Source organism: Aethina tumida, chromosome 1 (genome assembly GCF_024364675.1).
Source record: "Aethina tumida isolate Nest 87 chromosome 1, icAetTumi1.1, whole genome shotgun sequence".
Taxonomy (NCBI): domain Eukaryota; kingdom Metazoa; phylum Arthropoda; class Insecta; order Coleoptera; family Nitidulidae; genus Aethina; species Aethina tumida.
Genome location: NC_065435.1, coordinates 59,437,484 through 59,581,662, shown reverse-complemented (window position 1 = coordinate 59,581,662; position 144,179 = coordinate 59,437,484). Strand labels below are relative to the sequence as shown.

General features: G+C 29.2%; 1 protein-coding gene across 3 annotated transcripts; it reads right to left on the bottom strand.

Moving 5' to 3' along the window:
- Positions 1–38,676: 38,676 nt before the first annotated feature.
- Positions 38,677–143,715, bottom strand: LOC109608519 (protein dead ringer). Of its 3 annotated transcripts, none has more exons than XM_020024958.2 (7): positions 143,202–143,715; positions 87,314–87,472; positions 86,115–86,366; positions 58,960–59,032; positions 43,754–43,937; positions 41,164–41,873; positions 38,677–40,166 (listed from the first exon to the last, which is right to left on the bottom strand). In XM_020024958.2, exons 1-7 carry the CDS (start codon positions 143,253–143,255, stop codon positions 40,048–40,050), a joined length of 1,551 nt encoding a protein of 516 aa, XP_019880517.1. In that variant the 5' UTR covers positions 143,256–143,715; the 3' UTR covers positions 38,677–40,047. The 3 variants fall into 3 exon arrangements, with proteins under 3 accessions (XP_019880517.1, XP_019880516.1, XP_019880515.1); XM_020024957.2 differs by having other exon boundaries at positions 86,106–86,366; positions 87,320–87,472; XM_020024956.2 differs by having other exon boundaries at positions 86,106–86,366; positions 143,202–143,714.
- Between the last annotated feature and the right edge of the window lie 464 nt (positions 143,716–144,179).

The following is a 144,179-nucleotide window of genomic DNA, read 5'->3' as shown; positions in this document are numbered from 1 at the left end:
TAATTTGATATTGTCAATCCGAGAAACCGACAGTGTTTCATTAAAGTCAACGTGCAGATTTCGTGGACCGAAATCAACGCCTGTATGTTTAGTAGCTGCTCACGTTAATTACGTTAGGAGCATGTATAATATACCTACCTACCGTACAAGTAACACGGGTCTCCGCCAACCGAATTAATATGTTTGAAAGCTTACGCGACATCAAAATCTGTTTTCCGCATGTGTTATCGTTGATCGTTGTATGTTTTTGCCTGTGTTTACCAAGTCCTGTTCTATTTTCTACGTTGATTTTATTACATTCACGTTATCCGCTAACGATCTTCTTGTAGTTATGAGTCGAAAGTGAACCTCCCGGGAATCGATCATAATATAAACGGGCGGTGTTTATAAAACTTGGGTGTTTTCGCTTTTTGCGACAATCTCCAATTCGAAGCGGAGCTTTATTAGCATAGAACGGAAGTCAAAGGATTAGACGATCGTTTCGAATTCACGCTGTGCAACCGCCTGGATAATAGATAAAGATGAACGTTCCAACTTAAAAATGGACTTTTTTATTAAAGCGGCTGATAAATATGCCGAAGAAAGAAAATTGTCTTTTTTTTAAGCTCTTTTACATATTGATGTACGATTTTCGATTTGAAATGGTTGTATTTGTTATTCACCAAATAAATGAAAGAGGCTTTTGCAGGGCATATGAAATCTGGATATTATACCCCAATATATAATAATATCCAGTATAATCATGGAGGCCGGTGTATTAAATGTTTTAATCAGCTTTTAGCAAAATCCGTAAACATACAATAATACTGTTTGTATGAAATGTTTTGGCGAGCTATGTTGATATACCACTTAAATGAAATGAAATGGAATTGGTTCGTTTGTGCGTATTTGTCAGCAAAATTCAAAAAAGAGAAAACAATTTGATGTAATAAATAGCAATATAATAAATTTATTTCTAAAGCAATAAAATAGGATAAAATCAATAAAGTATTTAAACTTAATAATCTTTATTAAAATATGGATAATATTTTATAAATATTATATGTTCTGTTTATATTATTTTTTTACTCGGCTTAACATTTAACAAAGGTTTTAAAAAATACTATGAATAAAATACGTTTTTATAAATTTTATTATTATATTTTAATTTTTTCTTTTTTTGAGATTATTATTTTAAATTTCAATATATTTTATCATATTTAACGACTCATGAATGAAATTTTACAAAAGCGTCCCATCATAAACATTGAAAAAATCGATTGTAAAGACATTTAATTTTAAAAATTTTAATTATTATATGCCAAAGATTAGTTACCATTTTTTTAGAAACAGAAATTTTGTTGAAGAAAAAAGTTTTTCAAATAATTTGTATATTTATAAGTTTTAATAAATGAATAAAATATTACGGAAAATTCAAACATATATTTTATTATAACTTTAATTAGGCGTACAACAACAATACATCAAAACTTGTTAAACAATGGCAGTATGTTGTTAAATCCTTTCATTTAAAATTTGTAGATTAACATACATTATTTAATTTTTTTGCATTTTATTTTGCAGTAATTCTAAATAACTTGCTGTAATGTTAAAATATTGACATTCACTTTAATTTAATGTTTTATATTCAAGGTATGTATTACTATACATGTCAGTTGCTATTCCAAATGGCAATGCTTTAATAAATGGGCAAAGTTCGGAGGTTTGCTTTAACTAGTTATTTGAATTATCATGGTCATAATTGTTGTTGTGAGGTAAATCATTATTAAGTTAAGGTAATTTCTCACTATTATGTCATTTGATACTTATTTCAAATATAGTCCATGCCAAAATGTACCCTTGGATTTGTCTAAAAAAAATTTGAATATTGAAGTGAATACGAAAAAATATGAATATTTCAAAAATACGTAATTTTTTCAAATAACTGAAAGTTGTGTTATAAATTAATCTAATAATAACAATAATTTTTTTAATTATTTCATTTCATAGTTTTTTGACCGCATACTCTTTTTTGACTGTATATATTTTTTATTTCTCCGAAGAAACCGATGAATTTTTCAAATTTAGTTTTTTATTATCTTTACAAATAAAACTCACATGTCTTTCTTTCAATGCAACAAATCTTATAATGAGCTTCTTTTTATTTAAATTTTTGCAATTAGAACATGTGTTTTATCATCATATTTTCACCAAATAATTTTTGTTTTTATAACTGTAGTTCACAAAAAAATATATACACTTTCTTTTACACATTTGGGGGTAATTTGGGTGCACTAAATATGAAAGACATACTATTATTTTAAATTTGGGACATTTACCATACTAGTATATTTCTATTTTTCATTCTACGATTGTAATTAAACTAACGTCCAAAGTAAAATCCAATGAGGAAGGTTCAAATATGGTCGATGGTGCATTCAATTTAAATCAACTTGACAATATGTTTATAAATGTTTTATGTAGTATTAATTTTTTAGAATGGAATCACAAACGTTTTCTTTATTTAAAATATAAAAACTAAATAGTCGACTGCAGCTTTAATTAATGATATTAATAAATACATTTTTATTGTATATACTTTAATCTATTATCCATTAAAATCGAGTTATAAATAAATTAAATTAAATATAAATTTTAGTTTTTAATCACATTACGATATATCAAACACAAAATTACATTTAATTATATTATTTACTATAAACTAATTTAAAACTTATGTTTATTACGTTAATTTTTGGTATTTTCAGTTGTTGCAAAATAAATTCTTAGATAACTAAAATATGTAGTTTCAAATTTATAATTTTTATTTTATTTTATGAAGATATATTTAGAAAATCGATAATGTTTAAAATAAAAGTAACTTCTAAACTACATCTTGAAAGGAGTCTCAATACACAATACACAATCCTTTGATTTTACACTTGATTACCGTTGGCCAATAGGACTGCAGAAAATACTGCTTCTTGCCATTCCTGGAAATGATACATACACGTTTGACCTATTTAGTTTATTTACATTTCATTCGAACTACATTAATAAAAATTATATTTTAAAGTACAAAATTATATTTAAGAAAATCACTTGAAATTACTTTTTAAATAGTTTATTGTTGAAATTAAATGTAATTTTTGACTTTTCTAAATGTCACCATAACAAAAATCATAGACAACAATGAAAAAACTGCTTAAAAATTTACAAACTATAATTTGTTTTTTTGAAATTATTTGGTGGTTTAAAACAACAATAACAAAATCGAGTCTCAAAACAAAATTAATGACTGACCTAATGAACAATCCCAATTAAACCTACCTGTAATTTTGTTAGACTATACGAGACATTTGCATAATACAATAGAAAAATCACTGAAATCCGTTGAAAATTGGCAAATGCTTCGAAATTCGTTAAAAATGCATTTGATTTTCGACAACCATCAAGAGCAGTTCATTGTTGTGATTCCTGGATACCATGCACGGTGGACCCATTTAATTTACAAATTCATGGCCGTCTATGCAATTTCAAACATGTATTTTTATTTTATTTATTTGAATTATCAACGTTGATATTCAGAAAATTGGTTTAAAGGACAAAAAAGGAATGATTATTGTTGTACTATATACATACATACATTTATAATTTTATCTTTTTTGGATAGATGTCGCCATAACAAATTCATAGCCAAGAATAAAAATATATGGTAAAAAATTTGTCATATTTATTTGATATATTGGAATTATATTTAAATAATCTATTTAAGGGATAAAAGTGTAGTTTAATACAATAGTAATATTATCTGTGTGTATCAAAACGAAATTAATTTCTAAATTAACTTAAAAATCTCAATAAAACATACCCAACATTTCTTCAAATGTTCATAAAATACTGCGTTAATACCGCACAAATTATCATATTTAATTTGAATTATATTACAAAAAACTATATTTGATAATATATAATTACATTTAAGAACATTAATTAACTCAAGACACTTTTTAAATAATTTGTTTATTATTATTTCATAAACAATTATCAAAAATTTACAACTTATTCTTTGACTTATTGGAATCATTTTTAAATTTAAAGGAACTAAATGTAAGTGTGGTTTAAAATAATAATAACAATAACGAAAAATGATATTAAAATTAAAATTAAATTATTTCCTAAGCTAATGAATAATACCATTTAAACATATAGTGGTGGAAGAAAGTATGGAATATTTTTAAAAATTGGATTTTTATCTCTTTGGATTTTTCATATCTATTGTAATGGTATTAAACAAATTTGCTATTTTGTGTTTACCGTCCAGTAGACTGGTATTGCCTCCCATCGTTTTCTGTTTAGGTGTTTTTGTTGGATATATTTTTCGACTTCAGAACAAATCACGGGGGAAATTTCGACTCAATTTAATCTAGATATTAGTGGCAGAACTGTGAGAAATCGTCTTATTGATGCGGGACTGCATGGCCAAGTTGCAGTTAAAAAACCAGTGTTATCAAAGAAAAACATAGCGTCCCATTTAGCATTTGCAAATTCCCACTTCTCATGGACTCAGGAATAATGAAACACTGTCCTTTGGAGTGACGACCAGTGAGGCAATGATATCATGTTAAGTACCAAATTCCTACGGTTAAACATGGTGGCAAAAGCATTTAAGTTTGGGGATGCTTTTGTCGATCTCGAAGGTGGACCCTTCATTCAAGTGGAGGGTAAAATGGATCATTTTCAATAGAGGGACGTATTGGAAAACACCATGTTTCCATTTGCCGCGGAAGAGATGTGACTTCGTTAGTTATTTCAATAAGACAAAGGTCTCAAACACACATCTAAAATTATTAAGTGTTGGTTTCTAATGAACTAATAACTGTGCTTAAATGGCCGACTCAGTCCCTTGATCTAAATCCTATTGAGCATCTTTGGGAAGTATTAGACAGTCGCATGTGAACAAAAAACATCAGAACCAAACAAGAACTTCTTTAATGTAGCAATTAATTTATGTTGACACATGATTAATGAACCGATCTTGGAGTAAATTAGATTTGTTTAGATATGCAGCTGATTTGAGAAAACATTAACTAATATTTGTAACAAGTAAATAAATATTCCATACTTTTTTCCACCTGTATATATAATCCGGTTCAATACACAAATCAGCCAAAGGAAATATAAAATACCATACGACACATTTACATAATTAAAATTGGTTTAAAGGTCAAAAAAGCAATAATTATTGTTATTACTCATTAATTTTAAATTTCCTTCTAATCATTTGATTATACAATGAGATATAATTTTGTCATTTTTAGATAGATGTCACCAAACCAAATTCATAGACGACTAAAAAAAGATGTGGTTAAAAATTTGTAAAATTTACTTGATACACGGGAATTGTATTTAAATAATCGATAAAAATAAAATTAAAAATATAGTTTAATACAATAGTAATATCATACGTGTGTGTCAAAACGAAATAAATTTCTTAACTAACCTAATAAAGAGTCTTAACAAAATATACCCAAAATTTCTTCAAATATTCATAAAATATTACGTTATAATCACACAAATCATGGCAAAGAAATTATGAACACCACATGGCACATTTATAAAATCAACATAACTATAAAAGGACGAATATTGTCGAAAAATCAAATAAAAACAGAACCTGCGTCTATTCTCATTAAAATCTTTTGAAATTGTACATACTTGGTAACCATCAACCAATAGAAATGCGGAAAATACCGGTTTTTGCAACTCCTGTAAACGATACATACACGTCTGACCTATTTAGTTAATTAGCATTTATTTTTAACTGTATTTTTTATATAAAATTACATTTAAGGACATTAATTACAAATTTTATACACAAACATCAAGATGTGATTAAAAATTTACGATTTATTATTTGATTTATTGGAAACGTTTTTGAATTATCGCTTTAAATTATTAAAATGTAGAAAGGAAATATGAAACACCATACGACACATTTACATAATAATCACAGAACAGAAGAAAAATTCATGGAAACCAGTGAAAATTGGCAAATGCATCGAAATTCGTTTAAAATGCATTTGATCATCGTCGACCAATCAACAGCAGCTCATTGTTATGATTCCTGAAAACGAAGCACAGTGCACCCGTTCAATTTACAAATCCATGGTCGACTATAAAAACATGCAATTTCAAACAAACAGTTTTTATTTTATTTATTTGAATTTAAACGTTGATATTCAGTAAATTGGTTAAAGGACAAAAAGGAATGACTGTCGTTGTTGTACTATAATACTAACATTGTAAAAATTAAGTATAATTTTATCTTTTTTAGATAGATGTCACCATAACAAATTCATAGCCAATAAAATATGTAGTAAAAAATTGTCATGATTATTTGATAAATTACCGCAATGCCTAGGGATAATTTAGTTGATGGTATAAAAATTGAGAGAATGTGGTCAAGGGTCATTTATTTGCTATGTAATAATAATACGCCTACATTATAATTATTTAAGGCGGTTTAGAACCGACTGTAAATTTTATACTTGTTTTGTTTCCATTAAAGTGAAACCAAACATTCCTAATTTTATTCGTGCAAATCAGTATAGTGCTAATTAGCTATGGAGCGTACATATTTAACCAGAGAACAAATGATAAGGGTAGTGGGTCTTTTGGAGGGTGGCACGAATCAAACTCAGATTGCGGCGGAAATGGGCACTACTCAAAGCGTAATTTCGCCACTTCGTACACGATATAGAGAAGAGTGAGATGTGAGGAAAAGGCACCGGGGTCGCGTTCGTATTATAACGCCTCTGCACGACCGTTTTCTGCAACTTAATGCACGAAGGCGGCCTACTATGACGGCACCAGAACTTCAAATCATGCTCCAGCAAGTACATAATGTTGCAGTTTCGGCTGAAACTGTACGTCGGCACTACGTAGTTGTCGACTTTTGAGTGTTTAATCGCTCTCATGGGAAAATCGAGGTGTTCGACTACTGAAGGCACAAGAACATTCTTTGTGGCAAAATGAAAATTGAGCAACTGCGCTTTTCAATGATGAATCCCGGTTTCGAATTTATCCTGATTCTAAACCGCCTTCGCAATGTTCAGGAAGTGCACACTTTTCTTTATGGTCTGGGGACGAATCAGTATCGGAGGAAGAACCCACCACATGTTGTTGGAGAACTTTTTGAGGGGTAGGTCGTAGGTGAAGCAGACACTGACACAAATCCAACTTTATTTACATGCATGATAATGCCAGACCACATACTTTAAGGATTGTAATGGAATTTTTGAAAAACAACAATATTGATATGTTACCATGGTCAGCACAGTTCCCAGACCTGAAACCCATCAACTACGGGGACATGCTTCAAAAAAGGGTTCTTCGTATGGAAAGGCCAAAAGACAACAGAGCTTTATGATGCTTGGAATGAGATTCCCCAACAGGACATCGATAATCTAACTCAAAGTATGCCTACCCAGACGACGTAGAGAAGTTGTCACGAATCGAGGAGGTCATACAAATTATTAAACCATAGTTTGGTTAAGTTTTACAATCTAGAAATTGTTCTTAGTTTACATACACTTTCACATGTTTTTAAAATATTCGTTTTTTTAAATAAATTTTTTATTAGTAGCTTTTTCATTTGTCTCTATAATCAACTATTCAATTTTATATATTCATATTCATATTAAATTACCGTATATATTTAAATTATCCCTAGTCATTGCTGTGGTGTGTATATTTAAATAATCTATTTAAAGTATATTAAGTGTGTATGTTAGTTTAATACAATAGTAATATCATCCGTGAGTGTCAAAATGAAATTAATTTCTAAACTAATTAATAGAGTCTCAACAAAACCACATGGTATATTTACTGAATCGATATAATTATAAAACTGTAAATATTGTCGAAAAAACGAATAAAAATAGAGAAAGCCTCCATTTTCATTAAAATCCTTTGAAAATGCACTTGATAACCGTCAACCATAAAAATGCAGAAAATACCGGTTCTTGCGTCTCCTGGAAACGATGCATACACGTATGACCTGTTTACTTAATTTGCATTTAATTTGAACCATATTTAAAAAATACATATTTTTTTAATATAAAATTACATTTAAGAACATTAATTAGCTCAATTTACTTTTTAAATAATTTGTTTATTATTAAATTAAATTGAATTTTTCTAGATGCCGCCATAAAAATTTTCGTAAACAAATATCAAAATATGTGCTTAAAAATATCTTTTGATTTATTGGAATCATTTTTAAATAATCGCTTTAAACAATAAAAAGTAAGTATCGTTTAGAACAATATTAAGAATACCGATGCGCCTCAAAACGAAATAACCTAACCTAATAAATAATCCCAATTATACATACCTTAAATAATAAACGCAACAGAAAAACCTATGAAAAGTGGCGAAGAATGGCGAACGCTTGTTAAAAATGCATTTGGTCATTGTCGACCAATCAGAATATAGCCAGCTCATTGCAGTGATTCCTGGCAACGATAGACGGCGCACCCGTTTAACGTACAAATTCATGGCCAACTATAGAACTGGACGATTTTAAATTTATACATTTAAATCGTAAATATTAATATACAGATAAATCTTTTAAAGGATAAAAATGAATTATTGTTGTTATAGCACAATTACAATAATCCCGCTGTTTAAATTAAGCCGGTGTCCTGTGTGTCGTTTCCAAGAATCAAAGCAATCAGCTGCACTCCGACTGGTCGTCGGTGATATGCGTTTTAACGAGTTTCCAAGCGTCTGTGATTCTTTGCCGGTTAAATTTATTTTGACTGTGTTTATTATTTAAACGTGTTGTGTGGTGTTTATACGTTTTAATCAGATTGACGAGTGTGATTTTAACGCGGGTTCACAAAGATTTATCGAAGTGTGAGGTATGTTTTATTGGGTTTGTTTTTAGGTTAGTTTAGGAATTAATTTTCTTTTGAGGCACATCGACATTATTATTTATTTTAAGCTTACTTATATTTATTCTTAAAACGTAAAACTTATCTAAATATAACTTCAATAAATAAACTAAAATTGCAAATTTGTTGCCATTTATTTTTATAGTTGGTTGGAATTTTGTTGACAGTAACTTAATAATTGAAAAATTAAATTAAATTTATTTTGAACTAGTTGAATGTTAAATTTTGTATTTGAAAATATATATCTGTGCATGTAAATGCAAATAAATTAAATAGGTCAGAGGTGTATTATTTGCAGGAATCACAACAATATTCTACTCCTTTCTGATTGGTCGAGGCGTCGGTTACGAACAGGAGTTTTAAGGGATTCTTATGAGAACGGACGCGTCTGCGATTCTTCTCCGGTTATTCATAATTTTTCACGGATTTTTTTCTATTGCTCATTGTGTAAATCCGTCGTGCAGTGGTATATATGTGTCTTATGACTGGTTTGCGTAATTTGAGGCAGGATTTTACTTATATTAAAGGTATGTTTCATTGATACATCTTTTTTAAGTTGTTTAAAATACCCAAATTTTATTAAAAACTAATAAAATTTTAAATTATATAAAAGCTATTTTTACAGAAGTTGAAAACACAGTAAAATAAATTTTTAAATATAAACGATTTATCTTTTATAATTTTCAAGTAATATATTAGTGAAACTTTAAGGTTCCATATACTAAAATCACTTTAAACGAGAGGATCTTTTCCTAGCAGTTACTACTTCTTCGTTGAACCGCACTATATATTAAAATAACCTAGATTAGTTTTACTCAATTTCTTATTGTCTTACATTGGACATAAGTAAACCACTTAATCAATATCTAATCAAAGAGTTCTTAGTAGTCTGTTGTAGAATCACACTTAATCCTCTACTTTCTTCCTCTGGAACATATGATTGTAAAAATCTTTTATTTTATATACTAGTCTTTTGATTTGAAGTCGCCCTTCTAAAATAAAAAATAAAATAAAACCACACATAATTGCAATTGGACTTGTCTCAGTATCTGGCTTAAATTAATTCTTTCCAATATAAATTAAATTAAAACTATACGATGAGTGTATTTGTCCAATAGGGTCCAAATTTATTCCAAAATTTTATTTCGAACAATGCAAAAATATGAGTATACAGTGGTGGAACAAAAGCATGAAGTATTTATTTACCTGTTACAAATATTACTTAATGTTTTCGCTAATCTGTTACAAATTTAAACAAATCTAATTTACTGCAAGACCGGTTCATTAATCACAATGATCATTATATTCGTAGGTTTTTACATTTATTTTAATAAAAATAAAATTGGTATGGAAATAATTCCAACAAACGTCGACCAATAAATTTGAACAACTATAAATATTTTATTTATATTCATAAAAAAATAATAATTCAAATATTTCAATATTTTTTTGGCATAACCTTTGGCTTCTATCACTGCTTAGCATCTTTTAGGCATAAAATCGACTAGTCTCTGCAACGTGTCCTGTTGAATTTGTTGTCATTGTTCCTGTAAATTTGATGAAATTCTTGGTTACTTTGTTATTTTGGTGCTTTTTTCAGAATGCCACATTATAATACTTCCCAAATATTTTCAATAGGATTTAGATCGGGGGACTGAAAATGATCCATATTACCCTGCACTTGAAGCAAGGGTCCAACTTTGGATCAAGCATTGCATCCTCAAACCATAATGCTTCCGCCACCATGTTTAATCGAACCATGTAGTCCTGAATCAAGAAGGCGATTTCTCACTGTTCCACTATTAACATCTAAATTAAATTTTCTCAGTCATTTGTCTTGATGTTTTGCAAGGATTTTTGAGGAAGAGCCTTTTTATAACTTTATAAAAACGATGAGCAGCAATACTAGTATACCGGGTGGTTAACACAAATTAACGATTTTGTTTAACACGATTACAACATGAAAAATACCAGGGGATAAAATCCAATTTTTAAAAATATTCCATTTTTTCCACCACTTTACATGTATAAATGTGTTCTTTAATTAACATATCTTAACTATCATCGCCTGTTCAATCGATAATAAGTCGGGAGAACAGGGTGGCCAAGGTAAAACTGTAATATGAGCTGGTTATAAAAATCCCATTGAAAGGCGGGCAATATGAGGTCGGGAGTTGCTAAAACTTAATGTCTGACATGCCTTGAACATAACGGATCTTAACACTTTTTATCCATACTGGTGTGTATCCTTAGTGTCCTGTACAAACACAACACTCCACCGCATTCATCATCTCAACTCATTCATTCGTTGCACCTTTGATGACGTTCGAGAGTCAGTGGAAACACCAAATGGTAACTGTAGAGACCAAAAGACCTGACATACCTATATATTGACAAAACATCAATCAATCGACCTACTGCATTATGCACTTGCCACAAGGTTTATCATCAGGCAGCCTCTAATAGTTGCAAGTATTGAACATGCCTTTCTGTACTGGGTCGTTTACGGCCTCTGGTATGAGCATGCATGCCAACACATGACGACAGTAGATACAAACCGATGAACTCTTCTGTCAATTTTTCCAATGGAAAGACCATCTGCTCTAAGCCCTACAATGTATCTCTTTCCAATGGGGTTAGCTGGTAGATTTTAATAAAAATAAGATATGTTTAGCAAATTTTTATTAAATACATTTAAAGAATAGGTTTATATCTCAAAGTTATGTAGTTACTTATTCTTGCGTTTTTATAAAAAACCTTGTATACGAAATAAGGTTCCTTATTCGCGAGAAATGAGTCATGTAATCTCAGCGCAGATTTTGCGTCATGTAGAGCAACTAATTATGATATATGATGAGCGCGCACATCAGTATCAAACCGAAACGAATTCAATTATTCGTGCAGGTAAATCAATTTTCCATGAATGCTGCGGTAACAAGCATTAATTGAGTTTACCATCCATACTGCAAACACACTATGGACGTAGGAAAATGTTTTCTTGCAGCAGGTACGAGCCTTATTTAAGCACGAGTCCAGATCCTCTTATTACCTGCACGGGGATTAATTAAATGTCCGATTGATCGATATGCAGGGTAAATACGGTCGGCTGATGTTTGCGATGTGGATGTGGATGTGGATGTTTTCAGTGAGACCTTGATTAAGAATTGAAAAAACTGTGGTTTCATCTAGAAACTACTATTATTATTTTTATAAACACAATTTTTTCATAAATAAAAAAATTTCCTTTTATATTTGTAAAAATGCATATAAATAATCTATAGAGAGTTTCACCCAACTGATTCAACAGAGGTTTATAGAGAACTAAGATACAACCTGATGGGACATTTTTTTGAGATAAAATACTGCTATTGCATGAATTCTAAAAAAAGAATTATTCTCCAATTGCTTTATTTTTTTTTTTTTTCAAAACATGTGACTATCTAAACTAAGTATCCTAACAAAAGCTGTTAATAATTTTCTAAAATATTAAACAGGGTTTTTCAGAGAACAGTTAACTTTATTTCAAATGATGTGACCATAAAATTAAAAATAAAGAATTTTAATCTGTATTAATTTGTTTTAATACTTTACTCCATTTTGAATTGTATTATTGTACCCATTTATTTTTTCAAAAAATTTTTATAGGTGGAGTAGAGACTAATTCAAATGTGTGCTTTACCAACAATTGTTATGTTGAAGCCCTAGCCCTTGAAACTGAGAACGGAGTTTAGCTTTACGTTTTAAAGAAAAATAATAAAAAAAAAACTTTTACTTTTGGGTCAAAATTAGCCCATAAAAAGCCCGAAATTTCAGTACTAAGACTTCGGAATCGACAGAATTAACTGTGTAATGTCAATGAGAAAAGTGTAAGTACACAGAAGTTTAAAAAAACAGAGCCCAAAATGTTTACTTTTAGGTCGAAATTAACCCAAAATAATTCCGAAATTCCCATGTGATTGTTATGCCATATTGGCGGAGTGGAGTTTTTTCACCTTGTTTTTTGACGTTCAAATAATCTAATTATCGATTTTCTTTCAAGTTTATCGAACTCAGACTAATGTTTTCGTAGCTACCACTTGCTCAATGTCTCTAAATTTTTTAATAAAACAGGAAACAATAGATTTATTTAACCATAAACTCTCACCAAACTCATCTTACTTCTTTCGATCTTGGTAACGCTGTATTATAGTTTTTCTTCGACCAATGATGAAATTGCATTAAGTAAATAATCGATTTAATAAATTCACAGAGGGCAATGAAAGACCATAAAGTGAAAAGTTGCTATAATTTTGTCCATTGCAAAATAAAAATGAACTCAAATTTTTAAAGAATAAAATTAGATCGACCAGTAGGCATAGCAATAAAGAAAAAACAAATTTACAAATATTTAAATAATATATTACTACATTACTAAACGACATTCATTAAGATATATAACTTCAGTATAATTAGATATTAAAGAAATACTCACCTGGCAGCCTCACGGTAAACATTAATTAATTAAAAATTTTAATTGATTAATTTAATTTATTTTATTATAGTTTTAAATACTCAGTATACATATTTTTTTAAATTTAATTAAATGTGAAAAGGTTTCAGTTTCCATTTAAGGACCACTTATTAAAATTAATTTACCTGTATTATTTGTTTTCAACATTAAATTGGTATTTAATTATTTAAAGATTTTTTATCATTCAATTTATGGTACTGCAAAAGTTAAGATATTTATAATTTGATTACAAAGTTAGATGAATGGTTGACCCTTTCATAAAAGTAAATCCATTAAATTTAATTGTATAAACTATAAAAAGTATAAATTGAATAATTAAATACAAATGCTGATCATTATTGTTTCATCAGTCTGGTAGTAAAATATATTTTTTTATGTAATACCTGCCATTATATGTTTCCACGATGATTTTAGGATTAATAAAAGCGATTTTTTATATCCGCCATAATTTTGTTCAAGCATATTAATAACATTCCCTATTACATAAAAATATTATTGTCGTTTCATTTTACAATGACATAAAAATGTAAATAAAAGTTTAGTTTTATTCTGTTGCGCTTTCGCAATGACCCCAAGCTATTCTCTATATTGCGTTACATTTAATAAGTTTATTTTATAACCCTCATACGGTGGCGGCGCATCTCGAATCTAGCAAAACGCCGAGAAATGAACAGTGAGCCCGAAGTGAGTCAGTCACACAGTTAATTTTTAATCATACACCGCCGAACATAAATAAATGAACGTTCGCGCGATTTCGAGATTTAAATTGACTTCTGCGAACGTGCACTGAAATCTAAAAATGGCATCCCTTTTTTACTTAAGTAATATGTAATTACGTTCGGTTATGGAAACCCGTCGCCAAATAAAGATAAACGATATAACGAGAACAAAACGGCTACCTAATTAACCTATATAATTTCAATCGAAGAGAGATCCGGTCCTCACAGCCTTCACTCATTTTAACGGCGTGTGTGTGCGTGTGCGTTTGTCTACCGATAATATTGGGCAATCGATGTTCTGTGTTGAACTAAAAATTTCTAACAATTTATTATACAAATGGAGAACAGACACGCTTTGTAATTCTTATTAAGGACACTCACATTTATGCATGCTGTACAAATAGTTCAGTGTTGACAATGAGGTAAATACTGATTGAAAAATTGGTAAATTATTATGTCAAACATATTTCATACATCTAAAAAGGGGTGCAGGTAAACACTACTCAGCTCATGCGTTCCCCTATTTTCATAGTATAAATACTATACTATACTATACTACAGCATATACAACATTATTAGGAGCATTAGTATAAGTATACAATAATTAATATAGTACTATAATATTTCAATATTCTTGAAAAATAAGATAATTTGTGCTTGATTTTTAATTTTTCCATGGAATTATGTAATTTTTTATGAAATTTGGTATATACCCATTTCAGAGGCTGCATAATCCAGTGGTGTAGTTAGATTTTCCATAAAAAAATGTTAGTATGATTTCTTCAATTTTCATGTCAAAAAAATTGACAAAATCTGACAAAAAATTCAAATGTTAAGGAGGTGTGCCGCTTTCAAATGGGCGACATATTAGATACTCAACTAATACTAAAATTATTAAATATTTTTACCATTTTCTTAGTATACTATTATTACTTTGATAATTGATGACAATTTTTCACTAAGTTATGAAATAATAAATGTATATAAAATTTTTTTGTAAATGGGTAAATACCACAATTTATATGTTACCATAACTTCGTCGATTGGTTTGAAAAAGTGTATTATTATTAATTAAAAAATTAAATTTTAAACAATTTTATATAAAATATATGAACGAGAAATTGATATAACCCTAAAAAAATTATGATTTTTCACAAAAGTGGAGACATTTTCTAATAGTCTTGACAAAATTTAAATAAAAATAAATTAAAGCATTTTATTCCAAATTTGAAATTACCATTCAATCCTTTATTTATAAATCGAGCGATTATTAAATATTGTTATTTATAATAAAATTAGATTACATTAAATATTAATGTTTTATAAATTAAAATATGTTCATGTTACTTTCTTAAATATTTATATGAATAATTATCATAATAATTAGACACAAAAATTATTGTAAAAGCTGCTTTTATTACAATTTACAACTATGTATTCTGTTCCTTTTATTATTAAGAAAGATAATTTGGTACATTTTACATATGGTGCATATAATTTAATTTTTTAATTGAAATAAAAATGATATTAAACTTTCTATCAACATCTAAAATTGCCATTCAGACTTGAACAATATAATAAACATTCCACTGAAATTATTGCATTATTTAAGTATTAATTAATTTTTTTTAGTCACAGATCTAGAATTGTCTCAGAATTCCAAAAATGTAGAAATATATAGGGTATTCCATTTAAAAAAGTGAAAAATATGTGAAAACTCTCCTCTCTCCGTACCATTTACCTATACCTGATCTCATTTTGATATACCGAGTGTCTTAGACGTTATGCCTTGTCTAATTGATTCCTTGACATTCGGTATACTATAGTCACTAAAAGGTTCCCAGAAAACAAAATGTAAACTTGAGCGAAATTTTATAATTTCAATTATTTTATTTCATGTAGATAAAAACAATTTAATATTAAGCATTAGTTTATTACATATATACTACGGGTACTTCACTAGTTCAATTATTTTAATAATAATTAACATAGATTATTCAGTATACAGCAGTATACAGAATTTAATATACAATATACAATAGATATCGAAAGCATTAAAGTAACAATGAAGAAACTTTCTACATAAAATACAATTTGTAACTTCATTGAACTTTTAATTATTTCTTAGATCGTATTGTTTTACTAAATCTTGATCCCTGACTAGGGATGCAATGTTTTCTGTAAGTCAGTAAAGTTTTCTGAATCTATAAATAACTAACCTTTACTCTGTATAAATAAAGCCTTTATGTTTTTTACTCGCTATATAGTACACAGGCCCGAACACGCCCGGCACATTTTAATGACTTGTTTTAAAATAAAATGATTAGAATTCGGCGTAAATGGCATTGGTCATAATTAAAATCACCACGACAATCAAACCAACAAATTAACAAGTTTATTTCAATTAATTTTAATCGGCCAATAAAAATCTATCGTTTAATTAACGATCCAACAACCGTCGAACGTCGTAAATTACTCTGTCGATGTTGATACAATTAATTTTCTATTTGTAAATTAATAAGCACCAGCAGACGTAATCAAAATAGGAATTACAATTAAACATGAAAATAACGAGCGCCTCGTATATTACGGCCGCGCATATGGCAATAAATTTGTCATTGCACACCAGCGGGTATAATTACTCGGTATAGAAGAAAACAAGAGTAATATCTCTGTTATACGCGGCGATTTGTCATAGAAATTGGTCCCGAGTCTTAGAATGCCACTTATTTATATGATCATTATTATAATTGGCGACCGCATGTGGAGAAAATAAGAGATTTGTTTATTATCGTATTTAATCAAAGCGGCTTCTGGCGATGACAGCTTTTTGCAACGGGACGAGTGTATCTTGTCTATCTCGTGGCTGCATTTTACCTTTAAACGTTTCCCTCATAAATCCTGCGAAATTTGTTTCGGTGCGTGCAAAAAGGATTTACTCAAATCAAGAGAAATACAGTTTTCTCTCGTCCGTGCCTACGAGCCGGGCGAGCCGCTTTTGCCGCCGCCGATATTAAGATAAACTGGAAAAGTCCGAGACTAAGCAAAAAGTCTGAAAGCGGTTTTTACGTTAATTATCTCTGGGCTCCATCATTCTCTGGCAGAGGCTAATCGCAAAAGTTCATTCTATCCCTCTAAGCTTTAAATATACAAGCGGAGCACACTAAAACGTCTTGAAAAGTCGTGTAGTTTGTCGCTGATTGTTGTCTTTGATTTATCTTTGAAACGGACGAAATGTTATTTTCAGTTATAACCATCAAAGGAGCTTTTTTCAGGGCGATTGTTTACGGATGGCGTAGCAAGGGAAATAAGGTGAGTTTCCGCACTGTAACGATTGATCATGTTCAAAATGTGAAACTGTTACTTTTTTTTTCACTGAATATAAATTAGAGTTTATTTAAAAACAATAGAAATAATTATATTTTTTTGTAAATGTGTGCATTAATTATTAACTAATTATTTTAATTGATGTGTGACTCAAAAAATATATCTATTAATAATTTTTTTATAATAATTACTTTTTACTCTATATTTTGTTGAAAGAATTTTTAGTGAAATCTTTGAATTATTATAATTATTTATTTTCAATATGCATGACGATAAAATCGAAAAATAACTAATTGGAACATTTTAATACTAATTGAGTATTAATTGTAACATTTTTTTTTATTTTTATTCAAATTAGCACAGTCATTCCAAAGAACATAAATTGGTACATGGTCATTGTGGAACATACAATTTATATACATGTATTGTATGTATAATTATAATTATTTATACATAGTATAATATGATAAAATTCAAAGGTCTTAAGTTAAATTCGTCTTTGAATATTAACTTAGCAGTTAGCACCCTCATAAAAATTTGTTCGATTTTGACAAACTTTTTTTCAGTTATAAAGCATAAGTGTCTTATTTTTTGGAGCAAAACTAAAACCTAGAGAATTTTTTTAGATATGTAAATTGAATGAATTGAATAAATTATACTAGTAATTTTTTTTTGGAAAATCTACACCACTAGATTATGTCATGATCATGGGTTAAACAATATTTTTTTTCTATAAGTACATATTTTCATGCTTTACAATTGAAAAAACTTTTTGAACGTTTTGAAATGGGCCACACCCTATATATTAACTGGAACATTAGTTCTAATTATATGGTAATTCTAATTGGAAAATTTTTAATTATAATATTTTATAATTAAACATTCATTCTAGTTAAGACACATCTTCTGGTTGAGACAGTTTAATTCGAGTTGGCACAGTCATTATAATTTGAACATAAATTGGAACATAATATTTTACCTTTAATACAAATAATCTAATTTTAGTACCAATTTTAATTTTATGTGTAATGTTTATGATCATTTTTAATTGATAATACTAGAACAAAAATTACCCTGTAAATGTTTTGTGCGTTGGCACTAACTGAAACATTAATTCTAATTGGGACATTTATTTAACATTATCGTTCCTAAATAAAATCTTTTTTACTATTAACATTGGAGACGTAAACTAAATAAATAAAATTACTTTACCTTTGAATTGTAATAAATGAGGCTTGGTATTAACTACACTGTTGGATAATAGCCCACCTAAAACAAAATTATTCTTAATTCCTCGCTTTAATTAAAAAGATTTACCATATATAACAGAACGGTTAATTTAAAAATTACTCATGTCAACATTTTCCCCCCCGAAACTCAATAAAACACAAATTCCCAATTCACCTTCCCTGTCCCCATTACTTTGAATAACACATCGCAATCTAGTATTCTACACGGTGTGTTTTCGAACAATATTGACCTAAGGCACGCTACTTTAACACCAATAATTTCCAGGTCCTCCTTGAAAGCGTTCTCGTTCCTTCAAAGGATTCAAGGAGACGGTACAAATATGTATTTCATGCACTATCAAAGGAAAGCACATTGAAATAGACATTTCACAATGTGATTCGGGAGTTTCGGAGATTGCTTGCTTGATAATGTTTAAATAGTCAAGGATGTATTTAAAAATATATATCAATCATAAAATTAAATTAATTTAAATTATTGGCAGTATTTAGAAGCATATACAATTATAGATGTTACACATTAATCAAACCTGTTAATTAAATGATTTTTATAAATTTAAATAATAAAAATTCATATAACAAATATGATTGAAAATATTTAATATTTTTTAACTTTGCACATTTACTTAGACTAAAAATAAATAAAGTAGTACATATTTTTACCTTAAAATTTCAATAATTTGAGCAGCTTCAAAATACATACTATTCTTATATTATCACAAAATTTAATGAGTTCAATGTGGTTTGAATTTAGAATTATTAAACATAAGCATATTACAATTTTATTAGTATACTATTAGTAATTTATAACATTGTGAACATTAGGTACATAAAGATAAATATACACATTGTTTATTGTATTTATTTAGTAAACTGGTAAAACTGATTTATTATTAATCTTTAAAAAATTAATGTCAATGTTTTATTTGATTCATATTATTACTATAAATTTTGAAAGTATTATATTAATTAAAAAATAAAAATATAATAAATCTTAATAATAATATTAAAATTTCATCTCTAATATGACACAAAAATAAAATATGTGTATATATATTTTATGTATTTTTGTATGGGAGGGAATTTTAATAGTTTAAAAACAAATATATTTCATTTTGTCTTCTTTTATATTCCCATAAATTTAAATTTAAAATAGGAGTGCAAAATATTAAAAATAATAATATTAAGTAGATGAAGAACAGTCAAAAGTTCTGTTATATTAGTTTTATTAATAATTACTTATAACTAATGTATAATATAAAATAAATATTTATGATTATTATTGAAATTAAATGTTATTTAAAATATACCTCAATTAAAATACTTGAACCATAATAAAAATAATTTAAAAATTCATGGGCGGTAAAATAATAAATTAAAAATTAGGTATAATTGTGTACAAAAATATTGCTTTCGATAGAAGAAAAGTCTTCTATTATCTTTGCGTCATCCTACTACATTATTATACGTATTTACTTTATAACGTATTGGAAACACTCTGTAGATGTATTATCAATAACTAGGTAATACAATCTTTTGTCCAGCATTGAAACATAATTGGACATCATTAGAGCATTTCGCTAATTATCCTTGTCACACCAGATACACGTTTAATTTTCTCGTGTCAGTCTTTAATTATAATTATTATCAAACGTGTTTCCACCGATGCAGGATTGATTGAATAATCTATTAGTCAATTATAATACGCATATAAAGGCATACATTTAAATTGAGACAAGAGACCAATGTTCTTAATTACCTCTCAAAAAAATACACTTTACTTTCTGTGCATTCCTGACCAATTTTCGTCTCAAAATCTTTTTAATTTTTAATCTATAGAAAGACACATCAAGGCGTTTATGAGTTGTTATTTAAATGTGACTGGTACTTGTTTTTTTGTCAAAAACGTTGTAGTGTGATCAGATGTGAATATGAACATTTGTTGTGAATGTATCAGTTAAATTGCATAATTACAGTATTATATGAATGTAATTAATATAATTTCAAGTTGTTAATTTGTTTTATTGTTTCAAATAGAATATAAATTCAGTAATTAATACTATGTTTAGATTGTAAATGATATATTGAGGACAGAATAAGATTAAGCAATGATTTAGCACAAATCTATATCGGTTTAGTAAACATTGGTCATTGTTTAATTCGTATAAATAAATTTATTGACTGGATTGTCATCGCAGATGAATTTATTCGCCTACGCTTAATATTGTGTATTGATACGGAGTTCGGGCTTTAATGCCCAATAATCCTCGTGCTGTTAAGACGGTCGGAAATATGTTAGTCTGGCCTGATTCGATCAAAGCCCTGTCATCAAGGGATTCGTCGGAGAAACTTTGAAATAGACCGTTGTTTTAGACGAATACGCCGATCCTTTGTGACGACGGAACGGTTTATAAATACAGAATATACGACCGGAGAAAGTGACGGGATTCCTTTCGGACGGAGGAATTCGAAACATCCTGCCGAAATGCTTTTGCGGCAATAAATATAAATAAAACGATGATTAATATTTGTTATCTCGGTGGCCGTCATTAGGACACATTTCCAAAAAGGAAAGTTATAATTGACCGGAGACTGGAAGTTCATTTAGGACATATTCGGAGGCAGATTTCCCACGAGGAAAACCACCACTCATCCACTGGTTTTGGAAACATTCGTTCAATTTGTCCGGAAATTTTTACTTTTCCCGTAAAGTTTATTAAGTTACGACTCAGAATGCATGTCAGTGAAATCACCGGGAAATCTATTACTTACTCCAACGGATATCCCAAATAAAAGTCAGAGTAGAATTCAATTTATTTGAAGTAAGTTTTATAACTTGGGAAAGTTCGTGTTTAAGGATACCACTAAGTCAATTATGTATTAATACCCGAAAAGCCCTTAAAGACACATTAAATTTATACAATTGATCTCTCAACACTCCATGTCAATTGCTACATAAAAATTTTAAGAAATATAGTATAAAATCAAATCAAATTTATTTTGTCCTTTATTTCCTCAGATTATGTCGACAAAACGTAAAATGAAATTCAATTTATTTGAAATAAGTTTTATAACTTGTTGGAGTTGTTCACAAGGATTCTGCTGAATCAATTACTAATAGTACTTGAATCTTACTGAAGTAGTTAAATAAACTTTCAAGTATTGGCTCTTCGTTGAAAACTATTGTTTGAATTGTAAAAAAATTGCACTGAAAATAATAACTTAATTAGGTTTAATAAACAACTAGAATATATACTATATATATACGTGTACCTCATTTAAATAGTATTCTGATTTAATATATAAATAAACCACCTGAAAACTTATGAAACAAAATAGTCTAAAATTATTTTCGGAAATTCCGCAAATTATTTAATTTTTCTTTTTGCAATTATGATCAACTAAATTATAGAATAAAAAGTAAAATGGATCTGAGAATATAAGATAAGCAAATGTATTATGTTTTCAAAATCAGTATGGTGCTTGTTAAATTATCTTTAAAAGTGTATAACTAAGTTGTGTGATTAGTGAACATAGAGGTAACAGACATTAAACTTGTGCGCCTTGTTAGCACTAATAATTAAACTAACGGGTTAAGTCTATATTCTGAGATAATTTAACTCTTTTTTATCTCCATAGTTTAGTTGATCGGAAGAATATAATTTTTGACGTTTTTATTTGATATTCTGACCTTTCTTATATTTTATTCCGTGATTTTCTTGATCAGAAAAAATAAATGTATTAGAAAAATGCGGTTATTAGTTGTGACACAGACTTATTAATATCCAATATTTTTTGTGATCTTTTGTTACACCCATTTTGAAGGATGCGAAATTCAATAATGGGCTTATTATATTCTCTTTGAGATATCATTCGTTAAAATCGAATAAAAAATTACTGGACTGATTCCATGTTAAGTGGGCCACACGTTGTTAACTTAAGAATTACATTTAATTTATTTTAATATATAGGAATGATTAATTTCATTCATTAGTTTTTAAGTGAATGTAAGTAGTTACTAAATTAGTAAAATAATTAAAAGAATATTCTTTTTTACTTGCAGTTTAATAAATGTACAATGGTGGTCGTTATTATAGTAACTTTTTAAAAACTATTATATTCTTCTTCAATAAAATATTACATACAGTATCAGTCAAAAGTAAAGCAACAAACATATTTTTAATTAAAACATGCAAATTGGATGTTATCAAGGAACCATATTTTTGTCAGATAGTGTACCTTACAAGTTGATTGATATCACTCTTGAATTTATATATAATTCGTTTTTACAGTTTTTATTTACTGAACAGTCAAAAGTAAAGCAACATAGCTGGTTAGTTTGTCGTTAGTAATTTATGCATTCGGTAGTTAGTTAATACTAAGTAAAATTGTTATTGTTTCCAGGTATAGATAAGGACTTAAATTAAATTTGTGTCAAGAACAATTTGAGCTTCTAACACTTTCTAAATCTGGAGAACCGGGAAGAACCAATACTGATGATCTAAGACTAAATATTCACATTTGGGGGTGTCTATTAGTGCCATAAGATATATGCTAAGGCAAAGTAATTTACATGGAAGGAGGCCCGCCAAAGAACCCTTCATTTCAAGGAAAAATAGAGCTGCCAAACTCCAGTTTGCACAGGAGCACAGGAGACTGGTATGAAAAAAAAAATGGAAAACCGTATTGTTTTCATCAGATTAATTTCGATGGATTAGATGTCCAGCCAACAAAATATTTGACCCTAAGTACAGCAAAGGAACAATTAAACATGGGGGTGAAAGAATAATGGTGTGAGGCTCATTTTCTGCGTTTACAATAGAACTATTAATAAAAATAAATGAAATAGTGGATTGATTTCAATATTTACACATCCTTGCCAATTGTATGCTGCCGTAAGCTGAGAAAAATATGTCTTTATCGTGGATTTTCCAGCACGATAATGATCCGAAGCATATAACCAAAGTTGTAAAAGACTTTTTTGCTTCCAATAATGTAAATCTTATGAAGTGGCCAGCCCACAGTCCCGATCTAAACCCTATAGAAAATCTATGGGACATGATAAATCTTAAAATGAGGAAAGCTCACTAAAGCAAATTTCAAAACTCAGATTAATTGTTTGAACTATTAATTTTATTTGCAATTCTGTTTCTAAGCAAGAGATTAAAAACCTTGTTTCTTCCATGAAAAGAAGATGTCAAAAGGAAATAAAAATTTGCTACTACTGCTGTTTATTTTATTGCTTTACTTGTGACTCATTGTTTTATATTATAATGATAGACTTTTCATCCTTTTTATTTTAAATCATTTATATATAACTAATAAAAGGTAATTATAAATATTGTTTTTAATTTCATGTACTAATTTAAATATATAAATGTATTAGAATTCTTTTCTTAAAAATAAATTTGTTACTTAGCTTATGACTGGTACCATATATTTTTCTGAATTGGGCTGGTCATAAAATTTTAAATGGGGTTTTAATTATTATATTATATAAAAATCATATTATTATATATAAATCATAATTGAACCGCACCATGTTTCACTAAGGATATAACAAACTTCAAAAATTGGACATGGTAAAAGCTAGAATTCTTCTCATAGGTCTGGACTCAAACGAACCCACATCCACTAACCATATTCTCTCAGTCCTTGAACTAATTTCAGCAAGTCATATTTCCTCCAGGTTGACTTTAATTTCAATTTACAATTAGACTGGATTGTTTTTTAACATTTCAAGTTATCCAATTATCGAGTTTCTTACAATTTTTAATAATACTAGAAACGATCCACTTATTTAAACGCAAACTTTTAATCATCTCTTCTTGTTTGTCTCAGTCTTAACTCTAAATTATAATTTTTCTTAGACTTCGATTAATGATTAAATAATTATAATTAACAAACAATTAAAAAGATACAATTTTATACATTTAAAAATAAGAAAATTCGCAATTTTTCTAAAAAGAGAATTAGATTAACTAGGTGCATAGTATAACAATAATAATACTTTAAGTTGCTATAATTATGACCACTACTGTACATTTTAGTTTAAATAATATTGAAAAAACATTTAAATTAATTGAACATACGCATTTGAAATTATAAGCTTTGCATGAAACATTCATTTAAATATTGACATTTGTATGTACATTTTACGTTCTCTCACAGATAAATTTGTCTAGTTGGACTTTTTAACGTTATCTACTTTGTTCTTACCTTTGGCACTGGATTGGAGATTTATGACGACGGGGGTTTTGTTGTTGAGAACCTTTTGCTGACTGGCGGTACTGTCCCGGTGGATGTGCTCCAACAAAGCGCTTGGGGAGCAGCCCATACCACCAAAACACCGACACCAATCACTAATCTAACCCTACCCACTTCCCTATCCGCACACCTTTCACCGCCTGAAAAATAAATAAAAATACTATATTGAGTTTACTATGTAATGATTTTGAAATTTGATTTTATTGTTGTTCCAGTTACATAATTCCCAGAAGTCAATTTATTTAACTGTTTATGAACAATTTATATGAATTAGTCGCATTAAACTGAACTACATTTATGCAAAATAGGCTAAATGACATATTGGGTCTATTTTTATCATTGACTTTATATTGTAGAAATCTGCTGTTAGTCCGCATAGAAATTAATTGAAGTATTTTCATTAATCCGCCTGCTTCGTAATTTATTCTCTTTAAAAAAATTTATTTTTAATTGATTATGTGAGTTTTAGAAGCTACGTTTTTTTGTGGCTTAAAACATATAATTTATGGTATATATGAATTCCAGTTCGTTTACAATTTTGTTACAACAACTTTGTTATAAACTTAAGATAAAGGACCTTTATTATCATTGTCATAGAACTTCATAACGTTCACTCACCACGAAGTATGCGTTAAAATTTTAATATCTACATTTTCTTGTGTTTTTTACAAAATAATAAAAGCTCCTTATTTAAGTCAGACTTTGTACGTCATTGTACAACGGTTCACGTCATAAACACGTAAATTGTGGAATATATTATTTCGCCATAATCCAAGTACAGAGTTAAATTTCATTTCATATAGAATATAAAAAATAAACTGCATCTTTCGAAAGACCAAACGAATTTTATCGAGAGCTCAAAGTTTAGTGTTACCCAACTCCGGCATAAATTTAAAGCGAATGTTATTTTCGTCTACTACAAGAAAAATGTCAGAAATTCAATTTCCCACCAGACAACAAATCCTCCCTTCTCGACGCAGATTCGTCCGATGCGAAATTGTTTCAGATGTTCTACAAAATATTATAAATTACATGGTGAATTTTTTCTGGAATATTTTAATATTTTTTGTATTCAATGATAAATCCTTTGTTTATACTTTCTCTAAAATACATGCAATGTAAAAAAAATATTAAACAATGATGAAGATGATATATAATTTACCAATTAAAAAAATTGAAATTTAGTGGTGATAAACAATTACTAATTATTTACATTAAAATCGATGTCTAATAAAAAATATTTAATATAGATAAAATAATTAATGTTAATATTAAATAATAATAAATTGCTATTATATTACAAATATATAGATACACTCATACATAAACTTGTTTTTAACATTTATTTTTCAAGTGTGCAGTCATGCAATAAATAAACTATGTTGATTGTTTAATAAATTTACCGTTTTATTATACATTTGAAATTTATGTAATATTAAATAAATTTATCAACATCTACTTCAATAAATATTTAAATTACTTAAAAAAAACAAAACTTAATTAAAATTGGGACTGACACAATTTGACAATAGATACAAAAACATTTCCCGTTTAAAGTGTTTTGGCCAGTGAAAAGCAAGTCAATCGCTTCCCTGACGTTTTCAATTAAAAAAGTTAATTTTAGCGGAAAGGGTGTAATTAATTCACTGGCCGAATTTACTTTAGCTGTAGTGAGAAAAAAACTGTTAAATGTTAAAAAGCGAACTCTGTGTGTTAATGGCTTTTTTGCACATCAAATGTGCGAAGTTGTGCTATCATAGTTCAAAAGAAATATCAAACGAATTTCATTTCGAGAATGTAAAAACAACAAAACTGCAAAATGTGTTACAATGCATGACCGACGTGCTATGAAAAATGGTGGATGCGCCAGTTTCATTTTGTTTGGTCAAATTTATTTGGTGCTAGGGATAAGGACTATTCTAATAGTTTTATTAAATACCTTTACGGTGTGAGGTTGACAATAATATGATGGATTCCATAAGTAATGGGTTGTTGTCAAACACTACATTTATGACGACAATAATGCGATTCATCCAAACTTACCCGAGGTGTATATATATATATATATATATATATATATATATATACGAGTCAAAATTATCTCAGTTTTCTGTTCATTGGGTATGTGTTTATTTATTGTTTGTTTGACTTTCTGGAGTTTACTACCACTGATTCCACTGGTGGAGATATAACTATGAAATATGGTCAACATATGGGACATTTTGTTAGTAGAAGGTGGAAAAGTTGTTGGTTAAGTTTGTTAAGTTAACTAACCTAATGTGCTCTTTCATTGCCCATAGTTCCTGTACGCCATAAATTACTCTCAGTGAGGTGGTTATAAATTCGATATTATAGTAGTTGTGATGAGTTTGACATCTTTTAAGATTAAAAGTCTTACTACACTTAGGTGATCCTAAAACTATTGAACCCGTCTTAATTATTTTCAAAATAAGTAGTAATGTCGATGTGATTCAGTATTGTTAAAAAAATAACAGTTACCTAGCAAGATTTCTGTAAAAAAACGAATGAATGGAAATATTCTCCAAAAAATATTAGACAAAAAAATCGTATAACAAATTGATTGATATATATATATATATATATATATATATATATATATATATATATATATATATATTGATATTTTACAACGTTTTTATCTATAAGATTGTTTTAAATAGTTAATTAATAAAATTTTAGATTTTTGAATGAGGCGAGAAATTTGGTTAAATGGAAATATTTTGCATCATAATATCAACTATGACCTATTCTTTATATGATACTCTGTATATGACATACAATCATAGTAAGACATTAATAAAATAATACTTTTAAGAAAGTAATATAATCATTATTTCTCCGTTAAATATATTGATCAATAAAAATTTTTATAAAAGCGTGATGTAGGTTGAGCAATAAAAAAGTTACAGCGGTTTTAAAGTATGCTAGGTGTCATACGAAGTGCCACCTAATCTAAAATCGCTTTAATCTCATCCTTATATAGGAAACGCGATCTCCAATAGAAACCAACGTATTCTCTAGTCTAGAAAACGGAATATCAATTCCAGTCTATAACCGAGTTAATCCTATCGTATCGGAATTGAACTTTACACTACCGACATTACATCAAATCGAAAACTTCGTATCTCCATCATGAATCATAAATATACTGACGTGAAATTTTGAACTTATGCAGCATAACAAATCAAGAACGGTTATCAAATTCATAGTGTTTAATATGTTCAGTAACACAGTAAATCACGGATATTAAAATTTAATTTACAAAGATAACTCAAAAACACTAGAAGGTGCAGCTTTATAATTCACAGTAAACGACACCACAGGGACAACAACCTACCAACAATTAGTTGCACACATTATGGAGAAATGTATGCAATAAATAAGGTCTAAACATACGAGATTTTAGAATACCAATATGTTTTATTGTCACCAATTGATTCCTTTATGTCCGTATAAAGTAACATACACCTGTGTTAATGTTTGTCTACCCAAATATTCCCCTTTATTTTGGTCCTGGCAATGTATTGAAGGTAAAATTGCAACTCAGGTAAATTAATTTCAAATTTTAAACGTCCACTCATTCGAATGGTTTAGATTATCATGTTTCATTGTTTTTCGCTATTAATCGCGAGTGTTTCGGTTTGCTGTTAATTGTGTTATACTACGTCATCTTTTATCCTTATCTCATCCATTGTAAAGCGACTTAGATTGAATTGAACCACCACAGAGCCTCGTCATCATATATAGTATTAAACGGTAGGTTTTTATGTTGTTTCAACAACTTCTATTCAAAAAATCCTGTGCTCTGTTACATGAACGTAACAAAAATTTATACAAAATTAGATGGAAACTTGTGTTCCTATGGGTACCATACCTTGTTGAAAAAATTCAAAAAATCTATATCAAGGTTGCGAGACAAATACATCCAACAAATCAAATAACAATGTACACGTATCTAAATAATGAATTAAATGCTTGTGGTAACAAGTATGGGAGACCACCAACTCCTAGTGATAAAACCAAAGGCACAGTCTTCGGGAGAAGGTCCTACCCTTCGTAATGACTAAATGCTGTTGACTCGACTACGTACAGGACAAAATTCCTCAGCGGTATTCGTATTTAATAAAACAAAAGGTCCACCATGTTGTAAAGTGAAGAAGTACCACAATAGCAACATACAAAAAGAGTACAACCGAGTTTGTATGAGAAATCTCCCTCGTGGATTTTTTCGGTTTGAACTAGGGGGATCATTTTGATATCAAATAAAATTAATTCAGCCAAAATTTCAAAACCTCTATTATTCTAAATCTTCTTTAAAGCTCTTTTGCCGCTAGAGAAATATATAGAAAATAATTTTTCAAATGAAAATACACTTATATGGTACAAAACAATATTTAGCTTTTATTATTTTTTTTTCACAATATTCCACCATTAAAAAAAAAAAAAAGAAAAAATTCCTTAGTTTAGAGCGGTCTAAAAATCATTTTCTGGCAAAATTTGATGGTGGATACTTTTTAAAAACATTTATGCTTATCTTTTTCTAAGAATTGAGGAAAAAAAGGACATTCATTAATTTTGACTTCTACTGTTGAAAAAATGAGGGTTTTTTCGAAAAAGTCGTGAACCGTTTAAGACTTGAAAATTTTGTTGTATTATTTTTTCATTCTACGGAACTCTTAAATAAAAAATAATGATCAAAACGTCTTTTCAACAAATTTTATTGTTGATTTAAACTTTAATTTCAGTTGTATCTTGGTAACTATAAAGTTTTGAAAAAGATTTAATAAGAATATTATTTGAGGCGTTAATACTGTATTTAACAAACACTCATTAGTTATGCTTGTTAGTTTTATAATATTTATTCGTTCGCATGAAGTATTTAAAGTGTTTAATTTTTCATGAATTTAAATAAATTAATTAATTATTTCGTTTATGTTCATATTATGAACCATGAATAACTAATGACGCTAGTTACCGAAGCGGGAATCCTAATTAGTGACTGCACTGATTGAATTGCGTTCGACTATTGGAAGAGATTTGTTTCATTCAATTTTCATTTCACTGCATTTGTCAACACAACAATAATCAAAAATAATTCGAATAGTTGCCAACTATCGAATAATTGGATGGTCATTATTCGATGGTTTCCACCACCGTATCCCATACATTAATTAATGTTCTCAGAATCCATTAAAATTTCCGAATAACTTATTCACTGGAAACACACAATAGAAAGCAAACAAGTGGGCAATTTCAGATAATATTTTATCTGCCGAAGTCACGACGAACCGCATTAATTACGCAATATCACGCCCCCGAGAAGCAATTAATAATATTAACACGATTAAACATTTTTCGAAAGCAGTCGATTTTGCGTGCTTTCCGTGTTCCATTGTAGAACCCGCACCGCACATAAACATCTAAGAATTTGCATACGCATACACACACACACACATACACACGAGATGTTAATTCGAGTTATTTTGTGGTCGGTTGGTAATTCGATTATATACGAAATAACGTGTATTCCGAGTTTAAATTTGATGTGTCAGAGCAGTAAATAAGGCCTGGCAAATGTTTTTGAAATTCACATTAAATATTTAATGTGGTTCCCTTTGCGATTTATATCGCACTCGTGGATGCTTTTTTGGGGCCACTCGCAGGGAACGTTATTAAATTGTTGTAAAAAGGCTCTCTCTCGTCTTTCTTTGTGTTACAAGGTATGCGATGTTTCATATTTACTATGCTAATACGTTTTACGAAAGTCACAATTAAATGTACACAATTAGATTACTCCGGGTATTTGATTTGCCGTTTCGATTTTCGCTTATCAAATCTGGATACCTCCAATTATACGGACTCTCCCGTTCCATTGTAATTTTCTAGTAAATAGTTTTAGAGATGTGCCAAAACGTATTGGCACAAGGCACAATGTTAATCGCGTCTAATTCAATATAAATCTACGGCAAACACTTGACGCAAATTAAAACATTGACACATACAATTAAGTTAGATACCCGCCGTTGAAAAAAATACATAAATAGTGCATAAATATTATTTTATTTTTAAATTAAAATTAAAAATGTTAATTGATTGTTCATACATGCACACATTCCTCTGATATATCCTTTTTTCGATTGCAATATTTGCGAATGTAATTAAATAATTTGATAAGCAATTTATGCATTTAATTAAATACATTGCAAACAGTAACTTAACTTTTTATTACATTAAAATTATTTGAACGAAATATTTAATTTTAATTTATGAGGTTGTTTCTTTCAGAATTAATTTAATTTCATATAAAATGGAAACACTGCTGTGTTTATTACATGTTATTTACAACTCGAGTAATTAAATAAAATCACAAAAGATAAAATAAAAAAACCATATGCGTGTCATCAAAATTGTCTACTATATCTGTCATATTTTTTGTAGAAAATTAGAAAAAACGATTAGAGTTATGAAAGTATAAGTATTTCATTAATATCAAAGCTATAAACTAGACTTCAAAGAAATCTTATTCATACCATTCAGTAATAACATAAATCAACAACTTTTTTTTTCGGTTTAATTTTTAATTTTTAAAGTTTAATTAAAGTTAAGGCATCAAATTTCTAAAGTATATTTCATAATAATTTGTTTTATAAATATGAATGAAGTTATTCTTAGATAGTTATATAAATTTGTTTTTCTTGATAAAATAAAATTAAAATTACCATGGGATTTATTATAGGAGTAGTGTTGAATTTCAGTGAATTGAGAAAATTTTTTATATTGTTTTAAGTAAAACAAAAATTATGTTAATTATATACTTCAAGTTCAGGGCATAATATTTCAAAATTTAATGATAATTTAACAAGTTTTTAGGGTAAAATCTAAGGAAATTTGATGATAAAATGGAACAGTTACATGTAAAAGGTGCTATCAAATTAAATATATATAGAATTATTCTTAAGAAGAATTAATATTTATTTTAGAGATTTAATTTTAATTTAGTACAAATAAGAAAATTAATTTTTATTAAAACAATGCAATCACAAAAAAATACCATATATTAATAAATAAATCTCTGACAGAATTAAAATTCACAATATTTTAATAAATTGTCACACTTTTTAGAATAACATTTGAAAAATTATTATTTGAAAGCATTAGTTCTCACATTTATTTTAATGATTATTTTAAATATCTTTTTGTATAACTGTATATGTAATTAGTGAACATAATACAATAGACAAAACTGAACTGGAGCGTTTTGTTGGCATTAAAAATTAAACTGATAGTGAGAACTAATACTTTAAGTAACTATTTGATATTCAAAGATATTTTTGACATTTTATTATATTATTTTTTTAATTAAAATGAATAAATTCATTAGAAAAATATATATTTTATTTCTGTCGCATACTTATTAATATGCAATATTTGTAAAATTTATTATACATCCATCTTGAACGGGAAATTTAATGGTATACTTATTTTTTCACCAAAAATGTTCTAATTAATTTTACCAATTTTTTAACTATAAAAAATAAGCTCCTGCTGGTTGATACAGAACATTTTTGTAGCATGGATAGTTTCTTATCGTTTATGTTTTGAGATATTATCATGTGTTAACACACAGACTCAACTTGTGTAATGAATAAATAACACAATATATTATTTAACGTTACTAAAAATGATAATTGATTATTCACATATTAGATTTGTTTTTATTTTTTAGCTTCATATTTTTATATTACAGTATTTAAATCAATATTTTTTGTTTCGATATAATAATTTTTGGTGTTTTATTACCGAGAAATTTAAAAACTATCTATTATTACCTGTTTAGATAATATATTTATGTTAAGTTAAAGTTAGGGACAACAATTTTTAATATATAAAAATTGGTTAAAAATAATCAAATTTGTAAAGAATATTTTATAACAATTTTTATTATAATTATGAATTTCTAATCTAATACAAAACTTACGTTCTAGGTCATAAAATTTTAAATTATTAAAATACTTAGTTTCATTTAATCTGACTTATTTATTTTATGATTACAAAATTCTGTTTTATTATCGAGTTCAGAAATAACGAGAACTTTTTTCGGTTTAATATTCTAAAGTTACCTTTAAAGAGTACTTTTAAATATTTATAGAATAAATCAATTTTTCAATGTTTGAAATTTTCAGACAATCTTATAACAATACATTTTACAGTTGCGAATCTCCTTCACCTTCTATGTTATTTTAAATGATTAAAATATTACATTATTTAAATAATCAGTTTCATTTAATCTGCAAATATTTATTTACAGATTAAATCATTCTGACGACTTTATAAAATACATAAAGCGACATTTTTAAAGCCTATTTTGTATCAAAAAACATTATAATTAAATTAGACTTTTTTATATCTTTAAAATTTCGTATTTAATAATTAACTATCAGTACAAATCAATGTTAAAAGCATTAAAAGAAAAAAACAAGTGATGAGCATAAAAACAAAATGTACTTGAATTATTTTAATGTGTTAGACTTCTTTTAATACGTTTTAAATAAGTCGATCAATGAGATTAAATCTCAAAATAGAAACGGAATAATTTATCTCTAATAAAATTAACTATTAGAACGCAGTACAGTATTATTTTAATACTTACAGTAATTATTTTATAAACTATATTTTTATCAAGTTTTATATTTATTTTAAAGCAGATTTCTTATCAGTTTAATTAAAAAGAAGATAAATAATGTATTAAATAATATTGATGAATAAAACAACTTTCGTTGTAAATAACTGAATTAAATAATAATGATATAATTAAAGAAACATTGTGTATTAAATGTACACAAGTTGTCTCAACTATCACACTCAATTTTTCAATATTTAGGGAGATAAGTGTGACAAGTTTATTTAACGAAATATGCTAAAACGGCTAATAAACTCCCAGTGATTTGGTATGACGATGAACGAATAATAACTTGTTTGTAAATTTGACGTAAAAAGGCGCTCGACAAAAATCAGTGACATTTTTTGGTGTAACCTAACGATAAATCACGATAATCTTCCGTCCAATAAACGTCCTCACATTTACTTAATTAACATAATTCGTACTAAATTAAGATGTTTTCATAAATTTGTGATAAAAGATAAGAAGAGAAATAACAAATATTTTGAATATAAATTGGCAAATCAAAATCCATTTTCATATTTGGCCCGAGTCGCAACAAGTGGCATCGCGTCCGTCCAACACAACTTTGACATAGATATTTTTTAGTTCAAGACTCATGTATGACCAGAATCCGAAAATTAGAAATTAGATTCCTATGGTAGTGCGTCGTATTTAAAAAAAAAAACACGGCATGATATGAATATTAATATGGTCGAGTTTATATTTTCGTTACGTGCAGAGCCGTGTTAATTCGTATCCAGTGAAAAATAAACAAATAGCGCGAACAGGCGTCCGTAAATTTAAAATGTGATAAAATTAAGTCGACAGATACGATCCGACTTGTTTGTTAGCAAAATTCGGCAAGTGACGTCAATTAAATCGTCCGCGGCCTGACTTTTAATCCGATAATTTTTCCGATTTCGGTTTTCTTACCTTCCGAGGGATCTGATATGCCCGACGGTCGCCTAGTCGAAAATCACTATTAACACTCGACGTCGGTCACGGAATTGCGGCTCATTTCATTCAGCAGCATTAAGTCGGGAGCATTATTTCTTATTGTTCTAATTTAAATAAATGGCACATGTGACAGAATTTGTTTACGCGCAACCGGGCGAGCTGAACTGTTGCGGTCCGTGTGCGACGACCACTTCGAACTTTAGCGACGATTCAAATTCGAGTGCGGAGACGCGCCTGCAGAACGACAACCCGCGAACAAGTTGCGTTTGCGCCGACTAACTCCGTCCGCCGACTACAGATGGAACCCCCATTCAATACCGGAAGGGTACTCCCGACGAAGGCACTCGAAAACAAGTTATCTGACCCACCTTACGAAAGATTCAGTCGGTGACTCACAGATGGCGTACCCGTGTTAATATTTTATGGGTCAATTTGCAAAATTTATGGGAAGTGGTATTGCCTAATTTTGACTTTATGTTGCAAAATTATTTCTTAAATAACCACTGTTATTGCACATTTTAAATATTCATTAATTTTAATGCGACTTTAATGCGTATATAACTAAGATGTAAACTCCAAAATTTTAAATTTAATATTTATATAAATCATTTTTATACATTGGTGAAAATAAAAATTTTAAAATTTTTATTATTAATATTTTAATCATGTATGTAATGCTGGTGACTGTTTTATGATTCGATTTAATTTAATGACAACGACGTATATAAATACTTTACATTCTATTGTTGGATTGATTTGAAACAACTTAATTTGCATTTAACATAAAAATTTAATTGTTTTATATAAAATTTATCTATGATCTAATGAATTTTATGTGATAGTAAAAAAAATTCCATTAATTTGTATGCATTTTGTACATTCTAATTGAAACTGACCACATAACTATATTATGTATCAGAAAAAATACAATAATTTACATTTGTTGCTCATGATTTATTTCAATAAATTTTTATATTGCATTTTAATATGTTTATTTTACACATTGTTTGAAATATGTTTTCCATTTATTTTTCCCACATTCTGCTTAATTTTTTATTATTATTAAAAAAGGTCAATTTCTATAATTCATACAAAACTTTACAATCACAAAAATCAGCTTAAAATAACAGAAAAAGTATGTCGCATTCTCATTGTAGAATATTACAGAGTACTACAGAAATTATGAAATATCTCCTCAAAAATTTTCATGCAACATATTTGTAAATAGGCCAGTTATTAAACAGTGATGAATCACCCATTATACACATTTCACTAAATGTTGGACACATGGATACGACCTACAGTAGTGGCTATAATTATGGTTATTTATTAAAATATATTAAAAGTATTCAAGTTGTACTACTTGAATTGGATGCTAGTACCGATTAATGTTTTATATGTTTGTATACTATGCAACTGATCTATACAATATTATTCATTAAAAAATTATGTAATTTCTTATTTTTCAATGCACAAAATTATAACTTTTTATTTTATATTATTTCAATGCTCTGTGATTTTAAATCGATTGCTTACTAATGTTTTTTTTTGGTTATTGTAATTATTTTATCATTGGTCGAAGTGAAACTAAGAAAAATTATAATTCAGTGTTACTAAGACTCAGACAAACAAGAAGAGATGTCTAAGGGTTTACGATTAAATAAGTCATTCGTTTCCCGTATTATTAAAAATATTAGAGAATCTAGTCAAGTGGTAGCTACAAAAAGATTTGTCGGAATTCGAAAACATCGAAAGAAAATCGACAACTTGATATTCGAATGTCAAAAATACAATCCATCTTATCGTCAACTAATATTAAAGCCAACCTGGAGGAAATGGGATTTGCTAGAATTGGTTCAAGAGCTGTGAGAAGATGCTTAGTGGATGAACGTTCCTTTGACTCCAGATTTACAAGTAAAATTCTGATTTCTATTAAAAATGTGTCCAATTTTGACTTGCTCAGATTTACTAGACCACAGAACAGTGCAGACGAGTAATTTTTAGTAAATTTAATGTAATGGTTCTGCTTATGTTAAACATAAAGTTCAAATAATTTTTGTCTTGGATGTATATATTAAAAATTAAACTTTCCTTTAATTAATTTAACAATTACATAGCTATACAATAAAAATAATAAAGACTTTATTTTTACTGATGATTATTTGTTTTGGTCTGGCAAAAAGTAGAACAGCAACTTATGCTATTTAAAATTATATTACTGCAAATAATTTGTAATTAGTATTTTAATTAATTCTACACTAATATATTGTAAAATTCCGATTATTATGAATAACCTTTTTTTCTTGGAAAGCAATAGATGGTCAATAATATTTGGATCCATATTTTGCCAGGCCTCCTGCAAAACCGTGAATAAATGCTGTTTACTATACTCTTTGTGTCTTATTTTGTTGTTCACTATCTTTTTAATGGAGTTTATCGGATCGGAAAATTAACATGGTCCATTCATCACATTAATGTTTTCCCTTAAAAGCCACTGCTTCAAATATTTTGAAGGGGTTATGTTGTTGAAAATAATGTTTTAGTGGCATATTTTTGTCTGAATATGTTTTTCCTCAATATTTCTTTATACATAAAACGATCTATGATTTTCTAAGGAAAGAACCCATTCCAAATCCCGAAAGGCAGTCCCATACCGACTCGTCGCCATGTTTAACTTTGGGTTAAACCTTTCATTCCAATCATTCCAGTCCAGAGTAAAAGGGACCTGGAAAACTCAACTTTGGCTTTCCTGTTTTTCTCTGATAGTAGTGTTTTTTTTTTTTTGACTGGGCTTCTCGCATGAAGACCCCCTTGTCTATCTCTGACAGTTCTTGGAGAAACATTATTTTGCTGGAACTCAGGAAAGGATCTTCTTTGGAGTAGAATAAAATTTGTTTATTCTGTTTTTTTTTTTGCCCTTCCAGTTTTATTTTTTCCTTCCATATTACCAAATTCTGAAAATTGTTGTAATATACGTGTTACTTTCGGGTGATATTGATTTTTCTCTCATCGGATTGATTTCTACGAGACATTATACTAACTCAGTTTACTTTGGTGTATACTGCGAAACTTAAAATTATTGTTGATTTCGTAGAGATTAGTGACATTTGGTAAAAAGTTCTACTTTTTGCCAGCTGAATATTTAGTTTTTTGATTTGTAGCTAACAGATTTATTTTATGTTTATTTATGTTTGTATACAGTACAATGTTATACTTCACTGACAAAGTTTATGAGAAAATTAATGAAGAACAAAAGAACAGATCTTAACAGAAAAAGGTTTCTGCTTTATTAGTAGTACTTTATTACACACTTTAGAAGCATTAAAATGTTAAATCTGTTTATTCACCGTTTAGTTTAAATATTTCTAATTTAATTTTGCAGATAAAACTGAGTTTGATCTTTTCTTCAGTTACAAAAATTCTAACACACTGAAAAAAATGTCTTTAATGGTGATTATTTTATCGAATAAAAGTTATTTTAATGAAGGTTATATTATTTCAAACATTAAAAACATAAATGACTTTTTCCGGTACCCAATAACAAACATTATAAAATTAATGTTTTTATGGTTAGACAGCATATTAAAAACACTTAGAGGCTTGTTATTACTTGTACATATAATTATTTCAATAAAAAGACGTTGCTTATTTATAAAAATAAGATTTTTTTTGTCTCTTTTAATTTTATGACTAAATTGTTCCTATTACTATAATCATTTGTGTTTTGTATAGTCAGAATTATGTCTCTCAAATTTAAACAAAATTTTAATCTGAATTAAACATAAAAATATTCTAAGAATTTCTTGTTCTTTCGTATGATTTCATACAAATTGATTTAGGCACAATTTTTTTAGAATTTAAAAGAAGTTTAAATAATGAATTTAAAGAACGATGCTAATTGCTAATTGCTACGTGCAATAATTTCGTTTTAGAATATTAATAAATTTTTACATACTTACCTTAATTATGATTCCATCTTTCTTAACGTATAATAATGTGGGTAAAGGTAATAAATAAAATAAGAAAATAATCAGGAGAATGTTTAATAATATAATTCATTTATGTACAGCATTAATTCTGCGCATGTGTTTCAACAATTTATCCATTTTGTTACAAAATATAAATTAAGATGACCAAAAGAGAACACATTGTAAACAGGAATATTAACGACACATCCCTGAGATAATCAGATCAAATAAAATCAATCGTAAAAATTCAAGGAAAAGATTGTATTATATTTTCTAAAACTACGTTGGAACAATAATATTTTACATATTGTTTTCATCTAATATGTACTTAACACTAATATTGCTACACAAGTATGTTTTTTAATCTTTATAAATACGCTAACTTGCTTAATAATAAATTAAGACGATTACTCTTTTAAGTCGAAATCAATATTAAAAACATAAAACAGTCTTTTGGCAGATATACAAAAAATTATAACACACAACTACATTAGAATACTGTTTACTAAATATATATTATGTACAACTTTGAGTAAAATTAATAAAAAGAACAATTTGGTATAAAAAATATTTATTTTTAATGTTCAATGCAGACAAATGAACATATAAAAACAATATGTATTGTTTTAAGTTTAATATGACTGCATTGAAATCACACAGTTTTTAAAATTTAATTTGAAAACAGTGTGGCAAATCAAAATAGAACGTAAACTTTTACACTGCTCGTAAAACCTAAAATTTGAGAGTAAACATTTGAAGTGAGTCCCTATTATTTAAGATGTTTTAAGAAAACTTCCCTCAATTGTTTATTTCATTTGATAATAGCCGAGAAATATAAAAATTGGCCATAAGTATTTACAAGATAGTCTTCTGCTCGGCACTAAAAATTTTAGCGTTCGAATAACATCGAATAATCTGAACGTACTTTATGTACCAATTAATTGAATTTTCATGTAGTATAGATGAAATTTAATAGTTAGAAGCACTAATTAGTTTGATGTAGTTTGCGTATTACTACAAACTGGCCATTTCTCTCAACCAAACACTTACCCTATTCATCATTTACAAACAATGAATAAAATATAATTTAAAATCACATACAAATATTTCTAAGCATTAGACAATGAATGCTTTATGTAAGCAAGCTAGAAGTCAAATTATTTTAAATAAAATTTGACCGCAATCCCTGTTGCTCAGAGAGATTTAACATCTTTGGCTTCTAGCTTACGCAAAAATGCGGACTGTCGAAAGGAGTGTCCGGAAAAAATATATCAACAAATTTGTGCACACTTATTCACCAAGACATACACAAAAAAAAACACGCTAAAGAACAAAATGTAAAAATTAAAAAAATAAATATAAAAGTTCAGAGTTCTTGTATCACTTGGGTGAATGTCACAGTAAAGTTTTAATTATTTCTCGCGATGCTTTTAAGATCTCACGGGCGTTCTGGTGTTGGACGCGTTTTGTGCGAAAAGAACTCCCTGATATGTGACACCGTTCAACTCCATGCTCACCACGAGGGAATTGTCGCCGTTCCTTGAATCCCCTGCAAAAAAAAAAAAATAAGATTGTCATCAATCATTCGCATCATTAAACTGGTTGGGTTTGATAGTCGCACCGAAAGTGACACGTATGTTTATTGAAATAACGAATACGATCATTAATTATACTAGACTGGATCTAATTTTGAATTCGAACCAATTTTGATGCCAATGGTGTTGTAACTCTGCGTAATTAAAACGAATAAAAGTCATTGATAGGCCGGTTACATTTAAATATTGACACTATTTATTAATAAATTAAATAACTTAGTTAATTACGCTCGTTCGTTGTTTCTTTTTAGGGGCAATTAAATTTAAATGGTGAGCCCGGGCTTTAATGTCCACGGAAATTGGCCAAATGTAAGCTAATGGCGCGTTTACGTTGATTTCAGTTTTATTTTTATAGACTGTTTGTCCCGAATAAATTTTATAGCTGTGGAATGCGAATAAACGACAGTTCAAGTATCATTTAAGAAAAAAACATTTATCAGAATAACACACATAAAACAATTCCGAGATAAAATCTCGTTTGAAGTTTTCATTTAACCAAAAAAAAAATGTTTGGTGGGTTCAATTTGCCAAGATTAATAATCAAGCTTTCTATAAATATATTTTAGTAAAACTTAACGTATTCTATTAAAAATTCTAATTTATCAAAGTGTATTTAAAAGGTCTAAACATCGAGAATATGACTTAAGTACAAACAATATTTTTATTCTTTTTAATCAATGTCTACTGGTACTATTTATTTTAAAGATCTCTCTCAGATTTCTGTTTAATATTTTGCTGTTAAGTCATATTTACTAATTATCTCAAATTAAGTTGAACAGTAAAAAGTCTCAGTTCCAACTAATCTCCAAGATATAACATATGAAATAGATTTTTAAACAAAAAGTGTGTAAAAACTTGTTTATCTATCACGAAATATAATATCTGTATCACTAAATCAACGTTTCATCACAACATTTATCTAATATTATAGAATCAAAAACTGATACATACCCCTGCTGTTGATTTTGATATGAGTGGTGGGTGACAAGGACTTCGGAGTTGGAGGATGCTCAATTTCCGGCTCCTCCTCCGGCTCTTCGTCTTCCTTGGTAAACATTCTCTTTTTGCCCGGCGGCGGCGATTCCCTGTGCTCCGGCTCGCGTTTAATCATCGGTGTCGGCTCGGAGAGATTGAGCGGAACTTTTTGCGGTTCTGTGACCTGTTGATTGTTGTTGTAAATGTTCCACAGATTGATTCTGGAGAACTCCAAGTGATTGATTGGAGACGGTGGCGCGTTCGGCGGCGACATGTCCTGTCTTGGCGGTGTGGCGGCCGTGCTCCTGATCTCCTTGTTCAACAGTTTCATGTACTCCATCATCCTCGACTCGAACTCGCCCGGTGCCAACGAGGACACTGGACCGCCATTCAATGGCTGTGTCATGGGCTGGGGATGGGTTGGATGGTGGACGCCGTTGTGTAGATTCATGCCACCGGCGACAATCATCGAATTCATGCGGGCGGCTAGCTGCTGCTGATGTGAGATCAAGCTTAGAGGCGAGGAGATTTGGTGTGTGGCATTTGGAGATCTCTGCATCGAATCGTATTGGCCGTAGCTGCTGCGTCTGCCCTCGCGTCTGTTGCCGTCGATGGCTGCTTGGAGCTCCGCCGGGGTGCTCAGACGGCGTTTTTCGCATTCGTATGGATAGAGGTATTTCATGTATCTGCAAAGGAAAAATTGAACGCTTTAGTAATTGGTAAAGTAGCAAGGACCAAAGCCAGTTTATACATACACAGGCAAATGTCTTGGAACCTTGAATTGAATTGAAATTTGGAGTTGTCCATGAAAAATATTCTTTATTATTTATTTATGTATAGGCCTAGTCAAATTGGAGGAAAACTAGAGGGTTGCTAACACTGATACAGGATAGAATAATAGTAAAACTTGCCTCTGTTTCCATTTATTGCGAAAGTAACTATTATTAATGCAGTCAATAGAATATTGCGGTATTCAATTATCATGTTTGGATGTTTTTGCTGAAGTTATTTATATGGCTAAGGATATTCTCTATTATTACATGTATTATAGATGTGACAGTTCGTGTGAATAAGGGTTGTTTGTGGGATTTATGAAGGATTATTTTGAAAGTATAGAGGAGTTTAAATATTTGTATTGTTTGCCTTAAAATATGAAGCTACAAGTTGATACTGGTAGATACATACAAAAGTAGATGTTAACATTAACTCAAATTGAGTTTGAAACTTAAATAACATCAAAGGAACATTAATAAAATTAACAAAAACATAAGATTCAACCAAACTGACATCACTTATTGGAAAACAGATGCACAATGTAAAACAATATAATTAAGGTCTTTTATACAAATTAATTAATACATATACAAGAAATTAGTAGTACATATACACAGAATTTTAAAGATGAACAATAATTGCCAGTTGGCACGGCTTTTATTTCGTTTCGATATAATTTAGCGTCTGATACTGTTCGTCAGTCAGTAACTCTTATGATCTTAATATAGGAACACGATCATTTATCTCACAAATGTTCCCGTCAACTGTCAACCCAAAGTTATATTTACTTGATCTAAACTGAATTACAATTAATTTAAATAGAACAAAATGTAATAAACAGCTCATTAAGACATAGTTCATCTTAAAATAAATGTAGGAAACTGGAGAACGGTCTCGATGCCATTAATTTTTGTTAACGTTTTTATTTTCGGTGCTTTTGCCGATTGCCAATTTTTTTTTTTTTATAAAATACATGTTGTGTTTTTACTATGCAGTTTAACATTCATAAAATGAATAACTGGGTCGACCGAAAAAGGTCGAAGTAGATCAAAAGCCGGTCCATAAACTGTCCGTTAAATGATTTACTGCTTGGGCCCCAATAAAAATTTAAATCATATGCAATAAAGTGATATCCAAGAACTAATCGTAAAAAATATCTTTGTACCAAAGGAAGATTAACTTGAGTTATTAAATGTTGATTTAATTAAGGCCGCGATTATATGTCCGGTTTTTTTTATTATTTTAGAACCATAAATCGTCCGGGCACAAATGTTTTATGTGGTTTAATTTTGAAAGGTTTTACGAGGTCGATAAATGGCAACTATAAAATTTGTGGGTTTTTAAAACTTTTAGTTATTGATTTACATAAGGGTATTACAACTAATGCCACGTTTAATGACACTAAATAAAATATGAAGAATTATTATTGCGTTAATAATGTGCCAACACGGACTTTTTAAAATAATTAAAATTTTAGGAAAAATGGCACGATAAATGACAAATGTGGAAGTGCAATTCAGCGTCGAGTATATTCAAATAGAATTGTTGTAAGGAACAACAGTGCCTTTATGGCCTGCCGATAAAATACAATTTATTTGGCGGACATGAATGAAAGTGCGCTGCGGCTATGATTTAGCCTACGCACTACAGGCGATTTTACTATCATGAGGCCATAAACAACCGTAATGAATCAATGCATGGACCAAGTCGAGGGCCTGCTATTTTATTAATCATTACAATCGATAATGATGTAAATACTTCTTGGAGAATTAAAAAGGAGTGTTTTACTTACTGAGTTCTTAATGTGAAGGCTGCAGATGTAATGGATGAGGGTAGATGGAGTCCTTTGATGATTTCCTGCCAGAGTTTCTTGTTTATCACGTCAACGAGGCCGCCCCTTGCGATGACCAAGTTGTAGAGCTCGTACAAGTCCAACACGGACTTTGCCATTATCGGAAGCCTGTTTATCGGAGTTCCTGCAACAGAAAAAAAGACAAATTTATTTTTAGCAATATTTTTTTAATCGGAAACTCGGCAACAGACAACTCATGTCAAATAGCGTTGGAGTTTATGAACGAGCTGGCTTACATCCAAAGTCACTCCAAGCTGTCATTCACTCTATTTGTATTACAACGTTTATATTGAAAACAAAACCTTAAATCGATTTGCAAGACTGAAAAAAATCGAATTCACTCCGAAAATATCCCAACATTAATTAGCCGAAAATATCGGTTTAGTGTGAGTGACAATGATTATTTTTACTATTGTGGAATTTTGATATGGGCGAGACATAAGACACATGGCTTAAAAAAAGTTAATTATCGCCTTTTCTAAAATTAACGAGCAATTGTGCACGACAGGCCGATCTAGGAGGTCGTCCCGTGATGAAACTGTGTAATGTCTTATTAAAAATAGATTTTAATTACTGTCAGAGTGCACAACAATAGTTAAAATATTAAATAATAAAATAAATTATCTTTTGTTTGTTCCGTTTAAAATGTAAATACACGAACATTAATCTTCAATTACTATTTGAGTAAATATCCGCCAATAAGTCCAATACGTTTATTGAATTTCTCAATAATCTATCATTTTTCTATACCACACTTTTATACAGTTATAAATATTCACACACCTTTGTTACCTGGAAGTGACACATAATTTTACATTTTAGGATGTTTGTCTTGCTTCAATGTTGATTCAAAGATAATAATTATAGTATGTTTTCTGTGATTTCTTTAGGTTCCATTGAATTTTTCGACTTTCAGTGAAATTTAACAGGATTTTAATTAGGCATTTTTAAATCGGGAGTCTTCGATCTTGGTTCTTCTGTCTTCTTGCAGCATCGACATACCATGTGTAAGTTAATTCTGCAAAAAAACAATAAAATTTTGTTGTATTTTGGGAGGTCTAATTTGCATGGAACTTTGGGCCGTGCTTTAAGGTGTGAAATTTTAAATCACCGAATATTACCCGAAACACCACATTAACCCTTCCCCCAATCGTACATACATTGTATCAAACAAAACCTGCCGTTGACCGTCGTGCCGCTTATTCAATTTAGTTGTCACATAAGTTAAAATTAAAGCAGCAACAAAATAAAGCGATCCCACACCGGCATTATTTTTGGCAATTGGAAAAGGTTTTATTGGAAAATAATAACCTAGACATAATTAAATTGCAGCTGTGTTAATTTATTTCATTTTACGAGCGCGGATCAAAAGGGCCGCCATTTTAATAATTTCATTTATTTTCGTTGTGCTGCAGCCGCGGTGACGTCACACGCCGTATTTTACGACTGTTCGGAGAAGTGGAGATAATTCTTAACCGTTGTAAACTACAGACACACTGTCTGCAATTTTGTAAACTCTGTGCAACCAACAATAGGCCACATATGCGTAGATCCTGCCGCTGAATGGATTCGACGCGATTCAAAAGACTGCACGCTCGTTTTCTTACGCTTATGAGCCCCCAGGCACATCACGATCTATCTTAATTGAAATAGGAACTAAATTTAAATTAATAGGACGCAAGATGTTGTTTAAAATCAATTCCGTTCTTATTTATCTTCAATCTTCGATCTTCAATCTTGGTGGGTTTTTATCCTTTCTGCACTTTTTGATCCTTGTCCATCCAGTTTTTAAGACTTATATCCTTTTATACTTTTGGCCTTCTTATCACATGTGCTTGATGGCTCCGTTGCTTTTGTGAACCATCCAGAATATCCATCTTTGGAACAGCCATATATTAATAACCCTACATCCCATACATTGTATAGCTGGTAATTACAGTGTGGTAAAAGCTATAAAAATTTGTGGCCACAAGGAGTCACAGGGCGTTTGATAACCGTGCAGTGCACGGATAAAAACCGCATTGGTGGTAGAAAGCGACCGCCCAACCATCAAAGCGCACTGCAACAATTTACTGAGCCTTTGATCGAATCGTATTCAAAGTAGGAGGAAACAACACGACCAAAAGTGATACCATAAAACCCTGCGACGGACTTTCATCTGCCGAACGAAACACTCGTAAAAAGTGCCAAAGTCTTATTGGTTACTTTTTAAATGTGCCTACGTGGTGACAGATCATCGTGACACTGATTGTTACATGTAGTTTAAGGTTAACGGCATTTGTCATGACCGAGCTTGTCTGGAAATCTTTTCACATTCGAATTAATTGCACTGGTTTGCTGTCGTACAACATTGAAGGATCGCGTCCACTTGTTTTCTCTTAACTTAGTCAGTTTTCGAAAGATAATCGTTTTTAAGTAAGAAATTGGAGCAACAATGTCCATCGGGTGATAATTAAAGCGAATTCCAACCTTTTATAGTGTTATAAAATACAAATGCCAAAAATTATACAGCAATAAAACGGGTAGTAAAGTAGCTTAATTACAAGTCTCGAAAAAGTATCTGTTATAAATTTAATAAAGTGGGAAACCGCGGGCATCTAATGATTTAGTAGGTGCAAATTATGAGCGCACAAAGTGATATTTCTGCACCATAAACTTTGTTGCACTTTCGGTAAATATATTGTTGACAAGCACCAATAAAAATAGTGAGAAGGAGCGCAGGAAACAAGTCACACGTTACTGTGAAAGACTTGATCCTGATCCAAATAATAAATTTAGTCGGAATAGACAATACACCTGCGTAATAATTAACATTCGGCTAAGATAAATATGAAAATAGCTATATGACTGACAGACCATGACTGATTACGGCCACGTGACCAAATCGGTCTGGAGACAAATAAAAATATCGCTCGCGCACATTGTATCGTATATAAATAGTTTATAACTGCTCTAATTTCGACATATGACAGTCAAAATTTCTTTGTTTTTAGTCACATCGCCCAGTGATTTGACGTGGCCTTTAAATACCTTTGGATCCACACAAAACGACATGTTGTACAGGGACTATTAATCTTCATATCTAAGTGGAATCCAAGCAACGAAACATCAAATGTAATTGCAGCCACCGAATACGTTTACCTAATCCAAATGCCAGAACATCTGTTTTTTCACATATGTTAGCAAGAGGGATAATAAACAACTCCCAGATGATTTATATGCCTCAATGAATTGAAAATTTGTTCTCATAAATATAAGCTTATTCTCACAATTTTTACAAAAATATCCAAATCAATATTGATCTTCATATTCTCTCATTGCCCTCTTTAGAATGGCAATTTTTAAAGCTCCGCCACTCCAGATCCTGGTACTGTTTAAGGATGTAAAAACGGCGTTATTGATGATTACGTAAATCATAATTTATGGACAGGAACAATAGTTAGACTGTATCTGGTCAGAATAAATTGCCTGTGAAGAACGATAAGGGTCAGTTTTAAATTTAAATAATAAATAACGATATTAAACCAATTACCATTTAGACAAATGCTATCTCGAGGGATCCGCCATCAAAATAAACAAAAAAGCCGAGGTGTTATAAATGATCCGAAGTTATGCATATTAATATGGAATTACAAGCGCTAAATTGATACGGAGATAGGAGAGGAGCTCGGATTGGAAGAAGTTAAAGTGCTTCCTCCGAGGGCTTTATAAATGGTAATTGGGTGAAGAAAGGAGCGAGAAACAAATTCGAGAACGAGAACATAATATACCTGGCAAGACGGAGTCCAAGATACTTCTTAATCATACGCCACGTTTTATTAAAAAGGGCACACCTTTGGGTCCGCCTAAGGTACACGGTAATTATGGATCAGATTTATTCGCATCGGATATTTATTACTAAAAGGTGAGGTAATTGCACAACATTATTTCGCGGGCCGCTAATAAAAATGTCTCTGCTCATGAGAGATAATTCCTGATTAATTTCATTGGGTGTATTAAGCGGGGGCTGAATTATCGACGGTGCGTGTTCGGATTTAATTGGGTTTGTGGTTGAACTATTAACAACACTTTTAATTCAGATGTGACCGATAACCGAGAAACAATCAACACCACATAGAAGATAGAAGGGGGAACACGAAGTAGTTGCTTTGTCATCAACAAACAACGACTGTGGCAACTTTTCCCGTATTCCTCCTTAATTGTTGACCTGTTTGGAAGTTGGAAGAACAAATGATACTAGAGGTATTTTTAACAGAAGTGGCATTTTATGTTTGTAGCGTACGCCTCTGTTTTTATGCACATACAGGTAAAATTAACAAAACGACTATCCTTTGTATGGCAATTACAACTCGTTGGCATATGTCCATCTAAGTTATCGTAGCCCGATATTCGCACAGCAACGTAGTATTTACCTTTTGTGTGTGCTTTAATGCTGGCTCTCCACTTCTGTTAATAATAGGTAGGAATTATCGAAATTGCCGATGATATGCATACATATAATAATATGCCTGTGGAATTGTGCGCTACAATAATTTCATTTCGTGATCTACTAGAAATTCCTTCAATTTCTAAGAAAATGAATTTAATTGCACAGGAAAGTTTCGCATCATGTGCCTCCATGCGCCTTTTTTAACGTTCCTTTTTTAAGTGTTGTTCTCTAAGTCTGTTCCTCTAATAGTGCGCGTGTTTCCACCAAAATCATGTCGAAAATGTGTATCATTATAATTATGCTAAACACCAGGTACAGGTCTAATAACTGCAAGGTGTACAACGAATCAGTTGGTAAATTGTTCAAAAATCTGTTTGCGGATAATAACGATCAATTTTAGTGGAACACATGTGTGACTGTTACGTAAATTTGATACATGTGTGATGGGTAATTAAATGTATGTTGTGTCAATCAAAACGTACGTTTAAACAGTACCATTGCTTCTCTCCAATGTTGAAACATCTTCAAACAACCATAAAACGAAGGTTTCATTACAATCAAATAATATTTCGTAAAATTAAATTAGGTACTCTATCGTCTATCTTTTAGGACAAAATAGAAATGAAATTTACTAAAGAACTGAATGATTTATATTTGAACTCTTTTCAACCCAATGTCCAATGTAAAACTTGTTTCTATCTTTTAATAAACTTTATGATGAACACTTCCCAAAATTTGAATAAGAAAGTTTTTTTTATTTAATATGTTTTGTCATATTTTAATTGGAAGTAAAAATGGAATCCAATAGAAAACTGAATTTCATAGTCTATTCAGTTTTTTCCTATTTGTAGGTACTCATTTTAATTTAACCCTTTTAAAACTATAGATAGTTTTCATATTTTAATAAACATTATGATAGATACGTCCTAAAAATTGAATGAGAAATTAAGCTGTATTAGAAATCTTCCTACTAAGTCTTTTTTAATGTGTTTTATCATATTTTAATTGGAAATAAAAAACGGAATCTAACAGAAAATTGAATTTCAAAGTCTATTAATTTTTTTTCTATTTGTAGCTTACGAATTACAGGTCCTTAATTGAATAAACTTTATGATGGACATGTCCTAAAAATTGAACGCAGCAATAGTTGGAAGATTTCTATGTCTTCTTCTTTAATTTCCTTTGTCATATTTTAATTAGAAGTAAAAATGGAACAGAAAACTACATTTCATAGACCATAGAGTTTTTTCCTATATGTAACTGGCGAATTGTAAGTACTCAATTCACTCCCTTTGAATCTACAGTTGGTTTTCATATTTGAATAAACTTTATGGTGAACACATCCAAAATTTTAATGAAGTCCAAAGTAAATTTGGAAAAATTTTTAGGTTATCCTTTTTAATATGATTCTTTATAAGAAATTTTAAAAATTTGAGAAAAGAAACAAATATTTTCAGCAACACAAAGCAAAGTGGACTACTTCAAACAAGTTCTGGATGGCACTGGCGAAGAAGAAGAAGAAGAAGAATATTTGAAGGTATTGTATGTTGCAAATGTTCCGTTGTTTATGCACCACTTCCACAAAATCAATATCGCGAAATCTCTTGCAGCCAGATGGAAAGTAATCATTAAGAATATCATCAAGTATACCCGTTCGAGACAGCCATTAGGGCACCCCGCCGGTCGTATAATTGTGTATGCAACTTCGATTATATACCTTGTCAATTGTTAATGCCCACATATGTCCTGTTCCATTGGCAACTTACACGGCTTATGAAATAATGTTGTGTATGTACGTATGTGCGATGTAAATAATCGAGCCTGATTAATTTTTATGATAAATGGTTTGGATATCCGAGGTGTTAATGTTAGGCCGGCTCGTTCAGGTATTTTAATTCAACACCGGACTAATCAAGATCGAAATAACTCACTGGCTCGGGGGTTCGAAATCTGATTTTAATAAAGTTCGTTTTATTAATTAATTTCGGTGGAAACCCCATTTAAGAGTCGAGTCGTCGGTAATGGACGGGGCAAATTATGGTAATAATTTAAACATACGATTCGGAATGTATTTCCCAATTCGTCCAATACCAATTAAAGTTATTTATACTTTAATACCATAAAATTGTCGGACATGTGGTTACAATTCACACAGACATTAACATGCTAACGTTCGAGCTTACGACGCGATTATAAACGATTTCTGGAATTTTTACAAACAAATATAGTTTTATACACCATTAAATTAAAGGATCTAATTTATGTTTAGCAGCGGCCAATCTGAAATTAATGTTTACATGTCTTGGTAATCCGAAATTTATTTCGGTTCGTGGATCGCATTAAAATGGTACTTTTCGATGCGTTTTGGGTCAACGTTTGGCACAATGAAATATTTTTAGACGGACTTTTTTCGGGGCCGTCCGACGATAATGCACATTTTATATTTCCGAAGAACGAAGAGAAAGTCCCATTGGTCAAGATCAGACGAGGCAAAACCCGAATTGGCGTAACCAGCTCGGCTCACGTAGCGGGAAATATAAATTCACAACGATGGTGTTTAGTCGCCTTACCAAGAAATACCATTACGCGACCAGAGAAATCCTTTCAAGATCATGCTTGCTAATAATTAATCGCCATTTGGAAAAAAAAATTATGTCCGTCCGTGCACGTAATATTATATGTAAATATTTGTTATGCAAATTTGCCTTTTATCCCATTGTTCCGTGGATTTTCTTCGCAGATGGGTGTTTATTGGCGGTTTTATGGGTAAATCGAATGGGTACGTGGGAAATCTATCGCCAGGAATACTATGCTGTTCATTAGTTGGTTTATGGGCGTTATTAAATGACATTATGTTGCTAAATGTACCAGCCAGATTCTCATTAAAGTTGGATGCTTTAAAATTAAATTGTTTGCTTAAACACAAGCCATCCTTTATTTTGTCTTGTCGCACTTAAAACAATAACTGAAGACACTGAATAGTTTAACATTACGACGAAGAATTAAAAACCAACATTAACAGAAAACGTACAAAGTGAAGTTAAAAGTGGACAACTTCTCCGGTCCATTAAATACATATAAAATGTGTTACTAACAGTGCCAAATGGTGGATGAAAATAGTTGGCAACAGTGTATATGATGATGTTTGCACGGGGTTCCACGACAACAAAGAATATGTAGACGATTCCAAATGTAATTATGAAAATTTGACTTAATGTCCGGGAGATTTATGTCCTAACTTAAATATATTAATTTACGAGCTTAGTCTCGCCCGCGGCCTCGCATACGAACACAACTTTTATTATTTATTCCTTTTTATCCTGTTTTAATTTATTCCGTACCGTATTGAGTATGTAACAGACAATCCAATCGGCTCTCGCTGATTTATTATATCTCCGCAACTTTTCGACCAAAACAACGCTCACTGGAAATTAATGTTATTATCACTTTTTATTCCTATTCTTTTGCACGGCCATTTAATGTGCCGAGTTTATCGCTGCAACATCCTTCAACCAATATTTTGATCTTAATATTAATTCTCCCACTCTACTTTTCGATTTAAAACAATTAGGGAGTGTTTAGTAATTAAAAACTCTAACAAAGTCTTAATTAAACGGCGATCACAATTTATTAGTAATACTAAGAATAACGAAAAAATTAAATTAATTTAAAAATGACTGGAAATCTTCAAAATATGAAAATTACAATACATTGCGTCTAAATATAAATTAAAAATTAAACAAATTTGAATATTTCTGTTCCAAATTCATATTTTTTAGACAATATCAAATAAATAAACTCGAAAAAATGTTTGATCCAATACCATTGGAAATTAAGGTACTTGGTACCAATCAGTCAGTGATAATTTGTTAAAATATATAATAAAGAGTAAAGATCTTGAAATGGTGAATTTATTAATATATCCATGAATACGAAGACACTGAATTAATTATATTTTAAACTAATTTATAACTATTTCAAAAGGTCTAAAATATATAATTAAAATAAATATAAATTAGAAAGAAAAAAATTAAGCCTTAGAGGATAATAATATTGATTCTGAATTATCCTATTCCAAGTAAATAACTTCTAAATACCTTTAAATAAATAAACTGGTAAATTATTAGAGATTAAAGTGATCGAAACATCTAGTAATTAAAAAAAAGATTAATAAAGGTCCAGTTAAGCAATGATAATTAATAAAATATATTTTTAATAAAAGTGTAAACCAGATCCTGAAATGGTTAATTTATTAATAAATCCAGTAATTAAGTAATTGAAAAAAAAATTAACAAAGGTTAAGAAGTATGATTGGTCAATTTATTAATAACATAAAAAATACAAAAACAGCCATAATTTAAATTTTTTACATATGACTGAAAAATTTCATTAGTAATTAATCGTCCTTTTTTAAGTAAATAAAATTAAATAAATAAAAAGCTAAAACATATACGATTTAAATGATTAACTTCACCGAAATATCGAATAAGTTTCAATCAATTGCCAACAAGTAAAAAGTTCTTTAAATGATAAGTAGATTTTGGAAAGGCTAATTTGCTAACAATCCCAAAAGTATGAAATCTTTAAACTAATTACCAACGAACGAAAAAATATATAATTAAAATGTATATAAATTAGAATGTAGCTGTAATTAAATTAAGAAATATCGTTAAAAAGAGCCATTGTTGGAAGAAAGAGGTCCCAGAAAGGGATAATAGTTCAAATAGTTGGCAACGTTGCGGTCGTATTTTCGTTTTATGCATCCAGAACCCCGTGGATCTGTTTTGTCAGCGGCGCGAGATTTGTTTATTTCAACAACACATTAACTTAGCCTCTCGTTAGTGTAAATTATATTTACGAGTGGCACACTGGAAAATTGAATTAGCGTGGCCTGAGATATTGAGATGGGATTTATTGGGTGAATGGCTTGTCAACGTTTTTTTTCCTCTCCTTTTCTTTCATTTTTTAATTTTCGAACAACTTCTGGAACACCTGTGGAATCCTGGTACTCGTAAAAGTCGGTTTCGATTCTCGGCAACGACGTCTTTCGACCAGAAACTAAGAGAAATAGTGCTATGGAAAATCGGCACCATAAAATTACATAAACGGTTTAATTTCATCATTTTCCTGTATTTTATTAATGGGGCCCACCCAAACTTGGCCATAATATTTTCCAATAAACTTGTAAATTATACCTTGTTCCCGATAGTAAAAACGGACCCATAAAAAGGTCGATATTGTCGAAAATGTCATAAAATCGTGTCTGTATGGCTGTGCGGTAACCGTTTTAAGACATTATTAACATTTTAAGCACATAAACGGACAATTCACGTCCTCACCTTCATTTGACCACCTGCACGTCTATGAACGGGAACAGGTCGGGAATGAACACATTGGAAACAAATAAAAAAAAATGTGTTTCATCAAAATGCACATTGTTCAAATTGAACGATGTGCGAGCCGTTTCGTTACGAACGCGTGTTTTCTTTACGTATAATGGCCTGGCGTCGGGCTTGGTCACCTTCTTGAAACAATCGTCGGTCTCACCGCGACCGACTGCTGATAACTGTGAAATCTCATACAATAATAATTGAATTTAATTGTGTGTGCACACCTACCACGCACATCCCGGCCTGCCGCCATACGAAATGGTGATCGCAAACGAATTTTAGGTTAAAAATAACTTCATCCGAGTAATCTACGAAACGACTATTAAATTGGCCCATCAATCATTCGCGATGTTTGTAGGCGAGGAACAAATCTATCGAAGACAGGAAATAACACTCGATTCGACGAAATTAATCGAAATAATAAATCGTTGTGTTAATCACACCTACAAGAAATCAGAGTCTAATAGCCTTCGATGTGGGAGACGTGTTTAGAGACGATTAACCGACACGATTAACCAAAAAACCCATTAACACGCAAAACACACAGCTTACTCAATCAGCTAAAAATAATAAAAAAATATATAAAACAATCTAATAGAGTTTCCTGGAATGCTTCGGCATAATAAAAATGATGATTTTATACGAAACGCAAATATTTGCTTAATGCGGTACTGTTTGATCGTTTCCAGAGTAGGTTTAATTAATCATAAAGCGTCACTAGGAGGTGTAAAATGCCACACAATCACTTTATTGCCTGTAACAAGAAACTTAGGAAAAAACACAATGCGAGGTAATTAAAGTTTAATACATTTGCCGATAAAATTATTCGTTGTGGCTTTATGAAATTTTATAACTACGTATTAATTATGCTGTAAAGCTAATATTGAATAAGTACCAAAGCTGTTGGCGAAAACAAACCGTCACATTAAACGTAATGCGAATAAATTTATTTCTATTTATTTAATATCTCAAATTTTCTAGATGATGATATGGAAACATGGTGAAATGATAATAAAACAAATTATTATGGATGTTTAAACGTTTCAATTGCTTCGACTTTTTAGAAAAACCAGTTTGTAATGCTTAATAAAACTGCAATGCGGCTCCGCCAGTTTTATTATTCCATATTAATTGTGCTATAAACATTGGATAAACATAATTTTAATGTGACATTGAAAAGTCATTAAAGATTTTGATGATTTTAAAAGTGACACATTTTCCTCGACATGTCATCATAATGGCGGCATATAATTGATTTATTTATTTGGCACATTGTATGCAAATTAATCAATATTAAAATTTAATAACTTCGGAATACCGCAAACAATTTTAATATAGATGTTTTTAATGAGCGTTCGAAATGACCATTGAAAATAATCAAATTAATGTAAAACATCATTTTTATGCACGGTCAAAATTCAACGGCATTTGAATTATCTAATTCGATTGGCAAACTGAAAACCTGAAAAAACATTTTCCATACCACATTGGCAAAACCACTTGTCCGAAACGCGGGGCCTTAATTAAACACAACAGAAAAACGCCCGAGATGTTTTTCAATAAATCTTAAGACACTACGAACATCCTGTGTCCCATCCCGTATAAAAACATACATTAAAACTCATTAATTACCCCAGTCGTCTGGATCTATTTTCGACGCCGCGACGAATGTCCCCAATTATTAACCGAACAGCTAGCACCCCGTACTTCATAAAGCTGCCGAAGTGTTCATCGATTTCGGCGTCGGGCGAAGGAATGCGCCCAAAATGAAATAGTTACGTCTGCTGGGGCGCGTGGCGTGTTTCTAAAGGATGTGGCTTTGGATGGTTTCCTTTTATGTCGGACCCCTATCTTGTAAAGGACTGTCAAGGTGCACTGATATGGGGCACGCGTTCCGACACGATTTATGAAATCGCTCCTTCTGACTACCTCCAAACACACCCAAACGAAAACCCAGACTACTTCATCCGGTATCTCCATCCGATGTAATTGATATACACTTTTTATTTATGCCCAACTAAACATGTGTCTCGTTTAATTTTATAACGGCCTTAATTTGCCGACACCTTCGACGGATAAGGTGAAAAGGAGAAACGATCCGGGCCATTTCTTGATGAGATGTCTTCCTACAGTCCGCAATAGAAGACGTAGTCGCAGTGACAGTTTTGATGGCTTCTTTTAAGTAACCAAAATGAAATTGTCATAAAAGTAATAACGATATTGTTAAGGACACGGGAGAAAGTTAATTAAATGTGGCGTAACACACTCCAGAGGACTGGTTACGTGAAAATAAACGACCAATGTGGATTTTCTGAGTTCCGAAACGGCCAACAATTAAACTTATTAAGACGGCAGATAAACCGTTCGATATAGCTTTATGATATTATTCATTGGGCTCCATAAACGTGTTGCGGTGTGCGACGTCGCCTGTCAAAACAGTTTTAGCAACACATAAATGACGGGTAGCAGTGGATGGCATGGCCGGGCATTCAGACACGCGATCGCCGTTCGCCCTCACGAAAGCACCGCGAGAAACAACCATGGGATCTTCGTTAGCGGCAATTTGGCGACATCGAAAACTCCCAATGGACAAAAATAAAGATTCAATTAAAGGTGGCCAGGTGCAGCCGGTTTTATGTGCTGAAAAGCACTGAAACGAAGGCGAGGCTGAAAGTTTACAGCGGTAAAACGCTCGCCTGGTCAATTGCCGTAAAACGTTCCACAGAAACAATGTAAGTTGTAATAGTTATGGCCTTCAGACATTTGTCAATGAAAGTTGCCCGGTCTCGCGCGGTTCTCATCTTACAGACGTTTAACTCGTTCTGCTTTGAACTATTTCAGCGTTGCACCTTTACGTGGCGCGACAATGTACACACAACAACGCCACACGCTTTATATGGCTGTTGATGAATGGTTACCTGCTTTTATTGAGCCGTACTTGTTACAAAGAAACATTCTCCATTCTAACATATGCGAAGTTGACGGCGATAGGACACGTTGTGCGCAGCTTTTTCGGGGCGTGAGTGACACTACTGCCAACATAAACAGACCGGAAGTGTCCGCTAATTATAAATGCGTCCTCATCAATCAAACATGGGGGAACATGTGACACGGGGCTCCCGCCGAAAACTGTGTGATTTCAGGCACAGATGAAGCACAAATATTAATTATGGCGCTGGAACGACACAGATATCCGATGATTTTATTACGTGTCTGTTAAAAATAATGCTGTGACATTTTGCTATTAGTTTAAACCTCGATTATTTTTAGACCACGACAAAACTTTTTGTTAAAACCTTTTTCATCATGTAACACTATTGTTCCAACCATTTTACTCTTGTGTCTAATTGATGTCTTGAGTAGATGGTTGACTTTGAAGTAGATCACAAAAAATGTTAGTCCATTTATTAGAAAAACATCTCGAATCAAATTCCTTTAATTTCAATGTAAATAATTTCTAATCGCAGCACTCTTTCGGATGGTCAATTCAGAATGATCATAATTTTAAATTTATAACAAAGGCCTTTATGTTTCCTATTTGTAAAAATTGCGAGTTCATCTTTGATCTTGGTTTGAAAATAGTTCAAAGAATTGCACTTAATATCTCAAGATATTGTTTTCAAAACATACTTATTGGATTTTCTGTCAGTCCCGATCTTTCAGGAAATCATTCAGAAGCGATTGCAATTAACGTTACATCACAATTATAAAATTAATTACGCCGTAAACTTTCTGAAAATAGAAATCCATAACCGATCAATCAATTAACCTTGCATAATTTAGAAAACGCAGTGAAAACAAAGCGAACCGGACCGTTTCAACTGAAATCGATTTTGATTGCCATCCATTAATTGTGAATAAATAAAATTACCGTGGACATGTTATATCAATTTCTCGGTAGGGCCTTAATTAAATAGATGTTATTAAACTGTTAATTTCAAATTAGTCATTCTAATTGAAGTGATATTAAATAATGATCAATTAGGTGGGCCCAAATAATGGAAATTAATTAGTCTACAATTTTCGTATTGTTACGTGGTAAATTTATATCTAGTTAATTTGTGTGACTAATTAAAGAAAAAGGCAGCCATTAATTGGACGCCACTGTGGATTTCTTTGCTCCTGGCAGTCGGTTCACAATGATGGTTCTTCCAAGAAATAACTAACTCATACACAACTACTTTAATAAATTTAATAACTTCACGATCTCTTTCACTCGGTCACGATATGAGAGAGCCGATCATTTTTTCGAACTGCGAAGCTTAAATTGTATAATTGCACCAATTCCATGACCTCACCATATTTGAAGCCTTTACTTTTTCCCAAATTGGTACATGTGACAACTGTTCTAAAGGGAAGTCTTTCAATAATTATAATACGTAAGACATACAATCTTAGGAAAATATGTATCATATATTTGTTTGAATTTATATGTATGTTTAGTGTGGTAGCCATTTTCCGACTTCTCTTCTTTAATTTAACTCTTCTAAATAAGAATTGTTTCAACTTCGGTCTTGCAACAGCAATAATGGGATAACTTCGACAACTGTAACCGCCCAATATCATTTATTTTGCTTATAAAACTTGTAGCTTCTGAAACGTAAAAAAATAAAATATAACAATAACTGTGGACAGGGTTAACTAGAACCACCCAGATTTGTGCAAGCTAGTAATCCTGAACTGTTTATTTTCCATATAAAAATTAAGGAATAAGTTGTGTCTTCCAAGATGCGAAAGGATGTAAATTAACAAATTTTATGCACGTACCACTTTGAGTATAAAATAGCCCCTTTATGCATAATAGAGCATTTTAAAATACGATAAATCAGAAATAATATCCGGTGGCAGTAAAGCAGGTACCTAAATTGCAGCAATCATCTTGTATCAAGGGGGAAGCCCTGTTATTAAGTTATTATTGAATTATGTGGGTATATCGCTACTGTTTAATTCTCGAAAATCCACCGAATCATTGTTGTATGCTGACCCCGCACTAAATACAGTGATTCAGCGAAACGCTGCCATTCATCACTAGGAGACCCTTATAATTTAATTTTATTTGTAAACGATATGTTTTCGAATCGGGGCTAATAACCATCTAGTAGTGGCAATTAGATTTCGAGTTGTTTTTGATATTATTATCTCGAAATTGCCGTTATCTTCATGGGGGGTTCTTTGAACGAGTCCTTTGATCTATTGTGATTTCCGCAACAGGTAGTTTAGTAAGGGAAATCGAAAATTCTGCGAAGTAGGGTCGCATTATCCCAGATTCCCGGATCTATTAAGTCTATAATATTATAAATGCGTACTTGGAAGTGAATTTCACTTACCTCTCTTTTGCATAAAGGAGAACAAGTCATCTAGGAACTCCTTCCTTTTTGGATCATCGTTGATTTCGTAAAGCTGTAATAAAAAAAAAACAAAAATAAATAAACAATCATAAAACAACAAGTAATCATTCAGAGTGTCATGAGATGATTTACGAGGAAAATCAATGAGAAGCTGTCGATACTGTGCAGTTTTTCGAAAACGCATCTGTCAGACCGAAGCCTATCTAGCGCGTGTTTACAAACACCAACATTGTGGTCATGTAAGCTCGCAATAAACCTCGACGTTTAAGTGCTTTATTAGCCCACTCTAAAGGGCTGCGGAGCACGTACAAGAACAACGGCTGCCAACCATACAACAACTCAAAACAAAAACACAAGAAAAAAAATAAAAAATAAAATAAAGAAACTAAAGTACATTCCATAAATTCGTTATTGTTGTAATCGAGGTTGGTCGTTCGTTTGGTTGGCTCGGGGCCCGGCCAAAGTAACTTGTAAAGATAGATGACTTTGGCGGACAGATTAGTTAAGCAGGGTTATTAATGACCGTGTTTAACCTCAGCAACCCCGCCGAACAACAATGGCCGATGTTTTAACACCACATTACAAGTGATTACGTCGGGTATGCACGGTTTCGCTGTTTCTACCTAACCGGACCGTGGACTACCATGTACCATTATGGTTACGGTGCATCGACGTGTTGTGTGATATTTGAAAATTGAAAATTGTTCGTCTCGATCATCTAATTGGACGATTTATTACCAAAAAACAAAATAAATCTTGTCATTACGATTGGAGACCACAAAGTTAATTTGGAAGTTAAAATTGACAGAAGCTGTTTGTTAGTTAAAATGTCTTTTGGTGATAACTTAGGTTAATCTATTACTTTTTATTTATCTCAATCTAGAACAAATATTTATGTCACGTATATATAAAAAATAATTATATTTAAAAAAGTCTATATGTTAAGACAGAGGGACACGCTTTTGCTTCAAAGCTTTATCCTATGGTTAGATAAGCATACAGAAATCTTAAATTTGATATAAAATTGAAAAGTACAAAGTGGTAAAACATACAGTGTGTATTGTTTGTATCGATGCATGTAAAATAGATAAATAGTGGATGTATGTATATGCTGAATTTTTACGGTTTAGAACAGACAATTTTATATCCAATTTTATCAAATATGAGTTTATTAGCTTGAAACGACAATAAAAATAAAATGTTTATCGTTATGGTTGTAGAACACGGTTTGTTTCTAAAGCCAGGTAGTTTTACACAACATTAAGCATTATCGGCCTATAAATTTATTAAAAATACAATGCGTTTTCCGCCCGCATCGTGCACAATAAAACGATAGCATGTTTTATCAATTAAAATTTAAAAGGTAAAGCCACCGAACGTGCCAACAAATAAAATGAAACAATTATATTAAATGATATAAAAGCGTATCCTTGGAAAATGTACACTATTATGCTAATTTTATCAGTCCATGAATTATTCACGAGTGTCATTGTTTGTATTGAAATATAATTTTAGCTTTTTTGATAGGCTATTAGACAAGGTTAGTTGTGGTGGAGGTGGTGATAAATACGGCTATTAAATTGCCCAACAACACAATTATTTTAAATATTTTTCAAACAATATAAATGTAATTCATTCGAAAAGCAGTATTTTAAACGGTCCCGATACAGTTTTGCGCCTCGAACACCACGGCCCAGTCCACGGAGATTGATCGAAGTCGATTTGTAAGGCTGCAACAACGCCAGAGGAAGACCGGGCATCGCCTGATGAGCGCTAACAGCCGCTTGATTGATGCCCGGACTCCGCCCCCGGGGCTAGCATGGATTCTAGACTATAACAAATATCCCTATTAATTACATCTTTTGTTGTACGACGATTTAATGCATATTTATAAAACGCCAGACGTACTTGTGACCTTTATGAACATTAAATCCCATTAATTATCCACGGACAAACAATAGGACCAGTCTATGGGGTTTGTTCTTTCTGTTATCTTTTTTTATTATTTTATTTTATTGTACCATCGACCGGTTCATCGATACGAATTACTCTCTTCATTAGTTATCGGTTTCGTGGGGGTAATATTGGAAGTGCCATCCCGCTTTGGCAAACAACACGTACACAATTAGACGACTGATTTATTGATATGCACTAATGTGTCTGTTATTTATGTGCCAAACAATTTATTTATCATTATATAACAACACGAAAATCAGCGGCAAATTTTTCAAAATACGGTCCTTTGAGGATTATTCTGTTATTTAACTATTTTTTTAATGATTTTATTATTCCATAGAATTGATTATCGATACGAAATAACCTCTTTATTAGTTGTTGGTTGGGGGGATGAAAGTGCCACCTTGATTTAAGACATAAACAATTAGACGACTGATTTATTAATGTGCACTAATGGCATGTTATTTATGCTCCCATATATGGTAAACAAAATTGAACTCAAAAAACAATTTGTCGTTGCATAACAACATTAAAAACAGTGTTAATTTTTCAAAATAAGACTATACATTATTCAAATAAAAAAAAATTAGAACAAATGATAGTTCAGCAGCTCATTATTCACGAAATTGGAACGAATGTTAATACACATGCACACATGTAGAAATAAGGATTGATTTATCGATGTAGTAATGTGTGTGATTTATGGGTTTCGTTTGGGGCAATGCGCGTAAAAAATCACCGGAATAAACACAGCAATACACATTGGCACTAATTTATTTATAATTTTTCGAATAAATTTACCGACTGGAGCGAGTTAATAAAATTAAATGCTCCGATAGCTCGGAGCGGACATTATGAACGCGTTAAAAAAATGTCGATAATTAATTTAAATAATAAAATTAATTTAGACGATGGAATCGTGATATTAGATGATTAATTGTATGGGTTGGTTTATGTAACCGTGCTTTGTTTGAATTTTCAAATTACTTTACGATTTTTTATTGGAACATTTCGTACCTCCTCAGTTTCAAATTATCCGGGCCTTAATTACCATTTCAAAATTAACTTTTTTACTGGATATTAATTACTCATCATTTAGCCGTATTCTTAATTATACACATCGGATAATTTTCAGCTTTAAAATTATTAAACACTAAAAGGCACGGATTGTTTTTATAATTAATGCGATCATTAAAATAGTTATGTTACCCATCTCCGAACAATTCTCGATCTGTAGGGACCGCACTTTCTGTTTTAGGTAACAAATATGTATTCCAAAAGCAGGAAGTCCGTAAGCGAGATGCGTAAGTCGCCACGGCAATAAATCAAACTTGAATTGTAAACCTGATTTATAAATATCTTAAGCACCGGTAATGCACACCATGATTTTGTGTTTAGTTGGTTGCTTGAGAATAGTGCCAACTTTGAAGCGTAAAGCGTATAAATCATACAGATCTTAAGATAACTGGAGCATTGTTCTGCCACAATGTCACTGAAATAACCGCCTTTAAAACCAATCGAGTAAAGAACCGAATAAAAGGTTTCCTCTGTAAATACCAACATGAAATCAGGTTACAGAATGTCACTACAACATCTTCAGGAAAAAAGTTCATTTATTTCGTTGCTAAAAGGAGTTAAATTTATTTAATTAAATGACGAAAAACCACCACAAACACATCAAAGCAATATTTGATTTGTTGGTGTCATAAAAAATGATGAAACTTTAACGAGATCTTGTCAGAGTAGAAAAAATCCTGAGCAGTACTACTTCAAAGACCAAATGCCAACAACAACTAGAACCCGTATTTATAACAGAACACTATCCTTGAAAGCCTGCATCACGTTTTAGTTTGTTGCCTATCGTTCGCCATTGGTTAATTTCATTTAAATATAGTTTTTAGTATAATTTATATGGCGGCGATAAATATTATACCAATATTAGAATAAACATGGTTGTTTACTCAATTCCCTGCATGTAATTTGCCTCGCTATCACAATTTATATGCATAATTACTTTCGTAGAAACTTAGATAATTCGACACCATTCCACAAAAAAAATATATATATATATGTATATACACCGACTCGAAATAATGCTGATCCCATTAATATTTTACCTAATTGAACGGTGCCGCATTCTACAATAAAACTCGGCGGTTTATTGTTCTTGGTGTAAATTAAACAGGCATTGTTGCGGGACCTTTTCATTAACGTGCCCGCGATGGAAATGTATGAATGAAGTAATTCGTTGTAATTGCCATATGGATGCATACGAATTTATGTCATTGTGCAGACCAGCAAATGCCAGGTCAGATGCATTAACCATAAACGTAATATTTGAGTAAAGGTTAATGGAGTTGGGACTATCCCTGAGGAAATATTTCTTGTGCAAGTATTCGAATTGTTTCCCTACCTCGGTCAGGAGTACATGGAAGAGGACTCGGTCCTGGGCCATGGATGAGGATGTGACACAATTTCACTACATACTGATTAGTGAATTCGACGCGTTTACGTTCGAATGCATCGGGGAAGGGATGATCGGCACAACCCCTTGTATTTTTACGTGTTATGGTAATTTCGTTGTTGGATTTCTTTTCATATCGCTCTTAATTGAGATAATCTTCGATGGAGTCTAGTTATGTAAATTTGGTGTTCGATCGGAGGAGTCGAACGGTTCACGTAACTATTGATGGGATGTCCATGAAGTAACGGACATAATTGACAATTGATTGTTGACGAAGTTATTAAATTTATCAAATTAATAATTATTTTCATGTATTCAGAAAAAGTTATTTATTCAAACTTGCATAAGTTATTAACTAGACATTTTAGTGTTTTTATAATATTGTTTTATAATTCACACGTATTAATTATTTCAAGGAAATTAACGTTTTGCAGTATTTTCTACTCATTTTTTTTTCATTTTAGCAGGATTAAATTGTGAAGAAGAATTAAATTGTGAATGATGATTGAGTCTTTAATAGTTTTAATTATAATAATATACTCACTTGAAATATACCTCAATTTTTTATATAATTTATTAATTAATTTTTAAAAGTAAAAACTTCATAATTTTGTTTATAATTTTTTAGTTGTGCAATTAAAATAAAATTTTAAATAATATGATTAACAACAGAAATTATTCTATTTATTTCACTTATTGCAAAGAATTTAATTTAAATTTTGAAAATATCAATATAAAATATGTTAAAATTTCTAAATTAGGTTATTAAATAATTTAAAAATGATTTGGTCTAATTAGGGTTTTATAATTATAGAAATAAATAATTTTATTTAAAATTCGATTTTATTTTCCATAAAAAATATTCATATTTCTGTATTATGTGTTTTCAAAATAATTACAAACATTGAAAACAATTTTTGTAAGTTTTCTTATTGCCTATTTACTGAAATAGAATTGTATATAAAAATATGTGTTTCCAACACAAAATGGGCTGCGATATAGATAATAACATATTTTAAGGAGCATTAGACCAACATTTTTAGAAATACAAACATAACACAAAGATCGAAGGGAAAATAAAACGTCGAGATCAGATTCGGGACCGTCAAAAGAGATCGGAAACGCGTTTTAATTGCCGTTGCTCACGCGAACCTCCCCGAATCAATCGTAATCGTATTAAAATGTATTCAGCGATGACACTAGCGATAGCACGCAGGAGAAGAGAAAGAAAAGAAAATAAAGGAAAAAAAGTACGACTCTAATTCATAACGAGGAGACCCCGTTTGGATAAGGATCTACGGCGTAAATGAAAACATCACCGCAAAAGCCAAAGCCGGGATCGGGTCACTTGACTTTTAACAAAAAAAGATCGACGTAACCCCGCGCCCGCCCCGAAACTAAAAAGAGGAGCCTTCAAGGTACGTGAACGAGAGCATTGTGTGATCGAGATTCACACAATGGACCCGGTCTGAATGGGATGTTTACATGCGTTCGAACGACACAATGGCATTAAACAGACACATTGACGGGCTGCCGGGGTTTTCGATAATTAGCCCGATTACAATGCTCCGACGCCTTTTTATCGATTATTATTATTTATTTTTTCTTTATATTCAATAAATTTTCACGTTCGAATAAGCCCCACACACGTGGGGTGAGAATTGAGAGCGACTATCGAGTTATGCCGGATTGTTTGTACGGTCGAGTTTATGAATTATGTATTGTTGTTGTCTTGCGGTGCATGTGTAATCCTGGATTACAATGCGTTTTGAATATTGTTACGTGCATGTGTGTTTTTATATTATTTTATGTGAAAAGCGGGATAATGACGACGTCGGCCGGGGCTTATCTGTCGTTCGTATGATAATTTTTAACGGATTTCTAAACCGACACAAAAACCCACCATTTTTGCTACTCAGAAACGTTCTTTCACGTACGGTTGTGTCAACTTTATTAGGTCGATTTGCCTCATCGGATTGTTTGTGCGAGCGTTGTGAATCGCAACACAATGGGAACAAAACGGAATTATAAGGAAATCGCCTCTTGCACCGAAACTAATTTGTTTGTATTTGACGTAGCACACCCTCCAACCCCAATAAACGGTTAAAATAGTAAAATATACCTGCAGCACAATTGAAAGATCGAAGTCATTTTTAAAAACGTCATGAGATGGTTAATAGCGACCAATAAATCTATCCATCAAAAACGGTACCCCGGCCCTAATAAAATTTTTCGAGGCTGGTTTCTGATTCTCGTGAATTTTAATTGTAAACTATAATTTCATTTTTTCTACCGAGCTGTCGTAAACTTTCTAGCATTGCCATTTTACTACGGAATATTTATTATTGATTTCTGGAATAGGAAATGTAGGAAAATGTCTGACAATAAGATGATTTATTATAATAAAAATATAAATAAGTAGACGACTCATGGAATACTTCCAAATTCTTTGGCAATCTCTATTAATCTTATTGTCCTCATTATATTTAAGGAATAGTTAATATTAATAATTTCACAAATTTTAAAATTAATCTTCTTATTATTATTATTATCATAAAAGTGAGCAGAAATTAACTAATCAAATAATATTCAGATGATTTACTATATTTTAAAAAGAACGAACGAATAAAAATGTCATTAATTTTCTAGTTGATATTAATGACAATTTGAAATTTAAAATTGTTTTATCCAATTAGTAATTTTAAATCATTTTTCATTTGTTGATTTCAAACTAATTTAAAAAATTGAATTTTTACTCAATTAATATTAAGAAAAATCCTCACTATTCTTAGTTTTCTCTAAAATTTATAATTTATCATAATATTTTTATTGAAAAATTAAAGATATTAATGAAAATGTCATAATTCAAATTTGCTTTATGCAATTAATACTTTTAATCAATTTTTCTATAAAATTAAGAGTAGTATAAAAATATTTTCCTTATTTTTACTTAACGTATTATTAAGAAAAAAACCTTTAACAGTATATTTAGATTTCTCTAAAATTTGCAGATAATCATATTTTTTTATAGGAAAATATAACGATACTAATTTTGAATATTAAAATTCAATTACTAATTAATATTTTAGATTATTTTTTAAGTAATTTTTTTTCTTAAAATCAAATTAATATGTTTTACACATATAAGATTAGGATTATATATTTTTTTGTTTCAGATATTCTGATATGATTATGTTTATACTCTGTAAGACAAAATCAAGAAAAATTTTCACTTTTAGCATAATTTGAAATGAATAAGGTAAGTACAGTATTCCAATCTTATTTATATTTTCAAATTCTTTAGAAATAATATTTATGATCGCCATAATAAAATAATTGAGATAATATTAATGTAATTTTAAAAATTAATATGGCAATGTAACACTAAACTTTTATAGCAAAACCGGTGAACCTCAGCTTTGATAAATAAACCAAGAAAACATGATGAAAACAGGATAAGATAATTGATCGTTTATTATCGCCAGCTAAGGTCCTCGCGGGTCCAATAGTCCACCTCATTAATATCTTCCACCTACATTTATAATGAATCGATAGAAAACGAAACGAAATTAATCGGAATACCATAACCGTATAAGTATAACACACCTCGAAAACAATTAATTCCCGTACACGATTTTTTTACAACTATACCCACGGCCCACTCCGAATCATCTATCATGGCTATCGTTGACATATACGAAATTAAAAACACTGACTTGAAGCGTCGACCATCAACTGTTAATAAATTTTCTGAGCGGCGAACGTCGCCTGGTCTAAAGGGTGTTCCTCAATGGAGCTCGGATGGTGTTACCGTGCCACTTAGCCACGGGCAGGTCGTTTTTGATTATGTTTCTGATCTTATAAAGTGTGCATTAACAAAGGTTTTGTGTAATTAAAGCGGAGCCCGGTGGGTTATTTATAAGGGTGTGCTGCGTCGGGGTGATTCCCAGCGATAAAATCAATATTAATTAATTAACCGGCGATCGTCTTGCCACAACACCGTTTCGTGTGTGCGTAAGTGTTTTCCGGGGGTTGATGGCATTTATGGCGGTTGAATTGATGCGGGCGTCCGTCACGATCGTTCCGGATTAAATTTGCAGTGCACCAACTACCTGTGGTCCTTTAATCGATTTCCATTAAAAAGAAAGCGGGGACAGGTAGGTTGTGATCGAAGAAAGGTTTTATTTGCTTTAATAGATAAATTCATAATCCGCAATGGGAGGTGATAGAGTTAACAAGCAAGTGGAATTACAAGGGTTCCAGGTAGAGAGAGAAAATTAGTTGAATTCTATTCACTGCGTTTAAATATCATTTATAAATTAATAATACAAAAAAGAACCTTAAGGGACTGGCCATTAAAATAATTAGCGAATATTTAATTCCCAGACATATTTGTATTATAATTAGCATATGGATGTATGCTAATCCGCAAATTATTTTTAATATTATTTCAATTTCAACTGGCGACATATTATCCTTGAAGATAATTAATGAAAATTATGCATTGTGGCTCGAGGTAATCCGTGTCCTCTTACATTTCGACAATAAAATAAAACTGCACAAATTAAATAAGACGGAGGATCGAGTCGACTAGAAGTAATTACATTTAACAATAAAAATGCAAAATCAAACAGATGACAGTTTTAACGCTAAAATCGTAAAAACAACAAATCCATCAATAAATTCCGAGGATCTGTCATGATTCACTACAATGACGCAAGATATAAATTACAAAAGCCGAAGCATATTATGATTAAAAAACTATTTATTGATATTTAAGAATACAATGTAGACGCATGATTTATCCCTGTAATTTGTATTTTAGCTTGATGGTTATTACGTCCGCGGACTGATATATTTCGCCTGCAACTCCCCTGTCAATATTAAAACTTCTTTGTTTCATGGCTTCAGTTAAGGCGGTGATTTAGGGCACCTTTTACAGCTTTACACAGAAAAGCCCATGTGCAACTTAACGAAATCGTCGTCGATCACTCAAGGCTGTCAATAATTGTCGCCTACGATTAATTAATTATAATTACTGTTCTTGTGTTTACAGTGTGGCGTTTTATTGCCAAGATTTATAACGATTTGCAATTTAATAATTGTTGGTATAAACGTTTTAATGCCCGTTTTAAAGGAAATACACCATGACGGCTCCCACCCATTTTTTTTTTTACTACTGTAATTTAAGCGTCCGAGTTCAGGGTCTGGAACGTGAAAATTCTGCCCAAAAGTAACAGTCAATTATGTTGTTTTAAGATAAATCATCGGAATGGCTCATTTTTATCAGGGTACGACAGCTTTCGGATTGACTCGAATGTGTCGCTATCAGTTTTATCTGTTCTAATACAAAAATATCAACGTACACCAGGGATAAAATATTATTTTCAATTTATATCCCCTCCGGGAGCTGGAACTCTTAATATTCAGTAAACAAATAATTTGATAATTTGAGATGATCCGACCCATTCTGGGGCCAGATAAAAGTAAAATAGATAAATCGATTGCACTTTCTGAGAAATTATCAAACATTCGATACAGTTTAATATCAAGCCATTGAATCATTTTTAACCGGGAATAGCTCCAGAGATAAAACCGTCCGATAAAAAAAACGCATTCGATATTCATTAATAAAAGTCAGATAATTATTAAAAACAATTTATGTCCCTTGATAGAATAGGTTTGATATGATTTATCTTTTGTAATTTCCTCTTCAATCTGCAGGTAGTTTCGATAAACACGATACCGTTCGAAATGTGGCGAAATGTAAAATACAACAACAAAAAATAACACAACAGTGTTTCAATTAAAATTTTATCGGCGGTTCGGAGAAATATAATTAATCTAGCCCATTAAAACAGTTATAAATATGAATTATGTTAAATTGGAACATAAAATTCTCGGCAGTTAAATATTAGGCCCATTGTACTGTTCCTTCGGTGCTTTTAGGACAAAGCCTTTACTCTCCTAGTTTCGGGGCTATTAAATTTTAAAATATAATATTAAAGCAAATACGATGCCGTCGATTAATACAGTTTTGAATGGCCCATTAATGCGACTAGCTTTCGACGAAGACATTAAAAATTATATGTGAGTTTAGAAATATTTTGAACCGTAAAAGTAGCTTAATTCTTCCAAAACAACATTATTATGTTAATTTCAGCTCTTTGAATGGCTCAGCTAATGATGTCACCATGTTTTTAAATTTTTAGAAAGAAAATAAATAAAATCAACATTTACACACACACACATAAACACAGAAAAAAGGAATAATCACGTGATTGTTTGAGTAAATAAAAATTAATACCACACAAGAAGTGTACGCACATATTAAAGAAAAACCCAAACAAAACCTCATTAAACGATTTAAAATGCATCCAATAAAAGAACAGTCTCTGCAAACATCATCTGTTCTTGAAGGAATAACACGTTGTTAATAAAAGGCGCATTAAAAAAAAATTGAGCCTCTTTGTCACGATGTTTATCCATACACTTAACACCATCCCGCTAATTTCCATCTAGTTTCGAATAGTAAAAATGTAGTCGAAGAGTGCTAATTACGCCTATCAAACCGATTCACTGACCTCCTGTATCTCCATCTTGATGGGCATCATCTCGCACCGCACGCAAAAAAAATTATTATTCGGCTGCCGACAAAACGAAAACAAACGCACTTAACCTCACTTAAACACGCGATGCGCGACTCCGGGGCGAAAGCACACACCGAAACTTAAGTCAAGGTCTAGCCAGATATCAAGTCAAACTGAGCTATCGCGATAAGTCCAAGCGGGTTGCTAGATGGCGCTGGCCGGCGATCGGGCAGGTAAAAAGCTCGGCCCCCCGAACGAATGGTGTGCCGTGGATCGCGGGTGTTCCGAAGGGGTGGGTTCCACCGAGTCGAGTAGCAGCCACGGGGGTATCGAGCTTAATTCGGAAGACGCGTACGTAATAACCCTTGCGAGGTGGGATTCGGCATGGTGGCGGGTGCCATCGCCGATGGATTCCGAAAGGTCGGGAGGATTAGGGCGAGGATTACGGCGGACTAAAAATAATTTTGTATTTTTGGGGGGTGTCAGCGAGCTTTTCCGGATAAATGCTCAATGCAGTAATCGTAATTATTCAATTACAAGAAAAATCTTTCCTTAAGAAAATATTTCGATTTACACCATTTTTTTAAGTTGAAGTGGACTGATGAAGTTGAAACAACAAATTTATATAAGTTGGTCATAGTCACTATCTTAAAATTTTGTTTTTTGATTTAATTTAGTAATTTTTTATCAAATGCAAACGTTTATATTCACTATTTAAAACGTTAAATTACTGTTTTTTGTCAGTTTTCCCAGTTGAAAATTTTATTAAAATTGTATCATAAATTATGCACAATAGTAATTATAATGTAACTTTCTCGTTTTAAAGTTGAAGATAATTATTCATTTTATTATATTTGTTCAGCATGAAAAGACAATGAATATAACAATTTTATATTAACCATAAAAAATAATTTCTTGTAATATTGATTTAACATAACTTTCTAAATAACACAAATAATGGAATATTTTGAGAATTTTCGTTTTCAATAAGTAGGTACCATAGAGATTAGGATTAATTTGTTATGATATCATTAATTAAACATTCATTAAACGTATATTAATGACACCATAAAGTTTTCTAAAATTATATTGATATAGACAAACATTCGTTTTAATAGCCAGATCGAAGCTGAATTACAACTAATTACAGAATCATTTTTGAAATAATTGATTTGTATATTTTATATATAGCCGTAAGTTCGGTTGGCTGTGTTTAATTTTGATGTTTTGAATAAAAATGTTTGGTTAAATGGAAAAATTTATTGTCAGCATTCGTAACCCTGGGACTAGCATTTTACGACGTACATAAAAGATGAAATTATAATTCTTGGAATGTCAGTAAATCGAATGTTATTAAATATTTTCATGACTTATTCACACTCGAACGATCCATTAATGAGAACGAAAATAACGTCGGTCAAAACATGTGTGAAAATTAAATATTGGAAAGATTTGTGTATTAATTTGTAAATTGATTTTTTTACTTAATGCATATTTATAATTAAAAATTAATGAGAAAAAAATAGCAAAATTATAAAGCAACAGTTGCACAAATTGCATTTTGTGGTACGAACTTTATACCATAAAATGAAACATAAATATGTATACTTATTAAGTAATAAGAAAATTGTTTTTAAAAATAATAAGATAATTAATGAATTAAACGTTAAAAAAACTATTTTTAGAAAGTTATTTGGTTAAAAACTATTAACTCAAGTAAAATTATCCCGATAATTACACAAAATTATATTATTTGTTCGCATTGTTTATCAAAAACTGCAGAAAATTAATTACACACAAAATATTGTCCTTTAATTTTACATAGCAATAATTTTTTATTTAATATTCTATAATAAATTAAAAATTTGTATAATAACTACAAACCAAAAATTACATTTATATTGAGAAATTATCCAAACCCTGTTTCTTAGTGTAACCCATTAAAGGTTTAAAAATACTATTTTTAGAAAGTTCTTAGCTAACTTACTTAAGTCAAATTATGCTTAATTACTGTACAAAATTAATAACATGTTCAGATTGTTTATTAAGACATATCGTATAATTTTAACATAAGAATACGTTAATCGTCATAATTAACAAATTATATAATTATTGAGATTATTATACCATTTGTTATTTTAAATATCATCAGAAAGTTATTGATTGTTTTTATGTGTTTAATTAAATTTAAGTTAAGAACAATTTTAGCAATAATGTGATCATTAAAAAATTTATTTGAGAATTTTAGTCTTTAAAAAATATGATTTTAATTTAATTTTACACTTAATCTGAAAATACATGAATAGTTCTTCCAATATTACAAACATTAAATTAAAAACAATTATAATTTTTAATATATAAGCAATATTTTAGCTAAGGGCACTGCAATATCCTTGAACGAACATAAATTTGCAAACCACATCCGATTAAGCTTTTTAATAAATGCCTTGCGTTATGTTGTGTGCACAAAACCGTATAAAAATAAAGCCGGGAAAACTTTCCAATGTTACAATTCCGAGTGATTTCAACGCCCAAAAACCAGGACAATGGGAGCGTTTAATTTTGCATAATGGCGGCACTTATACGGGGGGCGAGCTGTTCAAACAGTTATTATGCCGTTCATTAGATTGCGGAATCAAAGCAAACCGGCGTATAATTATAAAGTATTTACGGTGGAGCACGGCGAGGTGGAGTAGGACGGACTCACTCTCGCCGTAATTCATCACGCGGACAGCTCATTTGCTATTCGTATTATCATGTTTTGAGACGCGAGTTGACTGCCCGTTTAGCTTTGCTTTATCGGCTTTATCTCTTGGGCCTGTGTCGATGCTGTTCGACAACGGGGAGCAAGCGGAAGGCTCTCCTCTCGATGGAAGAGGGACGTTCCGCAACGAATTTATTTGGTTAGGTTCGACGGATGAAGGAGACGACACAAGTTTCTTGCATGCGATTATGACGATTCAAAGCTACATAAAATCAGATCTTGCGTCGATGAGAGTCGACAAGAGGAGCAAAACCTTCTTTTCCACAGAAGAGGAACTATAACGAATTTATTTAGTTAAGTTCAATGGATGAAGGAACAAAATCAGCCTTAGCTTTTTCTGTTTTTCAACATAAAAGTTGAAAAAAAGAAGTGTTTAGCCACAACCTTACACCAAAAGAAGGATAATCTTGCCAAGATAAATACACTGTATATACACTTATGTCGATGTGATTCCACAACATGGAGCAAAATGTTCTTCTCAATGATAGAAGGAGTGAGAATTTGAGAATTTCAAAGGATGATGGCGACGACACAAGTTTCTCGCATGTAATTGAGAAGGTCTAAAGCTGAAAAAAATAGATTTAGCGTGTTTTGGTTAACGGTAAAAAGGTGGAAGAAAAGGGAGTATTTAGCCACAACCTGGAGCAACATTTTCCATAAGAAAAAAGTAATATAACCGTACCCTGATAAATACACTGTATACGGCAGGTCTTGCATTGAAGTTAATCAACAAGAAATGCAAAACCCTCTTCTGGATGTATATTTTGCAACAAATTGGGAAATTCAAAAGATGAAGAATGACACACAAGTTTTTGCATGCATTTTCGAAAATCCAAAGCCAAATCTAGTTATTTTAATTTTGTTTGTAAACAAAAAGGTAAAATAAAAGGGTGAATTAAGCCATAACCTTTGACCACATCTCACAACAGAAAGAAGGAAAGATAACCGTGCCAAGATAAATACACTGTATACGGCAATAAATCTATACATCATCAGACACGTGCACACACAGGTTATGTGACGCGCCACTTAGAAGTATTTATTTTACTGAAAAAAAAAAAAAATGGTAAACATACATAATGTTGTGCGTGTGCGTGAGCTGTACGCACGGTCTTTAATGAACGTGCATATTAAAAACGGAAAGAGGCGGTAATTTGAAATTGAGGTATGGGTCTAATTTTAACCTTATAACCCCTGTCAATGTATTCGGGATTATGTGATCTGGACAGCTGCGTTACACATTTGCCGGCGTGTCTTGATTAAGACGCATGGGCACACGCACCGTGGGCTTCGCCAGTATTATGTGGATTTCTCGGAATTTTCACTATTTTAATCAGTCACCGTAGTTTTTCGATAATTAAAATAAAATGGTCAAATTTTTAATGATTTATTATTTTATTTTAACTGAAAATTGTTACCAAATTAGGTTTAGACTGAAATAATTAATACAAAAAATTAAATTTGGATTTTAAATATGTATCAATAGTAGTGAATTATACAAAGATAACAATGCGGAAAGGTGCTATAAATTAAAATTTATCAAATACAGTTATTTAGCTATTCTGAAATGAGTAACCAGACATTCGAAATAATTTTATCAGCAAATCAAGCAACTTATTAAATTTTCATTTGCACGTCAATGAAATATTTCTGAATTATTCTGAAAATTATCATTTAACTTTAATGGGCTTTTTAATTAGAATTAAAATATCGAAAACGAATTTAAATTATTAAACTAGTTCAAGGAATTATTTGGGTTGGGATTTCTGTAAATTTATTCGTTGGACTAATTTGGTGTAAATTTGTTCATAATATTAGCCTCAAATTGTGATTTTTATAAAATTATATGAATTAATAAAAATATATTTTATGCTAGCCAATTAAATATTTCTGGATTATTTTGGAATTGAATTTAAATTGACTTGAATTGAAATATCGAAAACAAATTTAAATTATCTACGTAGTTCAAAAAATAATTTGATTTTGTAGTTTTATATTATAAATCAGAAACTAGACATTTAAAATAATTTTATCTTCAAATGGAGCAAATGTAGAATTTATTTTGTGCATTAATTAAACAATTCTGAATGATATTGGAAATTATTCTGAATTTTCTGAAATATTTCGGAACCGAATTTAAATTTAATAGCTATTTTAACTTGAATTGATATACCGAAATAAATAATTTAACTAATTTAAGAAAGAATTTAATTTTATAGTTCTATATTATAGACATTAAAATAATTTTACCTTCGAATGGAGATACTTTAGAATTTTATTTGTGTATTAATTAATTAAGTAATACTGAATTATGTTGCAAATTATTATTTAAACAATGAAATGAATAATTTAAAACAAAATATTGAAAACAAATGTAAATTATTAAAATGGTTCAAGGAATAATTTGGTGGTTTTTAAATTTATTCAATTATCAGATTCATATTATGATTTTCATAAAAAATATTGGTAACAAAAAATGTGTGTGTGTTAAATTACAAATTAAATTGGAAATAATTTTACCTTCAAATCAAAGAACTTTTTTAAATTTTCATTTGAACATTAATTAAATAATTTTGAATTATTCTGAAAATGATAATTTAATTTTAATGACCTCTTTAATTAGAATTAAAATATCGAAAACAAATTTAAATATTAAACTAGTTCAAGGAATAATTTTGTATTCAGGAATTTATTCATATGATTATGTTTATAAAAATATGAGTAAAAATTAAATAAAGTAATTAAATTAAGTAAACAGCCATTTTAATTTTTTAATGCATTAAGCAATTTATCTTCGTTATTAAATTAGAAAACTTCATAATTATTTCGTTGATTCATTTTATTGTTTAATTACTTCGGCCTTTCATTGTCGTTTGAAAAAGTTTGAAAAAAATTAAGTACTTAAAATCGTGATAACTAAAATGATTTAAAGGTAATAATAATAATAAATATTTAGTATTTGAACTAGCAACGTAAATATTCCAACGTTTTACGACCGATCACAACTGTGCGTTGGTTCTAGAATTAATTATACAGTGGATTCATTAATTCTACCCTAAACAATTTGGCAATTTCCGACTGCACTAAAAGCAGGCAGTGACGAGAAATCCATCTCGTTCATCGGATCTTGTGCGGGTGTGAAGTGACACGGCTCGAATTGTGAGCAATTTTATTGCCCGACGAGCAATTAAAACTTAATCTCGTAAAAAAAATACGTCCGTTAAGCGTTTGGTAAGTATCACAACAAAATGATAACGAAATCGATGCATATAATTTAATTGTATACAAAATCGAGTCGGATTTCCTGTACGGTTCCCGTAGTAAGATTTTACAATCGGTCCGATGTGTTGCTTCTCACGGCTGTAAACTGAGGCAAATCCAAAACGGAATTACTTCTGCTGCGAACCCAAAATCGCTGATTTATTGCAAATTGCATCTGCAACAATGTCAGTGGAGAAAAGTTTTTATTGTGCTTTTGTTCCGGGGCTTTTTTACTGGCCAATTTACCAGCACGAGCACTAAAATGCTGGAATGAATTCGTTTTTTTTATTATTAGTATTATTCACGTGAACTTTCTCAGACGTAATATAAAAACAAATTTAAATTTCTAAACGCCGTGATTAATATTCGACGGGCCAGATTAAATTTATACTAATTACTTGATCATTAAAATTTAAAACAGTAATTTCTCAGGCTAGCATTTCTAACAAATGGTTCTTGTCATCGCTTATAACGTCGAATTAATTCTGTAATTATGTTATAGATTACTATCTTGTATCGACGTAGCTTTGAAAGTATTCAAAATTCCTGCGCCTAATTACTCCGAAAGTTATTGATTCCGGACACTGACACGTTTTTTTTTTAAAAAAAATTCGGGGTGGGCATTTTACTCATCAAAATGGACAATGCATCAATTTTACACGCCACAACCAAACACAGAAACATAATTTTAAAGCGAGCCGTTTCCCAGTACGGGTGGGATTTAAAGTGGCGGACGTACAAATTGTGCGAGCCCGGAATCTGCCAGGATAAATAATCGGGACCTTATCCTTAAGTCCGGGAGCAAATCAATCGTCGATAAGAAGTATTGGAAGTCTTTTGCGGTCATTATTTCCATCGGTTTTGGACCCAATCGCTCAAACCACTTCATTATGTCGCTGATTGAGTCATTTACTTCCCCCCATGAGATTAAATGCATGTGTTCGTTGGGTTTTACGAGGATGAGGATTTGAACGGGGAACCATAATGGAATATTTAGATTTATTAGTGAGCAGATGATCGGTTCGCTGCAACATAATTTCGGCTGCACGCCAATAATTAATTTGCCGCGGTTATCAAAAAGCAAGGGGGTTAAGCTTCGCCTCCCCCACATTCGTTGGGCTACGTTATTAATTGGTTGTGCGACGTTTCGCGGACTATTCGTCGATTGCAAACGAATACATATCGGCATATTGGGTCAATGATCAAATACCGAGTTTATTTAACAATAAACACTCCGGGCTGGTACGTAAATCGTATAAACAACATCGGTTCGTGTAATTCGTAGCAAATGTGTCCGATCGGACGACTTTCGTTTACAAAGTAGACACTCAATTGGGTAAAGCTGTGTGTAATTAAGCAATTTAATGACTCCGAAGCGTCTTCTAATACACTGAGGCGCAAACTAAAATAGTCGAACAGACCGGTAATTAAACGCCGTAAACACATCTTTTAGTGTGTGGCTCGAGCCACTAAAACGCCTAGCGACGAAACGATCACAAATTACCGCGGGCCGGGACCCGATACTTTTTTATTCCACTTTAAAAAAAAAAAGTCTGTAATTTTCGTTGATCCCGCTATTAATTTTAACATTTTACGGAAGTCGACAGACATCGCCCTACGCCCCGATAATCGCTACATCGACGAGCTTTTACACCGTACACGTAATGACGCTTCCTTAAACAAACCTGTAATTTTTTTTAACGGCCGCGTATAAATTAACGCTAATGCCGTGTTTTTATACAATTCTGGGGCATTTGTCAAAAAGGTACTGGTTTGGATTACCCAGTAGATTACACGGCAGCCAAAATAGTCGACGATACTTAACACTTGAGTAAATCAACAGGAATCGTGTAATTTTGATTTTTTTCTAAAGTGAATGTAATTTAAAATTTTACAGTAGTGCAATAAACCGTATTTTACCAACAATTTTTATTTTCCAGTTCGATTTAGTTTTAAGTTTTGATTATAAGATTGAATATATATTTTGATAAATGTGAATTAAATATTACTTAAATATAATAAATAAATAAAAAATAATAAAATAAAATTTGACGTTACCTGGTTCATTAATTTGATGGACTATATCTATCTGTACAACAGATATTAAATTAAATATTTCCCTTTGGTATAAATAATTAATCAACCAATGTTAATTCTTGAAAATTATAATTATTGTCTTTGTAAATTATGTAAGTATATATTTTTTTGTGTTTGGTTACTTTCTCACTTCAACAAAAAAATATGTTCAAATTACAGAAAACAAACATTGAAATGTAAAATTTAGTATTTTCTACAGCATTTTTTATTTCATTATTTTAATTTTTTATTAATGTACTATTTAAAATGTGTTTTAAAAAATAATTCAATGCAAAAATTAATTCAACCCTCCTGTTATGTTTGAAAAATTCATTGTCATCTAGCTTGAATGTCTGAATTATAAATGTGATATTTTCATTACAAAATACGCCATTTTTAGAAATTAATTAATCGCCACAAACAGATTCATTCGATTAAAAATTGATTATCACTAACTACTGAATTTTTTTTATTATGATAATATAAACATATTTTTGGGATGAAATGTTATAAATTGCAAAGTGATCAAAAAATCACTCTGATAAGTGAGTATAATATTTGAATTTGTGATATTTCAGCACAAAATTCGTAATTTTTATATTTTAATTTTTTAATACCAATTTATTTAATTTAATTTAATACATAAAACATAAAGGTTTATTTAATTTAAATTTTTATAGGTTGGTGGCTTGATGTAATCTTTTTAGATTTTTTCCTTATTATAACATAAACATATTTTTGGAGCGAAATGGTATAAATTGGAATTTCGTCAAAAAAATATTTATAAAATTTTAAATAAACAAATAAGAAAATTATCATAGTATTATGCATTGCCATCGTTCAACAAACAATAACTGTTTATTTGTTTTCCATAAAGTTGCTAAAAATTAAAAAAATTAAATAAAAACTATTATGTTTATCCAAACTAACATTACACGCTTATCTTAATAAACTTTATTTACGTATCAGAACAATTTATTGAGGCGATAATAATTTTAGAACATGTTAATCACACAAATATAGTTTATTTATTTAATTTCGTCACTAAACCTTAATTTCATATTAAAAATGATCAAACATATTAAACACCATAATTTCTTAATCAATTGTAAAATATTCTAAAACAAGAAATTTCATATTTTATTCTGTCTTAAATGTAAATTCAATTCGAAAGCTTTTTCTGTTCTTAATTAAAAAAATTGAAAATAATCATAGTAATAATAAAAAGTGGATATTACTAATGTAACCAATAATAACATTTTGTTAATAAAAGTTAAAAATGTTGTTAATCGAAATCTAACTTCACAAATTGGAAAATGATATCACATGGTGACTGATACAGCGTTGTCATTGTTCCGATTAAATTCGTTACTAATCGCATCAATTTAAATCATATTTTATTTCCATTTAAAAACATAAACATTATATCAATGTTTTTATTTCCAAGACGGGTTTTTCGATATGAAATCCATCAAATCAATCTTTGGCACGGTACATCCGGCCTCGGCTTTAGCATATGTTTGCCAGTTGTGCAGTTTAGACAGGCCAGATTTAAATTTAAAGATGTTCAATTAATGCAAATTATAAGAAACAGCGCAAACAAAACAGATTTTACTGCTCGCAACGTCCGACAAAAGAAAATGACTCTTTGAGTGCAACGGAAATGGGAAAAAGGGATATTAACAAAAATGTCTGGCAGCTTAAATACTAGAAGTAAAAGTTGAAGGTCTTTAAGCAATGTTTATTTTTTATTATTTTATGATACAAAGTTCAGTTTTAAGTGTGTGTATGTGTGTGTGTCTTCGGCGATAATTAAAATTAATTAACATAACGATATTTTGTAATGGACACACGTATAAAATTTATGCATGTGTCAGTCATTTATGGTTAAGAACAAAGGGAATGTAAACTTGAATCTAGACAAAACACAAGTTTGATTTGCGTCCCAATAAGTTCATATAAATTTCAAAACATGCCCGAAGACTAAATCAACGATGGAAAAAATGCGGCGTCCGTCACGATTTAATAACAAATAATTAAGTCGTTTTATTGCATGTAGTTGACTTGTTATGGCTAAGTAAGCACAACGATTTTCGGTTTATGGGTTTTGGGCCAAACGAACAAACGATTTACCAACTCGAGTTGGTAAATTTGATGTAAAATGCCCTTCGTTGTCTTTATCTTTCAATAATTCACATTAGATTCTGACATTATCTTGTAAACATCTTGACTTTTATAACCCCTATTGGGTGTCTATTTAAGTAACACGAATTTTGGGTATTTATTCCCTTTTAGACGTGGCAATTATTGGGCCCATATGTTGAAATGTATTTTCAATGTGACCTTAAAGGCACTTCGTCTTCGTCCGGGACCCTTGGTAAATATCAATAAAGGCATGTGTCCCATGATATTTCGCTCGTTTGTATATTCATTCCCCTTTCAGGCATTTCCAAAAATAAGCCAGAAAATTAACTAATTCCAGCAACATTTGACGTTTGTGATAGATCTGGAAGGGGATTTCGGCGAGATGTTTCCATTTCTCACATTTGATTTGTTTGCGTTTTATTTTCGGGGCTATATTTAGATTCGAGAAATAATAATTAAAATTTTAATTTATGTATGTATTAAAAGTAGGTATATTTAGTTTAATAGCTACTATTAACTTGCCCCCTTTCTTTAATAAAAATTTAACCGCCCCTTCTATTCCATTTATGTAGGTGCAGTTTTTTAAAATTTCAAGAAAACTTAAAATTACAACGACTATTAAAACTATATTTACGTAGAATCAATTTTAAAATTATAAATGTATCTAACTTTAATTAATGACAAAATTTATAAAGATTTTTAGAATAAATTTTATGAACACTTTTTTCATTCATTTTGTAAATCTATTTTAATAAAAAAATACTATTTTTAGATTTCCATAAATTTACTATTTGCTGTTTTTAATATATATGTTAATTTTAAATTGAAAATTTTACCTAAATTATTTGTCCAAAATTAAATTTTTCTCAATGTCAATAATAAATTCAAAATTAAAAAAATTATAAATTATGTGTATAATTATAATAATAGAAATAAACTCTTGTATGGAAAAATAATTACAATTTATTTATTATTTTTTACTTCGAATGACTTATTTTCATTAAGAATTTTATATACGATGTGAAACGATGAATGAAAACAAATGAATTTAATAAAATACTTAAAATATTAAATAAACAATTAACAATTTTTATTTATTATGGAAACATAAAATTAAAATTCTTTAAATATTTAGTAAATTAAGACTATAATATATAAAAATTATACTCAGTTTTAAAATTAAACATAGGTTACTATACAGAGTGTTCCTTATATAATTAATCAAATTGGAAATATGTACCTTGTATAAAAATTGAATTTAACAATTTTTATATGTTTTTATATAATATAAAAACATAAAAATAAACTTTTTTAAAAATTAATTAAAAAATTTTAGTAAACTTAGAATTAGATACATAAACATTATACTTTCTAGTTTTAACATTAGAAATATAAATGCTATACAGGGAGTTCATTATAAAATTATGAAGAGTTAAATTTTTATCTTGAAAATTAAAGTTAACAATTTTTTATATATTAATTGAATAGTGAAATATCAACATAAAAAAATTTTTAAAAAGTCAAGCTGTAAAATTTTATTTATTACCAATTCATTTTTTGGTAAGCTAAGAATGTAATATATAAAAATTGTAGTTCTTAATTTTAAAAGAAAAAAATATGCATATTATTCAGAGGGTGTTTCATATATAATACATAAAAAATTAAATATTTTCCTTGTATAAAAATTGAAGTTAACAGTTTTTTATAACTAATTAAACAGTGAAATAATAACATAAAAATAAAAATTACAAAATTCAAATAACTAAATATTTTATTTATTACTAATTAAAAATATTACAAATATGTATTCTCTACTGGGTATGTAGGAAGATGTAAAATTGATAATAATTTAGAATTGTCTAGTTTTATATGTGCACTATCAAATACTTTTTTAATAGAAATTGTAATCGTGTGATACATCATTTGAAAGGTGTGTATTTTGTGTTAGATAAAATTAAAAGAATTCGATATTTCTATAAAAAAACGGGCATAACAAGTCAATATTTACAAAAAGACAGTATTTTCTTTACTTTTGAATTGATCGTTCTACTTGCAATAATTGTCAGGAGACAGTAAAAATACTGCCTCACTCAATATATAATTTACTAAATAGTAATATATTTTTTTCGGAAGGCAAGTATGTTTATAAAAGTGGTACATAACTAATAACTCATTTTCTAAAAACAGTAACTTAATATAATAAACAATATTAACATTAACATTATTGACCCGTACCCATAGAAATGGACATATAAAAATTAGTACAAATTCTTAAAGTTACATATGCATATTTTTAATAATTGAACAATTTGGCACAAAAACCATAACAATGCATGAACTTTTATAGCGTGAATCGGAAAACAGTGTGCACTTAATGAAACCCGAATCTCCGGTTTATTTTCCGATTCCAAACGGCTTCGATCATCTAGGGGCCAATCGAGCCGCCTCGACATTTATATCCGTATACAAGTGGACATCTAACAACTACGTAACTTTGTGAAACGCAATCTTTTGTTTTCACAACGACGCCGAGCATCGCAACGCTTCATAGAGACGCGGCCGTTTGTTTACCCGCGCGTCGGTCCAGATCAAACGATCGGAACATCGTTAATTCCGAATCAAAGAAACTATCATCGATGAATTAAGGCTTTAGTACAGGATACAGTTGGATCGTGTCCGTACGATTCCTTTCATTTTCTTTAATAATATTTTGATATGTTTACCTTATTATTACAAATAGTCACTAATTTTAGATCGTTTATTATTTATCTATCAGTTTTAAATGAGATTATTATTAAATTCAAACAACTATAAAAACTAAAATAAAGTAAGTATATTGGAATCTCAGGATATGACTGCTTTATTTTGCCAATGTTTTTCAGGTCTACGTACACAATTTATTTAAAAATTTCACAAAAAGAACAATTAAGTAAATAAATAAAAACGGAGATATTTTTCTCAAGTAATTATGAATGGACAAAGAGGCAAATTTTCTTAAAAAGCTTCACATACACAACGAAATTAAATAATCAACTTCTTTGGTTTATGCTACAATTATTGGCAAAAAATGTTTAGAAATCATTTTGCTTGGACTCTATTATTTTTCAGCAAGGAACGACAACAATAGTGAGGTAATATTTACGTAGCTGGTTCAATTTACTTAACAAACTTACTTCATTTTATTAATAATTTTGACATAATTTAAGATGATAAAAACCAATTATTTAAAGATTTTGATTTACTCTTATAAAGAAATTATAGACCACAACAACATTGAGGATATACTTATTTTGTTGGACCAAATAATTCGACAAAAATCTTCTATTCTACTAAAATTTGATTTAATTCAAATTTCAGTTTTCTTCATGAATAGACTGAGAAAAAAAATTAAAAAACTTCAGTGCCGTATTTTATATTTATAGCAAAATTATGTTTAAAAACAATTTATTTATTATATATTATTTTTATCGACCACAACAACACTGAAGCAATATGTATTTGGCAGATATATTTTTCCATATTTATGAATAGATAGAGGCAAATTTTCTTAAAAAAACAATGACAAAATTCTTTCATTTATATTAAAATTATTGTAAAAAATAGTTATTATTTTAAATGTATTCTAATATTTGTTTTACATTAACTTTTAATAAAGATGTAACAGACTCAATCACTTTGAGGCTATATTTACATTGTAACGTCTGAAATAAAAACTGTAAGATTTCTCGAACAAGGCCCCAAGTAAACACCAATTATAAAAGTAATTTCTAAAGTGTAATGTATAATTAATTGACTTCAATTACACTTTGTTAATACCACATCGCAGTTTATTATTCAGGCTACTTATTCATCTCGGCCAATTTCCAGTGACTTATTATACAGAAGAATATAAAGTTGACACCACACCGTAGGTGTTATTATATTTTAATATAAAGCTCTTAATGTGCGTCTGGGAGATGTACGAATTTGAATGTATAAATTGCAAAGGTTTAATTCCGATGCATGAATAAAATACAATAATAAGTACGGCTGTCATTTTTGCATGAACTTATGTAATTTAATCGTGGATCTGAAGCCCACACAAACAACAGTTCAGTACTGTGTAGTTTCCTGTCGATTTCAAAATATTCGTGTTTTCGACAATATTATCATTGTCATAACTAAAAATAGTGCCGGTAATAATTCATATATTGTAATTTATTCAATTATTATTTAATTGGTTTGATGGCATGTCTAGGCTTTGATAAAATATATAAATTGGGTCTCCGTGTAATAAACAAATGCAAATTTACTCGATAACTGTTGGAATTATAAATTCTAGTGATACCTCAATACGTATTGTGATATTCTTTACAGTTGTGTAAAGCGTTTAAAAAAAATTATCGGCGAATTTAGCAATCGTAAAAAATAAGCATCAAGGTCGTATCGAAAAACAAAATCCTAAGAAGACGAACACAATGATGTCTGGAACGGACAGTTCCTCAAACACTATTAATAACCCTTTTAACTAGGATCTTGACCGCATTATTATTTGTATTATTATTATTATTTCACGTTACAAATAAACTTTTGCCGATATTCCGGACAATTACAGTGAGTAATTACCGTACGGTTCGAACAGTTCTGTATAATTTGCCAATCGTAAAACGACGCAGACAAAAAGCCCAGCAACAAATGTTCTTGATTTATATCCAAATGTGGGATCATGGCGCGGTATTAGAGGCCCGGACTGTACAATAAGTTAATTTTTAATAACCCTAAATCATTCCGAGAGCTATAAAATATCAAATTATATTATGCCAAATTATAATAGTGTTTGGTGTACACTTTCAACATTTAGACACAAATTAAGCTCGACGTGAATAAGGCAGTTCTTCTTCGGCCTAATAATAGAGACGAGGACGTAAAAGTTGGACTTTTACGATAAATAAATTTTAAAAAGTGCACTGTAATTCCTTGCGCGATGAAATTATGTGCTGTTAAACTGGCAAATCCTGTGACTTATGTCGATATGAATGCGAGAAAATCATTACAAAACTGCTACAAATGAAAAGAAGAGATTAACATTCTTGTCCATTAAAAAGTGGAATAAGCCAACTCTTATATATTTAAATATAAAATTTAAATACAATTTTGAATAATGATGTTAGTACTATTAAGTTACTAAAAAATGAACGTTAACTTCTAATTTTAAATAAAAAAAATTAAAAATGTACCCAATGTTTTTGCCATTTTAATATTTACAAATATCCTTTTATAAGACAAAATGAACCATATTTCCATAATAGGTTCCAACACTTTATGTATAACTTTTTAACACAGTATAGATAATAGATTTTTTAATCAAATTAACATGTTCCATTGCTTACTGATCAGCTTGTATATATTTGTAATTATAAATGAAAATTACTATTCAACTAAATTTTAGTATATATCAAAAACCATCATCATAATTTAACTTCATTATTTCAAAAATAGTCTTAACCAACCAACCTCATCAACATTTGGAAAAATAAAAATATAAGTGATGAACAGAAAAAATAATTATTATTTAAATATTCCAGTAATATTAAAAAAGTAAGCAAAATTTATTTTAAAGGTGTTTTAAAAACCGAATTTCTGAAGTAATTTCATAATAATAATATTCATTTCTGGAACCTTTTACTTATTTTTACTTAAATATCTGTAAAGATTAAAGAAAACCACAAGGTAGGCGTTTTCTGTTTAAATAAAACAATTTTATAACAACTCTCAGTCATTGTTGTGTTAACCAGCAGCCAATCACCCAAACACATGGACACACAGATAAAGCATATCTATCAACAAAACAAAATGCCTTAATATCTAAATTCTAGTCTAATCGACCTACCTGACGCACCTGTTTGAATTGCTCCTCGAAGGACCAGGTGTGTTGTGAGGAGGCGCTACCCTCGGAGGAGTGAGAGCTGCCGCTCGAGGGCGCCGCCGCCTGCGGGGCCATGGGCGGCAGGAAAGCGGCCGCCGGATGTGGGAACGGGAACGGCACCGGCAACTGGAAGGTGTCCGGCCCCCCACCAGTACCGCCGCCGCCGCCCCCGCCGCTGAGGCCCCGCGGGTAGTTCAAGGTGCGGGGACCATTCTCGAAGTCGTCCTGCAAAAACGGATTTGTCTCTGTTGTACTGTGCACGTAACGACATAAGGTAGATGAAGCAAAGGGACTCGTATACTTACTCCCTCATTGTTCATTTTGCAAATGTTAAAAGGAGACAAACACTTTTTCAAATTATCTTCATTACCATCTATGATGCCCTTGTTGTAATCCAATGAGGATATCTCATCGAACAAATTCTGCATTACTTGATCTGTGAGAGAGTCTCTGGTTTTTCTTCTCGGACCATCATTCGTAACTCTGACATTATTTGAATCATCTTCTACGATGTACAACAAATCACTATCACTATCTTCGTCGAAAGAAAATAAATCTTCCTCTAACATTTTCTTGTAAATTTCGCTTTGTCAAATAACAGCTGATCTATCAGAGCGACAATTCAATTCAAGTACATTAACAATACATTGTGAATATTTTGTGAGTCAGTGCATTATTAAGTTATCAGTCTGATTTATGGAAATAAAATTTCTATTTCGACGGCGAGATATTTTAAATCCGAGAAATTAAATATTTACACAGGACACTTTGCAAAAAAAAAAATGTTAGTCTTCTGTACGGTTACAAAATGCGAAAACGTTTTTCAATAATTAATATACTTATTTCACGTTTGTTTAAGTTACATACTGATTTAGTAAATCAGTGTCTTTAAATAAGTGTTTGCGTGCGCTAAACAAAGACGAATGTTCTAATAAGTAAATAAGACAAAGACGGCGACCTGCTATGTTGTCATTTCAGTTTTTATCACACGACTTAATGTTCTAAAAGTCTCACGCCAACACACATGAACACTAGTTACAGAATTTAATTGACCATATTTTTTATGTATCGATGCATCGAGTAGTTATAATTACGTAGACAAATAATTTGGAATACAATTTGAAAAATGTGTTGTCTGCTTTTTCGAGGAGGACATAAAGTTTGAAACTTACCCCTACCTTGATGTCACGCACTTGCATCTTCAGCTTAGCGAGAACATCCACGTGATCATTCATCATACTGTGTCGACGCATATCGTCGCAACTGTCTTGATCTTCATGATCTCTCGGTGAACCTTCACCTTCACTTATAATATCTTCCTCATTGTGAGACTGAAACAAATAGCAAAATATTAGGGACTGTTCACGTTAAATTTTATTAACAACAACATAAACATATTCCTAATTCAAGATAGCATCGATGGAAAAGCAACCCTTTTTAAGATCTACTGACAACCCACCTCCAACAGTGGACTCATTATATTAACCATTGAGATGCATCTAAAATCCATTGAATCTAATGTAAAAACCAACAGGTTATATGACGCCACTGGTGTTATATAATGGCCTGTATACAAATTTAGGGAGTGTTTATGTAAAAATCAAATAGGACCACCCTTGTTCAATATGCCTGACCTGCTCGGCCCAGGACGGCTAATCTAACCGAGGTGCCGAAAAAAAAAATAACAAAACCCTAAACATATTTACATAAAGTAGAGCGGCAACGATTTCAGATATTTAATTAATATTTATTTACCGATGTCGAATTTTGAAGTTGGAATGCTGCGGAACAGGTGAAAAGTGTTTTGATGAGCTGCTCTGAAATAATATTGGCTCCGATCATAAATCAACAAACGCCTCAATCATAAAATATTGTTGGACACCCAACATTAAAAAATTAAAGTAAATTAGAACAAAATTTATTTGTTTATATTAATACAATCTAACGTGGTTGTCACGTGATGGAAAGATGCTCGTAAATCGGTCGTCCTATCCACAAGACACGATCCAAGCAAGCAAAATTCAAATGAAATATTGCAATAAATTAGTCTGCGTCTGTGACCGTTCTAAAGCATCTCTAGTGCATCAACGCATTCAAAAGGAAGTTCAAGTTGAAGTATCAATAGTTGGCGCCTGACCCACACAATCCACGAGGTGGATATTTGTATCCGTCTCTGTCTGGTAAATTGGTGGTCGATTTCAGAAGTTGCGATGCAGGTCTCCCTATTGAAAAGCAGCGTGAATGAAAGGATGCCGGCACGGCACAATTCGTGGAAATTGGGTGTTTGTTTGGGCATGGATTTAACTGTGGCGGGTTTATTGACTCATACCGATGGGTCCCCGGTAAAATGCTTAATGATTTTCCTTTTCCAAATAAAAACAGTCACAGTCACAGTCGCATTTGATGCATAATTATCTTATGGCATTGTTGGATGTGAGGTCCTTTTTGCATGTAAAACGCTGATTGTTGCTGATGATTACGTATGATGGTGCGTCGGTTAACGAGTCCAACGCCTATTACAAGCAAGCAAAGTTATTGTAATAAATAATTAAAATGCGGCAATAAAATGTTTAATGTTTTTAATAATGGATTTAATTTCTGTTGATATTAAAATTAGCAATTCGAAAACAAATTTAATTTAAAATCCATTTTCATAACGCAATCATAATTTTTGCATGGGAAATGCATAATTACTTTTATGATATTCATTTTTTATCGCCGATGTGAAATTATTAATTTGTGTTTATATTAAAATTTTAAATTTATGTGGGCATTAAGTTTCTTATTAATATGTTTTACAACAAACTTTTCTTCTGGTTATCATGAATGATAATTACGGTTACAGTTAGACGACATGGTGCCATAAAGAAAATTATTGCAAATACAATCTAACAGATCTACTATTATAATCCTTTTATAACTGTTACCAGACATTGAGAGATTAAACAAAACATTAAATGTAAGACAAGCTTAACATATACGCAGCTTATATCAATTATAAATATTATTTTACACTTTTTAATTAATTTCTTAAAATACATGTATAAAATTATTCAATAAATAAAACAACAACCAACATTGATAATTTTTTTATATTTAATCAACAGAAATTTTATTATAATTAAATATTAAAATATGCCTATTCAGTAAAGAAAAATATATACAGCACGATAAAATAAACAAACAAGGAATAATTCAAGTAATAAAGAAAAAATAAATTGTACTTTTCTAATAAATTTCCCCGAAGAAAAATAATTTCTTTATAAAAGTTGTCCATTTTTAAATGCAAATTCAAATGTAGATTAAAAATTAATCAATAATTAAATTAATTTTTTTAGTTATTAAAATTTAACAATATGATAATAATTATAACATTTTTATATGAAATACTAAGATATAATTTCAACTGAAAAAATTAATTACAGTTAAAATTAATTGAAATTTTCTGTATTATATTTTGCAAATTATTTAATATTTTAAAGAATATAAATAAGACTTATTTATGTTGTATTTATAAGTTTTAGTGTAAGACCATAAATTATGCCCATAATATATTTAACTTACATTTATTTAATGTGCGTTACATTATTACACATTATACACATAATTTATGTAAAACACATTAATTTTAAAACTTTACAAATTATTCAAAAATATTGTATACAAATGCATAATAAAGAAATGCTATTAATTATATGAATTTGGCAATATGGCGCTTGTAGATAATGGAAAATTTTAACCAAATTAAAAATTAAACATTATTAGGAGTAATTATAAATTCAACAGAAATTAAAAAATCATACATACATAAATTAAATTAATATTTAATTTTAAATAAATATTAATATGGGCGTGTAGATAAGAGTGGAAGTAAAATGTTACAGCCTTGTCAAATACGACGAGACAACCGACAGAATCGTACGTTAAATAGAATAGGTAAAAAGTGGGATTTAAATTAATTGAAACCTGTAACGAACGGGAAATTAAGTCTACAACAAACTTGAAAAAAATCAGTGTACAGCAATGTAATATTATTAATAATACTCATACTGTGGTATCTGCTTTTATTGGGTTTCCCGAGTTTTGCATGTTATATATTCAATTATAAAAATATTTATACGTATAATGCAATTTTATGAAATTGGATTACAGGTAAATCATAAAATATAAGATTTCTTACGATTATTGATTCGATCGAACCCAAAAAAGTGCATTTCTGAGACTGATTGATTATTATGTCCATCGAGGACCTTTATATTATCATGTTCTTTGCCTAATTGATGACATAAAAACATTTCGAATTGCCACCGAGCCCGTTCAGGTCAGATAACAAGGCAAGATAATGTCGAGGAATGTTCCGAGCGTAAGCCCGTGAGTTTATGGCGACACAAAAGTCACATCTGGTGACGAAATTGTCATTTTTGGCCGGCTCAACGTCGTGGTAAAAAGCCAGACGGAGATTCAATAATGTCTGATCTGAAAAAAATGCAAATGCCAAACAACAATGGTGCAGTCTTGCTAAACCGAAATTAAATGTTAAACGACCCGTGGCAGTTTTTTCCCAGAAACACAAGCGAATTTTGTCATTATAATAATAAGAAGCAATAATATTTTTAAGTTCAGGTAGAAAAAATATTACATTTAGCCCATGCAAAGACTACGACAGGTAGTACCGTTAATATCGAGTGAGCTCTTCCAGTACGTACAAACAGTGCTTTTACTGAAAATCAAAAGAAATATCCGCTTCGGATTGATGTTAATTAAAGGAATTTGTGAGGAACAAACAACACGCTCGACAAACCCGTTTAATGTTTGAGATTAATAAAATGGGTTTCTCTTTATGAATCCATTTCACTGCTGATAGTGTAATGTTTTGTAATTGACGTCACCGGAAACGACATTTTTGTGAATTGTTCAAGAAAGATTACCTAGATTTATGTGACTAGTTAAATACACACAATCACAAAACTAGGAAGTCGTACGGCCTTGATTCTACAAACATCCCGTAACTTAAATTTCTTTGTAAATACTATGCAATACCGTCGTATAAATTGATACAAAATCAATTGGCATTAAGAAAGGGTGAATTTCTAATATTAAACCAAACTCTAATAAGTCTTCTCCAGATTACGTTACGTGTAATACAACCTTGAAGATAATTAAGCCAAATTAATGTCATTCGATATAAAAGGAACGTATAATTTACGGCTTGACGTAATAATTTTCAATAAAACTGAAATAAAACACGTACACAAGATTCGCAATGTTCACAACAAAAACAATAACTATGTATGTATATTGCTTTTAGTTGCACGTTGTTAAAAAGGTATCAGTCATAAATGCTTGATTAAAAACAACAATCAACGTTTTATTTATCTTTAATTTGACATTTGATACGACATAGATGAAGCATGAAATTTTTTTCAGACAAAGTAACAACATCTAACTCTTTCCTAACAGAAATTAATATTAATTTTTTCACATTCTTTCTTATTTGTAATTAAATTACTATGGTGAATTGCTTACAATTAATAATAATTGCATTAAATTGAAAAAATATATATTATGTATTTATTGAAAATAATAAAATGGACATAATTGCAATTTAGTTTATTTACAATTATTATTAACAAGTTCTCTTATCTAAAATCTAATAACAGGAAAATAATAACAATAAATACATATAATCGCTGTTTTGTACTATTAAAGTAAAAAGAATAATTTAAAACAGGTAATTATATTTCCTAGAATTATGCAGATAAGATATTTTGTATCCAACAAATACACTTCCTTTTTGTAGATATTATATTACTGCATATGAGTGTTTTGTATCCTTGTTTTACCTAATCGCATAATTGTATACAAACAATATTACTTATTTCTATTTGAAAATGTCATCATTTACAATTAATTAATTATTACAAATAATTTTATATTTAATTGTGTAGTAATTAATATTATAATTAAATTTTAAAAATTCAATCAATGTATAATAATATAATAATTTCTCGTTTTAAATTAATAATTCTTATTGGTCATATACGTTCTAGTAGTTAAATTTGAGAATTGGGTACGAGAGTTTAAAACAGGTTAATTAGATTTACCATCAATGGCAACCTACAATTAAATTGTTGCTCCCTAAAGTTCCTTCCCAACTATTTCATGACCATAAATCAATAGAAAAAGTTGAAGACATCTTTATTATTTATATCAATAACACTTTAATTAGATAATTAATATAAAGTAATTTAAACTATAATTTTAAAAGTCGTCAAAGTTATGCTTAATAGTTTAAAACGCCCTTGTTTTGAATTAATTATTTTTATAAAATCATAAACGTTAAATCTGAGAATTTGTGATGTGATTTCAATGTTGGTTAAATTAATTTTGCCACTAATGGTCACCTATAATGTCATTGTTGTTCTGTGAAGTTCCTTTCTATATACTTCACAATCTTCAATAAACAAAAGAGAGTTGAAGAAATTTTTATAATTTGTAGCAATAATAGTTATTTTTATTTGAAAATGTCATTTTTAAATAAAAATGTACAATCAAAATCATGTATGATAATTTAAAACTTTCTTAGTTTGAATTAATAATTCTTCTTGATTATACAATTTACAAGTTAAATTTGAGAATGTGATGGTTAAATTAATTTTACCACTAATGGCCATAACTGCATTTATCCTTCCAATAATTGAAGACATTTTTGTCAATAATATTTATTTCTATTAATTAATTAATTAATATAAAATAATTTAAATAAGAGTAAAATTTTAAAAATCATCAATATTATGTATAATAATTTAAATTTTTCCCATTCTGAAATAATAGTTTAAAATAGGTCAAATCAATTTACCTACCAATGGCGATATATAATTGTAATGGTGTTTCCGAAAGTATTTTTTAGAACCTACTTAATGACCTTTATCCTTTATCAATTAACACGAAAAACACTCATCGTTTTTAATTATTTATATTAGAAAATGTTGACTAATGATAATGTCCAATTAAACATTAATTTCGATTCAAATCCAAGTAAATCTAGATGCAACCAAAAAATCCTTCAAACAAGCCAAAACAACGTCAATAAAAAGCTTAACATAAAAATATAAACAAATTCATATTTATATATAGTACCATAGGAACTGATTATGTTGTATTTACTTTGCCTCATTAAGCACAGGAGTTTTTCGTTAAAGAAACTTTATCCATTATGTCACGTTAAAAAAAACAATGGTTACACAGAAATTAATTTGATTGATATTTTTCATGTTCGGATGCGTGTCGTACGGTACGTGTGGGCGATACGGTGACGTCATTTCCGACCTACCTCACGAGCACGTGACCCGATCAATCTAAAAATAAATGGGTCCTTTGTTGCTTCCCAACACAATACTTTTTATCCTCGGTGTTTTCTTGAATTACTACCAAAGCAGGTTACAATCAAGGCCAAATGTTTTTAGGTTAATTACGGAACGATAATGAAACAATTTTAGTGCTAAGCGCTTTTATATGCGTTTTGATATTCCGACAGTGTTTTGTAATTTATTGTTGTCGCGATTAGATTGTACCGAATGGTATTTGTTATTTCTTTCCTTCTTTTCGATTCGGTTGCGGCAATTAAATTTAATTTTAAGATTAATTAATTCATCGGTACCGAGACTGAGACTTGGCCCGGGTCCAAATAAATTATTTTGACCGCATGCTAATCTATTAATTAAACAATTAATTATGTTTTTTTTGGTGGACGTCGGGCTAGGAAAGTTATTAATTTGGCACGTGGTGAAAATAGATTTTCACTCATTGTCAGCTAAAACGTTTCACCTCGGTTGTTTCGACTTTCATTCTGGACAATTGCGCCACGAAATTACTTTTTGAGTTCACATTTTACGGTTTGAATCAAAACGTTCAGTTCTTCGAACCCAGGTTAATTAATTAATTTAAATAATCCTCACAGCAACCGATAATGGAAAGGGAAGAGCCCTATTCAAATGGACGTTCAAACGAAAATAAATTCGGGCCCAAGTTATTAGCATATTTCAGCATCATTTCCTCTCGGATTTACATCAATCGGACTACTGTTGAGCCATGGGTCTGCTACGATTGAATATTCGGAGGGTTGGGTTAGGTTCTGGCGACATGTGGCACGGAAAATCAGCAGGGTGAAACCCGAGAACAAAAAATTAAATAAAAACCTCTTGTATTAGCATACAATGAATGGTGCCATATCCGGTATTAGTTCCTTAAGTTTTATCGATCGAAACCCTCCAAGATCGACGGTGGAACTCGTCGGAACAGATTTTGATGTGAATTCGTGGTAACCGGAGATATAAAATGTTTTGTGTCAATAAAACTGTTTGATCGATTAATCATGCGTTTAGTAATAAGTGATTTTTATTGCTTGACGTATGAAGACCGGTTTTTCCCAACAATACAACAACCCACCTACTGCATTTGGACGCTGCAAATATTTGCATGCGCTCGCGTTCTTTTCAAACTGACAGTAATTGGCTTTTATACACCGTACGATTAATTACACCTTGTCAATAGTTTTGGCAAAAAGCAGGTGAATTCAACATTTGATAGTACAAAAACATCGAACACAGTCTATTATTAATTTTTATTTTCGACGGGAATTAAAATAAAAAAATAAAAAATGGAAAACACATGTGATGCACATTGCCACTGTATCGGTTATTGCGTGTCGAAATTTTTTCCAAGTCGGGCGAAACGTCAGTTTTACTGACCCTATAATCAAAATTATTAAGCCAGATCGCGGTTCCGATGTAACGAGCCAAAACTGCAGCAAAACCAATTTTCAGGCTCAAAGAACTGAACACCAAGAATCGAAATCTAATTTGTGTCCGTTTCCAACTAGTCTAACAGGTGAGGGATTTTTACGCCAACTCCGATGTGTGGTTAAACATTGTGAAAATTAGGATAACTAGCCCATTTTTTTCTTTTAAGGATAATTTAAGTCTTTACTTAAGTGCGACGGTTATTGGAGAGTTATAAATAAGTGGAACAAGTTGCAGATACATTTTTTAACTCTTTAGTGGATTTTTGTCGTCGTTTATTTGACTTTGTTTTGAACATTTAATCTCAGTTTGATAAATTATTGATATGTAATTGTGAATAAGGATTATCTTTATTCACTCACTCATAACAATTATAATTTTATAAAATTATTATAGTTCTTATTACGAGTAAATAATCTAATTTGTGTCAGTTTCCAACTAATCTTACAGATGAACTTATTGTAAAGGTATACTAAGTAGAATGAGATGCAAACACATTTTTAACTAGTTAGTAGAATTTAAAAGATTTTTGTTACCCTTTATTTAAATTTACTTTAATCATTTAATGTTACTTTGATCAATTAATAAGAAACTGCGAATAAGGATTATTTTTATCCAGACAGGTACAACAATTATAATTTTATAAAATTGTTATAGTTCTTATTTCCAATATTCTTTATTTTGTACTATACACATAAAGTAAGTAATCTAATTGGTGTCCGTTTTCAACTAGTCTAACAGGTGAGGGATTCTTACCCTAACTCCAATATTTGATTAAAGAAAGTGGAAATTAGGATAACTAGTCCAAATTTTTTACAACAATTTAAGTTTAACGGTTATTGAAAAGGTATAAATAAGTAGAGCAAGTTGCACATATATTTGTTAGTTTTTAGTAGAATTTAAAAAATGTTTAACGCCCTTTAATCAACTTTGCTTTAAACATTTAATGTCATTTTGATGGATTACTAATTAACTACTTACTTATAACAATTATTATTATATTAAATTATTATACTTTTTATTTCGAGTATGTTACATACATACAGTAAAGTGATTGAAAAGGTATAAATAAGTAAGAACAAGTTGCAAATACATTTTTTAACTATTTAGTAGAATTTAAAAGATTTAAACATTTAATGTCAGTTTGATGAATTAATAATTAACTATGCATAAGGATTATTTTTATCTACACACTCATAACAATTATTATTATATAAAATTACTATAGTGTTTATTTTAAGTATCTTTTATTTTTTATACTATACACATTAAGGAGAGGGTTTTTGGTATAAATAAATAATATAATAATATAAAATAAATCTCAAACTCTTTAAAATATGTCCTTATATTAAATTATTATAAATTAATTAAATTAATAGTTACCAAAGAATATTTTCCAGCTATGATTTTCATTATATTTTTCTTTAATTAATAATAAATATTTCCACTTACTTAAAAATTAGGATCAGTTTAATAAAAACAATCACAATTATTAATTAAAATTATTTTTTAAAATTCTGCAATACAAAATTTCAATGGATATGTCATTTATAAAGATTATAATTATATTATAATTTTAAATTAAATTTGTGTAATAGTAAAATTATACAAATTATATAAGTTAATGAATTAATGATAATTATGCGTGGATACATTAACTGAATAGTAGAGTGACATTAGTAATAATTTAGAAGACAGAATAATGTTTTCCTTAATTTGTGGTTTGATTTTGTAAATGTGTGAATATTAATGATGTATTCATATAAAACATCACATAATAAATTTCTAAAAATAAAATATTTATGTTTCGCTGTAACAGTCCACTTCATTATAAATGTGAATTTTCAATTTCATTATTTCCCATTATTGATCGTAAATATAAGTTTATTGGTAATTCGCTTCAAACTTTGTTGGTCAGTTCCATTATCCTCTCTCAAATCAATAATTGCAAATACAGATTCATTGCTTTGTAATCTCCATTACATGCAATATTAAATACCCAAACGATTTAACATTAACATTAACATCGGTTACATATTCATCTCATTGTGGGTACATTCACTTTGTGAATTGAACGTTTGACATTCATTAGCGATTTATTTTCGTATTGGAATGTATTTTTACTCGCTTATTTACATAATCGTGAATCACCTGATTCCCTCCAAGACGATTGATTGATTTGAGTTGACGCGTTGCCAACACAAATAAGAATCGAAAAAAATTAAATGGACGTTGCGCCCGACAAATTGAGTCGCGTCCGTGATAAACATGTAATACGCTGCTGTCACGCCGTGTCCGGTCCCAAAACGAACATTTCGGTAGGTGAATAAAGTGGATGGGATGGGGTTCATTGCAAATATTTATTTTGTTTTTCACTGGCCGTACGAACGCCTTTAATTTTAAAATCAATAAAAGTCGAATTTTTGAAAGGCTTTTTCCACGGCCGGTCCTAAGTTAATAAAAGCCCCGGCGACAGGTAACTTACATTAAACAAACGTTGGATTTATGTTCTGGCTTTTAATAACAAATTGTGTAAACATGGACATTGAAATGTGTGTGGATATTGAATAACGCTGGTATTACGTCTGGCGAGTTAAAAGACCTGTTTACGTGGCTCATTAGGGCTGCATCAGGAAAGTGTGAGAGAGCTCATTACCATTTACATGAAAGATCTGTACTATTTAAAGGAATTAATAGGAATTTACACGTACACAATTTATTGAGGGAACAGGGATTCTCACAAGGATTATATCAGTAGGTCACGTTATTACCCTTTTATAATTTATCAACCGTTAACATAACGGTCAATCATTATTATTTTAGTAAGTGATATTATGTTATTTTCCACACTACTAGAATAAAGTTACTGGAAAAAATATATAAAAAATAAACATAATCTTAAAAATTTTAGACAAGAATACATATTGAAATGGAGAAAATAATTACTAAAATACATACATAATTTTAAATTAACTTATTAATTATATTATTAATTATAGGTAAGATGTATTAGTATTTTTTTGGTTGTGATATTATAATCCTTGGCTTTATAGCGAATAAAACATTTTTTGTTTAAACATAATGTATTATTATTCTTATTTTATAGACGTAGTGTAAATTAAAATAAAATTAACTATGAAGTAATTATTCAAGTGGAAGTAATCATCACAATATTTGAAACTCTGTAGACTTTATTCATATAATTAGTTCTTATTATTATTATTATTAATTTACTTAGTAAAGATTTTTTCAAAAATTTTTGACCGTAATATATTGTTTTTTGAATTACAACTGCATGAATTCTTTTCATATATATATTTCGTGACTTTTTAAAATTAATAATAATATTTTCCACATTTTTATATTAAATTTCTATAATGAAGAAGTATTTTTGTAAAATTGCTGTAACAATTTTGTTTTCTGAAGGATATTTGCATACATTCTTTTATTATTTATTTTTTGCGACCTTTTAAAATTATTCATAATATTTTCCACTTTTTATATTAAATTTCTATAATGATGAAAAATTTTTGGCTGTAGTAACACAATTGCATGAATTCTTTTATTATTTATTTTTTGTGACTTTTTAACATTAATCATAATATTTTACGCATTTTTATATTAAATTTTTATAATCAAGAAGCTTTACGACGCGACTTTTTATAATTAACCATAGAGATAAAGAATTTAGAATTAACAAAATAGACAATACTAAATTAAATTAAAATAGACAATACTAAATTAACTATTATTAATTTTAAATAATGTTATCATTTTTTGTTATGATATTATGTTTCTTTGCCTCATAGTGACAAATGTAATGATTGTATTCAATGATGTAAAACATTTTTTGTTTAAACTTAACGTATTATTATTATTATTATTATTATACAATATGTAAATTGAAAATATACAATTTTTGGCAATTTTACCAAAGTAGTTGTTCATAATATTTGAAACTGAAAAAATATTTATGATAATTATTAATATTAATAATCACAAAGATTTTTGTAAATTTTTGGTTATAATATTAAACTTTAAAACTGTTTTTTATAAATTATAAATTTTTTTCATTGTTAAGGCAAATATTAGGTTAGATATTGAGAATTTACAATTTAAAATTTATTAAGGGAATAAGAAGTCTTACACACATTTTATGTGTGGATCTCACATAATTTATCACCGATAAACTTACCACCATGGTAAATTAATAAAATACATACCTGAAAATTATAAAACAATATTAGTTTATTTGTTTGTAAATAGCTAACAAAATTTTAATTAAAAGTACTTAACTTGTGTATAGGAATTTTGGTCTCCCACATTTTACAAAGTGAAACTGATATTATATTTAAAAATTGAGTATTTTTAATCACATTTAATCAAATATTTCTTATTGTTACTAAGATATATCGGTAGCAAAATAATGACGTAACTATATAAATATGAACATTAAATTTATCGTCAGATAGTGCTGTAACATAAACAAAGTGTTACATATATTTTTCAGTAGATAATACATTGAAAATTGAAAACTGTAAATTTATTTATTGATTACAAAAAGAAGGCACTATTTTTTAATAAATTAAATAAGTTAAATAAGTATTCTAATTATTATTATTATTATAAATATACATATATGATTATTTTATATTTTATATTGATTGAATATAAGGAATTTTCTAATGTATAACTATTTTAATATAAAATAATATAAATTAGTAAAAAATGAAATTTCCATTACAAAAAATAGTGGTAAGGATAATATTTATAATCATTTATATAAAATATCACCATCATATAAAAAGGGTTGTACAGATGTATGCCCTGGTGTTCTTTGTACGATTCTTTGGGCCGAGGAAGAGACAACGACACACCACATCTATCCATTTGAAAACAATTTCTCAGTTGGTCAACAGGATCACCGTTTGCCATTTCCGCCGCGACCTGATTGGTTATTTCCTTGCAGATTTTCGACGTATCCTCTTCAGGCACATAATTCTCGTCTATGTACAGTTTGTCCGTATCACTGTCGTCATCTGAGGTAAATTCGCCAAATGAGAACATTCCAGACGATCGTTTTACGATAAACTCTCTTGCAGCAGACCACATGAACGCACAATTCATTCACAATTGGATCGCAATCCGAGTCGCGAATGAAACAACACCACTTTTATGACTCAGTCCGATAATCGAGATATAAAATTTCCATTCCGACCTATCAATGCACATTTTTAACAACTCTTTGTGCTCGCAGAAAAAGCAAAAGAAAAATACGAACTTCAATAGCAACAAAACCGCAGTAATTTACACTTGGGCCGTAAACGAATTTAAATACGTATTTTTAGACTCGAGTTTCTCGGGTCATAAAGCAAAACGCAAGAAGTAAAAACCAACCTGCACGTATAAATCACGCATTTTAATCGCGAAACTGCAACTATGTACAGGCGAATGTGACGGTGGAACGGGTCATTATTGTGTGCCTGATTATTATTTTCAAAACAAGTTATTCTAAATTGTTTGCCCTCACGTTTTATATATTGGGTGCATATTGGTCATGGGAGATGTGAAATGTGATACGGAAGTTTGTTGACGTTTTGTTTTGTTACTGGATTCTATAATTTTACTTGAATGTGGATAATATGTAAGAAATGGACACGAAACAGGTTCATTGCAATTGGTGACTTGAACTTGAATATCTGAAAGGAAATTTTAAGGGGAAAATAATCCTGAAAGTACAATAAAAAATGATAAAAGATTTAAAATTGTTTTGTGTATTTGATGTCACATCATTTTTGGTGTTATTCTTTTAAAATCGAAATTTATCTTATGGAAAAAAGAGGAGAATTAGGTAAATTGTGGGCTTCATCAAATATAATGTTTTAGAATTAGAAAGCCCATTTGAGCCAAAAGTGTTAATTGTTTCATAATGATGTTTCTGTATGAAAATATAAATTCAATCAAATAAATTTATGTTAAAATAGGATAAAGAGAATTCACTTTTATTTCAGTTCAGTGGTCACATAGAGATGATCTCGTGTTTCAGGACACTAAGAAATGTTAAAAATCTTTGGTATTACACATTGGATAATTTGATGGACTGTTTCATCATTATTATGAAAGATAAGGTATCCGAATTAGAAAATATGTTCCTAATCCACTCAAACCATTCAAGTCCACATAAATTCATGTTCTGAGATAAAGAGAATTGGCCCCGTCACTGCCTGTAAAATTGAGTTTGTGTCGTGTTCAGGCATTTCACATATATAAACTGATACTGGCGATTCTCAGAATGCAATTACTTGCCATTTTCTCAGACCAATTATGGACAATTTCGCAAAATAATTTTATTGAGATTAGTTCGAAAACTCAGACCGCGCGTGTGTTATTACATTAATATCTGCGGCGCATCTGCGAGCGAAATGCCGCGCCATCTTGAATATTTGTGGTAATTGTAATTGTAAGTACTCATGATATTTAAATTTGACGTGCACACACCACGCCGTTTTATCGAAATTTAATCTCGCAATTCCTTTTTTTCACATAATTTATGGCACGCAACTCGACGGGGACGAGTTACCGAACATATGCCCGCTTTATACTATATCAATAAATAACCGCGGTTCAATGGATTGATGGCAATATCACATTCATTCCGTGCTAACAAATATCTCTCGTTTTAATATGTCTGTCCGTTCGATCAATACAAACACAAATTAGCTACGTACACATGAATATAAAATCAAACTATTCTAGTTTCGAACTGTCAAACGTCTAGACAACTTTTCCAAAGGTCTCTTCAAGAATTAATTGGAAATAATCAAGGACAAGGCTGCTAAAAAGTTTACAGTCAACTCAGTTCCTCAAATTGCTGCAGCTATTTAAAATAATTGATGACAATATTATTTCCTACTAACAAATATCTCTCAGTTTAATGGACTGTACATTCGGTCAATACCAACAAAAATTAATTACACACACACATGAATATAAAATCTACCAATTTCAGATTCATATTTTGTTTTAATTTGGAACTGTCACGCGTTTAAGCAACCTTTCCAAAGGTTTTTTCAAGAATTAACTTACAATAATCAAAGACAAGGCAGCTGAAAAGTTTACAGTCAACTTACTTTCTCTAATTGCTGCAGCTATTAATGACAATTTCCTGCTTATTTTAATAGGACTCTCTAACTCAAACATCTAGACAACCTTTCTAAAGGTTCCTCCTATATTTAGTCAAAGAACAAGGCATATAATATTGATTACATTCAACTCAGTTCCTCAAATTGCTGTAGCTATTTAAAATAATTGATGACAATATTATTTCCTACTAACAAATATCTCTCAGTTTAATGGACTGTACATTCGGTCAATACCAACAAAAATTAATTACACACACACATGAATATAAAATCTACCAATTTCAGATTCATATTCTGTTTTAGTTTGGAACTGTCACGCATTTAAGCAACCTTTTCAAAGGTTTCTTCGAGATTTAACTTACAATAATCACAGGGAAAGCAGCTGAAAAGTTTACAGTCAACTTACTTTCCCTAATTGCTGCAGCTATTAATGATAATTTCCTGCTTATTTTAATACGACTCTATCTCAAACATCTAGACAACCTTTCTAAAGGTTCCTCCTATATTTAGTCAAGGAATAAGGCATATATTACTGATTACAGTCAACTCAGTTCCTCAAATTGCTGTAGCTATTTAAAATAATTGATGATAATATCATTTCCTACTAACAAATATCTCTCAGTTTAATAAGACTGTACATTTGGTCAATACCAACATAAATTAATTACACACACATGAATATAAAATCTACCAATTTTAGATTCATATTCTGTTTTAGTTTGGAACTGTCACGCGTTTAAGCAACCTTTCCAAAGGTCTCTTAAAGATTGAACTTACAATAATCAATGACAAGGCAGCTGAAAAGTTTACAGTCAACTTACTTTCTCTAATTGCTGCAGTTATTAATGACAATTTACTGCTTATTTTAATAGGACTCTCTATCTCAAACATCTAGACAACCTTTCTAAAGGTTCCTCCTAGATTTAGTTAAAGAATAAGACATATATTACTGATTACAGTCAACTCAGTTCCTCAAATTGCTGCAGCTATTTAAAATAATTGATGACAATATTATTTCCTACTAACAAATATCTCTCAGTTTAATAAGACTGTACATTCGGTCAATACCAACACAAATTAATTACACACAGACATGAATATAAAATCTATCAATTTCAGATTCATATTCTGTTTTAGTTTGGAACTGTCACGCGTTTAAGTAACTTTTCCAAAGGTTTTTTCGAGATTTAACTTACAATAATCAAAGACAAAGCAGCTGAAAAGTTTATAGTCACTTACTTTCTCTAATTGCTGCAGTTTTTAATGATAATTTCCTGCTTATTTTAATACGACTCTCTATCTCAAACATCTAGACAACCTTTCTAAAGGTTCCTCCAAGATTTAGTTAAATAATAAGGCATATATTACTGATTAAAGTCAACTCAGTTCCTCAAATTTAAAATAATTGATGACACTATCTTGTCCTGCTAGCATGAATGGGTACGAGTTTGTAAGTTTAGATAAACTTTCTAAATGTCTCTTCAAGATTAAATTGAAAATAATCGAATCAAAAACTCGATCCCTCAAATTGCGTCAACTATTTAAGATAATCCTAAACGCGAACCGCCTTCGATGGCCATAATTGAAAACAAACCATCGCCAGTGGAGAAAAGGAGAGAGGAAGTTTTCTGCAAAGATATCGGTGGGCCATTTGTCAGGTGCGTTTGGAGTCACGAGTCGGAAGCGCGAGTCCGTGGGAAAACAGCGGGACAGATATCGGTCCGTGGGGGGCCCCGTAACGTATCAATAACTGTCCGCGCCCCCCCAATCTCGTCCCTCTCGAAATTCCATCTGGCCGCGAATTAATCCGCACAATCAGCAATAATCAATGGCTCTAATCGCGGCACGGTTCACGTACCGACGTGCCATTCCCCCCGTTCGGACCGGTTTTAATTGGTACGCCGCAAAATAATGGCAATTATTTTAATGTCGGGCAAATTAATTCGTGTGATATTCGGCGATGCGGCGGGACACTGTGATATATTTGAAAATTTGAGACGGACACACAGCGTCTAGCGCGAGAGCAAAAAGGGAACATCAAAAGAAACATCTAAAATTAAAACTACACTTTGTTGGATTAATTTCGTGGAATGAATCTTATTAAAATCAGCATCTGTTGGCGAACATAAAATTATGCCATGCCGTCTCGTTTCAATGGGCTGTCGCGTAGAATAAAAACACACGTATGTAGTAGATATGGAGATCTTCAATGGCTCAATGGAACAGGAACGTATCAAAATTATTAGCAATATGTATTTTTTTTATACCTCACAAATTTTAAAACTGTATACTAACAAAAAAAATGTTTAAAACAAAGAAGATTGTTTATTCACTTTTGGTAAGTTGGATTGAGTATTTATATTTTTTTAAATTGAAGTTGTTATAAAAAATATATTACCTTGATTTCACACATAATTATTATTATTTTTTCAGAGAGACCTCAATCGAATTTTTATTAATTATTTACTGACTTGTAGAAATACACACAAAATTTTTTGAAAATTATTATCAGGAGTGTACTTAAAATAATTTCTTTAATACCTTTAAAATAAAATTATTTCAAGAAAATGTACTGTTTTTTCTATGCAACTTTATAAAAATAAATCGTAATAAATATTTTCGAAAATTATAAAATATAAGAATTCTAAAAAAGGTTTCCAGAAACATTTTTAATTATATATTAATATAATACTAAAATTATTATAAAAAATTATTTATTAAAAACTCATAAATATGTTTGAAAATAAGAATTTTAAGAAAGAAGTTTAAAAGAGTATTTCAAAAAAAATTTTAATTTTGTATTTTTTAAAATAAAATATATTATTGAAAAAAGAAAATAAATTTCCAAAAGATTTCATAATTGTGTATTTAAAATATTTTAACCATAAATACAAATTATTAATTTTTGAACATAATTAAAAAAAGTTTTCAAGTTTGTGTAAATATAATGTATGTAATATAATTATTATTAAATAATAATAATAATAATAATAATAATAATAATAATAATAATAATAATAATAATAATAATAATAATAATAATAATAATAATAATAATGTTAATAAAGTATAAATTATACAATTTTAATTTTTTTGTTCATACTAATTTAACTAAAAATGTTATTTGTGGTTTTAATGTAATTTAACTGATTTAGCAAGATTTCTAACTTTTAAATAAAACTATTACTTTATTTATTTCTTTATGAATATAAATATAAAAATTGAGATATTCAGCATAAATAAGAGATTTTGGATACGGCATAATTTTGTGGTTTCATTAAATAATATATAATTATAAGAAATAATTTAAATAAAATATATTTAATATATTTTCAAATTATACATGACTAAATTTTTAAAGAAAATTATTTTTTTAATACACTAACTATGTGCGGTGTATTTTTGAAAATAAAAAATCTAAAATTTCTCAAAATTGTGAATTATAATTATAATATTACAAATTATTAATTTTTAAACAAAAATTATTTTTTCTAGAAAATATATATCTTTAATAAAAACTCATGAATAATTTTGAAAATAAAAAAAAAGTCCTCAAAATTATGTATTAGAATTATTTATTTCTAAATGTTTAATTTTCACTTCTGTAACTAAATTGATTTTTTTTTCAGGCAAATCGAAAATTGGGATCAGAAAAAATGATGGATATGGCCTAATTTTGTAGCTTTATTAATTATTATACATATAAAATTAATAATAAAAATATGTATTTAAGAATATTTAAGAAAATTGAAATAAAATATGTATTTAAAAAAATTAAAAAATTATAATTTTGAAAATATATAATTACAAATATTTTTGCAAATAAGAATTCTAAAAAATGTACTTCAAATTATGTATTAAAATATGTTTAATTATATATTTAAATTATATTTATGACTTTTAAGTGACGAATTTTTATAATGAAATTATTTTTAAATTATAAAAATTAAGTAAATATTATAAAAGATAATTTTTGCAGTAAGATATTGAGACGGAGGTATAAAGATTAATAATAATAACCATGAAAATGGAAAATCTTGATTATCCATAGTTTACATGTGTCGTTTAAATATACCTTAATTAGCCCAAGAGAAACCAAAGTCCAGCCCTGCATATAATTATATTTATTCACTTTCTAAGAATAATAATAAGCTATTTTCGCCAAAGGTATTTACATGTATAATGTCCGTCTTTATTTCGCCCAATGTTGATTCACTGGTTCGCAAAAGAGACAGCCAGCACAGCACGTAGGTGTAAATTTTGATTAATGGAGATTATAAAAAGTGCTTGTCTGTGCTGGGGCACATACAAGTTATTTTGGGTTTTATTAATAAGACACCGAATGCTCTTGTCTATCAGACGGGACGCATATGTTCAAGCCCCAGGAGATTGCACCGACATTTCGAATATATATATACATATATATAAAAAAAAACAAATCGAACTAAATGTGATTTATTTTGTACTTTTTTCGTTTTAATTTTTTATTTATTGCGATCAACGGGATGGACCGGCCGCTGCGACACGTCGCGAGAGTACGCGACATATCTTCACAATTATTTTCACGCAGGGACGTTCCGGGATTGGTTTTACAAAGGTATATACAGGGTCTTTGTTTAATAGTGGATCAGGTCTCTGTGGCGACTGGCTACAATATTTTTTGGATCGCAAATATTAATATCAAAAATAAATCTTTTGTAAAGTGCATGTTTGGCAAACATCTGAGACAATAGTTTATAAATATACATAAATATTTTTGAAAATACGAATTCATTCAATTTCAAGAAAATGTTAATTTAACTAAAATGCTTTTTCTATGTTACTTTATAAAAAATAATTTTTTTAAAGTTGTTTTTAAAAAATATGTATCTTATCTATCTACTAATAATTAAAATAATTTTGAAATAAAAAGTAAACATTTTCAAAATTTTATAGTTAAAATATTTCTAAATTATAAACGCTTAATTAAAAAAACTATTTTTTTTTTATATTTTACCTAATTCATTTTTTCTGTGAATATAAAGGTAAAAACTGAGACATTCAGCATAAATAAGAAATTTTAATAAAAAGTTCATAAAATTATTGTATATTATTGAATTTTTATTTTAAAATAAAATTATTTTTTCAAGAAAATTTGGTAATTTAACTGAAAATATGTTCTCTTTCAGTTAGAAAATAAATATTTTTAAGTTGTTTTTAAAGATTCATCTAAATATTTAAAAAGAAGAACGTGTAAATATGACTATTTTTTAATTTTGTTAAAAATCAAAAATTTTGGGTATGGTACAAGTTTGCAGATTCATTAATTGTTTTAAATATTAAAAATATTTGAAAGGTATATTTTATAAATAATAAAAAAATATATATTTAATAAAATACATAAAAATAGATAATTATATTTAATAATAATTTTGAAAATATATATTTATAAATATTTTTTGCATATAAGAGTAACAAAAAAGTTCTCAAGATTGTGTACCAGAATATTTTTAATTGTACATATATCTAAATTTAAAAAAATATTCTCAAGATGATGTATTTAAAATATTTTTAAATTAGACATGGCTAAATATAACTAAAATTCTTTTTTCTCTGTGGTTTTATAAAAAAATAAAAATACTTTTCAAAATAAGGAATCCAAACGTTCTTAATATTGAGTTTTTCATTTCAACTCAAGACTCTTTTTAAAAATAAAGAAAGAGGAAAAGTTCTCAACACTGTTTATTAAAAATAATCTGTTTAGAGAATATTTTGTAAGGTTTATGTTTGGAAATATCAAAAGTTTATAAATAAGGATAAATGTTTTTGAAAATATGAATTTTAATAAAAACTTTTCACAATTGTTGTATTTAGAATATGTTTAAATATATTACATTATTAAATAAAATAATCTTTTCAAGATAATACGCCAATTTAACTAAAAATGTTACTAAATAAACCATAATATTTTAAAAAATTATGTATTTAAAATATTTTTAAAGTTACTATATTTCTGTTGTCGAGTCCTGAAAAACTTTTTGACAACTAAACCTTTTCAATAAAATTATACACAATTTTTTTTTTATTGAACTTGGTTGACTCTTTTATATCACATAATTGTACCATTGCAAAGGTAAATAAACAATATTAACAAATCAAATATTGATTTACATTTCTATTACATTTTTTTAAATATATTTTTTTTTAATTTTTATGAGTCACTTGCCAAATCACATCACCGATGTTGCCATATTCATTTGACTAGTCACCTCTTATAAAATGTTTTAACAGTTTAAATGTCCTCATTATTTCCTAATTAATTACAATAAAACTTCTAATAGATATTAAAAATCCATGAATATATGCAATAGTGATATAAAAATTTTGATTTTTTGCTACCTAGTATTGCAAACCATTATTTTTAATAACTGTCTTGTGGATCAAAAATGGTTTTCACGTCATTTTTGTATTAGGATTTTCTGTTCATAAGAACACTGGCTAAACAGCAAGGACGAGCTTATTCGACATTAAAAAAGAACACTGTATTCGTACAGATATACGGGTACAGTTATTAATATGTTTGGAATTTAAAAAATTCGAATTTATCCCAGGTCATTCATAAATGAGTTTCTCTAATTAATATCGGAATTCAGTCTAGAACTCGGTAATATTTCAACATAGTATAACGATTGTTCGTTCTTGGAAGTCGGTAGAAAATCGCTTCTTTGAATCCGCCGTAAGTGTGAAAATGAGCCGTAATAACCCGTATTGTCTTACCAATTAAAAATAATGTATTAACTTGGCCTCTTTTATTTCCATATATCTACAATGAACTGTTTTTAGAATCACATGAAAAGGTACGTTTATGCACGGTAATATAATTTATAAATGTTAATAAGTTAACAATAAACACAGTTTTATAGTTTTAGGACAATGTGTTGGAATAATAGAATACGTTGTTGAAAATGAGAAGGAACTGAAAAAGGCCATGGCTATTAAATTTCAAAAATACCATGACTAACACAATGTGATATAAAAATATTACAATATAATTATAATTTATAGTTTCGTTGCCAAATGCATGTCCCACTGTTCCATTTAATAAACACGGATTAATCGACTGTGGTCGATTTTATTTTATTATGACGTCGGATATTTATTTGAGCCAGGCCCCAGTTCGCTCGACGACAATTATTGGAAATGCCTCAAATAATGCGTCGCGTTCAAAATGGTTGTTCTCACATCGAACGGCACACTTTCGTTCTTCGTTAGGATTTAGGATCTATTGTGTGTGTGTGTTTACCTTTGCTACTGTCCGACAACACGGCACGAAAAAAAAAACATAACAAGACAATTTACATTGGAACAAAAACGTTAACAGTTGGCGTTAATAGACGGCACTTAAGGATTTTACTTTCGCCAGTCGTTGAAAAACTCACGCATTCCTGAATACATAAACGCAAACGTGTTGGCTTCATCTGAAACAACTAACCCACTGTGTCCCAGCGTAAAACTGTAAATTATAATCGACAATAGGTGTTTTCAACGATCCGTCCAAATTTTTAACGAAATAAGACCGTTGTCCTTGCATATGGATCAAAGAGAAGAAGAACAGTAAGAAATATACGTGTAAACACTTTACATGTTACTTTGTTTGGATGTTTTCAATAAATAAAGTGTGTTTTGTTTATTTTCTTAAAAAATTTGTATTTCTACATTAAAAATAATAATTAATTGGCACTTGATCAATATTTATCTTGATATTAAATTAGATATATGCACATCCTGATGTCTTAAATTATTTTTAAGCTTAGCTTCTCCAAAGTGAGTTAAAATAACTACGTTTTATTAATTTTATTGGTACATCTGAACGATGGTTGTTGCACAAATGTCGAAGAGAACAGAAAGAGACCAACTTGTAAACCTTTGGTATTTTGTATTCTTTTTAAAAATACAAACTTTTCCTCAAAAAATATTCAAAATGAAATAAATTGTGTATGGTTAATTTTCAGAAAGAATCCGTACTTTTAAATTAAAAAATGTATTCATATTATTGGGATTGAATTGGTACTTGATAAAAATTAATTTTTAGTTATGCCAATCAGTATATTAAAAATATTTAACGGAAGAATTGGGCAACTAAAATCTTGATATCTTAAATGATTTTCAAGGATTTGGATTTGAAATGTCTCCAAAGATCCAAATGTGAGTTAAAACAATTATGTTTTGTTAACTTTACTGGTACATTCCAACAATTGTTGTTATACAAATATTCAAGGAAAGAACAGAACAACTTGTAAACTCTTGGTATTTTGTATTCTTTTTCAAAAATATGGATTTTTTCCAAAAAATAATTAAAGGAAATAAATAGATGGTATATGATAATTTTTCAGGAAATTATTCCTGAAGGATTACCTTATTTTTACAATTATAATTGTTTTCAAATTAATAGAAATGAATTGGTACCTGATAACAATTGATTTTCAATTATACCAATCTTGATATTAATAATATTTAACGAAAGAATTGGACAACTAAAACCTTGATACCTTAAATTATTTTCAAGAATTTGAATTTGAAATTTCACCAAAAATTCTAATATTACTCAAAATTGGGTTAAAACAATTGTTTCGTTAATTATATTGGTACATTTCAACAATTGTTGTACAAATATCCAAGGTAAGAAGAACAATATAATATTTAACATATAAACTCTTGCTATTTTGTATTCTTTTTAAAAATATGTATTTTTGCCTAAAAATTACTCAAAAAGAACAAATAAATTGTGTTTTGTTAATTTTAAAAATTAACTTTACATAATTGTGCATATTAGTGGAATTAATTTTAATTTAATAAAAATTGTGTCGGTCTTTATTTTAACTTGCCAATCTTGATATAAAATCATAGATCCAAGATATCGAAATAAAACAAGAAAATTAAATTGGGCCATTTGTATATCTTAAATTATTTCCAAGAATTTGTAATATTTGACAAAAATCCAAAAATCACTCCAAGGAAAAAATAAATAAATTATATTTTGTTTATCCATTAGAATTTTTCAGAATTTTCAGAATTGTTCTTTAAATATAATGAAACCTTTTTATCTATATAAATCTACAAAATTACAACAAACACATTTGAAATTTGGAACATTTCTCAAAAATTATCTGTCGTAGTCTTCTTTATTTTGTGGTATTTGCATAAACAGAATTACAACTGCGATATCATGAAATTTAATATTTATTTAACAATGTGCTAAAATAATTATTTTGCTAATTTTAACAGCTTACTAAAATTTTGTTAACAAAAAAAGATTTTTTCATTAATATTATTAGTAATACCAATTAACTTTATGACCAATATATTAAACGTTAAAATCGTGATCAATTAAATATGTTTTAGAAAAAAAAAAAAACGGAACAAAATTTTCCATTTTAATAATTTAATTTTCACAGTACGCTAATTGTGTTAAAATCTCGTATAAAAACAGTCGTTGTATTTCTAATGCACTGTTTGAAGTAAATGGTTACAATCGTTGAGTCACGTATTATTAAATATAGTCAGTTTATTGTTATTAAATAATTAAATAAGTATATGTTACTCACAATTTCGTTAATTGAATATCCATTAATGCGTCTATAAATTGTTTATGATTAATTAGTGCTACCTATATTTAGTTTTAATGGTCACCATAAATTTCACAATATTCCGTGATTGTACGTAAACTTTTAATAAATCATTTAACGCAATTACTGTTTACCAAGAATTAAATAAGCATACAATGATGTTAATAAGAAACGACTCCAAATTGTGTATGTGTTGCCCGAACACCAGTTAGTTATAACCATCACAACGTGATAAATCCGAAGACCTCCAAAGTGGCAAATAAAAATTTCATTCAAGTAATTCCCGTATGTATTTTGAAAATGAAACAAATCCAAAAAAATAGATCGATTCACCATCACACAAGTGAATAAAGCGGTCGCACTCTGGCTGACGTCCAAGTCTGAAGATTTTTATATCATTTGCCGCAATTTATTTAAGAATGTTTAATTATCTGGACCAGTGCCAAATTAGTTGAATTCCTCATGAATATACCATCAAAACGATTCTTTCTGCATAACAGTTTAATTAGACGAAGCAACGCGCCCAGAAATAGAAAGAATTATTAATTATGTGCTTTGTACACGAAATTAGGCCTTCTGCCACGAATAAAACCATAAATTTGAACTTTATATTTAGTGTCGTATCACAATGGCATCAATGGCAATTTAATTTCGAGACACAATACGTGACCGCTATAAAATCTGTTAAGTACAAATGTCAATAAAAATTTTTTATTACATTAGAACTGTTTAAGTTACATCTTTTTCCCAATTTCCAAAGCTTTCACGGACCGCGGCCTTTTTGAACTACTGAATACATCATCATAAAACTTCATTCGAACATATTGAGGCATTGTGTCTTAGATAATAGACACATCTTCCAATAATAAAGTGAGCAGATAAAATAAAACCAGTGTTTAGATCTGTGATCGAGAGTGGAGTATTGGAGCGCGTCGATTGTTACGATGTCAAGCACGAGAATGGAATCAATTAGTTTGGTAAAATGACTGATCGAGGAATCGTAACGTATTGAATGCTGATCGGTATCGAGGCTCGCTGCGAGTCGCGATTCCACGACCAGATTAAACTTAATCGACTATTTCATGTCGGTCGTGTAAACTATGGGTTTCATTTGACAGTTGATAGATTTGTTCTGGGTCCAATCAATTGTTTATAATGTACCACCGGATTCCATCTGGGTTCGCTCTCTATGGGTCATGCTTAATGTGACATTTTCTGGTAGTTATGAATTGAATGTGAAAGGTTAGTCGTTTAATGGTTCTGTGACGGATCTGAAGTTCCGAGAATTTTAAAAAAATAAATAAATTAAGTCAAAGGATGTGAAATTTTATGTCAAGACGACCTCCACGATCGGACAAAAGATGATGAAACATTTGGAACTAAGTATCGGTTAATGTTGGGATCAAATATTCATTACAACAAATTTTGCTTTGAATATATTTTCCGGTCTTTCAATTTTAATTTTTTACAACTAGCCAAAAAGGGTAAGCTTTTAATGGAGGTACCTCAAAATTTCCAAGACGCAAAAATAAAAAACAAATTAATGAACTGTGGATGTAATATGTTCCATTCAAATCTCATCCATTACTTTTTACACAGAAATCCTTTAAAAATATATGTGATACATACAGATTTTAGGTTGCAAAGATAGGAAAATAAATTTCTTGACATTTAAGAAAAAATGGATAATGTATTAATTTTAAAATAAAAGTGAAGGAGTAAATAGAAGCAAGAGTATAATAATCAGGTATGTAATATCTAATGTTTGGGGAATATTAGAGAGTACCGGAATTATTTGAAAACTGAAATATTATAATATATTAATATAATTCATAAAAGTAAGGTATGTTACTTATCAAGAACTAGTTACAGTTTTTAGGCTATTTTTAGACCTATTATTGGAACTATTTTTTTAATTATAATTACAAGAAGAATACTTTAGTTGTTCATTGAATTTTAAAACAGATCTAAATTACCAAATTTGAAAGAGTAACAGACATGAAATTTTGAATTTGAGACGGAAACCAAAATTTTGCAATTATAAAAAATATATACACAAAAAAGCTCTTTTGTAGAAGTGTTTCTTGTTGTTTTACTCGCTGATCGTGAGAGATATAGTTAAATAAAAGTTTCCTTCAAAGCCCAACCCAAGAGTAAATTCTGCGCACGACTGTGTGTGAAATATTACGTTTTAAATAGTCAATCTATGGCAAGAATCAATAATGAAGTTGTTCCTTTTAAAGTGATTTGTAATTAGAAATTGGAGATTAAATCTGATATCGCCACTGTTTAAATCTTTTAATATAAGTATAAAAGCACACTTTCACATACTTTAATGATATTAATGACTTTTGTAAAATAAGATATATTCATAATCATTAGATTACTTCAAATTTAATTAATGAGAATTAGAGTCTATGTAGATAATAGAAAACGTCAATGTTATCGACATATTTCGCATCATAGATCTGTTCTGACGTATTACTTAAGTATAGACAAAGGATAAATTTCATTTTTTCAAACAAAAAAAAATATATATATTTAGTAATTTAAATTGAAAAAATATAAATATATTTTTATTTTAAGAAGAGCATAATGATTGATGTTATAAATTGTCATTATTAAAGAAGTTATTGGTTTACTTTAAAATATTTTATTTGACAGACAAAACCCTGCTTGAGAATTTTATTATATATTTTAATTTTAGTAGTTACAGAATTTATTTTCATTCAATTTGGCTGTATTGGTTATTTGTTTTGGTTTGGACCTGATGCTAAAAAACTTACTTTAATGTCTAGAAATCATTTTTTTTTAAAACATCTACGAAAACTGGAATATTTCGAAAAATTGTAATAGTCTTATTCTATTTTTCTTCTTTCTTTACGTGGTATCTCAAAAAAAGTATTTTGAAATTTCGAGACAAGTGAATTTGCTGATCTCCAATACTTATTTATTTATGAATTTTAAAATAATATTTTATATAAAATGAAGTCGCAACAACTTTTGATATAATTACTAAGTTTTAAACAAATTATCGTTAAAATACGTTAATAATAATATTATAAAATATTTCATAAACAACAATATTAAGTATCTTGAAATTTGCCAGAAATATTATTAAATCTTAACTAGATTTAATTTAATGTTATTATTTTAGGAAGTTTAATTATTTTTTTTAAAGGCAAATTTAATTATATATGTATTTGAAATAAAAAAAAATACTATATATTCTCTAAAAAGGGGATATTTTCAGATAATCATCTTATACATACACATAAAAAATTTATGAGTAGTACATTTTTTAAGCTGATCTTTTAGAATGTGAAAAATTACCAGTAAAAAATCTTTACCATTACCAAATTAAAATTGTATAAAAAATTCATTACAATTTTTCAAAATATGCAAAATGTCAGTTTTCATACATACTTGGATAAATTTTCTCTATATGATCTGGAAATAACAGCCAATATCAACTAATTTGGGACACCGACTATACTCATTTTGTTGATGCAGAGTATAAATAGTTGTAAAAGGATATGGAACTTGAAAAATTACTTGAAATTCATTGAAGATCCTTCAAAATTTGTTGGAATCTTGTGTACTTGAATCAAGGGTAGTTGGAAAGAGAAAATTAGATCCAACATGTCACACCATCCACATTGGTGAGGAAGAGAGAAAGGAAGCAAACAAAGAAAAAGGAAAAAAAAAGAAACAAATAAATAAAAAATAATCGAATCCGTGGAAGCAGAAGTGTGCATCGAAATATTTCACGTACGAACAAGGCACGAGAGGCAGTGTGTACCGCGGGGTTTAGGCGTGGGCCCGTCCCGTGGTCTTGGGGCGCGCGAGATATATAAATTTGTCATAAATAATGCAGGCAACGCGACGGGACGTCGAGGACACTATTAGTACGGCGATGCGGGGAATTAATTTATCATTGCATGCTACGGGGTGCCCCCAAACAACATTACATTCATATTAATATAGAGTTTCATTTTAATATTGTCACCAAGTATTTATAGCGGCATTTGAATATTTGTTTTTGTCTGGCGCTCGATGCACACTATATATTTAAATAATTGAATTTATAAAATGAGGTGTGGTGTTTTATCGCCACGGGGGTGGACAACCGACTCACGGCGCTCCGGTACGTGCACACACCGCAACACTGTTGTATTTATTTATTTTGGTTCTGCGGCCAGAGCTTCACACATTTTTGGATGTTTATGACGTATTCCAAATACGGCCGTAATTGGACGTTTACGTAAGTTATTGGGTTGTTGTAGGTCGATGTGTACTACACGAATTTACATTTCACACCCTAAGGTATTATGTACTTAGTTTTTGACGAGGGCTTTGCTTTTTCTTTAGAACATTTGGGACCTTTACAACCTTTCTCCAAATATTCGAGGTCGAGTTATTGAGAAATGATTGTCACTATTAAAAAAAATTAACGTATTTTTCGAAGAAATGTGTTTTTTAAATATTTTTCCTCTTTTTTGTATTTTACACATTATTAATATTATATTTTAATTATCGAGTTTTATCTCCTAAAACTAGTTATTATAGTTCATGTGAAACAAATTATAAAAGGTTGTCGACCATATCGCAGAAACTACTAATTGAATTGGCATAAAAAATATTATTAATTAATGTGGCCTTGAGAAAAACGTGGAAAATATTTTCATGCTTCCAAGATGGCCGTTAGGAGTCTAACATCACTAATTTTTCTTTGTAATTTGTTGCATTTAATCTGATTATTTATTTTCATCTTTGCCATATTTTATACCTCAATATGTCCCTTAAAATAAACGTATGGATGTGTTAAAAAATAAAAAAATAAAAGTCGTTCATAAGTGTTTTGCTGTATCTGAACATTTTACAAAAATTTTTTAGCTGTTTTACATCAAAAATTAAACAAAACCATATGATTAATGTGTAAAATTTACAATTTTTGAAAATTTCAAGTAAAATGGCATATTTCTAACGTGAAAAATACACAAAAACGAAATAATTTAGTATTAAATAATAATGTAAAAAGATTTTATTAAAAAATAAGGTAATGTCCTCAGACTAAATAATCAAATAATGGCAAATTAGAGGATAAATTGATTTTTCGGATATTAGACCAGGTCCACCAGCAAGTATCTTACTACCTAAAAAATCTTTTATTTATTTTAACGGGACCATTTTTAATAACAATATATACAGTGAGGTCGCAAAAAGTCCCCTCCTCCCACTTTCGAATGCATCAAGATATAAATCTTGAATACAATTATGTAAAATGTTTGTCAATCCAACCAAATTTTTCCACAAAGTTGATGTGTCAAAGTACCCAGAAAAACATGACCACTATTTTTTAATGGAAACAATGGTTTTATGATAACTCATTTCAAAGCTTTCTTATTGCCCATTCCTTTGCTTATAAACTAGTGTTTGTTACAAAAAAGTGAATATTTCAATAAAATAGAAATTACATATCAATACACACAACAGAAGACAATTTTAGTACCTCATTAGTAATAAATTATTGGTTGTGCTAATAATAATTATCAGGGGAAGCAGACTTTTTACGACCTCATTGTATATATGGAAATAGTAGTTTCTGATATGACCTTTCTAGCTACCCGGTATATGACATAACTGGAGAGATTTAAATATTAATAAAAAATTTCATGAAAATAAATTTCATGAAATAAATATTAATAAAAAATTTCATGAATATCAAAAATTTTGAAAAAATTAAAAAATATTTAATTTATTATAAATTACATAAATATATACAAAAATTACATTTTAATTATAAAAAACAAAGAAAAACTTATTTTTTATAAAGCATATTTTAATAAAACGATTTCTTGTAAATATTTAAGTTAAAAAAAAACAACTTTATTTAAGTTTTACTCTGTACTTTATAGTTTAAAATTATTAAATTAATTTAATTTTAAAAAATAATATTCTCATTGACTGTGATTATTTATTTCGTTTATCAATAACAGATAATTAAACATTAATAACAAATAAATTAAACTAAAAAATTTTGAAAAAATGAAATTAAAAATTATTTAAATTAAATCAGCTACATATATCATAATATTAAAAATGAAATTTAATTAAAAAGAACAACAAATAAAAACTTGTTTGTAGAGTTACTTTTATAATGATGTATATAAATAATTGATTATCAAAATTCTCTATAAAACAAATGTATATTAAAAAAAAAACGATTTTCTATAAATATTTAAATTAAGAAAAATAATTTATTAATTAATGTCTTACTGTGTACATTATAGTTTTTTATAATTATTAAATTAATTTGTAAAAAATAAAAATTTTCTCATAGATTATGATTATTGTATAATAATTTAAAGAAAATTTGTCTTAAACACATTTCTAGCTATAAATACTATTAAACTATCACCTTATATTTAACCCACAAGTCAAAATTGAATAACAGATATTTAAATATTAATAAAAAATAAATTAAAAATTATTTAATTTATTATTATTAAAAAACAAATAAAAACTTGTTTGTACTTTTTTAAATATTACTGATGATTTAAATTCTTTATTAAAACATATAAAATTATAATTTTCCGTAAATATTTATATTTAAGAAAAACAACGTTAATTAAGTCTTACTCTATATATTGTACACATTATAATTTATAATTATTAAATTAATTTAATAATAATTAACAACTAATATTTCTCATTGATTGTGATTATTTTAAAATAATTTAAAGAAAAGTTCTTGAATATTTATAGCATACTACTAAACTTACCACCTTTTATTTATTCCAGTTAGAATAAAATAACAGATAGAATAAATGCTTACCTAAAACAAAAACAAACAATCAATAAATAAATCGATTAATTTATTACATCATGATTTACGACTGATCAATTTAGGTGAACAAAAGACAAGCCAAGTATTTATGGCAATTTAAAAGTTCATTAATCGGCTAATTAATGCTTTTTTTCCAGCACAATGATTTATTGACACGGGCATTTATTATGTCAAATAAGGATCAAATTATCATAACTCGTCCGGTGAGAGATCGTGCAAACCAAGAAATCGAATGCAATGTTTTGTTTTTTTCGCCACAAATTGGCCGGGGGCCAATTACCTAGATTTCGAGAAACGTCTTTTCTCACGTTCGACGCACCGTCGTTTTGTATTTTTTCATTTTATTTTCCAACGTAAAAAAACGGCCTCTTTTTATTTATTTCAAATAATATTTAGAAGGAATATAAGTATCACTGTGGCATAATTGCTGCGGCAGCGAAATTTATACATAATTTCGGTCGGGAGCCACAGGTCCGAGACGTGTGATTTTTCGAAATTATCCACTTAAGTTTCGTGAATAAAATGATAAACCTCGGGCAGTGCACATGCGAGTTTTGCCGTTTTATTTTATTTTATTTTATTTTTTTATTTTTTCCATTTGGTTTTTGCGGCCCTGGTCAAATATTGCATTAATATTAATAACAATAATTGGCATAGATTTGTGCCGTCCGTGACAAGAGGATTTATTTGAATATTTTAAATGTCGATGCACGCCCCAAAATTATGCGCGTCCGGAATTTTCGCAATTAATTCAACAGGTTTTTAGGTCACCCCGTAGAAATCGCTTTGCCACATGGGGAATGTGCCGGACATAGCGAATAAAAAATCCAGATTGGCAATTTAAGATTGCATTTTTATTTTTACTTATTATTTAAAACATCGCTTTTATAGGCGCTTTTAAGAGCGCTTTTATAACCCAGGTAATTAATCTTTAGAACATAATGCAAATAATTAAAAAGTGTAATATGGAAATTCATATAATAAGTACTAAAAGCGCATTAAAAAAGTAAAACAACTAATTTCATTTAAATTTTTTAATTGCCTGAATATAGTTATATTTTACACCAGTCCAGTGGCGGCGCAGGGCCGTAAATCATTTCAGTTTTGATTTACAACTGCGGTGGACGACTTTTTATTACCCTCGACCGTTTATTCGAACATGTAAACGGGAAATGTGCTGAAAATTATTCATATTGAACGTTGTCTTTTTGATCGAGACGTGCATAAAAAATATTAAGGCAATGCACCTCTCGATATACTGAAGACGCTGTGCAACGTCAAAACGCTGAAAGCACCAACAACATCTCAAGGAAATTAAATCATAAAATCTTATTTTAAATTACATACTTGCGACTTTAAAATTATAAATACTACTTGTTTTTTTTTGTACATTTAAATAAATTTAATTTTAAAACACAAGGTAATTCTTATTCCGTTGTCGTTTATGATTTTATTTGTCGCTAAAAATATAAAGCAGAATATGAACAAACTTATGACAAATTATTATTATTTCGTGTACACACTTGTACTTAATACGTTATTTTGTGATATTGATTTATTAAAATTCTTGAAATAATATTATTTAGATAATTCCCTGATACATAAACTGATTACAGTTGTTAAGTTGATAAATAAGGAAAATTAACTTTTTGTTAATAATAATTTTATGAGTTATTTAGACTCTTCGTAAAATTAAACAGGAATTAATAAAAACTACTTTAATAAACACTTAATGTGGGGACTTTTTTTCTTTTGCATATAAATTTAATATAATTTCAAAATATAAGAACTTTAATTTCAAAAATTTATAATTATAGTATGATTGTGACCTTGTGAAATTAAATATTAATTTTTGAAAAAATGGTATTTTTGAGTTACAAACATACATAGGTACATACTTTTTCTCATGTACTGCAAATTTCATTTTAAACATTTATGTAAATTTAATTTTAAAGTACAAGAAGAAGCTTCACTTACTTAAATTATTATTAATTCATGTTTATTTCTATTTTTTATCATTTATATAACAAAAAAAACAATTAAAAACTTGTTTGTAGAGTTACTTGTTTAATGTTGTTTGATGATGTTTGATGATGACCAACATTCTTCACATAAAATATATTTAAACAAAACGATTTTCTGTAAATATTTAGGTTTAAAAAAAAATAACTTTATTTAAGTCTTAAATTATTAACTTATTAAGTTGATAAATCAAGAAAATTTTTCATAACAATAATTACAATAATTCATTAAAAGTATAATTCATAGTTATTTAAATCCTTGAGAAATTAGACATTATTTTTTATTTTTTTTTTTTTAATTATTGTAGCATATAATTAATAAATTTAATTTTACAGTACAAAAAATGTTTTAATTAATTTTATGATTGTATTGTTATATAGTATAGTTAGCTTCAATAAACTTATATTAAATTCTTTTAAATTTATTAAGTAGATAAATCAAGAAAATTGTAGAATTTATTAACAATAAGAGACAGAGAATTGGAAAATTACACATTTTTTTATTTTTTACATTTACAATTACATTTTTTTACACATGTTTAATTACTTTTTTTAATTTCTAATTATTATAATAATTTTATAAGGTATGTTCGTAAATTTATTTAAAAAAAACATTTTTATAAATCCTTTAAAATAAGATATTTTCTTATTAAAATAAATTTAATTTTATAATAAAATGTAATTTGTATTTAAATCACAAATTTTATTTGTGTCATAATATAATGTAAATTATCAAACAAATTAAAATAATTTTTGAGTGCAGTAATATTTTTTCATTCAAACAACTTTAATTAAAAAAAAAATCTGGTTATTTTCTGGGAGTGATTTATTAGAATTCTTAAGTTGATAAATGAAAAGAAAAAAAATACAAATACAAAATACAATTTTTATTAGATATTATGTAAAAATACACATAAAAATTTTTTCTTATAAAATGGGGCAGTATTCTTATGTAATTTTCATTTATCATTTTCTTTGTGTCTAAAAATATACTGAATAAATAATTTTTTATTTCGTGTAAAAACATACATAAAGATTTTTTTTCTTTTTTTTCCTTATAAAATGTGGTGGTATTTTTATTTTATCACCAACATACATAGAAAAATTGTAGTACTTATTCTTATCTAATTTTCGTTTATTATTTTCTTTGGGACAAAAAATATATAGAACAAATTATTTTTTGTTTCGTGTTTAATTATTATTATTATTTTTTTTCATTTAAGCAATTTCAAATTTAAATATATTTCTAATTAATATATATATATATATCATTTTCTGAATAAAAATGTGCAATTTTTAGTAATAATAATTTTAATGAATTAATTAAAAATAAATTTGATATAAATATGAATAAACTTATATGAAATTATTTTCATATAATGTTCAATTATACTTTTCCCATATTAAATAATTTTCCAGTTAATAGGTTATTTTCTAAGATAAGTTGAAGCTATTAAGTTGATGAATTAAACAAATTGCAGTGTTCAATTATATATTTTTTTCACATAAACAATTTCAAATTTAAATAAATTTCTAGTTAATAGGTTATTTTCTAAATAAAAAAATGCGATTTAATAAAAATGGCATTTTTTAAAAATTATAATTTTTATGGATTAATTTTGAAAAAAATTTCATTTAATTATCAATAAACTTACATCATTTTTTATTCCATGCTCAATTGTACCTTTTCTATCGTAATTAATTTTCTAGTCAATAGGTTGGTTATTTTTAATTGTGATTATTTAAATTTCTACATAAGTTTCACGGAATTAAGATTATTCAAATTTTGACATTGAAAAATCTTTATTTTTTTCTCTAAATTTTCATGTTAAAAAGTATAATCCATATAATTTGATGATATAATTTATACTTGTGAAAACGTTTTTTTCTCAAGCAAACAATTATGAGTGTGAGCCGTGCGAAAGAATCACCCCTAAAAACCGCACCGCCGACATTAGCTCCACCACTGGCGACCTGTCGGCGTTCTGGTCGCAGCCCCGGTCGGCGTTGGCAAAACTTTTACTTCTAATTAAATTTGGCGGTTTAATTCCGCCACAAGTCGTAAAACAAAGGAGCACAGGCGCGGCCTTTGATTGGTTGCACACCGTGCCGACACGCCCCCTCGCGTTATTGTTCACTTTTATTACCGGGAATGATCCCCCTTTTTTTCTACCAGCTCGTGTGCGTGCCTTTCTGTTTGTGTGTGTGTGTGTGTGTGTGTGTGTGTGTGTGTGTGTGTGTGTGTGTGTGTGTTTGTTGCAAAGTGGAGCAAGACATTAGTTCCAGTAGCCGGGCTTTTCTTGTGTATTGTCGTTGCCCGTGCCCCCGTATCGGGGCGATGGGTGGTTAATTGTCGCGGAACTCGATTCAAGGCCAAAACGTCTCCGGTACTCTGGCTGAATTGTTATTATTTCATATGTATATACATTTTTTTCTCTCCCTCTCACTCTCCGTCTCAATAACTTACCTAATTAGACTGCTATCGCTGAAAAGTTCTGAATGTGGGTATAATTGTATAAATTGCTTTATTTATTTAAAATTATTCAGCCTTACACGTGAGCAATAACAAATTAACTTTCCAGCAATTAAACATTTGACGTGATAAAAGTTCTCCCTCTAATGAATACACTACGCATTTAATATTAAAACAACGATGGTTTATCAACGAAAATATGGTGTAATAAGGAGCGTATCAGCAATTAATATAAATATTCAAATTAAATGTCTATTTGCATATCACATTTACTTTTTACGTGATAAGTCGAAATAATATAGATAGGCTAAAAGGTATTAAAACAATAATGTATTATAATAATGCAAATTGTGGGTATAGAATTTCTAGATATCCAATTTACCACTTTATATTGCATTATCACCTTCAATACAAACTAACATTTATATGTTTGAAGTTAACTAGTTTCATTATTGAAGAAACGATAATTATAACCTTTATTTGGGAATGTTCCAATTTTATGGCAGCCAAATTGGTTAATATGAAATAATCCCCCATGTCTATATTTCTAGAACTCCTATTCAATTTTTTTGCCCATTAAGAAATCTAAATCTTTTTTTGGAATCAAAATGAAAATTTTTCACTTTTGTCCTCCTCCCTCTCAGATATGATTTAAGTTTGTTTTTTCAAAATACAAACCACAACAATAATTTTTCAAAAAACTGTTCAATATTTTGCCAATCAAGAAATCCGATATTTTTTTAACCAGTAGTCCAAGAAATACTCATCACAAACTCAAATCAACTATTATTTTCTATTTTTTAAAGGTTTACGAGAAAAACAGTACTATCAGAAATTAGATTTAATACTTGCCAATTAAATACGATAGGATTTTTTTTGTAAATTATAATTGACTGATACCATTTTAACAGTCAGTTCTTTAAATACGTGCTCTTTCTTACCTACGAAGAAATATAATCTTGTTCTAGAAACAAAATGGGGAAGTTCTCATTTTCTCTTCTGTTTCTTCTCAAAATATTCTAAAACCGCAAAACCAATTTTCAAAACACTTTTCAATACTTAGCCAATCAAGAAACCCAATATTATGTTTCTATAAATGGAATGAGTATTTTTCTGTCAGATATCTTTTAACCATGTTTTCCCAGAAATTTTCATCACAAATTAACAAATTTTAAAAAGCCTTTAAAAATGTTCACATAACATTACTTTTATATGGAAAATTATTATCTTCTATTATTCAAAGGTTTGTATATTTTAAAAACAATACAATATCAGAAATTAGATGTAAACACGTACTAATTAAATACAATAGGAATTTTTTTGTAAATTGACTGATCCCATATTGACATAATAATTCCAATAATAAGTTCCCCTCCAATATTTTGCTTATAAAGAAATTCAATAATCTATTTCTAGACACAAATTGATAATATTCCACTTTTCTATTTTCTTAGATATGATGCAAGGCAATTTTTAAAAAATACAATTTACAAATTTAATGAAAAAAAAAATTAGAGGTATTTTTTTACCTTTAGGTTCAATTTTCTAAATATTAAAATTTATTTTCAATAGTTTTTCAGTTACAAAATCCAAAAACCTGTTTTCAGTTCTGCCTTGTTTCAAATGTGTTCCCTTCTTAACAAAATGCAAATTACATATTTAAATTTTAGAAAATTGCTTAAAACTAAATAGAAATGAAAAAATAATTTTCGTTGGTTCTTTTAGATGTGTTAATTTGAAAAACAGCATTCATGGGAAGTAAATGTTATACTTAAATACAATTAGATTCTTTAGTACTAAAAAACTATTCTTCAATTAATTATTAATTAAAAGTAAGAAATCCTATGACCTGTTTCTAGAAAAAAAAAGAACTTTTCTCTCAAATATCAATTATATCTTACCTAATTACTAATTTAGATTAAGATATTCACACTTTAAAAATAAGTTTCATTTTCATGAAAAATAATTTTCCTACGCTTTTGTTTGTTTATTTGAAAAACATTACTAATATATTAAATATTACATTAATTAATTAAATACAACCTAAATTTGAAAGTTTAAAGTGAATTCTAGAAGTGTTAATTTCCAATTATAAATTAATAATTAAGAAGAATTTAAATAAGAAAAACAAAGAGCCAAAATTTTCCAGAAAGAATACAAGAATTTTCCGCTCCTCTCATTTGTCAAATTTCATATTAAGTGCATGAAAACACAAATCACAGGTTGAAATTTTCAATTTTCATCATATTATAGTCGGAAAACTTAAAGTTAAAAGTGGATTTTAGAAGAGAGCTGGAAACTATAATTCACTAGTTTCATATTTATATTCAATTCTCTAATTTTGAACTCTATTAATTAAGATTTAGCAATAAATCCAATACGGACCCTTTATAAATAAGAATTTTTCACTTTTCTAACGGATCATTTAACCCCTTCAACGAAAAATATAAATCGCAAATTATAATCATAATTATAACCTCTAAAATACATTCCCCGCAGTTTTCCAAGAATAAAAATGAGTTTCCATTAACGATCAATTAAAATCGAAATATTCCGGCACCACTCGACACCGCCTTCGCGCAATACAAAACGCTAATTAATTTTCGCCAACGACTCGGCAAGGGCACCGTAAAAAAAAGGACGCGCACCCCCCAATCCCCAGCAATTTAACTAATAGTTGGGCGCACTTTTATCGTTTTAGAAGCGAGACCGGGTCCCGAACCGAATGCACCGGTTTCACGATCGTAAAAAAATGCACGGAGCACACCCGCGAGCCAGCCGTAATTACGGCCAGTTTTTATGTCTCCCTCTTGGACTTCGAAGACACTCCTCGACGTTTCCCACCGTGGTTCACTTGCAAATTTCGTGCCAGCGCCGGAGCTGCTCTTGCCCGAATTGAAACGTGGCAAAAATTTTAAAAAGTGTTTTTTAAATTTAAAAAAATATATATAAAATAAATTTTTTTATCAAATATCGTAGAGATATGCATATTTTTAATAAATTCAATAGTTTCTGATAAAAAAATCTTATAATAAATAATTCATCAAAAATATATTTAAAAGTAATTATTTATGGTTCTTCAAATAATTAATTATAGTTTTTATAATTTTTTAAGGAAATTGACTTTACACAAAAAGTTTTGCCTGATGAAACAGGTTTTCTGTCGGTAAAATCTTGAAACACCAACCCTTAAACATTGGTTTAATGTATTTAAGGTATTTCAATAAACGTTAAATTAAAAATATAACTTAAAAATCTTCAATAAAATCATAAAATCTGGAAACCCATCTTTGATTTGAATTTAAAAAAATAAACTAACTAGAGAGCCAAAATATTAAATTAATTAAGAAACTAGTTGTTATAAAATGTATTTAAAAGAAATTACTTATAGTTCTTCATTTAAGAATTTACCATGGGTATTGTAAAAGAAAATTATTAACAGCTTTAATGAATTTTATTAATTATTTCGTAGTATGCAGATATAATGATTATTTATTTAGTGTCCAATCATAAATTATGAGACGAAGAGCTGTCTGGTGAACAATGTGCAATTGCAACATGTTTCCTCTCAGAAAAACCTTGAAACACCAACCAACCCTCAAGTCCTGGAAGCGGTTCGATGGTGTCGAGTACTTGGGGCTTTCTGCCCAAATAACATTACCAGATTAACAAATTAACGGAAGGTCCACAGTTGTAAATCATTGAATGGAAACGTCTGAGGGCCGTTCAATACCTAAACTTTTATTATGTCCGACCGTGTATCTGTTAAGCACATGTCCAGCACGTGACGAAAAAAAGACTGGCTCATTCGCAAACTCCCTTATTATATTGCTTTATTAATATTCCGACATCAAACGTACCGACCGCATTTTTGCTCATACCTCGCACTAGAATTATCTCACATAAACTCCATTCCCATAATGGGAATTAATTTTATTTTATCCATATAATTGGCAATGGGTTTACGATACGTAAAGAACTAATTCGAATTGGACTAGAAGAAGTTTCCATTAACCCAGGCGTTTTAATGTTATTGATGTTATTCGGGCTGTAACTTTCTTAATTATTGGGTTAGATATTTCCCTATAATTAAATATAATAACTGAACGCAGGACCGGTTTCTTGCACTTCGCGATCGCACCAATCTTACATAAACGGGGGGTATTCGACCCTCATTAGTAATGAATGCGTTACGAATAAGGGTTGAACTGGCAGTGACAACAGTTTTCTTGGAATATTTAGGGTAAAACGGTGCAGCTGGAAGTTTATTAAACAGTTTCTTTTTCAATACTAATATTTTTGTGATCTTACAACTATTGTGAATTTGATTTTTTTCTCATATAGGCAGTATGTAGGAAGTTAAACATAAAAATTATTTAAATAGATTTATATAGAAAGTTGTGAAACAAATAGGAAATAGTTCAGAAAAACTAAACTTTTGAGACTATATGACTAGTTTATTAACTTTTTATTAACTGCGTAAATTTTGATATATTATGTAAGGCTCACTCTGTATATTACCATTTTATACAAATAATAAAACATAATTAACAAATCACATGTAATTATAGCTAAACAATTATCACATATGGTAATACATAATAAAATGAAAAAATGTGAGAAACAAAAATAATTAATTATTGAGCTTTACCAATTTTAATATGTACACTATAAGAAATTCAAACTTTAGTTTTTTTCTATTTCTAAATATATATTCTAATTTTATATAAAATTTATAATAAAAATTTCCAAATTATTATTTTTCACCTTTGACGATTATATTATCTACAACAAAGACTTAAACAACAATATTTTTTATTTAAAGTGCAATTTTATAAAATATATAATGGAAATTTTAAGAAAATAACGATTGGCAGTTAAATGCTAAAAAGCAGCAATAAAAACAAATATAATAAACATCTTTTATGTAAATAAAGTATAAAACACAGCTACTAATTTCTAAAAATAAAAATAAGACTTTGTTAAAAAATATAAAGACAATTATATTATTTAAATTGTTGAAACTTTATGAAATTTAATACTCTTTAATTTTTTTCTTAACTATTAATTCTAATAAAATAACATTTTAAATTAATAAATCTATTGAAATTAAAAATTAAATAATTAGTTTATGGTAAATGTTTCACTATAACAGAAACACCCACTTAAGAGTACAACCTTGGATTAATCCACCTAATATATTTAAATATTATATTTGATATATTACTTACTAAAATGAATGAAATGAAGATTTTCAACTAAAAATAATACAAGATTAAAATAATTTGTTAAAATGTTAAAAATACATAATTTGCAATAAAGAGATTTAAATAGAAATATTTAGGCATTCATATAATATATTTTTTTAATAAATACTACAGCACTACTACATTTTAATTGTTTTTAAGAACGGACCATGTGTCACCAATTAGAAGTAAAGCTGGTGCAAAACAATCGTCCATCAAAAGTGTAAATTATGAATTAATGAATTGATTATCTTCCTACCAAAACCGCTATGTCGTTAGCACATTTAAATTCTACGATTAATCAGCCAGTTTTACCCCGTATTGTGAATCTGTCACATCTAATTTACCAACAATTTCGAACGTGATCTCGTTATCTCGGTGTCCGATTCAATTACAGAACAATGAGTTTGTGATTTTTTCCCGCCAGATCTCACAATTTATTCATGTCAATGTTTCCGCAAAGACAATTGCCGTCTATTAAAACAATTTAACGGATTAGAACGAGATTTCCTGATTTTTCGGACAAGCGTCTTAACTCGTTTTTAATTGGTACAATTAATTTTAATTTATTGCCAAGGGTGGACGAACAACCCGACACACATATCTTACAGAGACACCCTTATGCTTACAATTGTGTGGTTAATATTCGAGATCGCATCAATTTAGAAACGATCATGTAAGCAAGATTTATTGTCGAGATTTTAATCAGTTTTAATTTCGGGATGGACAATATCAATATGGTTATTTGACAATAAAAACATGTTAAACATCACTTTTAAACGATTTCCTATTTTTAAGCTAAACTAAGTACGCAAGCTAACATAGTTACTGCCTTGTAGAAATTGCCAAAAACTCTACATATTTGTGCACCACCTTGTTTATAAAAAACTATAGCTCCCCTTCTTACAGAAGAGCTAGAGACTCTTAAAATTGACCAATAAAAATGCGTCTTTCGACAATGTCTAGTGAGCTATAATAAATAAATGTGAATCAACAGTTAATTAATTTTGAGATAGAAATTGGGTGAAAAACTCAGTGTCCAGAATTAATTTTTTTTGATTCCGTCTTTTTATCTTCGATCCATTATGACATTTAGCAGGTTTCAAAAAAATGTAGTAACTTAGTTATTTATTTGACAAACCATTTTTCCATAAATATAAAATATATATATATATGTCAAAAAATATATCTCCTTAATGTTTCTTATAACTTTTTTTATTTTAAATGGGAATCAGGCTTTCAAAACGTTTGAATAATAAGCTTGAAACTTGGCAGGTTTTCACCATCTTTTGAAGGTAAAATTTGATTCTTAAAAGCACAAATATTTTCAGAATACTTTTTAAAAACAAACTCGACTTGTAAAATAAGTTATAATTATTATCTCGAAATATTAAATATATATTTTTATGGCAACTGCTTGAAAAGGGCAATCAGCCAAAATAAACAAATTTGGGGCTTCTTGAACACATTTTTTAAGTTTCAGTGAAGAGAATAACAGAATATAATTATGTAAGTTAATATTTTCATGAAAAAGTGTTATTTAAACTCTATAAATTTATTTTATCTATGTTTAAATAGAACATTTCTAAAAAAATCATTATATTCCAATTTTAACCCTATTTAAGCAGTTGTTTATTAAGGGCCAATATAATTTTTGATTAAGTGGAACTATCTTTCACACGAATAACTTCTTTTAATCAGTTAACCTTTTCTTAATATGAAAATATTAAGAAAAGGTTAACTGACACAACATAACTTGTGTTTAGTGACATTCTGTATTAACTAGACTCTAGACGTTACCGCCTTTCTCTATATAATTTGTAAATTCATACAACAGGCAAAGATTGGGATTTGGGATATCCTGTATACATTTTTTTAGTTTCAGTAAAATAGGTATAATTCTAATTTAAACTTTTAATGCAGAAAATGAAAAATTCTGTATATATTCTAAGACTCATTTAATAGAATTTTAAGCTAATTTATGCAAAAAATTTTATTGTGTCTGAACTTTTTTTATATTATTAATTTAAATTAAGGTTGGTATATATGGCAAAAGTTCTCAATTGTAAGATCCTTAACATTAAAGAAATGATGAAATTAATTTAATCTAGAAACCTAATATTAAAATTATTTTATATAATATTATTATAACTTTAAGCTAATTTAATCAAATTTTTTATTAATGGCCCCTGATACTAAAATTTTTGATTTTATTCAAATAGATATTAAAACAAAAAATATAGAAGTCATCTTTCACTTAAATTAAGATAATTTATATTTTTTAGACAAAAATTACTTTTGAACCAGATAATCCGTTTTCTCAAAAATTTCCAGAAACTGTTTCAATTTGCTTTTTTACTACTTAATACATCAGAAAAAAAAATTAGGATTCAAAATCTATTCTAATAAAACCAAAATCCCTCATCACAGTCACATTTTACGTTAGCTAAACTCTGGACAGTTAAGCCCGTTTTTCTCTTACTAGGCAGAAAATATTCGTAACAGTCTATAAGTATCAATTTGGGATATCCAGTATATATATTTTTTAGTTTCATCAACTTTAATATTTTGATGAAAAAGTTTTTTGATATATATGGGATTAAGTCGCTCTAAGAATATAATTTTATTATAATTTCTAGCTTTTTAATTGCCTTCGACCCAATATTTTTTTATTTTTTATTTCAATAGATACAAAAAAAAAGATTGGGAAGTGATCTTTCACTTAAATTAAGGTAATTGGAAGTATACACGACAAAAGCTCTCAATCGGAATATTTTTTAGGTGAAATAAATTCAATTTAATAATCGATTGAACCTATTATTTTTTATTTTATTTCGACAGATAAAAGAATTTATTCATTTTTTATTTATTATTCAGATAAATTTGGATAATTTGAGGTATACATTATTTTTAAAATCAATTTAATCAGGTAACTTCTTAATATAAAAATATATTATTTGGAATAAAATTATTATTATTAACTAAATAATCGATTTTGTTAAAAGATATTCGTTTGAATTTTAACTATATTCTGTGCCTATACCTAAGTAAAACATAAGGCGTAATATAAGATTCAAAATAATTATAATAATTCAAGTAAAGTTACTCGTTTTTAGTGACATTCTTACTCCGAAGGCTTAAATCATTTTTCTCTGTATAATTATGGAAATACTCGGTAACAACCAGTTTGGGACACCCTGTACAAATCATTGTCTTTCGCTTTTTAACAATTACAACAATTAATTTCCGGTAAAATTTACTACATATTTTTTGCTAGCGATGTTTCGTCAAAAAACTGCTTTTTTTTTTGCTGTTTTTTCATATGAGCAACGACGTTTTCGGCGGTGCGGGTTGCCGACCGGTCCGCCGCGTCCGTCACCGGTCACTTGTCCGATGGGCAAATGGAAAAAGGCCGCCGCCGCCGCGATCGCGAGCGACGACGGGCGACGTAATAAAAGTGCGGGCCCGATAAAATCGCCCTCGAATTAGTCTAGGTGTATCGATCGCGGTAGGTCGGCGGGCCGGAGCGGGTCCAATGGTGAGATGTGCAGGGCGTGGCCTGGATGATGCCACTCTCCCAATGGCGGAACGGCTATCAAGCGGCGCGGCGCGGCGCTCCGCGATCGCAATAACGCGATATCAAAAGTGAACGGGCGCGCGCGAGAGAGGGCCCCGGGAAGGGAAGAACGGCGGCCACCGGACCGCCGCGGTGCGCGCCTGTCCGCGGCTTCGCGCCGCGTTCCTCCGGCTCTCGTGGGGAGTTTTCGGGGTGCGGTTGAAGTCACCGCCGCCGTGCCGCGTCTTTTATTATTTGTTTATTTACGAACGTCGGTTGGGCACAATTTCGAGATGTGACGACGATTCGTTCGGATGCGGTGCGGTTTTGCTGTTCCCGGTCTTTCCGGACAAGATAATCGATGTCGTTGAGTTATTGGATGAAACGCCGTAGGCGATTGGCTTTGCCAAAATTATGTTTTTAAATCAAATTAATTAGTTTAGATTATCTGAAAATGCGGATACTGTAGTTACTGTCATTTTTTGATCAGTTGGAATTTATCAATTAATTACCACCAAATTTTAACGTATCACTTGCATGTTACTGATAAATAATTAAAAGCAACAAGTGAAAAAACACGTCTATGCTTTTTGCATAATTAAACAAGATAAAAATATAAAATGTCGTTATAACTACATGTTACAATGTTGTTTTGGTAAAAATTACCATAAAATTTATCAAAGTAAGCAATAAAAAAATATTTTGATATTCTGGAAAAATATACTCTGACCCAAAATTCCCTAGAAACTGAGAATTCGACTAAATTGATGGAGTTTTAATTAAAAAAAAAAAACAAATGTATAAGGAAAAACATTTCTTGTAAAAAGTAGTATGTTATTTAAAATGTTGCGTCAGAAGGCCTATCAATGATTATTTTACAAAACACCTTTTATTATATTCGTTCTTTTAAGCCAAACTTACACAACTTACAGTTATCTGTTCTTGGTCAGTTAATCTAAAGCCATCTAATTTTTATGTAAGTGATAGATAATATTTTGCTCCCATTTCCATTATTTCTGCTTAATGCAACAAGAGAAAAATGACACGCTTATGATTTTTGCATAATTAAATAAGATAAAAATATTAAATGTCGGTATAACTACATGTTATAATGATGTTTTTACAAAAATTACCATAAAATTTATCAAATTAAGCAAAAAAAAAATATTTTGAAGGTCAGAAAAAAATATCCTATGAGTCAAAATTCTTTGAAATTTGAGGATTTGATTTTATTAAAATATTAGGTTTCTACACTTAGAACATATAACCTTTTAAGTATTAACAATCAACATTATACAATTTAAATCCAAATAACCACAAAGAATGGTTTCTTGTAAAATTTACCTTTCTCCAAAAAGTTACATTGATGATTACTGTAGTTACTGCCATTTGAAACTGTTTTTGTTCAATTAGAATTTTTCTTTTATTATAAATCAAAATTGTACTTCTAAGTTGACACCTCATTTTAATGTAGATACCTTTATGTTATTGATGAATAAGTGTAACCGCGTCAGAATCATGTCGGTTACAATTTGGAGCGTGAGGATTAGTTTTGTTCCCATTTCCACTAATCTAAACCTTGTTTCTGCTTAAAGCAACAAGTGAAATATGACACGTTTATGATTTTTGCATAATTAAACAAGATAAAAATATAAAATGTCGTTATAACTACATCTTATAATGATGTTTTAACAAAAATTACCATAAAATTTATCAAATTAGGCAACAAAACTTTTCTCCATAAAGTTACATATTTATCAAATCATGCTGATATAGTTGCTGCCACTTAAAACTTTGTTTTTGCTCAATTGGAATTTTTCTATCATTCTAAGTGCGTGATAAAATATCCTAAGCCCTAAAATTCTATGAAAATTGAGGATTTCACTTGATTTTACTGAATTTTTTTATTTCCACAGTTACAAAATATAGTCTTTATGTTTTAATCATTATACAGTATATCAATATTACCACAAAAAAATTATTTGTTGTAAAGTTTGTATTTATCTACATAATTATTATTTTGATGCAAAATAAAAAATAAAATTCGTTTTTTAAGCCAAAATATTAGTTACCATTATTTGTACATGTTGACATTATAGTTATTGCCATTTGAAACTTTTTATTATAGTAAGCGCCAGTTTTTTCAAAACTATTACGGTTTACTAACAAATAAATGTAAGAATCAAATTTATTACAATTTGGAGTATGTCGTTTACGACAGATAGATAAGTATTTAGTTCACATTTCCATTAATCGAAGGCTTATTTGTACAAATATATAAAATGTCGCTATAACTACGTGTTATAATGACAAAGTTAGTGACAAAATATATTTTAATGCCTTGATAAAAAATAGGATGTGTCAAAATTCTAAGAAAATTGGGCATTTAACATGTTTTTATTGAAACATTTGATTTCTACGCTTTACATGTACCACGAAAGAGTCGTTTCTTGTAAAATTTACAATTTATCGACCTTTTCTAGATATTTGTGGTTCGTCTAAGACAGAAACATCTTTGTAACTTTTTCTTTTGGAACTCTATTTTAATGAATAGCTCTGAAGATAGACCATTAAAATTCTGTGAGTGTCATTAAAATTATCACTCAACAGGTATCAATATGAATATCAATTAATTATCATTTTTACGAAATGAAAAAAGAAGTTAGGGTGGTCTTAAAATTCACATTTTTCTGAGAAGTTTACTTTTTGTGATGAAGCAAACCATAGTATAAAATGTCACAAATATCTTGTAATATTAGATAATAACTCAAGGCATCATTTCACAAAAGCAATTTAATTTTTAGTGGCTTCAACTCACATAAGATTCATTTCGTATATTCTATGGGGCTACTCAATTATTTATCTACGATATTTTAACCATCTCTAAACCAACTGTGAGTTCAGTTACTGTGTAATATTCTCAGATATTTTGCTTCTTTTTATCATGGTTAATTAATTCTAATTAAGCGTAGATTTATTTTTCTTTTGTAAAATATGTACCCATTTTGAAGAATAATTAATTTTCTTTTTAGAAAATATATAATTTTTGGCTGTAAAAAATGATACATATTAAAATTGTAATATCTAAAATTTGTCTCTTAATTATTAGTGTTAGAATAGTTTTATATGTATTTATTTAATTTGATTTCACCTTTTCATCTTCCTACCCGACTCAATTTACTGATTAGAAATATAAATGTAAGATTTAAACTTGATAATAAATCAAAAATTGTAAATATTCTGTTTTAATAGTATAAAAATCCACATATGAGAACCAATAATTTAAGAAATAATTTAGGTTTGTATTTTAGACTTGGAACCAACTTTAACTTTAGGTCACATATGATACTAGTTTGTAATTTGACTGAAATTTTAAATTTTAAAAGTCCCACAGCATAATTTATTAGATTAATATAAAAAATTAAAGACTACATTTATTAACACGAAATATCATTAAAGAAATAATTTAAAAAATAATATTAATATATTTTTAAGTAGACTGATACCCAATGTTTCAAAATTTTATAAATAAATATTGAATTTTTATTACATTGCATTCGAAGTATTAAAATTCAATAAAAAAGTTAAATATGATTAAGAAATATGAAAATGTTAAAATTAGTTTTTTCTATTAAAAAATCATTAGAAAAATTAAGAAATAATTCATCCATAAATAAAAGTTAGTCATAATGAATGAATAAAAACGACAAAAACATAACTTTATTTTTTAATTATTTAATTAAAAAAATAATAAATAATTAAGATAAAATATTTTAAAATACACATTGATTACATTTTCTAAACCTACAAGAAAAAATAAAATGAACCTCAAACGAGAAAAATAAACAATTAAAAATAAATATTCCGTCATGTAATTTTCAATTATTGCAATAAAATTTAATAATTAATAAAGACCATTAAAAATAAATTGAAATTTTAAAAATAAAAATTCCAAATACAATTACTATTTCCATAAAATATACTGTTGATTCTGATATTATTTTGTGACTGTCAAGTAAAGACAAATTAACACCAATAAAATACACATTTATAAATAAAAATTGCTCTCAATATTTAATATTCCTACAAGTCGCACTTTCACTTGTCCACACCGGCGAAACGAAGAGATCCAGTCAACGAGTGGTAAAATAATCGTTTGATTAAAAAAACGCATCTTGAGAAGAAAAAAGCAGAAAAAACTTATTGTTCGTGGCGGTTCGATATAAGCCATCATTAAAATCACTAAGTATGTATTTAGAGCTCTTTGTTCCGGACATTTCTTCCTTGCTCATTAGAATTTTCGTTTGTATTGTTCTTTGTCTTTACGACGATCGAAAAATGCACTTTTTAACACTAGAACATTGTCTACTGGGCAATTAGAGCCACAGATATAATCGTTTTAAATGGCAAACAAAAAGTTGTTAAATTGTTTATTAGTTATAGCCGTTTTAAAACTGCATTTAGAACCTGTGCAAATATAGACATGCGATATTATGTAGGAATTTTATACATGTCGATAAATAGTCTGAAGAAGGAAATTTTAATGTCTTTGTACAAGGGAATTACATTAGAGCAAGAAATTACATCCGGTCACGATGAAATTAACAATTTCGTTGTCTTCAGCACTGAACTATTAATTTAATATTTTCGAATTTGTGCCGACGAGAGTAATGTTCATTTCTTAATGATCCTCTAATTTTTTTTTTAAATTAAAACACGTCTTGCCGTTAAGACAGCATATATAAATAAATAATTGATACTGTCGCTAATGCAATAATTAACCGCACACTTTTATTTCGTTATCAACCTCTGACGTTAGCGATGGTGCTTCATTAGCGCATTGTCTAATTAATAGGTTTTGATGGAAGCGTCGCTTCCAACTTAAATTCATTATGTAACAAAGCAGCATTGTTTAAAAATCAATTAAAAAAATACATAAAAATGCGAGGTGCGGACATTTTACATAATCAAAGTGTGTTAGATACACGAAACGAAAACGTTCGGAATGACGGGGCAATATTTGGAATAACCAATTTTACGGAATGTCGAATTAATAAACCGTCTAGTGATTGTACTAATTGATTTATTATTTCGTTGACAACGGACACGCTCAAATAGACGAATTAATTGTGCATTATTAAACAAATCGTCCAATATCTATATAAATTATAAAATATCTCGGAACTAATTATACTAATAATTCAATTATTTTGTCAACAAAGGACAAAGAACAGGTTCGGTATGCATTAATTATGTCTTAGTCATTTTTCAGATTGTTTATTGTTTATTTAATGGGCCATTCTACAGGAATAATTGTAATGGTCAACAAATATTTTTAACTGTTTGTATAAAATATACACTAGACCGAATGCAGGTGCTACTTTGCTTCTATTTTTAGTGTGCCTAATCGAAATAATATGGCGATATATAGTTTATACTTGTTTTTTTACTTCTATCGGCGTCGTTAATAATATTGCGATAATGTTAATAATTAGCATACCATTAAATGTTAAAAAATTATATCAGTTATGCATATGCCTCTATTCATTTATATGTTAATTATAATACAGTGATAACACAATAACATTAAGCCTAGTTTTACAATACGCAGTTGAAAGCCAAATCTTGAACGCTACAATATCTAATTTGTGTAAAATATTTTAAAAATAGAAAATATCAATGATTACCCACTAATTAAATTTTAAAATTATCACACGCCCAGAACACTTGAACAAGCACAAGTATATTTTTTAAGTCGGCACAATAATTATTAAATACATAAACCTAGAAAAATTACAACCTATTAATACGTATAAATTTTAGTTCCATTTTTTTCATTATATAAATTTAATTATATCTACACATTCATTATTTATTATTCAAACATAAATATTAAAATGGCGTTTAAAAATTTTTATTTGCCATTATGAAATATAAAAAATAAGACATACATACACTATTATTTGAAATTATTATTACATTATAAAAAGTATATTTCATTATTATGATCATTTATTTTTTTATGGATTATAACTTTTGATTAGTATTTAGAATATTGAACAATTAAAATTAAATTAGAATATCAATTTACTACTAATAATAATTTATGACAATATCTTTACAGCTTAAATATATATTATTTTGTTTGTCTTATCGTATGTATTAATTAAACATTTTAATAGTGATTATAAATCTAATTGTGACTTTTACTAAACAAAAATATTCAACATTTTTATAACGCGATGGTACAGATTAATATTAGTAATCAAACTGAACACATTTACGTTAACAGCTATTATCGAAATACTAATTAATTAAATACAATTATAATTGTGGCCACACAGGTGGCCCATTTAAATTGTATATATTATATATTTTTTATGGTTGTAACTACATCTTAATAAACAATAGCTCTAAAATGTGGCATTAAACAATTTTATATGTTTTTTACCATTTATAATTAGATTAAGGTTAATTATAACATCTTTTCCAGTTTAAAAATAACAAAAATTGATTATAGCATTTTTATTAAAAAAAAACTCCAGCCCACTTAGCATTCTACAAAATTGGATAAAATGTGGAATGGTATTTATTAATTAAACATTATGAATTTTACTAAACAAAAATATTCGAAATTAACTGAAACTGAACACAATTACCTAATGTTTATTTTAGAAAAATTTATAACGAACAGCTAATATTAAAGTACAATTATACAGGTGGCCCAGTTGAGGTGGACACCCTTATATTTTTATATAATTATAACTACATTTTAATAAATAGCATCTCAAAAAATAGACATTAAAAATTTTATACATTTGTTTTTTGACATTTTTCGTTAGACAATTGTAGAATTTTTATGAAAAAAATAAGATGTCATAGAACATTTAATATCTTAATTAACATTAGATAAAATGTGGAACTGTATTAATTAAATACAATCATAATTATACACACAGGTGGCCCATTTAAATTGGATATACTTTTATATATTTATGATTATAACTATATTTTAATAAATAAAAGTTCAAAAAATAGACATTAAAAAACTATGTGTAATATAATATAACCATTTGTAATTAGTTAAAGGTTAGTCATAACATATATTCCAGTTCAGAAATAAGAAAAATCGACAGATCAGAGAAACAACAGAAAAAATTAATATGAACACTGATGTAAACTGAACACAATAATCTAAAATTTATTTTGGAAAAATTTATAATGAACAGCTAATAGTAAAATACTAATTAATTAAATACAATTATAATTATAATATAATTATACAGACAAGTAGCTTATTGAAGAAAGAAACAACCTTATATTTTTTATATAGTTTTAGTAAAAAGTATGCATTAAAAACTTTATGCATAGCGTTCTTTTTTAACATTTGTAATTTAATAAAAGTTGTTTAAAATCTCCAGTTCAAAAAATTAAAAAAAAAAATATGTACAGCATTTTTATATACAAAAAATTCCATCGCATTTAACATTCTTCAAAAATGATAAATGATTATAATAAATCTAATTATGAATGTAACTAAACAAAAATATAAATATAAATATTAAAAAAAAAAAACATGACAACAAATTAATATTAAAACTCATAAGTTAAACACAATTATTTAAATTTTATTTTTGAAAAAATTTGTAACGAACAGTTCATATTAAAATACTAATTAATTAAATGCAACTGTAATTATACATACTGGTGGTCCATTTAAGAAATAAGCATTGTTATATTTTTTATATAATTACAACTACATTTTAATAAATAGAACCTCAAATGACAGACATTTAATGCATAGCATAAAATTTGTTTTTTACCATTTTGTCACTGGATAAAGATTAGTTATATCATCTTTTTTCATTACAAAAATAATAAAAATTAATTATAATATTTTTATGATAAAATAAGATGCGATGGGGTATCCTTCAAAATTGGTTAAAATGAGGAATTACACTGATCAATCAGTGAAATTTGTTCTGATTAATCAGTGTAATTCCATTGATTAACAATGGCAGACTTTCGATTGTAATAGTAATTTTCCATTGATTCAAACTAGGAGAACATCCTTCAAAATGGATACACACAAAATTTCATAAAATGATTAATAATAAATAAATGAATAAACAAACATAAATGTTAGGAGAATATTTCCATCTCAAGTGGGTCACACTTCAAGTATATAATTAATAACCAATGTATATTATAGTAAGGTGGTACAAATAATTTCCGATTCAATCCATCTGGTCTCTTAATTCAACAACAATCAGTTGATTTAAAATTAAATGCCTATTATAGTATTTCCCTTAATTTTCTAAATGTGAAAAGTGAAAATCGTTACATTAAACGTATAACAAAATGAAGTGTGCACGTTGGAAAACACAATTAAATAAAATTAATGCGTATTTCTACACCATTAACCACAACTGTCAATTAGAAAACAATGTTGCAACAGTTCAACTGCACGAGTTGACACCATACCAGATTTAAACAAAAAAAAATAATAATAAATAAAAACAATGTTTTCTTTGGCACAAGGCCGACGTACTCGAAAAATAAACAAACACAGTTCGTAAACCGTAGCATTTCGAACAAGGTGAGAGACAATGTTCCATCCAAAGATAATCGCATTAAAGAAGTTTACGGTTATTGTGCGTGTATTGCACTTGCCAGGTACCGAACAGGTACTGCATTTGTTGTTTGTACAATCGATTTATATGACTTTGGGACCTTAATTGTCGGATGCTTCGGAAAATCCAAAAATGTACAAACAGGGAAATTCTAGGCAAAGCTCGTAAACGTTTGAGGGATTAGATGCCGAGTGGTCGATGCTATTAGTCATAACTCATTAATCCGAAGGTTCATTTGAGATTATCCGAAGATACGGTAATAATAAATTCACCGAAACAATTTTAAAACAGGCAATAAATGGGCTTTTGATAAATCGGAATAAAATAGAAATTTTTATAACGCGCATATTAATTTATACAACCAATAATAACATCATTTAACCGATTAAATTAAATTCTGAAAATTAAACAAAACATCTGAAAATAAATATATGTAGAAAAATAAAGTTAAATTAATAAAAATCAAAAATTTGTCAAAACTTTATTGACTGAACTTGGCTGATATAAATTTTTCAGTAATTCATGGAAGTAGAACATCAAAAATTATACACATTATAAATAAACTCAATTTTCGTTGAATAAAATAATAAGAAATCTGCTGCTTAAAATTGTAGTAATTTTCGTTTTTATTATGCCCCAACATACGTTTAAGCAACAATGTAAGGCCGAGTTTATTGCATTTTACCTTAAAGAAAATAATTAGTTTTTTAAGATTTCTCGGAATTTAAAAATATGGATTTATGTTGTTCATTTATGTTAACTATTATTAATTGAATTGTGTGCAAAATATAAACCTAATAAACTCTTTTTGTAAATTATGCAATATATCTATTTAAAACAAGAAATTATTGAAATTGAACTCCTAAATGAAAATAAATAGTAAATGACAAATTTGCAAAATTTAATTTGCGTTAAATTAAACGAGGAAACGGTACAAAAAAAATAAGTATTATGATATTTATGAATAAAAAGTAAATAAAATAAAAATAAATACAGACAATTTTTAATATATTTATAAATAATAGAGATTTTTCAATGTATTCATAAAATATATCAATTTAATTATATAATAATAAATTAGACACTTTTATTTAAAAAATTAAATCAAATTGAATAGCAGTGAAAAAAAATTATAAATAAATATGGACAATTCTTAGTATAATATATGTAAAAAGTTAGAGATTAAAGTGAAGCAACTTTTAAGTGTATTTATAAAATTTGCCAAATTAGTAATTAATAATGAAAGAAAGACATTTTATTTAAAAAATTGTATAAAAATGAATTACAGTGAAATAAAAAAAAATAATAAACACAGACAAATCTTAATACAGTATTTATAAAAAATTGGAGATTTAAGTGTACTTATAAAATTTGCCAAATTTGTTAAATAATAATAAGTTGAAGACTTTTTATTTAAAAAATTATATAAAATTAAATAACTGTGAAATACTAAATTAAAAAAAAAGTAAAAATAAAAATAGACAAATCTTATTATAGTATTTATAAAAAATTAGAGATTTAAGTGTACTTATAAAATTTGCCAAATTAGTTGAATAATAATAAGTTGAAGACTTTTTATTCAAAAAATTATATAAAATTGAATAACAGTGAAATATGGAAGTAAAAATATAAAAATAAATATAGATTTGAGTGTATTTATATAATTTGCCAAATTAGTTAAGTAATAGTTAATTAATATAATTAATTTTTGCTTTACGAAAAATTAACAAATATGATAAAATATAGATTTTAATTTATAAAAAATATACATAATTTAGTAAAAATTACATTTTAATTGATTAATTTAAATTTAAAATAATAAAGAAAGTTAAATCCTCGAATTCTGCTAAAAAGTTTTTTAGATTATATTTTATTTATATAATTTATATAATTTTAGAGTATATTTGATACAATTAGTTGAGTCCAAAAAATAGAGGTATAAAATAAAAATTACATAAATGAAATAATTTTAAAAAATATATAGAAGAATTAAAAGAAACTCAAAATTGGTGAAATATTTTACAGAAAATGAAAATAATATCTGGTGAGAATGAGTTATTAAAATTTATAGTAATGATATTTTTAAAACAACTGACAAATATATTTTAGAACAATCAAAATTCAAGGCCACGTTGTTTTTAAAAATAAACCCAGTAAGTAAATAATTTAAATTACCGAAACTAATATTACAATTAAATGATATTTACAAGGTTAATTACACAAAACAAAAAAATCTTACAGTAAGAAAATTACTTACAAATAATGTAAAATATTGAAAAACAGTAATTTCATAAAAGATAAACAGTGACATTGAATTTTATAGTTTCGTTAAAAAGTCCACCCCGTATAAATTATAAAGGTCGGCATCAGAACCGTTTGTAAATAAAGAAACAACGTTACAGTGCGAATGAGTTTTTCGCGATTTGTTCGGCCTGCATGTGAAAAACCAGAAATGATGTGTGGTGTTCAATCGTCTGTGCCTCGAAACAAACAATACGACGAAATAATAAACACAGGTTTTGTTGTGTTGTTTTGTCCCGCAAATCACTTATTACGAAACCCCGCGCGATTAGTTCGCGGCAGCTTCGCCGTTGCACACACGAGCTGGACTTTCGGAACGCCGCACACTCATTTTTTTTCCTCACTTAACAACACCACAACTGTCAAGAACGGCGGCGCAAAAAAAAAAAAAACCAAACCAAAATACAAACAGTAGAAACGTGAAAAACTCACCACTGGACTCTCCTCTCCGATTTCGCTTTCCCGTTCCTGCGGATCCATCTCCATGGCGTAAACGGGTACCGGTTCTCTGTTTTTGACGCGAATTTTGACTCTGTCTTTCTTGCAGAATGCCTATAGCACTCCGCCACCGAACTGCACCAAAAAAAAAAATCAAAGAAAAAAAAAATGAAGTAAAATAAAAGGTGAAATATGACAGGGCGAACGGGAAACGCAAAACCAAAATCGAACGGACGTGTGTGAAACGGGTTCGACGGTGCGACAGCGGAACAAACGACGGACCCAGTCGACGACCAGTCCTGGAACGCTGGAAAACGGTAACACGTAAACGTCGGTTGTCGGTTGTCGGCCGCGTATGGACACGCGAAAACCGCGGCAGAAAAGTCAGATGGTGGCGCGGCCCCGGGTTTTATGAATGACGGACGACGGTTTCGACGACGACGTGCCAGTGCCAGTAGTACGCAAACGACCGGAACAAACGCTCGACGCGACTCTCTCTCGACCTACTACGATGCGGTCCGCAGCCGTGGCGTGTTTCTCCCCCGGTCCTCTTTTCCTCGATCCAATGGTGTCGTTTCAGGTGGAGCCGGTTAAACGTAGGGGCGGCGCATAGGGGGGACCGCGACGCGTTTAATAACATGTTTTTATTGTGTGCATTGCCCAATCGCCGCCGATCGCGTACGTTCTTGATTTATGTCTCTAATGCTCTATGATTCACTTTATCCACTCTATTGTTTCGCATTTCGTTGCACTTCCCCCGCCACTTGATGGCGGATTACATTTTTTTTCGTTCGTGTTATTGTCGGCTTCGTTCTCGATCGCGGATTGGGCGGGCGACGTATTTAAATTACGGGAATGTAATTAACGATTAGGAATAAAAAATAATAATTTCGTGTTTTTTTCACCTATAATATAAAAAAAGTATTATCGTAACATAGTTTTTCTATATTTACATTAAAATGAATTTGTATA

Coding starts and splice junctions, on each gene's coding strand:
- LOC109608519 (XM_020024956.2), bottom strand. CDS start 143,255: ATGGAGATGGATCCGCAGGAACGGGAAAGCGAAATCGGAGAGGAGAGT. Junction 86,367..87,313: donor TGCGTGACATCAAGGTAGGG/GTAAGTTTCAAA, acceptor CCGTTTTTGCAG/GACGACTTCGAGAATGGTCC. Junction 41,874..43,753: donor GCCTTCACATTAAGAACTCA/GTAAGTAAAACA, acceptor TTTCCTTTGCAG/ATACATGAAATACCTCTATC.